The sequence below is a fragment of the Hyperoodon ampullatus genome (assembly GCF_949752795.1).
Source record: "Hyperoodon ampullatus genome assembly, chromosome: X".
NCBI lineage: Eukaryota > Metazoa > Chordata > Mammalia > Artiodactyla > Ziphiidae > Hyperoodon > Hyperoodon ampullatus.
Window position 1 is genome coordinate 100109952 of NC_136913.1, and position 144179 is coordinate 100254130.

General features: G+C 44.9%; 1 protein-coding gene across 1 annotated transcript; it reads left to right on the forward strand.

The window, feature by feature from the left end:
• The first annotated feature begins 13342 nt into the window (after window positions 1-13342).
• On the forward strand, window positions 13343-72333 carry PLS3 (plastin 3). The gene is made up of 17 exons (XM_079727895.1): window positions 13343-13372; window positions 28821-28901; window positions 46392-46555; window positions 52606-52735; window positions 53244-53376; window positions 55585-55666; window positions 56626-56791; window positions 58455-58597; window positions 60746-60772; window positions 61047-61142; window positions 65700-65895; window positions 66977-67055; window positions 67904-68018; window positions 68207-68340; window positions 68990-69113; window positions 69334-69458; window positions 71104-72333. Exons 2-17 carry the CDS (start codon window positions 28829-28831, stop codon window positions 71234-71236), a joined length of 1920 nt encoding a protein of 639 aa, XP_079584021.1. The 5' UTR covers window positions 13343-13372; window positions 28821-28828; the 3' UTR covers window positions 71237-72333.
• Window positions 72334-144179: the final 71846 nt, after the last annotated feature.

Below are 144179 nucleotides of genomic sequence, written 5' to 3' on the forward strand. Positions count from 1 at the left end.
CTGAGCATCTTTTTATGTGTTTGTTTCCCATCTGTATATCCTCTTTGGTGAAATATCTGTTCATGTCTTTTGCCTATTTTCCAATTAGATTGTTTTTTAATGTTGAGTTTTGAGAGGTCTTTATATATTCTAGATAACAATCCTTTGTCAGATATGTGGTATACAGCTATTTTCTCCTAGTCTGTAGCTTGTCTTTCCATCCTCCAAGTAAGGTCTTTCACAGAATAAAAGTATTATTTTGACAAGGCCAAGTTGATCAATGTTTCCTTTTATGGATTGTCTTTTTGGTGTCATGTCCAAGGCCCCTTCACCAAACATGGTTCCTGATGAATTTTTCAAAAAATTTTTTCTAAAGTTTTATGGTGTTATGTTTCACATTTAAGTCTGTGGCCCATTTTGAGTTAATTTTGGTGTAAATCTTTACACAAAATTACACAAAATGAGTTCTAGGTCAGAGTTCTTATTTTTTTCCCCTATGGTTGTCCAGTTGCTGTAGCACCATTCCTCCACTGATGAGCTTTTGCACCCTTGTCAAAAATCAGTTGAGCTTATTTGTGTAGGTCTATTTCTGGGTTCTCTGGCCTGTTCCATTGTTCTGCATGTGTTGCTCTGTAACCACACTATCTTGATTGCTGTAGCTACAAGGAATGACTTAACACCAGGCAGAGTGAGTCCACCCAGTCTATTTTTCAATAAATTTTACCTGTTCTAAGACCTGTTTCTTTTCATATAAATTTTTAGAATAAGCTGGTCTATGACCACAAAAAAACTGTGCTGTCAATAGGAGTTACATTAATAAATTAGAATTTTGAGATTGCATATGTAATGTTAATTAAGTTAAAAATGGTAATTCCATTAAGGAAGACAATTTAATTTCTTCTATAGTCTTATGCTAGGTCTTATTTTCTAAAGTGGTGCCTACTTTTATGATTTTTAAATCACTGAACAAATATTAATTGGTCATTTCTCTTCAGATATAACTTGGATATCTTTTTTTAATTGCCAATATTGAAACTTTTTCAAAGGAATGACACATTCTTGATTTAGGTATATAACTTTCAAGTTCTAAATCACTGATATGTTTTTGAATTTTAAAATTATTTGAAGAGTTCTTTCCAGAATTTTTAAAGACTCCCCCCCCCACCTTAGATTTCTCTTTGCAAGACTCCTAAACCTACTGCCTTAAGTATGGTTTACCTCTTCTGTTGTTTCAAACAAATGCATTAACCCACATAGCAAAACAGAATATGCCACTAAATCATTGGGATTTAGGGTATTGGAGTTTAAGATGTGTTTGTTAGTCATGAATAGTAAATCAAAACATTTTAAATGAAAACTTTTGTGCATTCTCATGCTTTGATCTTTGATTCTGAAAAATAAAATCTTAAAAATTACAAAAAGAATCTGGTAAACCTCTTAATTTAAAAAGGGCACTTGGAAACTTACTATTAGGGATTAAAAAAAGAGGACTGTTAAACTGATTAGGGCTGAAGAAGAAAGGAACAGAAAATGTCACCTTGTTTGGGTGCGGGAAAAGTGAATGAGATCATGCTTTCATTTCTGTCTTGCTTTCTCAAGATAAAGCTTTTCCACCCTTCTTTCTGCTTCATGATTCAGGGTGAAAGCACCAAAAAAACTTGGCTCTCTTTCCCATCCTGTTTATATTCTAAATTGGCTTTTATTGTTTCAATAAATATGTCACTGGCAGCCTATAACATTATGAATATGGCATTAAGTGGTTACACTCAGAAAGCAGGAATTTGAAAATCACAGTTCAGATATACTACCTTAAACACAATTAACAGAATTACTTCTCAATAAGGAAAACTTACCTAAGTTATAGCATGTGGCTCATATAGTTTTAGTATAATTATTACAGTGAAATTTACTACCACTAAGCATTGTGTACAGAGTTCTGAAAGGACAAAAGTGTGATCCAAGAATAGTAAGCCAAGATGTCATTCAGAAATAAAGGTACTAGGCAGTTCCCATGAATATAAAAGAACTCGTAGAAAAGAGAAATACTCGAAAGTGAAATTCAGCCAATTAAAAAATAGGGCAAAATTAAGATTTTAAGAATAGAGGAGTCTTGGTAAAAGAATGTATGATGATCATTGAATCCATTTAAATACAGAATTAATACTGAAAAAAAATTTACTACCACTAATATCAGTGATTTGTTTCTTCCCCATCTACTCCTAACTTTGTTTAGGTTAATAGTCACAGCTACAGCAAAACCTATCCTGTGATGGAAAAAAAGTGTAATTTAAGGAAGAACGCAGTATAATGGTACTCATCAAACAGATATTCCAACTTCTTTCTTCACATATAGCTTATCTGCATTTTTGTATTTGGTCTAATGAGAGACTTTTAAAAGCTCATTCTCTAAAGCAGTGAATTCTCAGAGCAAGTGAGCCTACCATAGTCTACCCCATCAAAAGAACCCTGCTAATGGCTTAGCCAATTTCTGAGGTAAGAGTACCAGGGAGAGGGATAAGCTGGGAGAAGGAAGAAGTTGCTCTTGCATGGATGACTTTTTGCTAACAATATGATTTTTAGCAAGCAAAGGACACAAAAGTTGTTTGATTTGTGGCAGAATTAACTATGAGACTTTTTAGCTGTACCAGGTTAACAGATTGCCAAATAAAATACTGAGCAAGCAAGACTGGTCAGTTACAATTCAGTGTCTAGAAATCTGAGCCAGCATTAGTGTTATGTTTATGGATTCAACTCCATCCTCAAAGAAATACAATCGGGGTATCAGCAAAAATAAAATAAGAGTTATGGGGTATCTCCCAGACATTTGAATAGAAAGGGCACATAACACTGTGTGAGACCACAGTATTTTTGCAGCCAATCTTAAGGATAAATCTACATTGTATTCAGGATGCTGTGTTGGGCCAAAACTTAACAATGACCATTATGTGTAGAAAATAGCAACCATTGTTGTTGCCTTAAACTCTCTCTGGAGATTAAAAAACATTTTTAATTAACCTAATAAAACCCCGATGGCAACATAACCAAAGAAATTAACATAACCAGAGAAGAATGGGTAGAAGCAGAAAACCTAGTGCAATTGTTGAGTTATCCTGGCAAAGGAACCCTGAACTATGTGAAGCGGGTGACTGTTTACTGTTTGTCTAAAAAAGCAACTCCAAAAGTATACACATACACACAAACACGCACACATTTGGATTTTTCAGCTAGATCTTTAAGCAGGCTGTTTCAGGACAAGCTCCCAAAGAAATGGAATTAATTTGTGGTGTGTTTTTGTTTGTTTTTTAAAATTAATTAACTTATTTTTGGCTGCGTTGGGTCTTCGTTGCTGCACGTGGGCTTTCTCTAGTTGCAGCGAGCGGGGGCTACTCTTTGTCGCGGTGCACGGGCCTCTCATTTTGGTGGCTTCTCTTGTTGGGGAGCACGGGATCTAGGCGCGTGGGCTTCAGTAGTTGTGGCTCGCGGGCTCTAGAGCGAGGGCTCAGTAGTTGTGGCGCACGGGCTTATTTGCTCTGTGGCTGGTGGGATCTTCCCGGACCAGGGCTCGAACCTGTGTCCCCTGTATTGGCAGGCAGATTCTTAACCATTGCGCCGCCAGGGAAGTCCCTGTGGTGTGTTTTTAAAGTGTTTATATATATATATGTGCTTGCAAGAATTACACGGAGGAATTAGACCGAGAGTACTTGGTGATTCTTGATGTGAATATTGGCAACCTTAATTAAAGATGTTTTATTAGACAACAAGGCAACAGTTTTCCTCTGTCTTCACAATAATAGCAGAAGTCAGAAAATATTCCACATGCAAATATATCTGAACCTCTTCATGAATGCATTTAACACTTTGAAGTGATGGCAACATCTGGTAACAAGTAGAAACCAGCGTCTTATAAACTGTGGTTTCATGTTACCACTTCATCTGAATTAGTCATTTAAGGGAGTTTTATAAGTCTTCCTAAAAACTGACAAGGTTAATCTTGGACTAGGGCAGACAGGCAGGAAATGCTGAAGCGGCTGTTTCTTTTGAAGGTTTTGTGATTCTTTGTGAGGTCAAAAAGTAGTCGTTTTAAAGTTAAGAAAGCTAAAGCACTGAGATCTTGACAGCTTAAGTGCGATTTTTCTTTTTTTTGTGTGTGGCAATTTTGAAGGAAAACTTGATAAAATTCAGAGTTCTTTATACCTTCCATTCCACTTTTCTCTGAAATGCCCTTAATTTCGAAAAGTGGAGAATTAGAAAATCATTCAGCTGCCATATATGATCATGGATTCGGTGCCACTAGAGAGATGTAACCTACCGTTTCTTTGGCTGGATTACTTCTTAGGAATCACCCTATTTTGTAGGGTTACCCAATGGGACAAGAGTAGATGTCTTTTATGTTTATTTATGTGATTTGCATTAAAAGTGCTAAAAGTTTATTCTTTATTATGTAATAAACCACTATAGCACATGACAGTGAGTTTAATTCCTTTAGCATGCAATGTTATTATCACAAATTTATTTAACAGATACTTTTTTTCATTTGAAAGTAAATATTTGTTCCTGAATTTTTTTCTTCCATTTTGTTGAGACATAATTGACGTACAGCATTAAGGTGTACAGTATAATAATTTGACTTACATACATCATGAAATGATTATCACAGTAAGTTTAGTGAATATCCATCATCTCATATAGATACAAAATAAAAGAGAAAGAAAAAAATTTTTTTCCTTGTGATGAGGACTCTTAGGATTTGCTCTCTTAACTTTCATATGTAACATACAGCAGTGTTAATTTCTCATATTGTACATTACATCCCTAGTACTTATTTATCTTACAGCTGGAAGTTTGTATCTTTTGATTGCTTTCATCCAATCCTCCCGCCCCCACCCTCCTTAACAGATACTTATTGCGTGCCTACTGTGTGCCAGGCACTGTTCTAGATGCTTGAGATAGATTGGTGAAAAGACAAATCACTGCCCTCATAGAGCTTAATAAATATTAAAGATGAAAACAATGGAGCAATTTTAAATCCTTTAATCTATCACTCAGCTTTTAAAGACCTACATTGAATGAGTTTTGAGAACTCTTGCACATTTTACCCGAAGTTTGTATAGGGAAAAATTGATAATTTGTTTGGAATATACGGCAATAAGCCGGAAGATGATAGTTAAAGTAAATGTTTGATTTTTTTGATTCTCACTTTTATTTTTCATTCATCATTGTTATAATTAGACCCCTTGAGTAACTGAGGAATGTTACTGATTTAACTTGTGGATTTATTCTTTAGGATGGTCTTAATTTATATGGGGGGGCGGGCGGTGTGAATGGACATAGTAGCTCTGAAAATTAAAATATGGAATCTGTAACTGCTGTCTTCTTTCATTGGTAGAATTATAGAATACTTAATGTATTTAATGTTCACCATGGAAAGTGAATGTATTGCTCAGTTATTTTTGCCTATGTGAGTAGTACAAGAGCTGACTCAAAGGAGATGACATGATGGTTCCTGTCCTGAAGTAAAATAAGATGATGGGGTTGTGGTGGAAAAATGATGTGGTCATGCCCATATTTGCTCACATCTCTTGTTGGTTTCCTTTTATAGAGGAAAACCAAAGAGAGTCTCATTTCTTATTTTTTAAGTTTCCTTTTTGTATTTTCTTTTCATGCCATTTTCCTTTTTTTTCCCCTTAAAATTGCATTATCCTGATTTGCAGTTCAGTTGGCTCAAGCTGTGCTTTGTAATAGTGTAAGTACCCCTTAGAATAGTCATAGTGGAGGCATTATACCCATTTTAGGGAATCAATTACATATATGGACACAGACACTCTGAGCTCCTTGAATGAAAAAGGCATATTTCATAAATCTTTCTATTTCCTGATGCCATCTAAGTACAGTGCCTTTTACAGAGTGGATGTTCATTCAGTGTTCATGTAACGAATGAATATGAGCCAGGAATTTTATTTTGCTTTCCAAAATACAAAATACTTTTTTATAAGCTCATGGAATTTTTAAAAGCTTATTTTTATGGAAAATTTCAAACATACAAAGTAAAATAGCATAAGGAACCCCCCCACAGTTTCAACAGTTTATCAATATTTGATGTTCTTATATTTCATCTTTTCTCTCCCCTTTTTTGTTATTTGGGATTTGCTTTCAAATAACCCGCATATTATTTTACACATAAATACTATAGTTCACTTCATTTTTAATATTTTAAAATAGTAATAATTCTGCATTTCATACAGAGTCTAACTTTCAAAGCCTTTCTTTTCTAGTATCAGAGAAGGAAACTCTTACTGATTATCAGAAGAAAAATCTGATTTGCTACATATGAACTGGATATTTTTAAGTAGTTTTATAACAAATATATTCTTTCTTAATCTTTTAAAAAATGTATTAAAAGTTTCTAAAAACTACACTATCATGATAAATTCCCATCTTATGGACATGAACCTGATTCTGCAAAATATTCTTTGGAGTAAATAAGCTGTAGATTGGTCCCTTCAGAATTGATATTATTCAATTAATTTTTCTTTTCACAGTTCAACAGAACAGAACTCACGTTAAAACCTATTCTGGTAATTGCATTCTCAGTTTTGAAATTTCTTGTTAAAAACCTATGGACCTTATGTTCTTGTCTCTCTAAAATTAGATGAGTCCATCATAAATATTACCAAATAAAGCACCAGTTCTCAATAGAAAAGTATGCCACATAGTCCCTTGGAGATCAAAATTACTTGTATAATAACACTAAGGTGTTCTTTGCTTTTTCACTATACTGACAGAAGCAATGGTGGTAAAACTGCTAGTGCCTTAGCCCCACACTGTATTAGTAGTCTTTGTATTCAACACCATACCCTTCCTGTTAGAAAAATACCTATAACATGCAGTTCATTAATGAATGTCCTTGATTAAGCAGGAAAAATTAATTTTATTAAATCTCAACTCTTGGGTATACATCTTTTCAATATTCTGTGTGATGAAATGGGAAGTACATAAAAACATTTCTGCTGCATATGGATTTACAGTGATTGTCTTGAGGAAAAGCACTTGTGCAGTTTTTTGATTTGCAAGCTAAACTAGCTGCACTTTTAGAAAATAGAAAACCATTTTTACTCGAAAAGAGCGAATGACGCATTAACTGATAATTCAGACCTGAATATTTGGCAGATATGTTATCAAAAGTGAGTCAAGTGTGCTAGTCCCTGCAAGGAAAATGGCTGAGAGTATTTGTTGCCAATGATAAAGTTAGAGATTTCAAGCAAAAATTCAAATTCTTGAAAACTTGTGTCAGCCACCATGCATCAATACTTAAGACTTTTCTAATGAGGTTGGTGGTGTTTTTTAATGGAAGTGATTTGTTAGATATTGTAAAATGAAGTTTGACAACAGATCTGTACTAGTCAAACAGTATTGTTCCATATGATCAGTGCATGATGTTCTGAAGTCAAGCATGGGTAAAAGGTCCATTTAAAGTGCAAGATAGACCAATGGATTTTAACGTTAACAGAGTATGAAAACGTCATTGATCTGATATCAGATTCCACACTGCAACAACTATTTAAGAAACTAGCACTTACCCAGTTTTGGCGTGGTATTATAAAGAAGAATATCCATAACTATCCGAAAAGGCTCCTAAAATACTTCCTTTTTCCAAACAATGTATCTGTGGGAGGCCATGTTTTCTTCATATACTTGAATCAAAACAACATATTGCAACAGACAATGCAGAAGCAGATATGAAAATCCAGCTGTCACTGTATTTAGTTAAACAAAGATGTAAACAATATACTCTTCTATTTTTTTTTTCCTGCAAAAACCTTTGTTTCCATTTGGCCCACGGCTTAGGTGAGGGCCCCAGGGTGGTCAAAAAGATGCCTAGTGGCTGCAGAGAGGGGCTCAGGCAGAAGCCCTGACACCAGAGGGATGCAGAGGGGCCCCTCAAAGACCGCTGGGCTCCAGAGGCCCCCGTCGTACTTGAGGGTGAGCCTTTGGAAGAGCTACTGGCTCAGCCCCCCACTCCAACCCCGGCGGCAGTCTGCGCCAGTGGGAGGTGGGGTTAGTCAGGTGGTCGCCATCTGCTTGATGAGTTTCAGCTGCTCCTCCAGGAAGCGGCTGTCCAGGAAGTCACGGGTGGGTGTCTGCGTGGCCAGAGCCCAGGGGTGCAGGTCCACAAGGGCCTGGCTCAGGTTCTTCTCTGGGGCCGTGGCAGCTTCCTTATTGTCCAGAGTTTTACCCCATTCATTTGGGACAGCTTCTGCGCTCCTAGAAGAGGGCACAGCCACTGTGCTGATTTTGCATCTTCAAGAGATGCTGGGCGCCCTTGCCCTTCTCCATGGTGGACTCAGAAAAGAAGTGGCCCACGTCCTCCAGAGCCACATCATCGCGGTAGAAATAGAAGCCCAGAGAGAGGTAGGTGTAGGAGGACCCAGATGCAGGTTGACCCCTGTGGTTGACGGCTGCCTCCACCTGGGTGGAATAATTCTGACAAATCTGGGAGGTCATGGTTGATCAGCAGTAAGGAGCTAAGCTCCAAAAAAAACGGTGTTGACTGGTTCTGGAGGCCGAGGACGGCATAGTGGTTGGTTCCTAAGGATGCGACTGGAAAAGAGGTTCCAGGGTGATTGGAGGCTGGAAAAGGGGGCATCCCTGGGTCTGTTCCGTTCAAACAGTGTTGAAGCAAGAGACATCCTCAGGAGCGAGGCATGCCCTGCCTCTTCCCACTAAATTTTTTTAAAATATAGTTCTCATTTTTAAATGTTATTTATATTAGCATGCGGTGGGTTTAATTTTTTTAAATAAATATCTTTAAAATTTCTTAGTTGTAATTTCTAATATGATAAAGACACTGATCTAACCCACATATCAAAAAGCTCTTTGGAGTCTTCAGGTCCTGAGGCCAAAAAGTTGAGGAACTGCTGGGTTAGTTGGGTTTTTTTGTTTCTTTTCCTTCCCTATCCTTTTTTTGAATGAGAGACCCTCAGGATAGGAAGGTGTAGAGCATATGAGTTATTTCTTTGTATGATTTTATTAGCTCTGAACAGAACACAGATGTCCCCCCCAGTTTCATTGAGATATAATTGACAGATAACATTGTATTAGTTTAAGGTGTACAACGAGATGATTTAATATATGTATATATTGTGAAATGATTACTACAATAAGTCTAGTTAACATCCACCACCCCACAGTTGCTTTTTTATTCTTGTGATGAGAACTTTTAAGATTTACTCTCATAGCAACTTTGAAATATGCAGTTCAGTGTTGTTAACTGTACATAGTCACCACAGATGTCTTCCAAATCACGTCCTTATCCCATGTATAGTTCAACTGATAATTTTTGGAGGACCCATGCCTTAAATCCTTCTATTTATTTCAGCCTTTTTTTTTTTTTTCGCGGTACGGGGGCCTCTCACTGTTGTGGCCTCTCCCGTTGCGGAGCACAGGCTCCGGATGCGCAGGCTCAGCGGCCATAGCTCACGCGCCCAGCCACTTCGTGGCATGTGGGATCTTCCCAGACCGGGGCACGAACCCGTGTCCCCTGCATCGGCAGGTGGACTCTCAACCACTGCGCCACCAGGGAAGCCCTATTTCGGCCTTTTGTTTTAGGGCATTAGGACAAGGTATATAATTTAATATATAATAAGACATCCTGTTTAAAGGTTGATTACTTTGTTATGCAAAAACAGAGCTCACAAATATTTACTGTTGGGGAGACAGCCCTTGGAATATTGAAATTAAGATGTTCTTGTGGCTTATTTACCACCCGCCCAATCATCACGTAAACCAGATCTACTTGATTGTTAAAACTGACACAGCCACGCAACAGGAAGTTTGTGTATCTAATACTGCTCCTGGCATAAATTTCCTAAACTTTCCAGTATAGCCCAAAATTACAGTAGCAATATCCTTCGTGTTAACTTGGTACCTGTTTTATGTTAGATCCCTTTGCTTTGATGTTTCATGCACAGTGAGTGTTATTTGTTTGTTTACTTTATAAGTAAGTCATGAAGATGGGTAAAATCCTGTTCCATTAAAGGATGATAGATCACTGTTACTGAGGTGTGGCATTAAGCACAGTGGGAGAGGCCTCCATTGTACGTGTCACACATGGAAAGAATATAACCTGTACTGGGTGTGGTGGGGAGAGGATGATGTTTGAATGAAAGTTGGAAGAGACTTTAAAAATACCGTGTCTAAGTCTTGTGTCCTAACTGCAGATTACACCGATATGTCTATGAAATTCTCATGCAGCTTTGGGTGTGCCTCTTTCCTTCCTTTCTACCCTGAAGAGTGTATGAGGCCACAGGTGCGTGTGTGAACTTTTAACTTTATGGATATGTTTGTAACATTTGAGAGAGAGTGAGAGCTTGTGCGCTTTACGTTTACAGATAAAAAGCATAGGTTGGTTTCTATTGAGTTTCCCCAGCATTCATCATGATGAATTTGGAATGTAAAAGTTGTTTTCATTTCGTGGCCTGCTTATAAAAATGGGCAATGGATTACATAACCCTTGCCACCATCTTCTGTTCCCAAAGCAATTTTCATTACCCCTAGTAAAAACAGAGATGCTGTTCACACACATACTCACACACATGCACATACACAAACGCCAATATCCCCCCATGGCCCTGCACACCTGCACATACGTCATATGATGAGACATTTAGAAGGTTACAGAATGGGCTGTAGGCCGAAACTGGCTGAACTACTGATGTGATACAACAGTCTTTTAGGAAATGTCCTGGTATTTACTAAGTGGAAGATTTCCATTTTTAAAGGGAGTATCCATTCCTAGAACTTTCACCACAATATTTTGCAGTTGAAGTGAATTCTATCATGTTATGTTGAATAGACTTTAAAATCAACAGCTGGGTGTTGACAGATTTCACTGTGATCAAAGATTAGCCTTAGAGTTCAGAAAGCTAGAAAGCATATACATTCCAGAAGACCAAGAAAGGGAAAGACAAGGAAGCTGTTTCTGGGTAGCATGATCATTGAGGAAGTTATTTTTTTTTAATTTTTGGCTGCATTGGGTATTCGTTGCGGCGAGCGGGGGCTACCCTTTATGGCGGTGTATGGGCTTCTCATTGCCGTGGCTTCTCTTGTTGTGGAGCACAGGCTCTAGGCACGCAGGCTTCAGTAGTTGTGGCTCGCGGGCTCTAGAGTGCAGGATCAGTAGTTGTGGCACACGGGCTTAGTTGCTCCACGGCATGTGGGATCTTCCCGGACCAGGGCTCAAACCCGTGTCCCCTGCATTGGCAGGCGGATTCTTAACCACTGCGCCACCAGGGAAGCCCGAGGAAGTTAATTTAATAGCACTTGGGACAGACCCATCTAAGTGTTGTGAAGTGACAAGTGTAGCTAAAGAAAAGTAAGGCTGGGGAAACCCGACATTGCTGGCCTGTCACTGATACTGTCTTCTTACCGGAGGCAATTGCCTGTGCCCCAGTTTTCCCTGGAAATGCATGATAATACATACACGTATACCCTTTCTTCCAGTTAGCTCAAGGTGCTTGAGCATTCCTTACTACCCCACATATTGCCTGACTGGCTACAGGCAGTTAGTGCTATGCTTGTTTCACAGATGGTGAAACTGAGACTCAGGAAAGTTGAAGAGGCTTCATATAGTGAGTCAGCAATGAAAACAGGTGGAAAAACACGTCCGTTTTCTGACTCCTGACGCTCTATTCCTTCTGTTCGGGATTGCGTTGCCTTTTGATAGTTCATGCAGTTTTTGTGATTGATGAAATAAAGTGCTTCCATTAAGGAGACAAAATGTAATCCAGTGTCTGCTAATGGTGGTTAGTGATGAGGACAGGAGAACACTCTGCCTCCTGATGTGGGCTGTCCTGATGCTTTTTACAAGTGACTGCAATGTGAGTCGCCTCCTTATGCTGAGATTTCAATGTTAGCATAAAACGCTTCACTTTGTTTTATATTAATTATAAAGGACTGGAGGATCTATTATCTCACTTTCATACTTATTAGGTAGGTAGAGCAGATGGTATTATGCATATTATATCCCAGACAGATTATAACAATGGCCGCCACTTACTGAGCACCTTGCTGGAGCCAGACCCCCTTATGCATTTATCTCACTTAATCATCATCGCAACCCTCTGAAGTTCGTGGAATTAGTTCCACTTTTATAGATAGGAACCTGGGGCTCAGAGAAGCTAAGTGATGTGTTCAAGGTCACACAGAGTTGAAGTCAGTCTGATTCCTAAGACCCTGATGCTCCCATTGCACTCCATTTCCTTTCAAATGATTGACTTGCCCTATGTCAGTATTAGAAATGGTCTCCTGAGCCTAGCACAGTACTCCTATTGATTTATTGTTCTCTCCCATAAAGGGTGAGAACTCATAGCTAACCAGTTGCTTCATTTAACAATTAACTGATTAGAATTGCTAGACCAGTTAAAAAACAAATTTCAATAATAAGAATATAGCAGTTATCACATACCTAGTGCTTACAATTTGCCAGGCTATGATCTAAAATTTGAATGCACATTAAATCATTTAAGCATCACAACAATGTACAGAATACTTATCATTATGTGATGTAGTTACTATGATCATCCCTGGATGAGAAAACAGGCACAAGAGCTTAAGCAGTTTGTCCAAAGACAACCTAGAAAATTGTGGAGACAGGATCTGAACCCAGTCTGGCTCCAGAACTCTAAACTACTCAGCAGTACTGCCTCTCAGTAGAAAATTCAGTTCAGCGAGTATTGGTTTCGTTCCTGTATGCTAGGCTGGTAGAAAATATAGTTCCTACACTTAACAGCGTATGTATGCAACAGAAAACAAGATATAGATACTCGCAGTTAATGCTCTGGCACCTAGCATATGGAGTGTGTTGTATGAAGACGTAAGTATGGATCGAGATGAATAATAGAACGTAAGTGGTCTGGGACAGTTCATTTGCCTTTCTAAGTAATGCACTTTCCTATGGAGGAGTGACTTGGCCTCTGGGGAGAAGCTGGTTCCATGTGTTCTAAAATAAGCAGGTTACTTGGCTAATGTTCAAAGTTTAAATAGGTATGTGGGTTGTAGCTATTTGACCTGAACCAACTTTAAATTCCCTTGTGTTCTTGCATGATTTCAGTGGAGCTGGAATGAAAAATTTCACTTTTCTCTAAGTGTTGTGAAGTTCGAATTTGTTAATACTTGGCAAAATACCGTGAGGCTGACAGGAAGGGGATTCGTAAGTATTGTATCATTGCTTTGTCAGGGTGCTCTTTCTCTCGAGCAGGAAGTGTTATGACTTGCTCTCTAAAGTTGCAATTGTAAGAAGAATGTTGGGTTTCCAGATTGGCGTTCTGGGCGTGCGAGGTTCCTTCTGTTTAGTGCTGCGAGAAAGAAACAACAGGTTTGCGCTCATCCCGGAAGGGTAACAATTTTAATATTATTTCGTTAGGCTCTAACTTTTATATTATGGAATATTGAAGCAGAAATGTACTTTAAACATCTCGAAATCCTGATTATGTGTTTGGGTAGTTACACATTTGGAGACGCTTTCTAAATCTTATGTATTCAAGTAGAAGCAAATTTGTTTTAAGAGAAAATTTTGAAGTTTAGAATCTGACTTGTTCTCTCTCTATATTGTCTTTTCTTTATTTGGGGAATATTTTAGGGACTTTGTACTTTTTAAAAATTGGTTTTGTAATCCTAATTATATAGCTGTATCTATCAAGTCAGATGCCAAAGGTTTAAATGACAGAAATTCTTACTTTATGTCTGGGGGGTGGGGCGAAGGAGAATGGAATTTCAAATACTTTTGATCCCTGTTAAATGGTTCTTCAAAATTCTGTGAAATAGATGTTGAGGGTAGCTGTCATGACAGAATATGGCAAACAGATTGATATTCTACTCTTACAAAATAACTTATGACAAACGGTTGTCCTGGTGTTTATTCATACTTTGCAAAATACATGAAAATCATTGGTGATGAGATTTTGGTGGTGTTACTATAATATGGTAGTGATAGTGATTTCTGATGCTCGCAAACTCACCAGAGTTTTCTATCACATAATGATCATATGTTTTATTTCTCCTATTTCAATATAGCTGGTTGTGTAAATCTTGACTCCGAATCAAGGGTAACCTCTCAAATTAGTTGCACTTAACTACACCCGTATGAGGTAAAAAGTGAAGTATGAAACAAAAGAGTCTAGTTTTCTCAATTAACAAGTACCATATTTGAGAACATATAAGCAGGGTATGTTACAGTGCAGGAGGCCATTTTAGTGACTAACAGATAAACTTCCAGCTTAGCTCAAAGTCTAAGCTGAAATTTTCTCTCTAGTGATTTCTGAGTTGTACATCATAATATTTTGTCTTGAGTTAACTGGTCTGATCTTGCCTTGTGAGAGATATATACCTGAAGGTTGCCCTTGGCTTCCGTGTTATTTTTCACAGGAAAGGAGAATGGAAATACTCCTCAAGTGTGAAGGTTAATTAATTTCATTAGCAGCAGATATGTTTTTTCCATAAATTATTCAGATATTTTTGGAAAATGTCAGAGTTTACTTAGGAAATAAAGGGATTGGACCTTTTAAAAGAAGAATGTGCTATTTCAATCCAAGGAGTTAATACTTCTTAGCTTTGTAAAGATGGGGAAGTAGAGGTATAACTTTGTTTTGTCTTTGGGTTTGATATAGTATTCTTCCTAACAGGAAAGGGGGCTTTTAGAATATGGTTAAGATGTATATTAAATATCTACAAAACTCTTGTCTAGCAAGAATTTAAAGAATGTCTTCAATCTGACTTAATTGATGTGAATGTTTCTATGGGAAAAATTATTAACTTATTTTAAAATAGCCATTGCTTAAAGATCTTATCTTTATTAAGACAAAAAGAGGAAAGTAAACTTTTACTTAAAATGGAAGTATTTGATATTCCTCCAGGAAATGACACAGGATTGGGCACCCTTTGGGGTTTAAGTGACTCATAGGTATTGGTACTTGAAAAAAAGATCAATTAGAATCTAGCTTATGCTAGATCCTAGAACAGAACAGAGGTGTTTCCAGGAAATGAACTCATTTAATAGCTAAGTAGGGTGAAATCACTCATGGGATGTCTGGGGTTTGCTTTACAATAATTCAGGAGGTTGGGGGGGAGGGGGAGGGGGGAAGGGGGAAGGGGGGTTGAGAAGGGAGGGAGGGAGGAAGCAGGGGAAAAGAAGAGGACAGGAAGAGAGAATCAGTGGGGAAATCCTGATAAATCTGATAAATGTAGAATCTGGATGATGGGATTATGGGTGTTTGCTGTACCATTTTCTCTTTTGTATACATTGAAAATTTTCATAATAAAAATTTTAAGTACAGCTTTAGTTTGCAGCAATTTACATTTATTTCTGAATGATACATTTATCTATAAATTGCAGGTTTGTCAAAACATGTTGTGTGCGTGATGTATATTATTGTAAAGGTGAAATGTGCTGCTTGATTGCCAAAATTGTTGCCAAGTAAAAATTGTTTCTGAAAGAAAAAAAAAACTTTGTTTGACTTTCAGCTAAATTCAAAGAACAGGTTGCAAACATCTTGAAGAGTTTTGTAGTATCTTGAAGTATTAAAGAGCAGTAGATAGTTAAAGCATGCTAACAGGCCAAGTGCCTGTGAAGAATGTGGGAACATTATTATGTCTTGACTATTTTGTTCCCAGCTTTCTCTATAGAGTATGCATGTTGAAAACCATGCGTGACAACTACTTAGCCTGCAGTATGTTTAAGTCTGTTCACTTTCCCTACTTAACAAACATCAGTTCATTCAACAAACATTTAGTAGGGGCTTATTGTGAGCCAAGATACAAAGTCAAATAAGGTACCAGCCCTGCTTTCAAGGAGCTCACAGCCTAGTGGAGGAGATAGAGAAGTAGATGGTGGGACACGCTGGGGGGTGGGGAGCTACCGGAATTGGGGAAGGGGCGTCACTGGTTAGCAACCAGAACCCTATGCTGCATCTCCTTTAAAACAACACAACACAGACAGAACATTTGAGGTGGCTTAATTGGTTGTAGGTATTAGGGAAGTAGGAAGAGGGCTAAGATAGCTTAGTTTAACTCTGTGTGCATTACTTGGCAAATAACAGCCGCCTCCGCTCCCTTGCCCTTCTTAATAAACCTTCACCCTCTCTCATGCATCCATGGGCATTGTTGGAGCAGCATACACGCAGGAGATAGCAATCCCTTCTTCACATTAAATATAGTGAGCTAATGTTTAAGTCTCCTTAATGTTTTTGGGTACCTCCAAAGCAAAATTGCACTTATAGGCAGGCAGCTGCTTGAGGTTGGATAAAAGGGAGAGTTAGCCTTCAGTCACTGATAGAACCTTCCAGAGTTCATCGCTCAATTGATTTGGAATTTGAAACGTATTTTGTCATGTAAATAGTAAGTAAGGTTTTTTAGGTCATTTCACAAATGTCCCTGAAATGGTATGCTGTGTTACCAAAATGATATGTTTTTGTGTTCCTATTATTTTAATCTAAATGAATTGTAGAAGCATAGTTGCTAAATGTATCCAGATGTGTGTTCCATCAGCCAGCTGCTTTATTCTCTAGTCCCGAATCCTGTACAGTCTAACAGCATATATAACAGTACCTCATGGGAAAATACCGTCTGTTCTATTGGGGGTTATCTATCAATGTCCTCTGTGTAGTTTTACCAATTTGCGGCTGAAATGTCCAGTAGAATTACCAGAGGATCTAGGCCTGAAAAACAACCTCGTTAAGTAAAGTATGTTCTACATGTTGTATGTTGCTTTCATCACAGAAGTCTGCTCTCCATGTTGACTATAACGAACAATTTCTAATAATGCTGAGGTGCTGGAATAATAAACAGTAAAATCCTTCACCACTTCTTCTGTCTGCTTTTACCTTTCCTAAACTTTCAGGACTAGAAACCTGTGACACAGGTGAGACCAGTTAGAGTTTGACTCACTTGTGACTTTCAGAGCAACAGATCATTAAATTGAGAAAGAGGCATATAACCTCTTAAATTATTACAGCTGCTCCTCTACCAAGATTCCATTAAAGTTTTCTAAAAGTAAGCAAACAAAACTCCAAGCCGCTTGCCCCTGGAGAAAAATCAGCTGTAAGGTAAAAAACTAATCACTAAAAAAACTAGGAGTACCACAGTGATGGCTTATGTATGAAAAAAGAAATCCTAAACTGAAAATCAAATCGTCACATTGATACTTGAGTGTTTGCTTACATTTGTACTAAGTTATTAGCACTGATACAATGGGAATGGTTGTTTACAGTAGTTAGCATGTAAGTGGCTGAAATTAAGGGCTATTAAATACAGGGAAGCAGAAACATGTCATATATAGGAATGAATGTGCCATAAGAGAAGGTCAGCATTCATGTCCTTTTTAAAAAGTATGGCCTGTTTTATTATCAGTACTCACTTAACACCAGTATTTTGAAGAAAGAACTTTTAGAACTCTATAATATATAGTATCTGCTGAATCCATTGCCAATATTCTATATATTTTACACAGTTACAGTTTTGGTGATTTCAGTTCAAGGATTAAGTGAATCCCTCCTTTAAGTAATAAGAACGAATTAGCTGAAAGGAACTGCATTTTCTGGCAACCGTTCATATTTCTCAGTATGATGGTCACATTTGTTAGGAGGTTTTGTTTTGTTTTTTGGCTGTGCCATGCAGCATGTGGGATCTTAGTTCCCTGATTAGGGATCGAACCGGTGCCCCCTGCAGTGGAAGCACAGAGTCCTAACCACTGGACTGCCAGGGAATTCCTGGTTAGGAGTTTAAAAATTATCTTCCATAGGGTATAATAGGCATGAGCCTTCTTTCCACAGAGCAATATGTAGCCTCTTTGTTTTTATTTTTACGGTAAGAGTAGTTAATTACCTTCTCTCTCACATACTTTTTTTAATTTTACATTTGCTGCACAGCTCTGTGTCTTGGGCAAAGTCACTCAACTACCCTAGGCTCTTGTTTCTTCCCTAATATAATTTCAGTAATCGTTGAATATTGGGCATGTTGCAGATTATCACCACCCTCAAAACATTGCAGTCAACTGGAATATTTTTTGAGCCATACCTCTGTACTCAGCATCCAGCAATGGATTATCATTGTGGGAGTATCCGAGAGGAAGATGAAGTTTAGACTCTGTTCTTGAGAAACAAACAATCTTGAAATAAGACTTGCAGAGCAAGTAATTAGACAAGTATGTGTGTACTCTTGGTGAAAGAATGGTTGTCTTTGATTGGGGAAGATTATTCTCTTGGACCAAGTTTGAGGATCAGTGTGGAGGCAGATGAACTGAATCTAGTAGGATGATGGATGTCCCAGCCAGACTGTACTCACATCCACTTATGTAACTATAGGAGGAAGTCTATAATTAAACTGCTAAATTTTGTGGCAAGATTCTAAATCCTGTGGGAGTTGAAGAGAAAGATCAGCTGGGCTGTGGAGTCACTGGGAAATGTGGTTTGGGAGAGGATGAGGCTTTGCTGAGACTTGAAGGATGAGTAGGATTTGGATAAGAAGGTAAGAGGAATAAAGAGAAGGGCTTTATAAGTGTGAAAGGTAGATACAGAGACAGGGAGGAAAAGAGGTAGTGGGGGCAGGATAAAAGATGCTGATGTAGGAGTTAATAGGACGGGTATCGTTCAGGAGGATGGTTGTGATCAAAAAGCTAATTCTGAGTGTTGTTGAAAGGTTAAACTGGTTAGATGTGACTCGTAGGAACACTAGAGGACCAGGAATACCAGGCAAAGTTTAGACCAGCTGTTTAGGCATAAGAAATTATAGCTTCCTGAAATGGGACTGACATGATCAAAATGGTTGTGGGTACTAGATGTGGACCTTTTTTGATTCAAGATATTTACTGAGAATGCATTGTGTCTCTGCGTAAAGCGCTGTGGTGAATACAGAGATGAGTAAGCTGTGTTTCTACTTTAATAAGTTTATAGTCTGTGGGGAGATAAATTCATTCACGAAGCCGTGGTTGAGGAAGCTATGCAGTACAGCATAACGATTGAGAATGCTGACTTTGCTGTCGGGTGCAGTTGGGTTTGAGACCTGGCTCTACCTCTGTCTAGCCGTGTGACTTTGGGCAAGTTACTCAACTTCTCTAATCCTGTTTGCTTTTCTGTAAAATGGAAATAACACTATTACGTGGTTCATAGAGTTTTGCTGAGAAATAACTTACATAATGTATATAAAGCATTTAGCACAGTCCATATAAACAATTAGTCCTCCAAGAATGTTAGCTGCTATAGTATAAACTTACAGTGATATGTTATTATATTAATTATTTATATTACCTACTCTGTAGGCACAGTGAGAGGGGCTGGGAATATGAAGATGAATGGGAAACGGTCCCTTCCATCCCATCAAAGAGCTTATGTATAGTAGTATTAAATGCTATCCTTGTGGTGACTGTATTTTCCCATTCAAAAATTAGTACATATGGTCTGACAGTAAGATATTTAAAATTGGAGCTGTCTGAAAGTTTCCAGCACTGGCTGTAACAGAAGAAAGCGTGCAGTTCTGTGAGAGTCCTGGGAACAGAGAATTTTTCTCTCAGGTGGGGACACTCCAAAGAGACTTTCTCAAAGATGCTTTTGAAAAGTACATAGGAGACAGGTGAAGAGCATTCCACTGGAGAGAAGCACAGAGGAGAAGGAACAGAGGTGGGAAAATACATGGCCTGTTTGGGGAATAGGGTGTGAAGAGAGTGTGATTCCAGGGTGTGCAGTGTGTGTAATGGGAAGAAACATTGGAAAGATAGACAGGTATCAATACAGAAGAGTGTAGGGCTTAGGATGTTGTGCTTAAAAGTTGGGACTTGCTTTCGTAGGAAACATACCTTAGATCTGTTCTTCAGGAAGTTAGCAGCGTAGAGATTACATTGGAGGGAGACAGGACCATACATAGATCAGCTAAAAGGCCTTTGAAAAAGGCCAGACATGAGGTGATAAAGGGATATGATGGAAGAATCCAGAGAGCTTAGTGATTTACTTCAATCTCCCTTTGTTTCTTGTGGCCAAACTTCTCAGATTTGTAAACCTGGAGACTGAGGAAAGTAGGGAAGTTGAAAAGGAGACCTGATTTGACAGGAGAGATATTTGAAAAGGGGAGAAATAATGTGGCAGTAAGTTCAAATGTAGACACTTAGACTCTCCTGAATGGGATTTTCCTCACTGACCTTCCTTCTCCCTTGGCCAGAGGGTCAAGTCCAGATTTTGAGTGTGGCCCTTCTAAATTAGACCCTGACCTTCTGCTCCAGTTGTGTCTCTCTCAAACCCTAGGCACAGTGCTCCAACCACACTGTCTTTCTACAGCTCTAGAATATCATCTTCCTCTAGAATATCATCTTCTCTCTGCGTGGAATGCCTTTACCAGTGATATCTGTCTGAGGAAGCCCTACTTATGTTTTAAGATAAAGTTCAAAAGTCACCTTCTCTGGAAAACTTTTCCTGAAGCCCACCACTGTCACCCCACCACTCAGTGAATAGGATGATGGCATTAATATTATGTCTTTGTTTTTCCATCTTTCTCCCCACTGGACAGTAAGGTCTTGGAGAGGAGACTTTGGGTCCTAAATCTCTATATCTGCAGCACCCAACACAGTGCCTGGTACCTATTAAGCCTTCAATTAAGGCTTGAATATAAATGAGTAAGTGGGTGAATATGATAGACATTCAAGTTGAAATCTTCTCAAGTCATTTGGAAACGGGGCACTAGAGCTTGAGTAATCATAGTGAGAGTGGGTGAGCTTTAGCTCAGAGTGTTGCACGCCCATCTGACCTGGAGACTAGTGCTGTTGACTTACCTACTAGTGAGGAGGCCGGGTGGCAGTTTCTGTTGGTACACGTAGGTATGTGAAGTGTGGCTGCTCCAAAGCGCTGCCTGTTTTGGACAGAGGAAGGTGACAAATACACAAATACAAACAATGTATTCTTCCATGTTTTGTCCACCCTCTCTTCTTCATGATTCGAGCTTACCAGCTTAAGTGTGTGTGGCCAAATCTCTGATTTTAAGTCATCAGCCTCACTTTACCAATTCTGTTTACCTGGCATACAAGTGGCTGGATAATGTCTATGGTGAATATGCCCTGCTTTTACCTTTTAGTTCCTCTCAACTTCAAGAAAAAAATATAAAATTCGTAATCAACTCTTGATTATCTATGGTTAAGTTTCCCATTGTGTGCCCTGCTTCCTGACTGGCGTGGTTCTGAATGACACAGATTAGTAAATAGATTATTTAGTCAGCAGCATTCCTAAAGTGAATCGCCTTAGGGGATGAAAACAGGCACCCCACCCCTTTCCTCATCTCCATCAAATACCTTTTAGAATTTGAGTAATAGTTTCAGGTAGGTAGTTGTAGGTACACCTTTCTCAGCAAAGATTTGTGTTGAGGGTTTAAGTATAGTTAAAGGAGCCAGTGGAGTGGTTTCATAATTGCTGTATTGTTAGTCAAACTCTGTAATTAGGGATGACTTCATAGGCATAAGATTCCTCTATGGGTGACGCCCTGAATTCAGACCCAGTTGTACACCATATCCTTTTATGACAAAACAAACAAACAAGGTTTTGTTTGCTTTCCTTTCATTCCCTTATTTGAAAATCTGTTTTCCTGTGTCTCAGATGTTTAGGGAGAGGGTTTGCTTTTCTCCTGATGCTTTCCCTTTATAGCGAAGGCAGGCATAGGAGCTAGGGAGGAAACAGAATTGGGGACAGATCAAACTGCTCTGCAGATGAGAGAATTCAGAAAAATGCAGAGACCCTGGAAGCTTTTACTTTTGATGGCATTTCATTTGGCTAAATTTAAATGGAGGGAAAATATATTTCTTTCTTTCTTTCTTTCTTTTTTTTAAATATCGGCGCCTGCTCTCTCCATGTAAATAAAGTTCACTTTTGTGGGAAGACAGACTGGGGAAAAGGACACATTTCAACATATTTCAAAAGTCAGACTTTCTTTTTACCTACCAATCACATACTGTGAAATTGAGGTTAAACTTTTATTCAGCAATAATATTTACTTTTTACCTCTTCACCTTTTATTTTGCATTGCTTATGAAAAAAATGTGCAAAGTAGGAGGAATGTGACAATATTGACAAGCTGTTAGCTATTTTTTTTTAAGTGGTCCTGATATAAAGTAAAAATTGTATTTAAAAAAAAAATCTCCTGGCCGTTCTTCAAGTTGTGTTTAGAAACTGGTCTTATGCAGGAGCCAAACTGAGTCATGGGTAAAACATGGCTGACAGATTTTTGTTAGTCCCATCCTTCTTAAATTACTTCGACTTAAAGGCTTATAATTTTTATATATGAAGGAGATCTATTATACTCTGTAGTCAATAATTATAGGACAAATGACATAACTTTTCATACATTCCATTTAAAAGGTTCTTAGTAGAATTTATGCCTTATATTTATATAGCCTCTCACAATTACTTAGGCATTGATTTGTTCACCGTTTTCTTTCATTAAGGATTTGAAGTTGCTGTATAGTACTTTATAGTTTGCAGTGTGCTTTCACATGCCATCTTTAATCTTCACGAGGACCCTAGGGAAGTAGTTATTATCGCTGTTTTCAAAAGAGGAAACTGAGCCTTAACAGGATTAAATAAACTCGCTCATAGACACACTGCTAGGAAGTAGCAGAGCCGGGGCATTAATTGATGTCTTCTGATTCCACATCTTCCTATCATAACATACTGCATTCTTGGGTGGGGAACAACAGTTTGCCGCAAGTGTTCAGGATTGAATCAACGTGTCTATAGGGCAATAATGATGTCATCATCTATTTTGCTTCCTAAACCCCAGTCTGGGATGTTTTACTTGCTTTGAGAGAAAAAATTCAATGAATGCCCGATGAAGAGGGATAGAGCTTTCAGTAATTTTAATTTGCAAGTTTTCTAAAAATCTGATGCTCCTGTTCCTGTCTTCCCTAAATTATTTAAATGTGATATTTTCTCCCAAGATAGTATTTAATTGCTTGATTTCCTTAAAGATTCCATCAAGTACCTTTGAGTAGTCTTAAGGACAAACTTTTTTTATTCATAGTGGGAAAAAAAAGTCTGCATTAAATAGCTAATTTAAATATTGTGATTTTTGCCAACTGAAGTGTATATTGTGAGCCTTTTAAACTTTATGTTGGATTTCTTAGTTTTAGCTCAGGTGCTTCAGGGTAGCATTTATTTATTTACTTTCAAATAATTGTAAATAAATGAAATTGAATGTATTCAAGTGAGAGACTCCTAAATTAAACTATTTTGTTATCCTGGATCAAACAAATGTTGTTTTGGGAATATATGTGTATTGCAGTTCTTTTTACTCTTACTCAATTGTGCCTCTTCATGTCTCCTGCAGATGAAAAATCTGAGTTATAGGTGTAAAAGGGGACACTTTAAGCTTTCATTATGATAATTAGACAGGAATAAGAAATTAGAAAACTTTAAAGTATATTTTGGGGACTTCCCTAGTGGTCCAGTGGTTAAGACTCCATGCTCCCAATGCAGGGGGCCCAGGTTTGATCCCTGGTCGGGGAACTAGAGCCCGCATGCTGCAACTAAGACCCAGTGCGGCCATATAAATAAAGAAAGAAAGAACAGAAAGTATATTTTGGGTTTTTTAAATGCTGCATTGTGTTAATATTTTTTTAAGTAAACAAGTGCCTCGAAATCATTTCTGTGAGATCTATGTATTTCCTAATTTTGCACGAAGAACAAAAGTACTACTTTCTTGGCCTGCCTGAGATGGAATTAATAATCCCTAAGGTCTTCAGAGTCTTTCTCCTTCTCTACCTTTTATTACAACCACTAATTCACTTTATGTCAGATTATAATTATCTACATTTTTTTGTCTTCCCCAGATTGTAGATTCCTTGAGGGCAGGAACTAGGCATATAACAGACGCCTTGGTAAACTGTGTGAGGGTAGAGGTGTGTGTTGGGGGAGGTGTATAAAAAGAGGGAAGGGATTTCTACCCTGTTCAGACCTGCTGCTTACAAAGGGGAGAAGTGGGAAGGAAAGATTGAGTCAGAACCCACTGTTCAGCAGGGATAAAGGGTGCGGTGGGGCGGCGGGGGGGGGGTATATCCAGAACCATCTTTGTCTAATTTTCTCTTTTATACAAGTGATATAGTAGTATGAGAATAAAATCGTCTTAAAAAAAAAAAAAAAGACTAACTACTTTACATTATTATTGACTCACGAATTGCCCAAACTAGAAAGGACCTTTAGAAGTAAAGGAGAGGGGCTTCCCTGGTGGCGCAGTGGTTAAGAATCTGCCTTCTGGGCTTCCCTGGTGGCGCAGTGGTTGGGGGTCCGCCTGCCGATGCAGGGGACACAGGTTCGTGTCCCGGTCCGGGAGGATCCCACATGCCGCGGGGCGGCTGGGCCCGTGAGCCATGGCCGCTGGGCCTGTGCGTCTGGAGCCTGTGCTCCTCAACGGGAAAGGCCACAACAGTGAGAGGCCCGCGTACCGCAAAAAAAAAAAAAAGAAAAAGAAAAAGAATCTGCCTGCTAATGCAGGAGACACGGGTTCGAGCCCTGGTCTGGGAAGATCCCATATGCCGTGGAGCAACTAAGCCCATGTGCCACAACTACTGAGCCTGCACTCTAGAGCCTTAGAGCCACAGCTACTGAAGCCCACGAGCCTAGAGCCCATGCTCCGCAACAAGAGAAACCACCGCAATAAGAGAAGTCACCGCAATGAGAAGCCTGTGCACTGCAACAAAGAGTGGCCCCCGATCTCCGCAATGAGAGGAAGTCTGCACACAGCAACGAAGACCCAATGCAGCCAAAAATAAATAAATTTATTAAAAAAAAAGAAGTAAAGGAGAGGCCACATGTTTTGGATTTTCTGAGACAGTCTCACTTTCAAACTTTCTGTGCCATTGTTCTGTGTGGTATTATTACGGGAGATGGGCAATAATTTCGTATTGAAAACATCATTACTTAAAATATACATGAAGAAAATTGGAGTAAATCCTATATAGTATTTTTGTCATGTGAGGTGTTGAACACCATGTTAATAAAATATAGAATATTTTTTTTTGGCCATGCTGCGGGGCATGTGAGATCTTAGTTCCCCAACCAGGGATCAAACCTGCAGCCTCTGCCGTGAAAGCGCAGTCTTAACCACTGGACCTCCAGGGAAGTCCCTACAATACTTTTTTTTTTTTTTTTGCGGTACGCGGGCCTCTCACTGTTGTGGCCTCTCCCGTTGCGGAGCACAGGCTCCGGACGCGCGGGCTCAGCGGCCATGGCTCACGGGCCCAGCCGCTCCGCGGCATGTGAGATCTTCCCGGACCAGGGCACGAACCTGTGTCCCCTGCATCGGCAGGCGGACTCTCAACCACTGCGCCACCAGGGAAGCCCCCTACAATACTTTTTAAAAGTACTGTTATCACGTTGCAGCTTAACTTATGCAAAATCACTTTTTACTCTTAATCTTTAAAATATCTGCCTTCATATCCAACTGAAGGTCTTCACCTTATAGATCCCGAGACTGCTCTGAAAGGTGTTTTTACCCAACTTTCTACTAAGAAGTTGTCCCTCTTTAGTGACATTTTAACACCATAGGTAAGAAAAGTTTATGAACAGGCAAGTTCTGTTTTATAAAAGTCTGTTTTTATTTAATTTTTTAAAAATATGAGTCATTATAAATGTGTTACATTATGGTGGAAACTTAGCTAATAGTACCATATGGTCATTTTAAAACTTCCCAGGGATTTGAGAAACCTGAGTTTGAATTCCAGGTCCATGGTCTCTCTGAGCCTAGGTTATCTCTAATAAGAAAAAAGGGAGTAAGAATATTTACCTCAAAAGGCTGTTATGAGGGTTCAGGGAATTAGTAGGAATATGAATTTGTCTAATGTAGGCCTTGACACAAGTTGTTGAAGGGATGAATTTATGAAAATACTATTTTATTGAGTGCCTTACTACCTGCCTGGGACTGTGATAAGTTGTAGAAGTGACAACTATGGGTGTGCAAAAGACAGATGTGGCCCAGCTCTCTCTTGAGCGTCTCTGTACTAAGTATTAGTCATCATGGCAAAAAAGATGAGTTGGCGAGTAATTTTTTAACTTTTAATAAAGATGTCTAAAAGGGGGAATTCCTTGGTGGTCCAGTGGTTAGGGCTCCATGCTTCCACTGCAGGGGGCATGGGTTCAATTCCTGGTCTGGAAACTGAGATCCCACATGCCGCGGTGTGGCCATAAATAAATAAATAAATAAATCCCACAAATACATATGAAAGGCTATTCAAAAATTATTTTTGAAATGTCTAAAAGGGATAAATATAAGATCTCAAATTTGCATTTCACATAGTTTGTGAAATTTTACACATAGACTACTTTTTTGAAAAGGCAACACATTTAGAACAGTGAAGCTATTCTGTATGATACTATAATGGTGTCAAAATGCGTAATATGTATTACAATGCCAAGAGTGAGCCTAAGGTAAACTATGGACTTTAGGTGACAATGCTGTATCGAAGAAGGTTCATCAATTGTAACAAATGTACCCCTCTGATGGAAGATGTTCATAATGAGGGAGGTTGTGCGAGTGTGAGGGCAGGGGGTATATGGGAACTGAATTCTCTGTGCTTGTTGCTCAATTTTGCCGTGAACTGTTCTAAAAAGTAAAGGTCTTTAAAAAGATTAAAAAGATAGAAAAAAACAAAGCCAAAACAAAAAAGGACAACACATAATCATTTTCATTTCCTTCTGTCTAAAAATTGTTAATAGGTTGGTATGTGGGAATTTTCCGTTGTGGTACAGACCTCCTTTCTCTGTTGCAGGGCTCAGTCAAGTTTTTCTGTAAAGGTCCACATCATGTATATTGTACGCCAAGAGGCAAAATAAGAATATTATATTATTAATGTCAAGGGTTTAAATATTATTTCCACAGATTTTTACTGACAAAAGTCAAAATATAAGAAATATTTGAGTACTTTTTTTGGTAATACAACTCTACTGATGAGAAGAATGGAATTTTTCCCCCCCTGGGGTAACATTTCACTTAATTGAGGTCCAAACATTTGACAGCAAATGTTTATCTGTAAAAACCATACTTAGCTTGGGGACCATACAGAAATAAGCAGTGGTCCAGATTTGGCCCACAGGCCATAGCTTACCAAGCCCTGACTATTGGTTAAATAGGTAAAATAGGGCCAAATCAGAAAGAGTATAAACTCAAATAATATTAATAAGTTGTGTACACAAAGATGTGTTGATTAGCCTGCTCTTGTGTGTGTTTCTGTATCAAAGCCAAAAATAATTTGTTTTAGTTGACTCCTCCTTTAATGGGAATGATTGATAGCTGTTTTTATGCTATCTGAAAATCAGTTTTTTCACAGTGAAAGATTTTTAAATGGCTTAATGGAAAAAAATGGTGATATATAGAAATGGTGATATATAAATGGAAAAAAATGGTGATAACTATGTGAGGTGATAGATGTGTTAACTTTTATTGTGATAATCATTTTGCAATATATATGTATATCAAATCATTATGATACACACCTTAAACTTACACAGTATCATATGTCACATATCTCAATAAAGATGGGAAAAATGGAAATAGCCAGTAAGATAGATAGATATGTAATGCTAAATGAAAAAGTTATTTTTTTAACATTTATTCATTCATTTATTTATTTATTGGCCACGCCACATGGCATTCGGGATATTAGTTCCCCAATCAGGGATCGAACCCGTGCCCCCTGAAGTGGAAGCGTGGAGTCCTAACTACTGGACCGCCAGGGAAGTCCCAAAAAAGTTATATTTTACACGAATCTTTGGTCACATAATTTTGACTTAGTTTTGGCACATATAACCAAGAATTTCTGTCATTGCTCGGTACCTTCCCCTTCCTTACATTCTTTGAACGTAATGTAAGATTTTGTCCTTGAAAGGGAAATTCACAAGTATTTTTTTCTGAATAACTTTTGGTAAATGATAACTTCTCATTTGTTTGTTTTCTTTATTATGGCTGTAGCTAGAAATATGAGGACCTATTCAGATGGTTTTAGTAGTTTGCATTTCTAGAAAGTCTAAATTATCCCTAAAATGAGAGTTGGCAGGAGTGCTTATAACCATCACAAAATTTTTTTAAGTCTTAAAAAATTTTTTCTTCCAGTTTCATTGAGATATAATTGACATACAGCACTGTATAAGTTTAAGGTGAACAGCAAAATGATTTGATTTCTATACATCATGAAATAATTATCATAATAAATTTAGTAAACATGCATTATCTCATATAGATACAAAATAAAAGAAATAGAAAAAAATTGTTTTCCTTGTGATGAGAACTCTTAGGATTTCCTCTCTTAACAACTTTCATATATAACACACAGCAGTTTTAATTATATTTATCGTGTTGTACATTACATCCCTAAGTGCTTATTTATCTTATCGCTGGAAGTTTGTACCTTTTGATCACCTTCATCCAATTCCCCCTCCACTTACCTCTGCCTCTGGTAACTGCAAATCTGATCTCTTTTTCTGTGAGTTTGTTTTTGAAGTTTAATTGACCCACAACACTGTTAGTTCCTGTTACTCAACATAGTGATTCGATATTTCTGTACATTTAAAACTGATCACCATGATAAGTCTAGTTGTCATGTGTCACCACACAAAGATATTGAATAGTTATTAACTTTGTTCCCCACACTGTACATTTCATACCTGTGACTTATTTATTTTCCAGTTTATAATTGGAAGTTTGTACCTCTTAAGCTCCCTCACATTTCTTTCCTCCCCCTCCCTCCTCCCCTCTGGCAACTACCTGTTTGTTCTCTGTATCTATGACTCTGTTTCTGTTTAAAGTCTTAAACCCTTCTGGTTTCTCTTTAGATCTTTAAATGGATGAGATGGCTACCACTCAGATTTCCAAAGATGAGCTTGATGAACTCAAAGAGGCCTTTGCAAAAGTCGGTAAGTGTTTTTTGTAGAGTAACTATAGCAAAGCAGTCTTTATTTGGTACTAATAAAAGTTATTTCTCTGAAAAATTATATGAATGGTTAATCATGAAACTTAGGGCAAGATAGTTAAAACCAATGGAATAAAGTTTTAGAAGCTACACTTTAAACTGTTATTGCTAATTATATCTAGTATCTAATATGGTCAAAGGTTTTTAGTCCAGGATCCCAGTCTTTAACTGGGGGCTGCTGTGGCTCCTGAAATTTTTAGACAAATTTTGTGTTGTTATCATATTTTGTGTATCATATTTTTCTGAGGAGAGGATTTGGAGCTTTCCGCATATTCTTAAAGGGCCAGGTGACCCCTGAAGATGTTAAGAACCATTAGATGATGTTTTACCTTTCGCTAATCAGCGTGGCTTTCTGCCTTTTTCATGGATCTTATGTGGCTTTGGAGAATGCACACTGTTCGACCTTCTTAAATTGAATTAGCATCAGTATAAGATGGGAAGGATTAGCATGCCACTTGGTTTATCCTTAAACATCACGTAACATGTCTTCGAATTCAGCAGGTATGGAAGCAATTTATAGTATTTACATTCCAAATTTCAGTGCTCAGGTCAAGTCAGTGAAGATAATGAGAAAACAGGGTAAGACCTGATTATTGATGTGTGTGCTCACATGAGTCAACATGTGCTTTGAGAGGGAGACTAATACTATTTGGTATCTTCTTGATTAAAGGGTATGAAGTTAAATCAAAATGATTTGTTTTTTAAATCAGAATCTACTCTTTGAGCTGTGTTGGGAACCCCATCAGTGAAAAGTGAGGAAATACACATCCCTGTTCCCATACATTTATGAGCAACATTTTCTATGAAGTCATTTAGTAATAACAACATGCCTTGGGAAAAATAATGACTCCCCCAGCCAGCGTGACTATTCATAATCCCATCCGAATTCTAACTAGGAAAAAATAAGTCCTGGATCTAACACTAGTGTGTGTGTGTGTGTGTGTGTGTGTGTGTGTGTGTGTGTGTGTGTAAGAAAAAAAGGCAGTCAATTAACTTGCCATAGATATCACTTACTGGAAGAAGTGTACTACTCAGTTTAATATAGATTGATTATGAAAAAACAGCAGGTGAATTCTTGGCTGCAAGACTTTTTAAATCACATTATTCTGTAGAAATTGTTCTTATCATAATTGTTTCCTTCAAACCTTCTGTTTTATTTATATTCATCTTTCAGTGTTTGGGACAGCCTGATTTGTTTTATTTATGAATAGGATTTTGGGGTGGGGACCTTATTGCTATTGCTTAATCTGCAAGGCCTCACCTCCTCAAATCAATGTTTATTGTTGAATACAAGCCTTGTTCTCATGTGCAGCATCTTGGAAATATTGTGTGCAATATTTTTTAAAAATTAAAGCTAATTTGAATATGGTTTACCTGATGGCACTGAGATACTTTTACCAGTAAAAGAGCTTAATTGGATACTTTTATCAGTAAAAGAGCTTAATTGCTCTTTTAAAGCTTAATGATATAAAGAGGGTTGACCAGTTATCTCCAAGGAGGAAACAGGGCTAAATTGGACTGAGAGATCAATTAGAGCTTGGACTGCAAGAAAGGGTCATTGTGGAACTACTGTCTTACTTTAAATCATACATCTTGGAGGGTTTAGGGTAAGCAAATACCTTCCCAAAGGCGGGAGATTGAGCCGTGTGTCTTACTGAAGCCCTACCAGGCATGTATTTCTATGATATGTACACTCTTATTACTCTATATGCTGTAAATAGGAATTCTGGAGTCCAAAATTTCTGCCTGTTCCACATATTATTATTTTGTATCCCCCCTCAGTATCTAGCTCACTGTTGCACACATTAGGTTTTCAATACATAAATAGTTAATTGATTGAATTCCAAGGAATTATAGGTAGTCTTTTCATGTACTGGGACTTTGTCATTATCACAAGCGGTCTTTGTTATGAAGATTTTCATCATGGCGGAATTTATTCTGAAGGCTTTGGCCATTACAATGTAACACATAAAATTTGTATTTTTCAACATATTTTTAATATGCTTGTGTATAGTCTGTCTTTTAGAAAAGTGTTTAAAGACCCAGCTGAATCTTTTGATTTTCCTTTAAAATATTTGCAGTTTTTAGTTATTCTTATTTGCAGAGGAGCCCTTAGGCAACTGTCAAAGGTGTTATGGAAATCCTTTTTTTTTTTTTTTTTTCATTCAGGGAAACTTGATTTTAAAAACAAGCTCTATAACCTATTTTCCTGACAATTCTTTCTTATGGGGAAGGGAGGGGAGGGAGGACTACTTTGTCTCAGTTCAATTTTGACACAATATGGAAATCATTATATGATTTTTCCCATCTATTAAAAATAATAGCCTTGATTATCTCTTTAGAAATTCAGCAAAATAATAGTGTGTGGAGAAAATCTCTGTAATTACCACTAATCATGGGTTTTGTTCAATCAATTAATAGTGCTTTGAAACTCTCTTTACTAGCAATAAAAATCGAGTATTAAGATTTACAATTCTCCTTTCACTCACTTTCTGCACCTGCTTAGTGTTAAGTTCCAAGCAGTATATTTTCATTTAATTATTTTCGTTTTCTCAACATTTGTTTCTAGTATTTTCCACCGGGATAGCAGAAGCCTTGGCTCTCATTTTTTCCTACTTCATAATGTTTCTGTTTTAATTTAAAATGCTGCAGTGCTGTATAAGTTCATTCTAAAGAAGAATAAATAAAACTTTTCAGAACACTTAGGAAGTAAATATTTTACCAAGGAGAAAATATCTTTTACACTCTGGGACTTTAATCTTGTTATGGAAGCTAAAGGTCATTTAAATGATGCCTTGTCATAAAGATAAATTCATGTAATGTAGATCTTCTCAGATTGGCTTTAGTCCTGCAAACGCTTTTTTCTCTCCTAAGCAATAGCCGCTCAGGTTTTTTTTCCAAACAGGAATTCAACACTTCTGAAATAAAATAATGGGGTTTCATAAATGACTAGGAAGAGTGTGGGTATATTCCTTTGAGGCTGCCCACCAAACTATGACAAAAATTTTTGGTTATGGTGATTGTAGCTGTACCAGATTTTCTCATCTCAGGAAGTTGAGTTATTTCAAATTACTTGATATTCTCTAGTATATAAAAACCACATCAGGATGATGCCGCAAAAAGCATGGTGGTTTCTTTTAATTTACTTTTAGTATTCAATAAGACAACACTAGTGCATATTTGTTTAATTATGGCTTAAAAAATTAAAACTACAGCCCAACCAAAAAAAAAAAAAAAAAACCAGTGCTCTTTCACTGTGCCATCTGGTTAATTATCGATGGAATATTAGAAATGAAGGTCTTAGGATAGTCTGAAAACCGTGTTTTGACTGTGTGGAAGATAGGAGCACAGATTGGGGGTGTGCGAGAATGCGCTCGTGTGGGTGTGTGTATTTTTTAAGTGGGAAAGTGGCAGCAGGTGGAGAATGATGGCCAAACTGCTGGAAATTTTGAGTTGGAAAACAATTGATAGACAGCATTTTTGATTGCCTGGTCTCAGCCCTCTAACCTTGTCCAGCCTTCAGCTGTAATTGACCTCCACCTTTGGGGATCCACTATTAGAATGAACTCTTTGGTAGCGACCTCTATTCTATCCTTAGCTGGGACTCATTAAACTGCCTCTTATATGTATTCGCTGGAATGAGCTACCTCAAAAGGTATAAGCTGTGAAAGGCAAAACCCGTGTTTAAGCATCTGGAGATGTTTAGCAGCTGCCTTTTCTAAAGTTTTAATGCCTAATGAAAGCTCGACTTTATTGCTTAGATCTGAGGGTGGAATATAATCTAAATTCTTCTGCACAAGTCTTTTGGCTGAGTCTTTTAAATTAATATTTTTTGTGCTTTCATAGGCAATCAGGATTGTGTGTGTGTGTTTAAATCCATTATTGTTAGATATATAGATTCCTTTTGTCATTTTTTTAGTGCAAAACATTTGTGGAATATATTGGTTAAACTAAATGGAACTTTTAAACACAGCTTTTCTGAAAGGATGTGCATCTGCACTTGATTGGTTTTCTTCTTTAAGTCCTAATGAGTACTGTCCGTAGTGGGTTTGTAAAGAGGTTGCATATGTATTGCAGATGAGGACACACATACGTGACCTGTTTATAAAGAAAGACACTAGATTTAACAGATTCAAGGATGAACAAAGCAACACACAGATACACACAAAACCCAGGGGTCAAGGGAAATCCCGTTCTTTCTCACTGTCAGATTTATAAGACAAAGTAGCACCCCAAAAGATGCATTTGAAGTGATAGATTGTACCACATGCCACCTGGACATGGGCAGTGTAAAACAGCAGCTAAAATCAAAACTACTTGAATTCTGGCTCAGCTTTCTCCAGACAAGTACTTAAAATAGCTTAAATAACAGGATGCAAGGGGAGGGAAAACATTTCCTTTTAAGGATATGCATTCTTGGTGTGATTCAAACTTCTGCAGGAACATGGCTGTATAATAAGTTTATTTACTTTAAGGTTACTTGGGGGGAGGGTTTTGGGAGAGTTAACTGGCATCTAAAATAATACTTGGTAAGAGAGCATAATGAGGTTTCTTTCAAAACAATGCAGATGTGAACCTACACGTGTCATCATAGAGACAGACAGACAGACAGAGAGGATCTGTTGTTAAAAACATTTGGTTCCTTTCTGATGAATTCAGCAGCCAGTTTGAAAGATACTGAGACCCTGACCTCTCTGGTACAGCACTGGGAGTGTCTTAGTGATTTTTTTTTCAAGTATAGCAATCTTTCTTTAAAAATAGAACACTTGATCCATTTCTTGAAGTTCAGCTCTGGACTCCATGCGGGAACTTTGTTCATTGGGTAGGTGGAGTTTCTTCTTTTTCCCTGTAGCCCGTCAGTGTCTGCCCACACTGACCATATTTTCTGAACCGAACAGTTGAGACCTGTGTTTGCAGAAACATTGAGAATGCTGTAGATAATACAGGCTGTATGATAATATCTACTTTATCGGGTGGTCGAAAATATGATGCTGGAACAGAAGACTCTTCGAAATGCAGAACCTGTTCCACCCCACACCGATCTGTAGTTAACGAGGAAGGGGCAAATGAGCCAGAAAGGGCCTTCAGAATATTGGCAGCTTTAATGAGTAAATAAAGGACTGACATCATGCCAGGAGGTTGTGATTTCCAGTTAAAACTGCTTTCAATCTAGAGCTGTGTTTTGGGGTCCATTTGTTATTACATTCTCATGTTTATGTCAAAACGCAGAATAGGAAAAGTTCACCATCAAACATAGTCTCGAGCTCCTGGTTAATAACGTCACTGAAGAGGGAGAAGCTTTCTAAAATGCCTTTGTGCTGTCCCATATTCTAGCCTTCCAAAGCGCAGCACATTAGATCTCTGATATTGTTTAAGGGTGTGTGTGTGTGTGTGTGTGTGTGTGTGTGTGTGTGTGTTTTGGCTGGGGATTGGAAATAAAATTAGCATAAAACTCTTTTAAAATAATTGCACCCTGTTTTGTCTTTCAAGTACTTTAGCAGCTGGGAGATTTTCCAAAATTAATTGCAAGCTGCCTTTTTAGGCTCCCTCTGCCTTATTGAAATTAAAATTGTTTTCTTCAAAAGGTATGATTTGGGGACTCTAAGAAAACCTTGCAGTAATTTACTAGTACTAACACTAAAATGCCTTTGATCTCGGGAGGTAGTACCAGCCAGATCTGCTGTTAAAATATGGAGAAACAGAGTAGATAAAACTTTACAAATATGTAAAAGTAGATGACACATGGTCAATGATTCTTTTCCCATATCAGGAAGGATACAGGAAAGAGATTCAAAGTGACTCCAAATTTTTATGAGTATTTTGAAGCCACAGTTTCAAGTAAGAGCCACAGATTGTGTCTGATTCTGTATCTTTGGTGTCTAGCACTGTGCCTGCCACAGAGTAGGTACTCAGTTTGCTCTGGAGGTTGTCTCCTGCTATACAAATGCACAGGTATTTCTTAATAAAGTCAAAGCAGGTTTCTACATTTAGAACGAGAGAGAGGTCCTGACCTGACAGCCATCACTGGTAGTCTACTTGGAGACTCCTTGGTGGGTGTGTTCACTTAGAAAACCAAATTACAGATCTGAAGGCTGCTGGGTGGGGACAGAATTAGAACAAAGGGAATGAGATTGAATGTTATTTAAGGGATATTTCTGTCCTCAAGGTTTCCTGATGAATCGCCATTCAGTTTTTCAGGCTATTTCTGCATTTTTTGGTCATTGTTGTTTGCTTAGTTCTGTTTTTTAAATGCTCATTAGATGAGAGCATTCTTTTCCTGGTTTAATACTTGAGGATCCTAATAAGAACCTACTGTATGGCACAGGGAACTCTTCTCAATACTCTGTAATGAGGACTGGGACCTATATGGGAACAGAATCTATAAAAGGGTGGATATATGTATATGTATAACTGATTCACTTTGCTGTACAGCAGAAACTAACACAACATTGTAAAGCAACTGTACTCCAATAAAAATTAACTAAAGGGCTTCCCTGGTGGCGCAGTGGTTGAGAATCTGCCTGCCGATGCAGGGGACACGGGTTCGTGCCCTGGTCCGGGAAGATCCCACATGCCGTGGAGCGGCTGGGCCCATGAGCCATGGCCGCTGAGCCTGCGCGTCCGGATACTGTGCTCCGCAACGGGAGCGGCCACAACAGTGAGAGGCCTGCGTACTGCAAAAAACAAAAAACAAAAAAATTAACTAAAAAATACTTGAGGATCAATGATTCTACAAAAATTATTTTTCCCTCTGCTTATTCTATGCAAGGTACTGTGCTACATATTGGGGTGGGAGATAAAAAGGTTTAGAAGAATCTTCATCAAGAGATTTACAGTCTCATAAGATTGTCAGGTAATGACAAATTCTTATTCCTCCAACCGCCCTTTAAAACGTTCCTATCCATTACTAAAAGTATCTGTTACTACTACACTTACTTCAAAATGGTATTTCCACATGTGGTTATTTTATGTTAGCTATATTTTAGGGTGGCTACTTCCTGGCATCTTTTAATCACATCGGTGAGCTTCTAATTAATGCTCAACAGAGGTTATTTCAGAGAGGGTGCGCACAACTGGTAGTTCCCCCATTGCCTGCACCTCTCTTCTACCTAAAGCGAAGAAACTGCCAGATAGACTAGACTCTCAGGGCCTTTGTCAGTTTCATGTAGCCCTGAATTCATTATAGTTCTCCAATATTTATTTTTAAACATCTCTACCTTCCACTTCTGTTGTATCCCTGAGAATACAAAAAGAACAGCACTCTAGCTCTAAACTGGAATAAATAACATGCTTAAATTTTGCTCAGATATGTCATTTCAGAAGTCAGAGAAAAGTAGAATACATTTAAAAATATCTTTCTATCAGAAATTGCTGGCATTGAAACAGTTTTTTTTTAATTTAATTTTCTTCTTGGTAACTCTTTTTTTTAACATCTTTATTGGAGTATAATTGCTTTACAATGGTGTGTTGTTTCTGCTTTATAACAAAGTGAATCAGCTATACATATACATATATCCCCATACCTCCTCCCTCTTGTGTCTCCCTCCCATCCTCCCTATGCCACCCCTCTAGGTGGTCGCAAAGCACCGAGCTGATCTCCCTGTGCTATGCGGCTGCTTCCCACTAGCTATCTATTTTACATTTGGTACAATATATAAGTACATGCCACTCTCTAACTTCATCCCAGCTTACCATTCGCCCTCCTCGTGTCCTCAAGTCCATTCTATACGTCTACGTCTTTATTCCTGTCCCGCCTCTAGGTTCTTCAGAACCTTTTTTTTTCTTTAGATTCCATAAATATGTGTTAGCATACAGTACTTGTTTTTCTCTTTCTGACTTACTTCACTCAGTATGACAGTCTCTACGTCCATCCTACTCACTGCAAATAACTCAATTTCGTTTCTTTTTATGGCTGAGTAATATTCCATTGTATATATGTGCCACATCTTCTTTATCCATTCATCTGTCGATGGACACTTAGGTTGCTTCCATGTCCTGGCTGTTGTAAATAGAGCTGCAATGAACATTGTGGTACATGACTCTTTTGAATTATGGTTTTCTCAGGATATATGCCCAGTAGTGGGATTGCTGGGTCGTATGGTAGTTCTATTTGTAGTTTTTTAAGGAACCTCCATACTGTTCTCCATAGTGGTTGTATCAATTTACATTCCCACCAACAGTGTAGGAGGGTTCCCTTTTCACCACACCCTTTCCAGCATTTATTGTTTCTAGCTTTTTTGATAATGGCCATTCTGACAGGTGTGAGGTGATACCTCATTGTAGTTTTGATTTGCATTTCGCTAATGATTAGTGATGTTGAGCATTCTTTGATGTGTTTGTTGGCAATCTGTATATCTTCTTTGGAGAAATGTCTATTTAGGTCTTCTGCCCATTTTTGGATTGGGTTGTTTGTTTTTTGATATTGAGCTGTGTGAGCTGCTTGTAAATTTTGGAGATTAATCCTTTGTCAGTTGCTTCATTTGCAAATATTTTCTCCCATTCGGAGGGTTGTTTTTTCGTCTTGTTTCTGGTTTCCTTTGCTGTGCAAAAGCTTTTAAGTTTCATTAGGTCCCGTTGGTTTATTTTTGTTTTTATTTCCATTTCTGTAGGAGGTGGGTCAAAAAGGATCTTGCTGTGATTTACGTCATAGAGTGTTCTGCCTATATTTTCCTCTAAGAGTTTGATAGTGTCTGGCCTTACATTTAGGTCTTTAATCCATTTTGAGTTTATTTTTGTGTGTGGTGTTCAGGAGTGTTCTAATTTCATTCTTTTACGTGAAGCTGTCCGGTTTTCCCAGCACCACTTATTGAAGAGGCTGTCTTTTCCCCATTGTATATTCTTGCCTCCTTTATCAAAGATAAGATGACCATTTGTGCATGGGTTTATCTCTGGGCTTTGTACCCTGTTCCATCGATCTATATTTCTGTTTTTGTGCCAGTACCATACTGTCTTGATTACTGTAGCTTTGTAGTATAGTCTAAAGTCCAGAAGCCTGATTCTTCCAGCTCCGTTTTTCTTTCTCAAGATTGCTTTGGCTATTTGGGCTCTTTTGTGTTTCCATACAAATTGTGCGATTTTTTCTTCTAGTTCTGTGAAAAATGCCATTGGTAGTTTGATAGGGATTGCATAGAATCTGTAGATTACTTTGGGTAGTATAGTCATTTTCACAATGTTGATTCTTCCAATCCAAGAACATGGTGTATCTCTCCATCTGTTTGTATCATCTTTAATTTCTTTCATCAGTGTCTTATAGTTTTCTGCATACAGGTCTTTTGTCTCCCTAGGTAGGTTTATTCCTAGGTATTTTATTCTTTTTGTTGCAATGGTAAATGGCAGTGTTTCCTTAATTTCTCTTTCAGATTTTTCATCATTAGGGTATAGGAATGCAAGAGATTTCTGTGCCTTAATTTTTTATCCTGCTACTTTACCAGATTCATTGATTTGCTCTAGTAGTTTTCTGGTAGCATCTTTAGTATTCTCTATGTATACTATCATGTCATCTGCAAACAGTGACAGCTTTACTTCTTCTTTTCTGATTTGGATTCCCTTTATTTCTTCTTCTTCTCTGATTGCTGTGGCTAAAACTTCCAAAACTGTGTTGAATAATAGTGGTGAGAGTGGGCAACATTGTCTTGTTCCTGAGCTTAGTGGAAATGGCTTCAGTTTTTCACCACTGAGAATGATGTTGGCTGTGGATTTGTCATATATGCCCTTTATTATGTTGAGGAAAGTTCCTCTATGCCTACTTTCTGGAGGGTTTTTATCATAAATGGGTGTTGAATTTTGTCAAAAGCTTTTTCTGCATCTATTGAGATGATCATATGCTTTTTATCCTTCAGTTTATTAATATGGTGTATCACATTGATTAATTTGCATATATTGAAGAATCCTTGCATTCCTGGGATAAACCCCACTTGATCATGGTGTATGATCCTTTTAATGTGCTGTTGGATTCTGTTTGCTAGTATTTTGTTGAGGATTTTTGCATCTGTGTTCAACAGTGATATTGGCCTGTAGTTTTCTTTCTTTGTGACATCTTTGGTTTTGGTATTGGATTGATGGTGGCCTCGTAGAATGAGTTTGGGAGTGTTCCTCCTTCTGCTATATTTTGGAAGAGTTTTAGAAGGATAGGTGTTAGCTCTTCTCTAAATGTTTGATAGAATTCGCCTGTGAAGCCATCTGGTCCTGGGCTTTTGTTTGTTGGAAGATTTTTAATCACAGTTTCAATTTCAGTGCTTGTGATTGGTCTGTTCATATTTTCTGTTTCTTTCTGGTTCAGTCTCAAGAAGGTTGTGCTTTTCTAAGAATTTGTCCATTTCTTCCAGGTTGTCCATTTTATTGGCATAGAGTTGCTTTTAGTAATCTCTCATGATCCTTTTTATTTCTGCAGTGTCAGTTGTTACTTCTCCTTTTCCATTTCTAATTCTATTGATTTGAGTCTTCACCCTTTTTTTTCTTGATGAGTCTGGCTAATGGTTTATCAATTTTGTTTATCTTCTCAAAGAACCGGCTTTTAGTTTTATTGATCTTTGCTATTGTTTCCTTCATTTCTTTTTCATTTATTTCTGATCTGATCTTTATGATTTCTTTCCTTCTGCTAACTTTCGTACTTTTTTCTTCTTCTTTCTCTAATTGCTTTAGCTGTAAGGTTAGGTTGTTTATTTGAGATGTTTCTTGTTTCGAGGTAGGATTGTATTGCTATAACCTTCCCTCTTAGAACTGCTTTTGCTGCATCCCATAGGTTTTGGGTCATCGTGTTTTCATTGTCATTTGTTTCTAGGCATTTCTTGATTTCCTCTTTGATTTCTTCAGTGATCTCTTGGTTATTAAGTAGTGTATTTTTTTTTTTTTTTTTTTTTTTTGCGGTACATGGGCCTCTCACTGTTGTGGCCTCTCCCGTTGCGGAGCACAGGCTCTGGACACGCAGGCTCAGCGGCCATGGTTCACGGGTCCAGCCGCTCCACGGCATGTGGGATCTTCCCAGACCGGGGCACGAACCCACTTCCCCTGCATCAGCAGGCAGACTCTCAACCACTGCGCCACCAGGGAAGCCCGTTAAGTAGTGTATTGTTTAGCTTCCATGTGTTTGTATTTTTTACAGATTTTTTTCCTGAAATTGATATCTAGTCTCATAGCATTGTGGTTGGAAATGATGCTTGATATGATTTCAGTTTTCTTAAATTTACCAAGACTTGATTTGTGACCCCAGGTATGATCTATCCTGGCGAATGTTCCATGAGCACTTGAGAAGAAAGTGTATTCTGTTTTTGGATGGAATGTCCTATAAATATCAGTTAAGTGCATCTTGTTTAATGTACCATTTAAAGCTTGTGTTTCCTTATTTATTTTCATTTTGGATGATCTGTCCATTGGTGAAAGTGGGGTGTTAAAAGTCCCCCACTATGATTGTGTTACTGTCGATTTCCCCTTTTATGGCTGTTAGTATTTGCCTTATGTATTGAGGTGCTCCTATGTTGGGTGCATAAATATTTACAATTGTTATATCTTCTTCTTGGATTAATCCCTTGATCATTATGTAGTGTCCTTCTTTGTCTCTTGTAATAGTCTTTATTTTAAAGTCTATTTTGCCTGATATGAGAATTGCTGCTCCAGCTTCCTTTTGATTTCCATTTGCATGGAATATCTTTTTCCGTCCCCTCACTTTCAGTCTGTATGTGTCCCTAGGTCTGAAGTGGGTCTCTTGTAGACAGCATATATATGGGTCTTGTTTTTGTATCCATTCAGCCAGTCTATATCTTTTGGTGGGAGCTTTTAATCCATTTACATTTAAGGTAATTATCAATACATATGTTCCTATTACCATTTTCTTAATTGTTTTGGGTTTGTTATTGTACGTCTTCTCCTTCTCTTGTGTTTCCTGCCTAGAGAAGTTCCTTTAGCATTTGTTGTAAAGCTGGTTTGGTGGTGCTGAATTCTCTTAGTTTTTGCTCGTCTGTAAAGGTTTTAATTTCTCCATCAAATCTGAATGAGATTCTTTCTGGGTAGAGTAATCTTGGTTGTAGGTTTTTCCCTTTCATCACTTTAAATATGTCCTGCCGCTCCCTTCTGGCTTGCAGAGTTTCTGCTGAAAGATCAGCTGTTAACCTTATGGGGATTCCCTTGTGTGTTATTTGTTGTTTTTCCCTTGCTGCTTTGAATATTTTTTCTTTGTATTGAATTTTTCGTAGTTTAATCAATACGTGTCTTGGCGTGTTTTTCCTTGTATTTATCCTGTATGGGACTCTCTGCACTTCCTGGACTTGATTAACTATTTCCTTTCCCATATTAGGGAAGTTTTCAATATAATCTCTTCAAATATTTTCTCAGTCCTTTTCTTTTTCTCTTCTTCTTCTGGGACCTCTATAATTTGAATGTTGCTGCGTTTAATGTTGTCCCAGAGGTCTCTGAGACTGTCCTCTATTCTTTTCATTCTTTTTTCTTTATTCTGCTCTGCAGTAGTTATTTTCACTATTTTATCTTCCAGGTCACTTATCCGTTCTTCTGCCTCAGTTATTCTATTGATTCCTTCTAGAGAGTTTTTAGTTTCATTTATTGTGCTGTTCATCATTGTTTGTTTGCTCTTTAGTTCTTCTAGTTCCTTGTTAAGCGTTTCTTGTATTTTCTCCATTCTACTTCCCAGATTTTGGATCATCTTTACTATCATTACTCTGAATTCTTTTTCAGGTAGACTGCCTATTTCCTCTTCATTAGTTTGGTCTGGTGGGTTTTTTCCTTGCTCCTTCATCTGCTGTTTGTTTCTCTGTCTTCTCATTTTGCTTAACTTACTGTTTGGGGTCTCCTTTTCGCAGGCTGCAGGTTTGTAGTTCCCATTGTTTTTGGTGTCTGCCCCCAGTGGCTAAGGTTGGTTCAGTGGATTGTGGTGCAGGTTTCCTGGTGGAGGGGACTAGTGCCTGTGTTCTGGTGGATGAGGCTGGATCTTGTGTTTCTGGTGGGCAGGACCACGTTTGCTGGTGTGTTTTGGGGTGTCTGTGACCTTATTATCATTTTAGGCAGCCTCTCTGCTAATGGGTGAGGTTGTGTTCCTGTCTTGCTAGTTGTTTGGCATAGGGTGTCCAGCACTGTAGCTTACTGGTCATCGAGTGGAGCTGGGTCTTAGCATTGAGATGGAGATCTCTGGGAGAAGTTTTGCTGATTTGTATGACGTGGAGCCGGGAGGTCTGTGGTGGACCAATGTCCTGAACTCGGCTCTCCCACCTCAGAGGCACAGGCCTGACACCTGGTTGGAGCACCAAGACCCTGTCAGCCACATGGCTCAGAAAAAAAGGGAGAGAAAAAGAAAGAAAGAGAGAGAGAGAGAGAGAGAGAGAGAGAGAGGGAGGGAGGGAGGAAGGAGAAAGAAAGGAAGAAAGGAAGAAAGAAAGGGAAAAATAAAATAAAGTTATTAAAATAAAAAATAATTATTAAAAAATTAAAAAGTAATAAAAAAAAGGAAAAAAAAGAAAGAAAGAAGAGAGCAACCAAACCAAAAAACAAATCCACCAATGATAACAAGTGCTAAAAACTATACTTAAAAAAAAAAAAAAAAACGGACATCCAGTACCCTAGGACAAATGGTAAAAGCAAAGCTATACAGACAAAACCACACAAAGAAGCATACACATACACACTCACAAAAAGAAAATATAAGTAAACACACATACATATATATACATATATATATGTAAAGGAAGAGAGCAACCAAATCAATAAAGAAATATATATATTTCATTGCTCCCAAAGTCCACCGCCTCAATTTTGGGATGATTCGTTGTCTATCCAGGTATTCCACAGATACAGGGTACATCAAGTTGATTGTGGAGATTTAGTCTGCTGCTCCTGAGGCTGCTGGGAGAGATTTCCCTTTCTCTTCTTTGTTCGCACAGCTCCTGAGGTTCAGCTTTGGATTTGGCCCTGCCTCTGCGTGTAGGTCACCGGAGGGCGTCTGTTCTTCGCTCAGACAGGACGGGGTTAAAGTAGCAGCTGATTAGGGGGCTCTGGCTCACTCAGGCCTGGGGAAGGAAGATGTACGGAATGCGGGGAGAGCCTGCGGTGGCAGAGGCCGGCGTGACATTGCAACAGCCTGAAGCACGCAGTTTGTTCTCCCGGGGAAGTTGTCCCTGGATCACGGGACCCTGGCAGTGGTGGGCTGCACAGGCTCCCAGGAGGGGAGGTGTGGATAGTGACCTGTGTTTGCTCATAGGCTTCTTGGTGGCGGCAGCAGCAGCCTTAGCGTCTCATTCCCGTCTCTGGTGTCCACGCTGATAGCCGTGGCTCGCACCCATCTCTGGAGCTCATTTTGGTGGCGCTCTGAATCCCCTCTCCTCGCGCACCCCGACACAGTGGTCTCTTGCCTCTTAGGCAGGTCCAGACTTTTTCCCGGACTCCCTCCCAGCTAGCTGTGGCGCACTAGCCCCCTTCATGCTGTGTTCACACAGCCAACCCCAGTCCTCTCCCTGGGGTCTCACCTCCGAAGCCTGAGCCTCAGCTCCCAGCCCCCACCCATCCCAGCTGGTGAGCAGACAAGCCTCTCGGGCTGGTGAGTGCAGGTCGACACTGATCCTCTGTGTGGGAATCTCTCCGCTTTGCCCTCCGCACCCCTGTTGCTGTGCTCTCCTCCGCGGCTCCGAAGCTTCCCCCCTCTGCCACCCTCATCTCCGCCCGCGAAGGGGCTTCTAGTGTGTGGAAACCTTTCCTCCTTCACAGCTCCCTCCCACTGGTACAGGTCCCGTCCCTATTCTTTTGTCTCTGTTTTTTCTTTTTTCTTTTGCCCTACCCAGGTACATGGGGAGTTTCTTGCTTTTGGGAAGTCTGAGGTCTTCTGCCAGCATTCAGTACGTGTTCTGTAGGAGCTGTTCCACATGTGGGTGTATTTCTGATGTATTTGTGGGGAGGAAGGTGATCTCCATGGCTTACTCTTCTGCCGTCTTGAAGGTCTCTCAGAAAGAGTCTTGATAGTTGCAAGGAATAAGCTATCTCCTTCTCTAAAGATATCATAAAATGAAGGAATATAGTATTTAGATACTGAGGTATAGTAGTGATCAGAATGTTATTACTCTGTATTTGTTTTTCCTATGGATGATGGGTTTCATCTCCAGTTTTTTGAGCTAAAAGGGGACCTTAGAGATCATTTGATCTAAAGCCCTCCTTTTACAGATGAGAAAACTAAGATCTGGAGAGATGACTTGGGCAAATTAGTAGCCAAGATGAAATTAGATCCGGTGTCCTATTACTCTCTCTTGTTGTGTCCCTTCATCTATGCTGTGTTTCTTTCACTTTGTCACACTTAACTCTAGTACTGAGCTCTCTTTTAACTTTTTAAAGAAAATGGGAGAAATAGACTGGTATATGCATAGGAGAAGGTGTATTGAAACCCAAGAATTTCACTCATCAAAAATTGCTAAAATCCTGCCACAGTGCCACGTGGATTACTCTGTTCTTTTTAGCAGCTGCAGATGTTGTTGCTGGATTGATTTCTGCATATAAACACTTTACTAATCAAGTGTTTGATGTGTGGCCTTTTATAAGTTCAAAGCAAAAAAACTTGAAGATGTGCCCTAGGGGAATCAAGTGCTTTACCTCAAAGAAAATATTAGTGGTTTTCAGAAGTGTTGGGCAGTTTGGTGATGATGCTTTAAAAGTGTAGATATTTTAATTGATAGATTAAAAATATGGTAATCTATGTTTAAGAATATTTGACTCTAAAATCATATACTTCATTAAAAGTAAACATAACAATATCATCAGCTTTCAATGTATTGGTTTCATACAGGGGATTTAATATTTTAATAAGAGCTTTTATGATCAGTTCCCTGACCTCATCTCTCATTTTCTCCTTTGCTCACTCTGCTGAAGTCATACTGGATCTTTGCTGTACCCAAAACACACCAGACACTCTTCCACGTCAGAGACTTGGCATTTGCTGTTTCCTCTACCTAAAATTTTCCCCCCGATAGCCATATGATGTGCTTTCTTACCTCACATAAGTCTTCATTCAAATATAATCTCATCAAAGTGGCTGTCCTTGAGCATTCTATCTAAATAGCACCCCCCCCACCACCCACATCCCCACCTGTCACTATAACGCAGGGTTCCTCAACTTCAACGTTGACATATTGGGCCACACAGTTCTGTGGAAGGGGGGGTCATATGCATTGTAGGATATTTAGCAGCATCCCTGGCATCTATGTACTGGATGCGAGGAGCATCTTCCCCACCCCCAGCTGTGTGTGCTAATCAAAAATGTCTCCAGTCATTTCTGAATATTCCCTGGGGGGCAAAATAGCCCCTAGTCTAACCCCTAACCCCTCTTTATTTTTCTTCATAGCACTTATGCCATATTACATTATGTTTATAATCATACCTTATGTTATATGTTATTTGCTTATTAGTTGTCATTAGAATGTGAGCTTTTGTACAGCAAGACTTTCTTTCATTGATTGCAGTATCCCCAATCCCAGGAACAGCATCTGATACAGTTTTTAAGCAGTAATATATCAAATAGATTAAATTCATAGTACATTTTCTTGAATGGTGTTGTGGTCATCTTGAGTCATTTCTCTATTCAGATTGCTTCCCTTTATTATAATTTAAATTTATATATGAAAATCAGTGGAGGACCTAAGGAATAAAAAGCATTTTTGACCAATAAGTATTTGAAATTGCTGTTGAAATTCCAACTTTCTTTACTAAAAAAATATACCCAAGTGATTATAACCCTCAGGACATTAGCCCTCTTTTCCAATAAATTAACTTTTCATCATTGATCAGTTTTTTCCCCCCATTTTTAACAGTTTCAGAATAAACCTCATTAGTACTTAGATACAGTGTTAAGTTATTAAAGCACAAAAATTTAAAAGTTATTTATACATTTGCATTACTCATGACTGCATTTATTTTTATGAACTCTATATTTGTTTTGGCTTAACGTTTATTTACATTAACTCTTGAAAAAATTGGCACTGAAGATGGTATTGTAATTTCAGGTGTGCTATGTAATATAATCAGCATTAATTCATAAACTGTTCTATTAGACTAAGGGGAGAATAAGGGGCATAAAACTTCTAAATAGCTACAGTAGAAATTGTTTTATACCATGGCAGTGTTTTATTGGTGTATAATATATTGTTTAATTTTTAAAGTCCTGTCAGCTTTATGATTTAATAATAATTTTATTAAACAACTATGCTTTCTTAAAATTAGGGATGCTATTTTTAAGTAAAGCTACTTATACACTGTTTAAAACATAAAAAACATGATGTAAACCATGCCCTTTCAGTTAAAATTTGCATTTCCCTTTCAAACAGCCTTAGGTACCAAACAATAAGGAAGAAAAACCTTGTATTTAGGCGAGCTTATGAACTGAGCCTAAGATGAAGAAAAATACTCTAATAGGTTAATTTATTTCCATTTTTGCTTGGTCTCCCTTTTTACAAAGATCTCAACAGCAATGGATTCATCTGTGACTATGAACTTCATGAGCTTTTCAAGGAAGCTAATATGCCATTACCGGGATATAAAGTGAGAGAAATTATTCAAAAACTCATGCTGGATGGTGACAGGAGTAAAGATGGGAAGATAAGTTTTGATGAATTTGTTTATGTAAGTATGTGAAAACCTACCATTATTAGAAGTGATGATTGCTCCTTTGTCTTGTGGGGTCTTTTAGTAGTAAGTCCTATTAAGTTCCTAAATATATCATAGTAGTACTGTTATAACTAATAAAATTTCTCTCATCCCACCCACTACATTTAGTTCATTCTTTTAGCCATTAGAATATCTTAACAAAAGAATCAAGAAAAAAACACTGACAGAATCAAAGATATAACGCTGTGCTCACTGTGTAAGGTGAACAATCTCCTTTGGGGGCATCATTAAAGGGCATTTTTCAAGATGTGAAATGACATCCTCCAAGTGCTTTTTCTATCGGGAACAGTGTACTCCCAAATTTTAATGATAACACCCTGACTCACAGTCTTGGATGCTTCCTGAGTTGAACTTTCTGATTAAAAAGATGTTTGCTACTCTTGTGGTAGTAGTATTTAACTGTACCGTTTTCCCTAGGATGATGATTTTGATAATTAAAAGTTAGAAGCACATCTTTTCGGTCCATTGGAAGAGGCACTTAAAATTCTTGTTTTCTTCTCTAGTATAATCAAATACTCTTCAAGGTTAGGGGCTGATTTCTTAATTCTTCTACCCCCAAGCACCTACTGTTCCATACTCAGTGCTTAGAGAGTGTATGTGTGGTACTCACTATTGAAGCCTAATGCTTTTAGCTGCTAGCTAGCAGGGTCAAGATTTTTCTAGACATATGGCATTTTCCATCCATATTCATTAACAAAGTATTTGAGATATATATTAAAGAATAGCTGTTGCCTCTCCCCTCAGTTAAGGACACTTAAGATTTTATTGTTTTTATTTATTATTCATTTAAGGCTGAGTTTGAGTAGATCGAATTTGGCATTCCTTACATATATTGCAGATAGGTAATTAGTGCCTAATACTTATCACAAACTTCCTAGCATTTCTATCCTTTTCCACGTTTGTTTTTGCCCCCAAGACACCTGAAATGATAGCATATACTCCCATCAGTAACCAAAGCTCAGTAAAGGAGGTGAAATTCTGTTATGTTTTTTCCGATTAGAATTAACCCCTTTAGAACACCTTGAGAGTTCCGGAAGCAAATTGACTAAGTAGTGGTGCCTACTCAACTGATAGCATTTGCCTGGGGGTGGGGCGGGGCAGGGCGGGGCTGGGAGGAGGGGGGTGTTACTTTTTTTAAAATGCAGACATATTTCATAACTATAATGCTATAGTTCTTGCCATCTCCTTTTGAAATACTGATCTCCTCCCCACCATTTTTTGTCTCCAGTTATTGCCAAAGCCTTTTGTTTCGAATCCTATGTTCAATAGTAAGTTGCAGTTGACTTGCAGTATGAGCGCTTGCATGTCCTCTGATGTATAACTTGCCTCCCTTGTAACTGCATGTTTAATTGTGAGTTTAAAGCAGCTTAGAGCGGTAGATAACTATGATCACTTATTTTTGATATAATTTTCTGCTTAGAATTTTTTAATCTACTAGAAAGAACAGACTTAAATAATCAAGATTTGCAGTGTGCCAGTATTTTTAAGGACACAGTTATGAAATTGTCTTTGAGAAAAATCATCTTAGGGAAATATTTAATTTTCTATATTTTGAAACGTTGCTGATTCCACACAGCTGTTTGTGGCTTTTAAGTGAAGGCTGTGATTACCCTAGTATTTTCTTAAAAAGTGAATAACAGGCATAATAATTTTGGCATCACCAGGGATTTTTTAAAAAAATAAAATACTAATGAGGACCTTGTTGGTTAAAATGTATATTTTAGAATTGGAAGGAATCAATATGTTTATACTCCTTCATTTTTCAAATAAAAAAAAAAGCCTGGGTTCCTGAAAAAGGAAGTGACTTGCCCAACATTACACAGGGGACTAGTGACTTTTTCCGGTTACCTCCCTTCTATTCAAGAAATTTGAAATCTGAAGGACAGTAAAATAACCCACCTGCAGTTTCAGAATGATCCCGCCATGACTGTACTGAAAGAAAGATGGGTATGTAACCAACCAAATGTCACTCCCATCTGCCTTGTCATCAATGAAACATCTTAACAAGTTGTCAGACAAAGTATGGGTAGATCCTAGTTACCTGAGAAAGAGGAAGCACATTATTCCTGTCAGGGATTAACATAAGGAAATAGAAATAAACATGTTCTTGCATGTTAGATTTTTGGGTTTTATTTTAAATTGCTACGTAAGAGGTGTTAATTGCAAACCAGGCTACAAACAACATGTTTATATTAATTTTGGAGAAGAATATATATATATATATATATATATATATATATATATATATATATATGGCAGAAAAGAGCCCCCAAATCATATGTAAACTTCACGTGTTAAAATTAAATATATTAACTGATCTTATTTCTTCTAAGTATTTCAAAACTAAATTACTGGATTTTTATACTTCCGAGGTAATAGTGGGGGGTTTTTTGTTTTGGTTTGGGTTTTTTTGCGGTACGCGGGCCTCTCACTGTCGTGGCCTCTCCCGTTGCGGAGCACAGGCTCCGGACGCGCAGGCTCAGCGGCCATGGCTCACGGGCCCAGCCGCTCCGCGTCATGTGGGATCTTCCTGGACTGGGGCACGAGTCCGTGTCCCCTGCATCGGCAGGCGGACTCTCAACCACTGTGCCACCAGGGAAGCCCAACAGTGGGTTTTTTTTACTTCATCTGTAAAAAGACTGGTATGGCGATAAGTTCTTTCAGCAGAGAAATCTGCATTAAACTCTTATTTTCACAGTGAGAACCTTGCTCTTACATAATGGTAATAAGTTATTGAGCTGTTTTAGAACTTTTACAAATATTACCGACCTCATAGGATTAAGTAACTTCATATAAGTAAAGTGCTTAGAACCATACCCGGTATATAGCAAATGCTATACAGGTGTTAGTTGTTTGTAGTTATTTCTATTTATTAAAAAGGCAGTGTTCTTTTCCTATTATTACTAAGTTTAGGCCTACAACAGATTCCCCAAAAAGTAAAAATTCAAACCTGCTGCGTTGGAAACAAGCCTCAAACACTGGAAGCCAGTCAGTATTTTTTTGCAGTTCATTCTAAAATCTTTCCTTCTTAAGTCCTGTGCCTCTGCATTGCTTTGATTTGGCCATTAGTGCTGATCTAGGAAGGTGATGACATTTTTGAAAGGAATAAGAAACATATACATTTCATAAAAGAGACAGGAAAAGATATATAGAACCAGAGTGAGCAGTGTACACCAGGAGTTTGTTCACACATGATAAAGCAAGTCCCTCCTCATGGAGGGAAAACAGCATGAAACAGTGAGCTCATTAGTATCACCACGGGCAGCTTTGAAAAGATTCATTGACAACTCTCCAGCACAGTAGTTGGCCTGGTGCTGTCTCTGATTTCAGAGATTCTTGTTAAGCCAAGGCTTATACTCAAACTGCTTTATCATCCACTCGAGTGATTTCTTTACTAAAGTAGAAAATAAAATGCAAATTCTCACGTAGTGAATCAATTTAACAGATACATAAATCTTCAACTATCACTTATCTTTTAACATTTTTTTAAATCTAAAGAACAGAGGAAAATACTATGCAACTGAAAAGTTGAGCCTGGCTGGAAGAATTTATTTTAAAATATTTAGAAAAGGAAGGTCATGTAACTTTTGTAAGACAATTGAAAATTAACTCAGTTAATTACAACTTTGTATTCAACATGTTATTCCCAAGCATCAAGAGTTTAAGTAGAGCTATGTAAGTAATTGCGTTAGAATATTGTACCGTAGACATTCTTCTTTAAAAGTTATTATTATTTGTATTATTCCTCTTTTCCATGATGTTTACAAAGTTTTTCAGCTGAAATAGTGATCATGGAAACACCCTAATTTTTAGAAGCTAATGATCCTTAAGGCAAAAATAGTCGTGATAAGAAAAATAACTTTTCATATGTCATTCTGAGGGTAGTAGCTTCGAGGCAATCACATTTTGGAGATTTTTGTCGTTCCAGTGATTTATGGTATCTCAGTCAGGAGAAGCACACATTTTATATTTTAATTTACTACACAGTGTTATACTAAATGAAGTAAAGTTCAGAATGAGGTACAATAGTAAATATTGTTTTTTCACTGAGCAGATACGTATAGTTATCAAAGAGGGAGCTGTGGAAACAAAATGCATCACAGTTAAGACTGCTACATTCCCAAGTAACCATTTTGTTGTCTAATCTTGGCTTGGAAGGTAAGGTAAATTAAATGAAATTACAGGTGGAATCAGAGTGTGAGTAAAAATAATTTTAATAATTTGAAATTACCCAGAGTACATGAGTCAGTTCCACACTATTGATACTTAACAGGAGTCAGTATAATGGCCAGAGAGGAGGAAGAGTGATTTCATTGGTTGTGTGTAATATTTAGAGTAGTCAGTGTGTGTGTGTCTATATACATATACAGACATAGACACGCGCACACACGTTCTGAGTCTACCTCTGAAATTACAGGTATAGCACAAAATCACAGCTATGGAAATTGAGTAAGCTTGATTTTGTAAAACTTACTGCTTACTAACTATTTTCGTAAATAAAATTGGGTTTATAAGTCCAAGGAAGCCCAGGATTTCAGGACGGTAACAGGAAAAGGTGACTTTGTGATGGGGCTACAGCAACTTTCCTACCAGTTAGAAAGAGTCTGTCTCAGTTGATTAATTACAAAAAGTTGCTCTCCTGGAGAGACTAAATGTAAAAAGGCACTCCTCTTTCTGCCTGCCACAGTCTTGTACAAGACACCAGGCCTGCTTAGGGGAGCATGGGCTGGATTTCAGCTTCTACTCATGCCTGCTCTCATAGACACAGCCTGAACTGCTAAATATGGTGACCCTGTTCTATGACCTTCAAACATAGGCTACCCCTCCTGAGGTGTGTTTGTGAGTATGTACTTGTCAGTAATGCTAAAGGCCTTTGGGTTATCTTCTTCTGTTTGCTCAGCAACTTTTCCATTAGGGCCGTAAATTTCTTTCGATAAGTCTATTGTGTTCTAAACATCTTTTAAAGAAGTTTTTATGAAAATGCTACATCTTGCTCTTGTTTTTCTGGCAGTGGCTAATTTAGCCATGCACATTGGTAGCTCAGGAACAAATTGGAGGTTAGGTAAGTTCCAGTATTTCAGACATGTATAGGCAGACCTTTGGAATGTCCAGTCATTCAGTCAAGCGGTTAGAGTAGGGTATGAAATTTGCTTCATTACAGCCTGCTTTTATACAATTAGAATGTACAGGTTAATTTCTTTAGCCATGTGCCTTATTGTGAAGAGAAGCTCGATCACTGAAAAGCCTCTTTTCTGGGTTTATTCTTTTTTTTTTTTTTTTTTTGTCTGCGTTGGGTCTTAGTTGCTATGCACAGGCTTTCTCTAGATGCAGCAAGCAGGGGCTACTCTTCGTTGCAATGCGCGGGCTTCTCATTGCAGTGGCTTCTCTTGTTGCAGAGCACGGGCTCTGGGCACACAGGCTTTAGTAGTTGTGGCTCTCGGGCTCAGTAGTTGTGGCTTGTGGGCTCTAGGGTGCAGGCTCAGTAGTTGTGGTGCACGGGTTTAGTTGCTCCGCGGCATGTGGGATCTTCCCAGACCAGGGCTCAAGCCCGTGTCCCCTGCATTGGCAGGCGGATTCTTAACCACTGCGCCACCAGGGAAGTCCCAAAATTTTCATCTTTCTTTGCACTATGAATCGTGCTTAAAGAAGGGGGAATCCTTCAGTCTTTTCTCTCCAGGAAAGGAACAAAGCCTTCCTTGTTCTAGAAAATTAACAGATTTACCTGTGCCTTTGAACAGCACTAGTTTTTGGCTTAAAACGGATTCAACGCATGTGGCACTTGATGTTTTTGACAAGTGTGTGCAATTGACTTCTGGCACTTCATTTTTGGTAGCAGTATTGAAGTACTTGTTTAGAATTTTAAAACTCAAGCCTAGTTTGCCTTATCTTTTAACACTCATCACCTATGGGGGAAAATGTAGGTTACCAGAGTATAAAAGAAGATAAATATGCTTATGGTTGTGCCTGATTGAAATTGTGAATCAACAACATATTTTCGTTAATAGATTTTCCAAGAGGTAAAAAGCAGCGATATTGCCAAAACCTTCCGCAAAGCAATCAACAGGAAAGAAGGGATCTGTGCTCTGGGAGGAACTTCAGAGCTGTCCAGTGAAGGAACGCAGCATTCTTACTCAGGTAAATAGTTTCACATGTGTTAGGTGAACACAGTGAACTAAGTAGGTTGCCTGCTATAATGTCAAGGAGGGGCTCTAGAAACACGTTGCCTCCTAATTAAGAATACGGTCAAAGTCGTTGTGACCTATATTTGGACTTGGGACTAATACTTCCCATAAAGGCATTACAGGTATTTATTGTACGGCTTTGTTAGCTTGTAAGAGCCATGATACAATACGTGCACAGATAGGCTTTATTACAGCAGAGCCCTACAGTAATATAAATAGAATTTTTAAAGAATTTTATAACTAACTTCTAAGGATCAGTTAACCCTGCTCTATTCTTTTTGTTTATTTTATATCTCCTAATAGCCACTGTGTTGCATTCACTTGTCTGGGTTTCCAAAGAGGATAACAACAGGCTTGTGATACATTAATGTACAGCTCTCCTGAACAACTATTTCAGGCTTTAGAGTCAAATATTTAACCTAGAGTATGAACTAATGTCTTCTTATTCCACATAATTTTAGAGGAAGAAAAATATGCTTTCGTTAACTGGATAAACAAAGCTTTGGAAAATGATCCAGATTGCCGACATGTCATACCAATGAACCCAAATACTGATGACCTGTTCAAAGCTGTTGGTGATGGAATTGTGCTCTGGTAAGATTTCCAAAAATAGTCTTCCATGTAATTGACATAGTTGTTTCTGGATGCTTGACGGATTCATCTCGGGGAATAGCCAGAATTGAAAATTGTCTAGGCTCTGCCCATTTCATCTCTAGGTCTGTCTGTGAAAGTACCACCACAGGTGAATCTAAAACTCAGTCATTTGGACCAGAGACCTCTTCCTAGAGAAGCTCTCAGCTTCCAATTTGTTCTCATCACTGAGTAAGCTAAACATTACAACTTAGTTGAACTTTTTATGTCAGCATCTCTTTATTCTCAAGTACCATAGGTTCCAAAAGAGAAAAACAGGCCACTAGTCACTTTTTACTCTCCAATTACTTATTTCTGAAAAATGCATTCGTCACTCCTGCTGCCCCAGACCCAACAGTGTCTTGGCAGAAATGATATAAGATTATCAACAGTCTGTCAGTGAATGCAACTCTTTTTTGAGGCAGTAGCGTACAGTGGTTAAGAGCATGCTCCATAATCAGTCTGCCCGGTTCCTATTCAGGCTCTGCCACTCAGTAGCTATGTATTGATAGCTGCAATCAAGATACTGACCCCTTTGAACCTTCCTACACTGTTGGTGGGAATGTAAATTTGTACAGCCTCTATGGAAAATACTATGGAGGTTCCTTAAAAAACTAAAAAGAGTTGCCATATGATCCAGCCATCCCACTCCTGGGCATATGTCTGGAGAAAACTGTAAGTCAAAAAGATACATGCACCCCAATGTTCACAGCAGCACTATTTACAATAGCCAAGACATGGAAGCAACCTAAATGTCCATCAACAGAGGAATGGATACAGAAGATGTGGTACATATACACAATGGAATACTACTCAGCCATAAAAAAGAATGAAATTATGCCATTTGCAGCAACATGGATGGACCTAGAGATTGTCATACTGAGAGAAGTTGGACAGAGAAAGTCAAATACCACATGATACCACTTATATGTGGAATCTTAAAAAAACTGATACAAATGAACTTATGTACAAAATAGAAACACTCACAGACATAGAAAATAAACTTATGGTTACCAAAGGGGAAAGGGGGAGAAAGAGACAAATTAGGAGTTTTGCATTAGCAGATACACACTATATATAAAATATACTATATATAAAATAGATAAACAATAAGGTCCTACCATATAGCACAGGGAACTATATTTAATATCCTGTAATAAACCATAATAGGGAAGAATTTTTTTAAATAAATAAAAGGTACTTGATCACTTTGCATTTCAGGATCCATCCATTATGATCCCCATATTATTGTACTTGCCTCACAGGGCTGTTGTGAGCTTTAAGTGACTATATATAGAGCACTTAGAACAGAGCAATGGGTATATTTCTGATGACAGTGTACAATATATAAAATTCTTTTTTCTTTCAAGAAGGTCATTTTGGTTGTTTGAAAAGCTGATTTTAAAAATGTGAAATATCCCCTTACTTGCCACTTATAGGCTGTAAAGAGATATTCCCGATATGTTTTAATATAGAGACTCACATGGTACTATTTATTTAATATTTAAATTTTGCATGGAAAGAAGCATGGTTTTCCCTATGCAGAATAACTTGTTTTAGGGCAGTATTATAAACATCTAAAACGTTAGAGTCTAACTCCAAATTTTACCAAATGAGATTCTTCCTAAGTCAGATTCTAACCTAATTAATATAACTTTTCTTTCTCTCTGTATTATCACTGTATTTCCAGCCCCAAATATAGTACCTGGTACATCATCTAGGCACTCAATAAGTATTTGGTGAATGAAAGAATCTCATACTCAACTAAGTTTACCTCTTTGTAGATAAATGGTCATTTTAATTGTGCATTGTATAATCTAGAAGAGAGATTCAGTTTCAATGTGCAATATTATCTGTTTTTAACATTTATTCAATAAGGTTTTTTTTAATATCCGAGTAAGTCATTCTTCTAAAAGAATGTGGAAGTTACAAAAAATTAAACAAGACAGTATACCCTAATGCCCAACTCAGAAATACTCAACTACTGTAAATACTTTGGTCTTTTTTATTTGCATTTTTATATGTATAGTTTTTTGAGATCAACATGATAAAAGTCATATGTTGCATTTTTTTTCAGATTATATGAGAGACATGTTATAATAAGCCTTACAGTATTTGTGTATATTAAAGATTATTTTAAAATAAGTCAACTCATTTCAAAATTTGTTTCAGTAAAATGATCAACCTTTCAGTTCCTGATACAATTGATGAGAGAGCAATCAACAAGAAGAAACTTACACCCTTCATCATTCAGGTATGTACCATTCTCCCCTCCTTCCATGAAACTACTATTTGAGGACCTGTTCTACAGACCATAGGCTCTCATTTAATTCTTATAACAAGTCTGAATTGAGGATTATTTTCCAGATTTCATAGAGAAGAGAAACTGAGACTCAAAGGTTTCTGAGCTGTACTGACGTTACTGCTGGAAGTAAAGTTCAAATCCAGGTCTAACTGCAAAGCGCTGTGTTCTTTTCATTACATTTTGTGTTCAAACATACAGAAATAAGCAAAAACATTTAAGCTCTTAATTAATTAGCATGCTTAAAGAACAAAGGGCTTTTATTTTCCATTTAGTGAGTATTAGACTGTTAGATAGCAAAATTCCCTCAGGCAAGAGCATCTCTTGGGATGTGGAGATTGAGAACTTCTAGAACGCTCAGGTGTATTCAATAGACCTCTCATTTAGGCATTTTTAGAAATACGACACTTAACCCATATGGATATACTTACTCTAGTAACTCAGCCTTTCCCTTTAGTGTCAGTGTCCTTAAGAAGGGACCAAATAAAAATACCGAGTTAACTTCCCCTGTAAATCTGAAAAAGACAGTAACAATGAGGCTAGATTTATTTAGGCAGCGCCAGGTCTTAGTTGCGGCACGTAGGATCTTCATTGAGGCATGTTTAGTTGTGGCACGTGGGTTTCTTAGTTGTGGCATGCGGACTCGTAGTTGTGGCATGCATGTGGGATCTAGTTCCCCAACCAGGGATCAAACCCGGGCCCCCTACATTGGGAGCGTGGAGTCTTACCCACTGGGAAGTCCCTAGCTATGCTTTTAACACCAAAGCCTGGATATTGCTTTCTGTGGATCACGTATGGGTAAAATTAAGACATAATTTCCTTGCTGAGTGATATTTTCAGTGAAGGGAGAAATAGACTGCAAAAAAACAGAAAGGTCAGGAAGCAAGTGTTGTAAATTGGCTGTCTTGCAGGAAAACTTGAACTTGGCACTGAATTCTGCTTCTGCCATTGGGTGTCACGTTGTGAACATTGGTGCAGAAGATTTGCGGGCTGGGAAACCTCATCTGGTTTTGGGACTGCTTTGGCAGATCATTAAGATCGGTTTGTTTGCTGACATTGAATTAAGCAGGAATGAAGGTAATGGAACACAGTCATAATTTTGAAAGTCGTTTATTGGTTATTTTTTTCTAGTCATGCAGACTGTCATGCTTTCACTTAATTGAGGTGATTAGATGAAACTAGAATTAAACATAAGGTAATGTTATAGTGTTATTCAGGAAAATAGCCTAATTATAACTTTCTTCTTTAGTAGTAATTAACATTTGTCTGGCACTTTAGAATTCATTTTACAATAAAGGCACGAAAGCACAGAGAGTTTAAGGAACTTGCCCAAAGTCCCCAAACTTGATATGTATTCTTTTCTGCTCTGACCACACAGTCCCCACCGCATCACCACCCTCAGCTCCACTGCTGCACACCATCTCCTATTATTTTCCATACCTTTTCTATTCTATCATAAATTTAGGCCTCTTCAAAACTATTCTAAATTGCCCCTGGTGGTCTCATGTTTCCTGAATTAGCAGAAGCATCATTCTTATAGGATAGGTTTTGATATCACATCATAGACTTCTAGGATATATAAGCATATGCAAGACAATTGTCCTGGGGAGCTCGGAAGTACTACATTATCCTCTCCTTTTGAAGTTTAAAATATTAAGCATCACTCCAAATATTCACATTTTCTTCTGGAAATCACCATATCAATCCTCAGTTACTTTGGGGGAAGAATATATACTGGGGGTTCTCAGTATTTCAGGGTCTCACAATGCCTGTCAACAGTCTTATTTTGCACATTTATCCAAGACTTTATTACACTTAACACTTTCAATCCACTCAAAGGGACCTATGTTTAAACAAATAAAATTTTTCTAATTGCTGGCCTCTTCAGAGCAGAGGCTTCTGTACAAGTAAGAATGTTGCCTCTGCCCTTGCTTAAATCCCTTAGTGCCAGAGTGACATGGCATGAAGCAGAGTCCATGAAAGATGAAATTTGCCTGTTAGAGGTATCGCTTAGACCTCTTTGGAAGTCAGGCAGTTTCAGTCTTCTTGTTCAATATAAATCTCCTTTTATCTTATGGGAGGTAATTATTGCATAAGGACTACATAACTTCTTCATAAAACAGACACCCAAGCTTCTACCTCTTACCTCTGGGAATATTGATCAAAAAACGCTTCTTCTAGGCATTCAATTCAACAACAAAAAATTATTGAGCAGCCTTTACATGTTAGATGCTATAGAAAATGTAAAGTTGAATTCTATTCCCTTAAAAATAGGTTTAACATTTCAAGAGTTCATTAGTTATACTTAAATATAAATACCTTAGGGTTTGTATACTCGTTTAATCAAAAGGTTAAGTAAAAGCCTCCAAAATTTAAACATACTCCCCCAAGTCTCTGATTTTAATATTATTTAAGAACAATTTTTGTAAATATATGACATAATGTGAAAATGTTCAACTTAAAAGCTAGAACTTATTTGGTATTTGGAATGTGAAGAATAATAAAGAATATGTTATAATATATATTTGCTGTGTATTCTCATAATACAGTGTTTCTATCTGTATCATAATTATCTACTTTTATTTATCTTTGTTATGAGACTGTGAGTACCTGAAAACCAGGCACTAGGTCACAGTACTTTTAGTACCTCTAGTACTTACTTAATAGAGTGTCAAAAGACTCAATAAACTTGTAATAACTGTTACATGGAATATATTGGTTGTGGGTTTTTTCCTTATAGCCTTGGCTGCTTTACTTCGAGACGGTGAGACCTTGGAGGAGCTTATGAAATTATCTCCAGAAGAGCTTCTGCTTAGATGGGCAAACTTTCATTTGGAAAACTCAGGCTGGCAGAAAATCAACAATTTTAGTGCTGACATCAAGGTAACTGTGCAGTTATCGACACTTTGGGGGAATATAATGACTCAGGAGACTTCACGCCAGCTTAAAGGAGGGGTCATTCCTATGAGTTTATCACCCAGCTTTGTTGCCTCTTGGCCCTGACGGTAGATTTCAGTAGAGAGATGGAGCCAAGTAAGGAGCACTAGCACCAAGTCTAGCTTTCATTTTGTGGAAAGGGGTAAAAAGTATTATATTATAGTCCTAACATCTTCTAGTCTACCTACTGCTCAACATGGAGTACGAAAGGACAGGCAGTCATGACTCTTCTGTTGCTAACTGCCTTTCCCAGGCCTCAGTGTACCTTTTAGTAAAGACCTAGAAGAGAAGGGGCCTCAGGATTCCGTGTCCCCTTCTGTCATGTGCTCCCTCCTTCAGGCACTGAGTTCTTGAGGGTAGTTACATACTTTTATTTATGTCTGTGTCTCCTACCTCAGCCCCCGCCCTTGCATTACCGCCCTCCTACTAAAGCCCACCTCTAACACAACACCTGGCACATAAAAGACCCACAAAGATTTCTTGTGTTGAGTTGAATTTTGGCACTCACTGCTCACCATGAGCACTAGGGAAAACTCACAAGGGCGGGAGACATCGGTAGCATTCATTTACCACACATTGCCTTTGGCATCTCGGGGAGAGAGGGCCAAAATCACCACAGCAGATATCTTGGCATTCTTATTAACCAACTCGACTCTCCAAAATCCAGATGTTGGAACACAGGGAACAAACTCAAGGATCTTTACCAGATGTCACTGGCCAATAGGGCTATGAAAATAGTCTGTGACCACATCAGTTTATTCAGTGGTGAGAGAAAGTAATGGGATATATTTGCATTACTGATTTCATCAGTGAAAATTAAGGATGGCCCCAAAATTATAAAACCAACTAACCCCACCTCTTCTTTTAATTTATGCAACATGCTTAGCCAGCTATATTTTGCTTTACACATTAGATATGTTCCCAAAAACCATTCATAAATGTATTTTATGTTCGGAGCATATAATTTAAATGTATAAAAGGGAATCTTATTTACAAATGAATATTTTTAAAAAATATATTCTGCTTTGAATATTTTTTAAAAGCAGAGGATTGTTAAGTAATGTATGTTCAAGTTCCAATTTTCACCTGTACAGCCCCTTTTCAGGGTAGTAAGTACAGACTCTGTGGGGTCTGCTCTTTACCTGTCTTTCTCAAGTACATAGGGTTAGATTACGAATTGTTTCTGCACCTGTAGTAGGTAATTGTAAGCGAAAGCACTTTCACAACTGTAATGCACTGCTCCTTGGAAGGAGATAACCCCTATGCCCACTAATGGTATGATCTGGGTTTGCATTCCATGAATTGCTCTGAAGTGGCTTTCACTCACCTGATTCTCCCCAATCTTAGAATCGTTTCTGGCGAGTGTATCAAACTTATCGGGGTGGCTCATTTAAGATGCAGCTCTCCGGGCAGCTCCCAGAGATCTGTGCTTGGTATGTCTGAGGTTGGATCCAGCAATCTCCATACTGAACAACTTCTCCAGGGGATTAGGATGCACATAATCCATAGGGTTTACCACAAGAAACATTCCTTTATAATCTGTCTGGACTGTCAAGGCCCAGTAATAGAAAACTATCATAGCTGGGAAGGTGATCTTCAAATATAACATGATTAAGGAATCTTCACTCCAGTTCCTGTCCTCTGGTACAATTTGACATACGTGTTGAAGACCCTCATAAGTGTTTGCACTTGGTACAGTGGTTTTCACGTTTTGTTCTGTGCAGTGTCCACACAGCCTGCATTCACCCAGTGCACACTCCGTATGAGCAACGCCATTTTGTTTTAGGTATTGGGATTCCAAGTGAAAGTGTTCAAATGATGAAATAGTTCAGGGGCTTAAAACAAAGAGAAGCTTGTTTGGTTAAATATATTCAGATAATTAAGGGTTTAATGTTATTTCACCACCTCAAGTGTTACTTGTGTTAAAATTTTTGTCATTTAAATACATCTTTAACACAGATAATCTCTTCTCCATACCTTATGGTATATACATATTGTGCTTTGTAATGATGTAACCTGTTTATTTTTTCTTTCCCTATGCTTCCTGGATTTCTCCTGTCCTACTTATTTCTCTTGCTTGTTTTATCTATCAAGCTTATTGACTTCAGTAACTCAGTGAAGGTACAGAACTAGTTATGTGTTTACTAGCATTATTGTATTGATGACTTCAATAAATTGTAAAGTCATGACAAAATCCAGTTTATCCATATTCAAGGCAGACCTAAGGCCGGATAAGTGGACTTTTCTGGGGAAAGGAGCTGTTAAATTAGAAGATAGAGATTTGTGTCGTACATTCTCACAAAATCCGATGCAAGTATCCTTCCAAACATGGGACAGTAGGATACATTCATTCTTTGTAAATGTGATCTCACTGACATTTTCAATTCATTTGTAGGATTCCAAAGCCTATTTTCATCTTCTCAATCAAATTGCACCAAAAGGACAAAAGGAAGGTGAACCACGGATAGATATTAACATGTCAGGTTTCAATGTAAGTATAGGTGTTCTTCTGAATTCTACAAGCTTACAAAGTTGTTGTCAATTTCTTATAAATAACAAGAATTTTTATAATTGCATGTTGTGGTGTTGACAATTTTAAGCATTATTTTAAAATTTATTACTGTAGGTGTAATTCAGAGGCAGAAAGACGCTTTGATTTATGTTAATAGTTTATTAGTGAGTTCTGTAATTATGGTGGCATTGGTTCATATGGATGGCATAAAATATTCAAAGCAGGTGTGGGGAAATAAGCACTAGAGACTAACCTTTTCCAAGTATTTGGATTACAATCACAGTGATAGATTTAATGACTACATATTCATATACGCATCTGTAATATTCCTGTGTTGAGAGTAATGTGACTATGTTAACAAACTCCTGATCCCTGAAATCCAGTTTGGGGAATTACTGTCACGGAACATGTTCCCTGATTACATCACTTATTTGTTCAATGACCTTGGACAAGTTCCTTCCCGAAATTGGATTTCACTTTGTTCATACATGAAGTAAAGAGTTGGCCTAGACTATTTAGTCCCAACTTTCTAGGATCCTGTTGTTGTTAGTACTCATTAGATATGGAATGTATTCTACTGGTTTTTAAAAATCCACATTTCTAGCATATTTCACAGTAGGAGTGGATTACACTGGCTAAACCATTTATGCTGCCCTTATCAGAACTGAATTTGTAACTGACCTGTAGTGCTTATATTTCTGTCTGGTTTTTTTTTTTTACATCTTTATTGGAGTATAATTGCTTTACAATGGTGTGTTAGTTTCTGCTTTATAACAAAGTGAATCAGTTATACATATACATATGTTCCCATATCTTTTCCCTCTTGCATCTCCCTCCCTCCCACTTTCCCTATCCCACCCCTCTAGGTGGTCACAAACCACCGAGCTGATCTCCCTGTGTTATGCGGCTGCTTCCCACTAGCTATCTGTTTTGCGTTTGGTAGTGTATATATTATGTCCATGCCACTCTCTCACTTTGTCATAGCTTACCCTTCCCCCTCCCCATATCCTCAAGTCCATTCTCTAGGAGGTCTGTGTCTTTATTCCCGTCTTACCCCTAGGTTTTTCATGAGATTTTTTTCTTAAATTCCATATATATGTGTTAGCATATGGTATTTGTCTTTCTCTTTCTGACTTACTTCACTCGATATGACAGACTCTAGGTCCATCCACCTCGTTACAAATAACTCAATTTCGTTTCCTTTTATGGCTGAGTAATATTCCATTGTATATATGTACCACATCTTCTTTATCCATTCCTCTGATGATGGACACTTAGGTTGTTTCCATCTCCTGGCTATTGTAAATAGAGCTGCAATGAACATTTTGGTACATGACTCTTTTTGAATTATGGTTTTCTCAGGGTATATGCCCAGTAGTCTGTCTGTTTTTAACTGTGAAATTCTTCAGTTCAGGTTACTCTTGGCACGAACAAGGGGCCCTCTTGTGCACTAAGGGAGCTGTCTGGGATGGCTAGCCAGGTGATTTTATGCCTGGGTAGATGGCACCAGTATACTGATTCTGATTCTGGTACAGCTCTTCTCTAGTCACTCCTCCCTAGTTGATCTTAAAGCACTCCCTTCATTGTCTCTTACCTCCTCAGAATCCTTCAAGGTTTCCCCATTGACTCTTCTGGCCAGTGCAATTTCCCACTACTCTGTACCCACCACACACACACTCATTTTACCTCTGAGCCTTTCCTCTTGCTTTTCCCCTTGTTTTTCAGTGTCCTTCATCTTTTTCAGTCTTACATCTTCTTTAGGGGTATATATATATATATATATCCATCACCACATCAAGTTTCCTCATGATCCTTTGTAATTCCTCCCTGCCCCCATACTCCTCCATCCCAGGCAACCACTGATTTGCTTTCCTTCAGTTTAGTTTGAATTTTTGAGAATTTTATGGAATCATACAGTATGTATTCTTATTTTATCTAGCTTCTTTCACTCAGCATAATTATTTTGAGATTCATCCATGTTGTTGCATGTATCATAAATTCATTCCTATTTTATTGCTGAATAATAGTCCAGTGAATGGATATACTATAATTTGTTATCCATTCACCTGTTGATGAACATTTGGATTGTTTCCAGTTTGGGGCTATTACAAATACAGCTGCTCTGAACATTCATATACAAGTCTTTGTATGCATATACGCATTCATTTATCTTGGGTAAATACCTAGGAGTGGAATGGCTGGGTAGTATGGTATGTGTGTGTTTAACTTTTTTAAGCAGCTGCCAAGTTGTTTTCCAAAGTAGTTGTACCTTTGCACATTGCCGCCAGCAGTGCGTGAAAGTACCAGTACGTCCACATGCTCACTGACACCTTAGTGTGGTTAAACATGAATCATTTTAACAGGTGTAGAGGTGTCTCATTGTGATTTTTTTTTTTTTTTGCGGTACGTGGGCCTCTCACTGTTGTGGCCTCTCCCGTTGCGGAGCACAGGCTCCGGACGCGCAGGCTCAGCGGCCATGGCTCACGGGCCCAGCCGCTCTGCGGCATGTGGGATCTTCCCGGACCGGGGCACGAATCCGTGTCCCCTGCATCGGCAGGCGGACTCTCAACCACTGTGCCACCAGGGAAGCCCCTCATTGTGATTTTAATTTGCATTTCCCTAATGACAAGTGATGTTGAACATCTTTTCCCGTAGTTATTTGCCATCCATATATATTTGTTTAAACACTTTACCCATTTTAATTGCATTGTTTGTTTTCTTCTTGTCAAGTTTTGAGTGTTTTATATATTTTGAATACAAGTCCTTTATTGGATATGTGATTTGCAAATATTTAGTCCCAGTGTTTTTCAAAGAACAGACGTTGTTAATTTTGACAGAGTCAGATTTAGTTATTTTTTTCTCTTACAAATCATGCTTTTGGTGTTGTATCTAAGAACTTTTAGCCTAACACAAGGTCATAAGCATTTCTCCTTATATTTTCTCCTAGAGGTTTTATAGTTTGGGGTTTTACATTTAGTTTTACATTTGGGTTTTAGATTTATAGTGTTGTGTTTATACATTTGTGTGTGTGTGTGTATGTGTTTGGGGTTAATTTTGAATATGATGTGAGGTATGGGCTGAAGTTCTTTTTTGCATATGTATATTTTTTATTTGATTATTTTTTGTTTCACTATTCTACAATATATTTAACTATTTGAATTTTTAAAATTTGGGGCTATTTTAAAGCTTCCTTCTATTCCAATATTATCAATGCTTTTTGTTTAGGAATGCCAAGATGATCAATAAATAAGGGATTTTAAAATAAAGATGGTAAATAGCATAAACCAGAGGCATTAAAGTAACAACTGATAGGTTACAAGAAATAGGCTCTGTGAGAGGAAGTCACTAAGCTCACAGAGAGTCCTGAAGAAAGGCTGAATCCCACTCAATTGCCCATCTGCTGGTGGTTACTGATTGCTCTGCTGATGGTAACAGAGAAGGGTAACACAATAAATACACATTGTTCTAGAGTCCCAGACATTCAAGGCACCTCACTGGAGATTAAAAAACTAAAGATACCACCACCCATTAAAGACAGAGTTAAGACTCTCAAAGTATACAATCTGCGTGCACCGTGTTGGTTTAGAAGTAACATTCCTAAAGTTCCCTTTCTCTCTTTTTTCCTCCCAGTTGTAAAATCCCTTTTCTTTTCACGTGACACTGTTTTCCAGAAGAGCTACTTTTGCCCTGGGGTAGACTGGGGTGGAGATGTCTGTTGTAGCTGCCAAGAGCAGTCTGGAGGGCAGGTCACTAGAAACGAATAATCCAAAAGCAACTGTTTCTCCTGCAGCTCCAGGAGGAGGAACTTTTATTGGTGGGAGGTGGGAATGGTGAGCACCTGGGAAACTATTTTTACATTGGTCTGAAATCATCGGATCTATAACTTAAAAATCTTCACCAAACTGTACGTTAGTCAAGAGATCAGCATGCATCTTTCCAGAAGAAAAAAAAAAGGCAAAATGGAGAAGAAGAAAAGTTAGGAGTCCTAGGAATTAGTTGAAAGTAAGTATTTTTTTTACAGAAATGGACAACTTTGCTTCCTGGGTGGAAAAGTAAAATAAAACAAACAAAAAATAGGTGAAGAGAAAAACTACAATTTAAAATATGCAATTTAAACCTGAAATAAAATTATCGGAACCTGGTATCCCTGATTATTATTTTTAAAATACTTTCTCATAATTCCATCATCTTTTTCAGCCTTACACCTTCTTTAGGGCTTAATTTAAAAATCTGAACAGGTTTTGCTTTTTTCTTGATGAATTTTGCCATGAGAGATGTAATCTCAACTGAGTTAAATGTATTCGGTCCTTAGATATACGATCTGGTGCCATCTAGGGTATTTTCAAGGTACTGCATATCCAGCACAGCCAACTTTTTTTTTTTTTTTTTTTTTTTTTGCATTCACAACAATAGTGTAAGTACCATATATTGACTAAGAGAAAACAGAATTGTATACCCAGCCTATCATTGTAGGAAAGCATTTCTATATTTTTAGTATGGTCTTTTAAAAAGTGTCTTCTTATTTTACTTCAACAGGAAACAGATGATTTGAAGAGAGCTGAGAGCATGCTTCAACAAGCAGACAAATTAGGTTGCAGACAGTTTGTTACCCCTGCTGATGTCGTCAGTGGAAACCCCAAACTGAACTTAGCCTTTGTGGCTAACCTGTTTAATAAATACCCGGCACTAACTAAGCCAGAGAACCAGGATATTGACTGGACTCTATTAGAAGGTAACTAAAGGTTTCTTAAATTATGTTTGGGACTACAGAGTAGAAACACATAGGCCACAGTGATTTCATAATCTTGACTTTAATAAGTTTCCTTATCCCCTTTAGCAACCGTCTGCTAGAAGTAGTCCCAAGGGCTGAGTAAAAAGTGGCAGCTGATAGAAAGGAATGATACAAGGGAACTTTTAAAGTAAGCTAGCCTAGGGTCACTTAGTTTAAGGCCACTTAATAAACCAATGTTTTATTTTAATATTTTAGAATTAGGTCACTTTTTAAACCTTTCACCAGAAAAATGCCTATATGCATAAAATTTATACACAGTTGCATAAAATTTATAAATTTACAATATTTATGTTTCATTCTTCCAGTCATACTAACTGAAACTGGCCCCAGTTCCTTTCACAGTTAACCTACTCAAAAAATAATAATAATGCATGGTAATTATTTATTTAAGTTCGGGAAAGGCAGAGTTTACCTTTGCCAGATTATATATGCATGAAGTATAGTACTTAAAAATTAACAATGTAAATAGTAGTTCATTGCATGTCTACTATCATTACTATAAAATCTTTAAATTTTATGATTTTGAAGTTTCAAATACTTTGTTGCTCTAATATAGGCATGTAAAAGGAGTACATATATGTAGCTTAGTATTTGTTAAATGGGTAGAGGGAAGATGTAGTTTAATATGAGTATAGAGATTTATATGATATGACCCTAAAAAAATTTTAAAATAAAAACTAAACTGATAACATCAGTTACTTTAGAGGTATGGGGATTTGGGGAGATACTGGAGAAGGATTAGACAGAGGAGGAGATTATAAAAACTTCATACACCTCTAAATTGCTTAACTGGTTATTAATAAGGTTGTATTCTTTACTTTTAAAATAAATTCATCCAGTTAAAAAAAGAAGCATGTATCTAGAGAGAATGTATTTAGAGAGGCTGCTTAGAGACTCACAATGGAGAAAAAGCTCTAGATCTGTAAAGAAGAAATAAAATAATCTTATATGTGGGTTGATGTTATATGCACATATACAAGGTATTTAATGAATATATAAGCATTGTGAATATTTTTAATAGGAGAAACTCGTGAAGAAAGAACCTTCCGTAACTGGATGAACTCTCTTGGTGTTAATCCCCATGTAAACCATCTCTATGCGTAAGCCTTCCTACTGCTATTGTAAACAGTTATGAACATCATGAATGGACACTACACAAATAATTACAGCTCTAAACCTTTCCTAAATGTTAGTTTGTAGCATTTTACTTATATTGGAAAATGTTGAGTGGTGACTCCCATTTTCATTTCCAAATACACAAAAGCCCAGATTATTTCTTTACATGATCATTGACATTAAGTGAAAAAATGTATAAATGTCTTTCTAACACCGTAGGGAACAGATACTTTATATTTTGAAACAGAGACCAGAGAGTGCCTTAAGCAGACCATCCATGATGCCTTGAAGCCTTTGTACTCACTGTTCTCTCAGCCCGGAATGTTCTTTTCCACATCTAATGCGTTATTCCCTTGCTATATTCAAGCCAGTGATTCAGATCTTGACCACCACCTACCACTACCTAACCCCTAACCTCGTTCTTTTTTTTTTTTCATAGCAATTAAATACACCCCAAATCATATTATCCATATACTTGTTTCTTCCCTCTCTCTGTCCCTCTCTCTCTCTTTCTCTCTTTCTCTCTTTCTCTCTTTCTCTCTTTCTCTCTCTCTCTCTCTCTCTCTCTCTGACTTTTAAAGGCCAGGGATTTTTGTCCTATGTGCCCAGCTTCTAGAACAGTACTTTTCAAACAATAAGCTCTCAATAAATATTTTTAAGAGAATTGGATGGTGTTAGCTCTATTTTCAGCACAGATTGATTAAAAAAATAGGAGTCTTGGGTATTATCTGTGGTTTTATATATCTTGTTTGACAGTGTAGTGTTATTGTTTTTAAGGAAACATAGGCCCAGCTTTCTGAAAGCATTGATCAAATTCTTTTTAAATCATTAGTGACCTGCAAGATGCCCTGGTAATCTTACAGTTATATGAACGAATTAAAGTTCCTGTTGACTGGAGTAAGGTGAATAAACCTCCATACCCGAAACTTGGAGCCAACATGAAAAAGGTAGATAATTAGGTTGCTGCACATATTTCTTACAGACTTTTAATTCTCAATTTGTTTCTTTTGTTTGGGAAACTCGTTGGCTCTGAGCTTCTTAAGGAAAGGAACTGTGTCTTAGTTTTGTGCACACGTGCATATACAGATTAAACAAGTGAAAAATCTTTTAAGCATTTGCTTTTGTGTGTTTGCAGCTAGAAAACTGCAACTATGCTGTTGAATTAGGGAAGCATCCTGCCAAATTCTCCCTGGTTGGCATTGGAGGGCAAGACCTGAATGATGGGAACCAAACCCTGACTTTAGCTTTAGTCTGGCAGCTGATGAGAAGGTATGGTACACAATTTTAGCTGTTTAAGCTTCACTATAATACAGGTCTGTGATCTAGTCCTTATTGTTTTTAAGCAAATGTATCAATGACTACACCTTTGAAATTTCTGTGTTTAGACTCTGAAGTGAGCTTAAGTAATGAATATATGTTGGATGGCCAATGAGAGATGGCTTCTTGAAAGTGAGGCAGCAGAACTGTGACTATTTCCCTTTTTTCATAGGAAGCCTGACAGACAGACTTGAGCCTCATTTAGTGTCAGTGAATAAAAATAGCAAAAATTATGAATACCCCATGTATACATTTGAGAAAGATCTCTTAACTGTAATGCTGAAAAACATTCATTTTAACTAGGTACCAGCCAAAGCACAGCTTATTTTAAGTCCTTACCATGGTTGGACTAGTACAAAATGAGACTGCAGTAGACTGTTGGGCTTACTCATTAAAGCACTGAGAATCTTTCCCCCACCAGTGCAAAAGGCAGCTCCATGGCAAGCCACTACTACTTGAAATGTTTTTTTTTTTCATACAGTGCAACTCTCTTTCCATGAAATCTAAACCTAAGGAGAAGAAATTAAAGATAAAGCATCTTTCTAATTGAATTTTTTCTCATGAAGTAGATCAGGACCTTTTCTTCTGCTTCTTCTTTTAGATATACCCTCAATGTCCTGGAAGATCTTGGAGACGGTCAGAAAGCTAATGATGACATCATTGTAAGCTGGGTGAACAGAACATTGAGTGAAGCTGGAAAATCAACTTCCATTCAGAGTTTTAAGGTAAGAATTCCATGTTTGACTATTAAACATTGTTTGCTCTAGAAAGTATCTATAATTTGGAAGGCTAGCTTTTGGTTTCTTTGTGAGTGAGGATCATTGTTGGGCTAATGGCGTGATTCTTTTTTAATTCACTGGACTTTGTTTCTGGCAGCTTTATATAGGTAATCCACGTTAATCTGTACACATTGAAATTCTCAGATGTATTGTCCTTTTACACTAGGACAAGACGATCAGCTCCAGTTTGGCAGTTGTGGATTTAATTGATGCCATCCAGCCAGGCTGCATAAACTATGACCTTGTTAAGAGCGGCAATCTAACAGAAGATGACAAGCACAATAATGCCAAGTAAGGAATGCTGCATAATATCCTGGCAAGAGCACAGGCGTTATAGTCAGGCAGATCTGCATTCTCATTCAGGTTCTGCCACTTGAGAATGATGTCACCTGGGGGAAACCTCTTCTAGCCTCAGATTCCTCATCAGTAAAATGGGATCAATAATACTTACCTTGGGGCTTCCCTGGTGGCGGAGTGGTTGAGAGTCTGCCTGCCGATGCAGGGGACACAGGTTCATGCCCCAGTCTGGGAGGATCCCACGTGCTGTGGAGTGGCTGGGCCCGTGAGCCATGGCTGCTGGGCCTGCGCGTCCGGAGCCTGTGCTCCGCAATGGGAGAGGCCACAACAGTGAGAGGCCCGCGTACCGCAAAAAATAATAATAATAATAATACTTACCTTGGAGATATTGAAATGTATAAAATCTGTAAGAGCCTAGCGTTGCACCTGACCTAGTAGGTAGGTGCTCAGTCAGTCGTTGCTTTAGTAGATTTCAGAAATTACGTATGTTTTAATGCAACTTAGCTGCAAACTCACAAGGGAAAGATGAGCTAGGAATAACCATGCCTTTGATAAGAGTATTCTTCTGTCACACTCTTTTAACACACATTGTCTAGTGATGTCTCTCTTACTGTGCGTAGACCACTTTACTATGTATGTTGAGTTTATTATCTTGGTCCCTTAAGTGGGTAGGATGCTAAACCCTCAGGTGGAACTGTGCCTTGAAAGTTTCCGGCATTTCAACAGTATTGAGAAGGTCTTTTCCACCTGTCTCTTCTCTTCTCCAAAGACCTAGACTGTGATCTGGTTTCATGGGTAACCCATGAAAACTTTCCCAGTACACACTGAAAATCAGCCCCCAGCAGGGCTTCACAGGATAGCTAAGAAACATTACTGCAAAACTTCATGCTTAAGCACGTCATTTCTGCCCTCCTTAAAAAAATATTTGTAGCATAATATGATAAAGATTTAATATCCATAATTTATACAGAACTCCTGAGGCTTCTTTTTCCAGATGCTTGATCATCTTTAAAGATTCCTGTTACAGAACACCTAGAAATGCCTTGTGTATTAATTGAGGGGAGCTCCTGCAAATTTCCCCAGCTGGACACGTCAGTTCTTTTCTCCCTTCCTTTCTCTACACTTTCCATTCCTTGTTTCGGCCACTCTGGCCATGTACCATGTAGACTCTCTCACCTCCCTTGAATATTTGGAAGTATTCACTGCATCTACCAACTTGTATTTTGCCTCTGGCATAATTTTTTCCACCCCAAATCTCTAAGATCTCATGAGAGTTACTATTATCTTATTACATGCTCAACAAGAATATCAATCTGGGTAATTATATATTCTAGAAAAATATTTTTTCATATCAAATTAGTGCTCCAAAATTATTTCTCATTTTATATTGTAGAAAAAGAGTGAATAAATATTATCAGCCCCAAATAGTAGAGCTTAAAAATCTGGTGTCACTTATGAGTGACCTCGCAAACAAAATAAAACAGAAAACAAAATAACGAAAAATGAAATCATTCCGATTTGAACTTTCGCTATAGAAGTTTTGCATCCCAGACAAATGATTATGTAAGAGGAAATAGATGTCTCATGTGCCCTTGACTGACCAGAATTTCACCTTCATTTTTGTTTCGTCCAAAAATAGGTACGCAGTGTCAATGGCTAGAAGAATTGGAGCTAGGGTGTACGCTCTCCCGGAAGACCTTGTGGAAGTAAAGCCCAAGATGGTCATGACCGTGTTTGCATGCTTGATGGGCAGGGGAATGAAGAGAGTGTAAAATAACCAATCTGAATAAAAACAACCTTGCTCCCAAGTGCATGATTAGCAGGTCAGCAATTTCCAGGTGAAGTGCTCATGGCTTAAGGAACCCTTGGTTATTTAAAGGACTTTTAACAAGACTAAGCTCATCATGGGAGCCCTCAGGGGAAAGAGTTTTAATAACAACTCCTCTTTCCCGTAGTCAAGGTGGATTTGTCAGGCCCACCTGAAATGTGCTCATAGCCAAATCATTTACTCGCTCCTCCTAGATCGCTGCCCTTGACGTTTCCCATTGCTGTACGTATTTCTCTCTGTATCTGTTTCCCTCTTAGAATGTCCACCTCCTGGGACTTGCTTAGATGATTGGATATGAATATTATTAGACAATAATTCTGCTTTTCATCCAGTATGCTAGTTCTTATTCAAGAACTGTGGTCAGAGGGTATTTGGATATGAGTATCCTTCGCTTATCTCTCTAGTACTGAAAATTTACAGAAGTAACTGGCTGTGTAGAATGTAATAGAAGCTTTTCATATTCTTTTATTCTTAAAAATCTGTATCTTTTTACAGTATTCTTTCTACATGATCCTTTTTTGTACATTTAAGAATATTTTGATTACATTAAATAAGACTGCTGATTTTGCTACTTTTTTTAAGGGGTCTTCAAGTAAGTAAAAAACATACATTATAGGTGGAAGAAAAATGTACCTTGAATTTCCATCTTCCCTCTCACACCGAAGCTGTAAACAATTGACATATTTTGTCTTAAAACACTTGGTTCAATATATGCTTATTTGTTTTAAAACCTGTATCATCAAACTCTCTCTTTAGATTTAAAATGCTGTTGAATATGACACTTTTGAGGAGAGAGTGGGCTCAGAATTTAGGCAGGATACGTAGGCCAAGTATGCTAAGTGTATAATAAATTTTCTAATTTTACACCTAAGACAAGGAGATGTGGTCACTAAAAAATAAACATATATGTAGGACTTAATGTACTCTTGCTTTGTCAAGCTGTTTGCTATAGTTTTCAAGATCACAATGTTACTCTAACTCTGAAAAGTGTTGTAATCTGGTAGCAATGTATTAGTTCAAATAAAGGCATTTACATAATAATTAGTCTCTTCATGCTTCTGTCCCTTAGTAGTATGCTAGTAATGTTTGCCAGGTTTTTTCCTCCAATATTCTAACTCTTTTTCTGGTGTACTTTATAAAATGATGTTTGTTAAATTTAAGCTTTTGGAGCTGAATTGCAGGGTCTGACTGAGTTAAGGATACGATCAGTGGGGTAAGATGGTTTTCTCCAACTTACCAAAATTTCCTTATCCAATTTCTCCCTTTTTCTTTCTTTTCCATCTCATTCACTCTTTTCAATGTTTGATTTTATACAGAAGATCGAAACAGTGGGTATCAGAACAACCAGGGAAGAGAGATGGTTTATGTTAGGTTTTCTCAACCTCATCACTATATGGACATTTTGAGCTGGATAATTCTTTGTTGGAGGTGGGAGGGAGCTGTCCTGTGCATTGCAGGGGTTTAGCTCTATCCCTGGCCTCTACCCACAGATGTCAGTAGCACACCCCCAGTGTGTAGATCAAATATGTCTCCAGATCTGGCCAAATGTTCCATGGTGGGAGCAAAATCATCCCTAGTTGACAACCTGTTGTTTATGGTACCGTTTCAAGGTTTTGTGTGAATGAGTAATATGAAATGTAGTCCTTTGAGGAAGTGCATGGTGATACTATAAAATATTTTGTATTTATAGTCTAAGAGTAAGAAAGATCTCTCTTAGTATGATACAAACCCCAGAGACATAAAATGAAAGAATGATAAATGTGACGATTCTGCTTTTGCAATAAATAAATAAATATAATAAACAAAGTCAAAATATAGATGACCAAGGAAAAAAGTTTAGTCCCATGTGTTAGTCCATTCATAGACTGGGTGACATAAATAACAGAAATTTATTTCTCACAGTTAAGCAGTCTGGAAGTCCAAGATCAAGGCACTGGCAGATTCACTGTCTGCTGAAGGCCCACTTCCTAGTTCATAGATGGCTGTCTTTTAGCTGTAACCTCACATGGTGGCAGGGGCAAGGAATCTCTCTGGGGTCTCTTTAATAAGGGCACTAATCCCATTCATGACACCACCCTTATAATTTAAGGCCCCACCTGCTAATACCATCACACTGGGAGATTAGGTTTCAATATATGAATTTTGGAGGAGACCCAAACATTTGGTCTATGGTGCCCATATCATGGATTTTCTTAATATAAGGACACCTTTTATGAATAAATAAAAGACAAGTCTTCTGCAAACATATGCCAGGGTAACTGATGAGATAGGATGACTGTATCTTATGACCTATCTTCTACCTTATATTTCCTATGCTTATCTACATTGTTTCCTTCCAAGTACAAAAGTTCTTCTCTGTAAGTAACTATGTCCCAAATGCCTTGAAATGCCTTTGAAGCAAGAGAAAAGGCTTACTCCATCTTGCCCTTTATTCAAAAAAAGAGCTGGTTTCTTGGGTGGTTCACTGTACAAGGCCCACAGTCTGTAGGAATGCACCTTTGGTCTGTTAAGTGTTCACATAAAGCAATTGGCCTGAACACACCATTTCTTCTTTCCTCCAAATAAAGGGCTAAAGCCACTAATATATTCAAAGGACTAACAAATCTATGAAAGAGAAAGTTCCTTTAGAAAAATGGGCAAAGGAGGTAAATATCCAACTTAAAACCTATAATTAACCAATGAACATAAAAAGCAAATGCTGATTCTCAAAAAGTAATGAAACCAACAAAGAATTGCCCTTTTTAGTAGACTTTCTTTTTTTTCTTTTTTCTTTTTTTTTTTTGCCACACCACACGGTTTGTGGGATTTTAGTTCCCTGACCAGGGATTGAACCCATGCCCTCAGCAGTGAGAACGTGGAGTCCTAACTACTGAACAGCCAGGGAATTCCTGTAGAATTTATTTTTAGAGCAATTTTAGGTTCATAGCGTGAGTTTATTTCTGGGCTTTCTGTCCTGTTCTGTTGATCTATATTTCTGCTTTTGTGCCAGTACCATACTGTTTTGATTACTGTAGCTTTGTAGTATAGTCTGAAGTCAGGGAGTGTGAATCCTCCAGCTCTGTTCTTCTTTCTCAAGATTGTTTTGGCTACTCAAGGTCTTTTTTGTTTCCATACAAAATTTTAAAAATTTTATGTTCCAGTTCTGTGAAAAATGCTGTTGGTAATTTCATAGGAATTGCATTGAATCTGTAGACTGCCTTGGGTAGCATAATCATTTTAACAATATTGATTCTTCCAGTCCAAGAACACAGTATATCTTTCCATCTGTTTGTGTGGTCTTCAGTTTCTTTCATCAGCCTCTTATATTGTTCAGACTACAGGTCTTTTGCCACCTTAGGTAGGTTTATTCCTAGGTATTTTATTCTTTTTGATATGATGGTAAATGGGATTGTTTCCTTAATTTCTCTTTCTGATCTTTCATTGTTAGTGTATAGGAATGCAAGAGATTTCTGTATATTAATTTTGTATCCTGCAACTTTACCGAATTAATTGATGAGCTCTAGTAGTTTTCTGGTAGCATCTTTAGGATTTTCTTTTGTATAGTATCATGTCATCTGCAAACAGTGACAGTTTTACTTCTTCTTTTCCAATTTGGATTCCCTTTATTTCTTTTTCTTCTCTGATTGCCATGGCTAGGACTTCCAAAGCTATGTTGAATAAAAGTGGTGACAGTGGAATCCTTGCCTTGTTCCTTAGAGGGAATGCTTTCAGCTTTTGACCACTGAGAATGATGATACCTGTGGGTTTGTTATATGCAAAAGTATCTTTAAAGATGTTCTTTTTAATCCAGGATACAATAAAAATTTACACATTGCATTTGATTGTCAAGTCCCTGTTCTGCCTTTAAAATGTAAGACACAGGAACAATCTGTTGCTCTTTTCGTCTTTTGTGCCATTGACATTTGTTAAGAGTTCAGACCAGTTTTGTAGTAGGATGATCCACATCTGAATTTGATTGTGAAAATAAGGGAAAAAATTATTTGCCATTTAGACAAAATAATATTTACAAAACCTGGTATAAATGAGCTTATGATGAGTTTGTAGCATTTGTTTTAGGTGGGTACAGTTGAATAAGTGACATGGCTTTTTGGGGGGAGGGGTCACTTAAAATTTTTATTTTGAAATGATTATAAGTTAAGAGGAAGTGTCAAAAAGTGGACAAGTGGTCCCATGCACCCTTCATCCAGTTTCACCCAGTAATAATGTCCTATATAGCAATAAAGCCATACCTTGGAGAGATTGTGGGTTCGGTTCCAGACCACCGCAATAAAGTGAACTTTTTGGTTTCCCAGTATGTATAAAAGCTATGTTTACACTATACTGTAGTCAGTTAAGTTTGCAGCAGCATTATGTCTAAAAAAAGCTGTACATACCTTAATTAAAAAATACTTTATTGCCAAAAAATGTTAACCATCATCTGAGCCTTCAGCAAGTCACAGTAGTGACATCATTGATCAGATATCATAACAAATATAATAATAATGAAAATGTTTGAAATATTATGAGAACTACCAAAATGTGACACAAGAGACCTGAAGTGAGTAAATGCTGTTGGACAGATGGTGCTGATAGACTTGCTTGATGCAGGGTTGCCACAAACTCTCAATTTGTAAAAAATGCACTATCTGTGAAGTGCAATAAAATGAGGTGTATATGTATATAGTACAATATCAAACACCAGGTGGGTGAAATGGGTAAAGGGGATCAAAAGGTACAAACTTCCAGTTACAAAATAAACATGTCCTGGGGATGTAATGTACAGCACAGTGACTATAGTTAATAACACTGTACTGTATATTTGAAAGTTGCTAAGGGAGTAAATCCTAAAAGTTCTCATCACAAGAAAAAAATTGTAACTACGTGTGGTGACACATGTTAATTAGATTTATTGTGGTGATTATTTTGCAATATATACGAATACTGAATCATTAGGCTGTACACCTAAAACAAACACAATGTTATATGTCAGTTATTACTGCAATTTAAAGAATAAAAAACAGGAACTGGAAAAGAGTAAAAAAAAAAAAAAACCAGGAAATTGGCATTGATACAATCCATAGAGCTTATTCATATTTCACCAGTTTTACATGCACTCATTTGTATGTGTATGTGTGTATATATGTATAGCTCTGTGCAATTGTATCTTGTAGAGTCATGGAACAACCACTACAATCAATGCTCCTTAGTGCTACCCCTTTAATAGCCACATCCACCAGCCTTCATCCTTAACCCTTGGGTCTATCTGTGGGTTCTCTATTAATTTCCACTGATCTATGTATCTAGCCCTTTGCCAATAAATACCACACCGTCTTTATGACTATAGCTGCATAATAAGCCTTAACATCAAGTCAAGTGATTCCTCCCACTTTTATTTTTCTTTTTCAAAATTGTTTTAGCCATCCTAGGTCCTTTGCTTTTCCACACACATTTTATTTTATTTTTTTAATATGTATGTATGTATGTATGTATGTATGTATGTATTTATTTATTTGGCTATGCCAGGTCCTAGTTGCAGCACACGGGATCTTTAGTTGCAGCATGCGAACTCTTGGTTGCAGCATGTGGGATATAGTTCCCTGACCCGAGATTGAACCCAGGCCCCCTGCATTGGGAGTGCAGGGTCTTAGCCACTGGATCACCAGGGAAGCCCCTCCACACACATTTTAGAATAAGCTTTTCTATGTCTACAAAAAAATGTTTTTGCTGGAATTTTGCTGGGAATTGTGTGAAATCTATAGATCAATTTGGGGGAGAACTGACATCTTTATTATAACTCTTCCAATCCATGAGTATAGTGTATCTCTTCATTTATTTAGGTCTTCTCTGATTTCTTTAATCAGCATTTAAAAGTTCTTTGTATACAGAGTCTGTACAGTTTTTGAAGTTTATACATAAGTATTTCATTCTATTTTGAGTTTTTGGGTAAGTTCTTTGGGATTTTCTACATAGACAATCATGTCATCTTCAAAAATTTGTTAAGAGGGTAGATCCCCTGTTAAATGTTCTTAAAGATAAAAACAGATCATTTCAAATTTAATGGGAAGTGGTCCTCTGTCCTTCATATACCTTCCCAGAAACACTTCATGGGAAGGTGTATTTTAAGGATCAACAAGATGGGAGATGACAACGACATACTGGGAAACAAATAGTATTGGTGAAAGGTTTTAAAACAAAACCATTGGGGCTAACCTGCTGGCGCAGTGGCTGAGAGTCCGCCTGCCAATGCAGGGGACACAGGTTCTATCCCTGGTCCGGGAGGATCCCACATGCCATGGAGCAACTAGGCCCGTGTGCCACAACTACTGAGCCTGTGCTCTAGAGCCCATGAGCCACAACTACCGAGCCCGCGAGCCACAATTACTGAAGCCTGCACACCTAGAGCCTGTGCTCCGCAGCAAGACAAGCCACCTGCAATGAGAAGCCCATGCATGGCAATGAAGAGTAGACCCCGCTCGCCACAACTGGAGAGAGCCCGCACGCAGCAACGAAGATCCAATGCAGCCAAAAATAAATTAATTAAATAAAAATTTTTTAAAAATTAAAAACCAGGTAAAGGAACTTGCAGCGACTCCTGAGGAATTGATCAGATTTTGTCCACTTTGTGAAATGTCCCCAGGGAAGAACTTAGGACTTAAGTCCTCCTCTTCTGTTGCTTTTTACTCAACATACTTCCTGTGGATAGAGAAGTTTTCAAAGTTACATTTTCTGTTGAGTCTTCTGTTAAAATGTTTTTCATTAATAATTCACTAATCGATTAAGCAATATTGAGCACCTGCTTAATTTCAGGCTTTTGTCTAAGGCCTGAATAAGATGAATGAGAGACGTTCTTTTGCTTGAGCTGTATAGTTGCGGATCCGGGACATAAACACTTATCACTAAGTAAAGTGTCTATGGAAATTTGTATCAGGAGCACAAAGTCCAAAATGGTAAATTTGGATGGGGGTAAACAAAATGTGTGTGGGTTGGGGTCGTGGTGGTCAGCAAAATCCCCAATGCAAAGTGATGCTTTAGCTGCTGATTTATTTCTTACAAATTTGACTGGAGATAAAGGGGCCCAGATGAGTTTTTAAAGACCCTGCAGGCTTCTTCTTGAGGTCCAGATTTGACCCATACTTACTCCCGGGTTTCAAAATCTTATTTCAAAACTGCTACACTCAGATTTCATGGAAGGGGCTCCTTGTAAGGCTTGACAGCTGACACTTAAAATATAGATAAGACAGTCCTCTCAGAGTCTATGTCACTGATGAGAAAGAGGAAAACAGCCCCTGGCATATGGAAGCTGGCCTGGCACTCAAGGCTCAGCCTGTTCTCCTGTGAGCATAGAGAAATTCACATACCAACGTCTGACAAGGCCCCTCTATGATGGTGACGAAGTGAGACAAAACCAAGACCACTGTGTAATCATGTCTGAACACAGACAAAATATGAATGTCGTCCAAGTCTCAGAAATGAACAAACATCCTCCTCTACTGGCTTATATGAGGCCCTGCTGCTGTCTTTTTTCCCCCAATACAGCTTTAGCCTTGGTATAATCTAGTGTAGTTTTACAGTGTTGATTATAAATATTTCTTGTCTTTAGATACTTATGACTTACACCTTGTCTCCTCTGACAGCTAGCCTTGATTTCGCCTCTCCCAAATCTAGGCTCCAAATTCAGAAAAATAAAATTATTAAAATGTCTTTTATGCCTAAACTATCTTTGGGTTTCCTGAAATGGCCACTAGGGAATATGAAGATTTGCTTCTCAATTCTATACAAGAAAGAACAATAAGAATAAATCTTTCTACCTTTTAATTAAGTCCAAACTGTAAAAATAATGGTGATAAACTTAACAAATTAAGAGTCTATCTACCTATGTTAGTTATGCATAATTAAATATGGTAATTATATCTTTCAATGATTGAATACATTTCAAGTTAAAAGAAACATACATTTAAGTACAAAGACTGATGCAATGACTCTCTTCCAAACATTTTTCCAGGATTCTGGATTCACAAACCATTTTTCTTTTTTGTTCAAAATATTTGTGGACAGGCACTTGGGGTACTGACTCAGTTACATAGGACTCATGAAAGGCCTATTGCTTAGATCCAATAACCAAAACATATCCACTTTAAGCTGTAACAGCAACAGCAAAATATGTAAAAACTTCATTAAGCTTAGTTCTAAGGTCTTCAGTAATCTTAATGGCTCTCATGCTGTATACACTCTTCTATGGAAGAAAAGCACTCACCACTTTTCAGCTGGTCACCTAAGAAATATTATTGCAATACTCCAAAGCCAGTCACGCTCCTTCCTTCACCTGAAACAGAAAACCCCCATGGTTGCTTATGCCTTTTAGGAGATTATCTATGCCCTGGACAGACCTTCTAGAGACTCTTAACTAACTATGATTTAGTTGTATTTGTTAATAGTTCAAACTGGAAAAGTAAAACTAAAAAATTGCTAAATAGGGTATGATATTACGGACTTAAATGTCCCCTTGAAATATAAGCTTCTCATAGAAATTAAATCAGTTCTGATAGCTAACTTAATTGCCCTTGCTCAGACTAACTGACAAAATATAAAGGAGGATATTTCATATTGATAGTAAATATGTGATTTTAGGTTAATTCCATGATGTCCTCATGGTTTAGAAGATTCCCTGACCTCTCTAGGAACCTCTATAAAATAAATGGTGACTTAAAAGACCTTGAGATGCTTTGCCATTATCTAAGTTAACCATGATAAAAGCAGATTTTAGCAAAAACACTTCATGGTATCACCCTTAGTAGCAGAGATGGTTTGGCCACAGCACTGAACCAACAGTAGTGGGGAAATGGTAAGAGGTATTGCTGAGGCATGTCCTACCTGTAATCTCACAAATCCTGAAAGTCTGTAAAGGTAGGAAATAGGAACCAGAGCCTCGAGGTCCCCTTATACGTCTCCAAGTGGGCAATGAGTGTGTTCTGGTTATTGTCGTGTATTCTTAGGGTGGGTTGAGGCCTCTCCTTGCTGGAGAGCTGAGTGAAATGGTTTCCCCACTCCTGATACGGGAAATCCCAAGGTATCTCTCCAGTAACAGGGACACACATTTTGCTGGTATTGCCATTTTAAAATCCTTAAAAATATTATATTTTACTCAGAAATTCCTCTGTACATACCATATTCAAACTCAGAAAAAAATAAAGAAAATTAACAGAATTCTAAAATTTTAATTACTAAAGCTCTCAAAAACCCTCAGACTTCCCAGGCCCAAAGTACTGTCATTAGCCCGATGATGATAAACCACTCAAGGATCCACAAGTTTCCTCCTTATGTGTTAATAAAAAACTGCCTCATGCATTTGGGAATTTCACTTCCAATCCCAGGTTCTACTCTATTACAAGCTAATGCGACTGAATATTCCAGGAGATTTATAAAATATCTCCAACTTTATGACCAGTGCGTATAAGGTACATCTTCAAAATATGCACCTAAACATCCTCCTCATGTGATCTGCCACCTGGAGGTTTGGTCTTCTGAAATAGGCAACAGAAATAAAACTTCCATTGACCCTTAGTGAAAACTTTCTTGTTGGTACTATTAACAACTGATATATCAGTAAAACTCCAAGGTATTGATGCTTAGATTTTTTTTCAGTATATAAAATGTTTAACTTAAAAGATATACATCACTTCCTCCCACACTACTGGACAACTATTTCATCAGAAGACCTTGGACTGAGGATTCTTAGGAATCTTCCAGAAGCCGCTAACAGCGGAAGTGGGCAACTTCTCCCTGAGACAACAAAAGCTGCTGTTTTCGGAAGGGGATAGGTTCCACCCAAGATGACAGAGTGAGATTAATTTTCTCATTTTTCAACACTCTTTTTCTGTCCCTTTGCCCTTCTACTAATATTACCTATTAAGACACTTCTACACCCTCCAGAACGCTGTGTGATCTCCCTTATCTTCATCCTATTATTTGTGAACCCCTATTGCCCTCTTCTGCCACTTCAGGGAAAAGAACACTCTCCTATATGTTTTTCCCAGTCATAGGTGCTGCTCTGAATTTAACTGATTGCTGGATCTAGTATCCTCCACCAGACCCTGCTGACACTAATTTAATATCACTTCCTTTAAACATCTCGGAAGACAGATTCCCTTTTATAGGCCCCTTCTGGCACTTAAGCTTCCCTCATATCATTAATCCCAACCTTCAGCCCTATAAAAATGGACCTTGACGTCACATTATCAGAACGCTTTTGCTAAGGTTATTATAATACCATCAGCCAGACCTGCCAATCAGGAGTAGACAACAATATTGAGGCTTCCTTGACCACGACAGTCAGTTCATTCTCTTCAGAAAACACCCTGCTTTGCTGAACTATGTAGTTCCACTCAAAAATTTGTCTGCCTTGAAGGACACCAAACTGGCTTACCCCTGTTGTGATAAATGATACTTATACTTCCAGTAGAGTTTACTTCCAACTAGAGTACTCCATTTTATGTGGATAGGCTTACACCGATCTGCCACACACTGATTTATCCTGTTTATTCGGGATAATTGTGAGACACTTTTACATATTTAGAGGTACCATCCCTCCTGTGGATCCTGTTTCTCTGGAAAAAATACGACCCAGAAACCTTCAAAATGCAGTGCACCCAAGCTTATTAAAAAACAAAACAAAACTCCCAGAAGGTATAAGTAACTCTGTTTTCATGCATACTATGTAACTGGCAATTCCACCATTAGGGATAATATCACTGACAAACACGGCCCAAAACTTGCCTTAGACCCTAACAAAAATCATAAGTAACACAAATTCAACTTCAAAAGACAAACTAGTCTAAACCCATTAGTTAGGATTGTTATGGACAATCATGGAGTCCTTGATTCCCTCTTAACCAGCCAAAGGGGAAGTTATGCTACGGCAAACACTATTGCTGTACCTATTGATAAAGGCGATTCAGATATCAAGACCCATATAGTGAAGCCCACCCCAGTGGCCAGGCCCACATCACAAACCTAAACCTAAATCAGCCAGCACTTATAGGAAACACCTGTCAAGGAATTTTATCATACACCAATCACTATCCTCCAGCTCAGCTTTAGCTATTTACCTTAGAAAACAGGACTTGCTAGCCTTATAAGGAAATCCCTGACCTCGTAGCCAGTCATGCCCCGTTTTGGCACTGCCTCTTTCAACTCTATAAAACTCACTCTTCCCAAAATCCCTCAGGAAGAGCGTTTCACTACTTGTGAGGCATTGTACTCCCCCAATCCATGGACTGTTTTCCCGTAAATAAAGGACATCAAGCTCATTACTAAGTTATTTTTTGTCAACTGACGGTTTGGGCAATGAGTTGGGACCTGAAGACAGCTACTGAAGATCCCATGCACCGCTGCAAAACACAGGTGAAGTTACCCACAGAGCCCTTTTAGTTTGCTGCCTCTTCAGCCACTCTCCGGGATCTCTGGTAAGCTTCTCTTGGGTTTATCCCTGCTTATTTTGTGTTCTGAGCTCTTTGAGTTTGTTTGTCCTCATCCTTCTGAGTGGAAAATTGGGATGTGAAAGACTCCAGGTTGTTCTGGGTGAGACTTACTGCACCACAACATTTGAGTTTGTTGCCAGCTTCATCTACAAGGTAAGCTGCCTTCAGGAGGTCCACATAGGTCTCAAGAACTGGGCACAGGCAGCCAGAAACAGTAAGTCTCATTGAATTAGGGAGGATTATTTCGACAGGGGAAAATAATGGGTACTCTGCAATCTAAGAAAGCAAGATGGCAGCTGGTAGGGGAGTCACAAAGCCTCAAGGTAAGTCCACAGCATAAGCCAGAGTGGGACGGGGGAACAAATTAAGACAAGAAATTCGACTGTTTTGACCAATGGCACATCAAAATCTAAGTAGGCACAAGTCAGACTATTAAAAACCATTAGGATGTCTGCCACCGTAAAGAAATCTTCTCATGAAAGGAATAATAGACCTATTGCTAGCAGGAATCTCAGAAGCCACAGCCACAAAATTGGTGGGTACAGGTCAAGCACTTAAAAGCTGTTAGAGTGCTTGCCACCGAACTCTAACCTTACCCGCCAACCTCAAGTAGAGTTCTAGGGCTTCCCTGGTGGCGCAGTGGTTGAGAGTCCGCCTGCTGATGCAGGGGACACGGGTTCGTGCCCCGGTCCGGGAAGATCCCACATGCCTCAGAGCAGCTGGGCCCGTAAGCCATAGCCGCTGGGCCTGCGCGTTCGGAGCCTGTGCTCCGCAACAGGAGAGGCCACAACAGTGAGAGGCCCGCGTACCGCAAAAAAAAAAAAAAAAAAAAAAAAAAAAAAAAAGAGTTGTATGCAAACAGGTATTCTGTAAAACACCACAAAATCCCCAACCCACTGGCACATTCCCCTTAGGTATTAATTTCGCTCTGAGAGACCCAAGACTTAGCTAAAGAAATGGGATCCTCAAGTTTCAAAGAATTAAGCACACCACCTTGTGGCACACCTGCTAATTCTGTGTCTAAGAACTGTGGTCCCAGAAGCTGTCGATATCTACAAAAATGGCAAAATCTTACTAAGACCATCTAGAATCACAGTGGTCACTATGTGGTACATTCCAATTAGACAAGATCATTCATTTAAGAAGTATACTTGAGGGACTTCCCTGGTGGTGCAGTGGTTAAGAATCCGCCTGCTAATGCGGGAAACACGGGTTCGAGCCCTGGTCCAGGAAGATCCCACATGCCGTGGAGCAACAAAGCCCGTGTGCCACAGCTACTGAGCCAGTGCTCTGGAGCCTGCGAACCATGACTACGGAGCCCGCGTGCTACAACTACTGAAGCCTGTGCACCTAGAGCCCATGCTCCGCAACAAGAGAAGCCCCCACAACGAGAAGCCTGAGCACCGCAACGAAGACCCGATGCAGCCAACAAATAAATAAATAAATAAAATTTATTTTAAAAAAAAGTCTTCTTCACAAATATTGAGTACTAGTAAAAAGCTTTAGCCATCTGAGCAGGTAAACTTAACTTATTCCATCTGCGGGAAACACAATTTCAATCCAACTGTTCTTTCATGAACTAGTGAATTTTACATGATCATACATTTCTCATGGCTAAACATTTTTAAACAAAAGCTCTAAGATCTCTGCTTGCGTCTGTCTGTATGTCTATGTATTGTAAAACAAAGAATGTTTCCTCGCATCCAATTCTACAAGGATCAAGTCATTAGCTGCTGCAGACCCTGACATTCAGCATACCCTGAAAGGAATTCAGGATGAAAAACAGGATGAAGTATCTGTGTTTTGGATATATGGGCCCCTAGATAGTTAAGATGCATATCTCAGGAAGAATTTTAATGACCCCAGATTCTTGCATCTTCCCATACATAGATTAGCACCAAAATCATTAACTTGAGAGATCTGTTTTTGTGATTAGTGATAATCTTTTACCAAGATATATACTTGACTACATGTATTCCCCAGCGCCCGAAATTCATATATATCCTGGTGGCCCCCCTACCGCTTCACAGCAGTTCCTAAGAGCTATCTGAGAGGCTGTCTCCTGGGCTCTAGTCCTCAGTAAATCCCTGAATAAAATTGAAATTCACAGCTTTCATGTTCTGCATTTTTTATTTCAGTTGACAGTTTTGGTGACCACGAGAGAACCCAGAGCAGACATCTCTCCTTTGCCTGAATTCTAGGAGGATCTGGAGCCTTGGTACCAGCAAGGGCAGCTTGTGCCCCGTCCTCCTCCCCAGCAAGTCCACACAAATTTGGGTGACTCTCTCTTGGTCTTGGATCACCCATCTTGGTTGATGATCCTGAGTTTTATTTGGTGGTGCGTTAAAAAGGAACCAGACTTATCAGTTGAAAGATACTGAAATTTTGCTTGGTTGAAAGATACTTAGGGGTTTTCTAGTTGAAAGACACTGGGAAGATTTTGCTCAGTTGGAAGACACTGAGTGCCCATGGTGGTTTTAGGCTGCTGGGGAGAGAAACTGAGACATGTGACACCTAGAAGAGTTAATCTTACCAACAGTCCATCTACCCATCACACAGTTTTCAACAGTGATTTTATCCCAGCAAAAAAATAACTTTAAATTGAGTACTATACTAGAATCTCCCAAACAGAAGTAAAAGGAGCACTGGATAACCTCTGACTAATACCCCAGCTGGGTTTAGGTACACACAAAACGTATACTTGCAAGTACTTACTTAATTGGTTTCCATTTGTGTGGAATAACTTTTTCTATCCCCTCATTTTCAGAATGTATGTGTCTCTAGATCTGAAGTGAGTCTCTTGTAGGCAGCATATATACGGGTCTTGTTTTTAATATCCAGTCAGCCAGTCTATGTTTTTGGTCGGTGTTTACATGTAAGGTAATTATCAATATGTATGTTCCTATTGCCATTTTGTTAATTGTTTTGGATTTGTTTTTATAGGTCTTTTTTCCCCCTTTCTTCTTTTGTTCTCTGGTGATCTGACAACTATCTTTAGTATGATGTTTGGATTCGTTTTTCCTTTTTGTGTGTACGTCTATTATAGATTTTTGGTTTACAATTACCATGAGGTTTTTCTATAGCAGTCTATAAATACATATTAATATTATTGTTTTAAGCTGCTGAGCTCTTGATTTCAAATGCATCTTAGATACCCTGCATTTGTACTCTCCTCCCCTCATGATGACTGTTTTTGACATCATATTTTACATACACCTAATAGTATGTAAAATACAATACAATCATACATCTAATTGTTTTGTGTATCCCTTAACTGCTTATTGTGGATACAGATGATTTTACTACTTTTGTCTTTTATCCTCCATACTAGGTTTTTGTGTGCATGATTTCCTGCCTTTACAGTATGTTTGCCTTTACCAGTGAACTTTTTCATTTTGTAATTTTCTTGTTTCTAGTTATAGCCTTTTCTTTTTCACCTAGACAATTCCTTTAACATTTATTGTAAAGCTGGTTTGGTGGTGCTGAATTCTTTTAGCTTTTGCTTATCTGTAAAGCTTTTGATTTCTTCATCAAATCTGAATGAGAGCCTTGCTGGATGAGTATTCTTGGCCATAGGTTTTTCCCTTTCATCACTTTAAATATATCATGACACTCCCTTCTGGCCTGCTGAGTTCCTGCTGAAAAATCAGCTGACAGCCTTATGGGAGTTCCCTTTTATGTTATTTGTTGCTTTTCCATTGCTGTTTTTAATATTCTCACTTTTAAAAAGCCTTATATCTGGCATAAATTTTTAATATTTTAATATTTAAAAATTGAAGTATAGTTGATTTACAATGATTCAGGTATACAGCAAGTGATTCGGTAATACACACACGCACACATATATTCTTTTTCAGATAATTTTCCAATATAGGTTGTTACAAGATATTGGCTATAGTTCCATGTGCTATACAGTAGGTCCTTATTGTTTACCTATTTTATATATAATAGTGTGTATCTGTTAATCCCAAATTCCCAATTTATCCCTCTTGCCCTTTCCCCTTTGGTAACCATAAATTTGTTGTCTATGTCTGTGAATCTATTGCTGTTTTGTAAATAAGTTCATTTGTATCATTCTTTTAGATTCCACATACAAGCGATATCATATAATGTTTATCTTTCTCTGACTTCCTTAGTCTGATAATCTCCAGGTCCATCCATGTTGCTGCAAATGGCATTATTTCATTCTTTTTAATGGCTGAGTAATATTCCACTGTATATATGTACCACATCTTCTTTATCCATCTGTCAATGGACATTTAGGTTGCTTCCATGTCTTGGCTATTGTAAATAATGCTGCAATGAACATTGGGGTGCATGTATCTATTTGAATTATAGTTTTGTCCATATATATGCCCAGGAGTAGGATTGCTGGATCATAAGGTAACTCTATTTTAGCTTTTTAGGAACCTCCATACTGTTCTCCACAGTGGCTGCACCAATTTACATTCCCACCAACAGTGTAGGAGGGTTCCCCTTTCTCCACACCCTCTCCAGCATTTATTATTTGTAGACTTTTTGATGATGGCCATTCTGACAGGAGTGAGGTGATATCTCATTGTAGTTTTGATTTGCATTTCTCTAATAATTAGTGATGTTGAGCATCTTTTCATATGCCTGTTGACCATCTGTATGTCATCTTTGGAGAAGTGTCTACTTAGATCTTCTGCCCATTTTTAGATAGGGTTGTTTGTTTTATTACTATTGAGCTGTATGAGTGATTTGTATATTTTGGAAATTAAGCCCTTGTCAGTTGCATTGTTTGCAAATATTTTCTCCCATTACATAGGTTTTCTTTTTGTTTTATTTATGGTTTCCTTTGCTGTGCAAAAGCTTTTAAGTTTTATTAGACCCCGTTTGTTTATTTTTGCTTTTGTTTCCATTACTCTAGGAAATGGATCAAAAAAAATATTGCTGTGATTTATGTCAAAGACTGTTCTGCCTATGCTTTCCTTTAGGAGTTTTATAGTATCTGGTCTTACATTTAGGTCTTTAATCCATTTTGAGTCTATTTTGGTATGTGGTATTAGAGAATGTTCTAATTTCATTTTTTACATGTAGCTGTCCAGTTTTCCCAGCACCACTTATTGCAGAGATAGTCTTTTCGCCATTGTATATTCTTGCCTCCTTTGCTGTAGATTAATTGACCATAAGTGCGTGAGTTTTTCTGGGATTTCTGTTGTGTTCCATTGATCTATAGTTCTATTTTTGTGCCAGTACCATACTGTTTTTTTTTGTTTTTTTTGCAGTACATGGGCCTCTCACTGCTGTGGCCTCTCCCATTGTGGAGCACAGGCTCCGGACGCGCAGGCTCAGCAGCCATGGCTCACAGGCCTAGCCGCTCTGCGGCATGTGGGATCTTCCCTGACTGGGGCATGAATCCGTGTCCCCTGCATCAGCAGGCGGACTCTCAACCACTGCACTGCCAGGGAAGCCCCAGTACCATACTGTTTTGATTACTGTAGCTTTGTAGTATAGTCGAAGTCAGGGAGTGAGATTTCTCCAGCTCTGTTCTTTCTCAAGATTGTTTTGGCTATTTGTGGTCTTTTGTGGTTCCATAAAAAATTTTAAAAATTATTTTGTTCCAGTTCTGTGAAAAATTCCATTGGTAATTTGATAGGGATTGCTTTGAATCTATAGATTGCCTTGGGTGGTATAGTCATTTTAACAATATTGATTCTTCCAATCCAAAAACACAGCATACCTTTCCATCTGTTTGTGTGGCCTTTCATCAGCATCTTATATTTTTCAGAGTACAGGTCTTTTGCCTCCTTAGGTAGGTTTATTCCTAGGTATTTTATTTTTTTGGATGCGATGGTAAATGGGATTGTTTCATTAGTTTCTCTTTCTGATAGTTCGTTATTAGTGTATAGAAATGCAGCAGATTTCTGTATATTAATTTTGTATCCTTCAACTTTTCCAGTTTCATTGATGAGCTCTAGTACTTGCCTGGTAGCATCTTTAGGATTTTGTATGTGTAGTATCGTGTCATCTGCAAACAGTGACAGTTTTACTACTTTCTTTCCAATTTTGATTCCTTTTGTTTCTTTTTTCTTCTCTGATTGCTGTGGCTAGGACTTCCAAAACTATGTTGATTAAAAGTGGAGAGAATGGGAATTCTTGTCTTGTTCCTGATCTTAGAGGGAATGCTTTCAGCTTTTCTCCCTTGTGTATGATATTAGCTGTGGGTATGTCATATATGGGCTTTATTATGTTGAGGTATGTTCCCTCTATGCCCACTTTCCTGAGAGTTTTTTTGTTTTGTTTTGTTTTTTACCATAAGTGGATGTTGAATTTTATCAAAAGATTTTACTGCATCTATTGAGATGTTCATATGTTTTTTATTCTTCAATTTGTTAATGTGGTGTATCACATTGATTGATTTATGGTTATTAAAAAATCCTTGCATCCCTGGGAAAAATTCCACTTGATCATTGTGTGTGATCCTTTTAAGGTATTGTTGGATTCAGTTTGCTAGTATTTTGTTGAGGATTTTTACATCTATATTCACCAGTAATATTGGCCTGTAATTTTCTTTTTTTGTGGTATCTTTGTCTGGTTTTGGTATCAGGGTGATGGTGGCCTCAGAATGAGTTTGAAACTGTTCCTTTCTCTGAAATTTTTTGGAATAGTTTCAGAAGAATAGGTGTTAACCGTTCTCTAAGTGTTTGATAGAATTCACCTGTGAAGCCATCTGGTCCTAGACTTTTGTTTGTTGGGAGTTCTTAAATTACTGATTTCAGTATTGGTAATTGGTCTGTTCATATTTTCTATTTCTTCCTGGTTTAGTCTTGGGAGATTGTACCTTTCTAAGAATTTGTCCATTTCTTCTAGGTTGTCCATTTTGTTGGCATATAGTTGCTCATAGTAGTCTCTTATGATCCTTTGTATTTCTGTGGTGTCGGTTGTAACTCCTCCATTTTCATTTCTGATTTTATTGATTTGGCCCTCTCCCTTTTTTTCTTGATGAGTCTGGCTGAAGGTTTATCAATTATTTTATCTTTTGAAAGAACCAGCTTTTAGTTTCATTGTTCTTTTCTGTTATTTATTTATTTTTTTAAAATTCATTTATTATTTATTTTTGGCTGTGATGATGGGTCTTCGTTTCTGTGCGAGGGCTTTCTCTAGTTGCTGCAAGCGGGGGCCACTCTTCATCGCGATGTGCGGGCCTCTCACTATCGCGGCATCTCTTGTTGTGGAGCACAGGCTCCAGATGCTCAGGCTCACTAGTTGTGGCTCACGGGCCTAGTTGCTCCGTGGCATGTGGGATCCTCCCAGACCAGGGCTCAAACCCGTGTCCCCTGCATTGGCAGGCAGATTCTCAACCACTGCGCCACCAGGGAAACCCTATTCTTTTCTGTTATTTTTTTAGTGTCTATCAGTTATTTCTTCTCTGCTCTTTATGATTTCTTTCCTTCTACTAACTTTGGGTTTTGTTTGTTTTTCTTTCTCTAGCTCCTTCACATGCAAGGTTAGGTTGTTTATTTGAAATTTTTCTTGTTTCCTGAGGTAATCTTGCATAGCTATAAACTTCTCTCTTAGCACTGCTTTTGCTGCATCCTATAGGTTTTGGGTTGTTGTGTTTTTGTTTTCTTTGTCTCTAGGTATTTTTTATTTCCATTTGTCTCTAGACATTTTAAAATTTCCTCTTTGATTTCTTCAGTGATCCACTGTTGTTTAGTAGCATATTGTTTAGCCTCCACATGTTTGTGTTTTTTGCAGTTTTTTTTCTTGTAGTTGATTTGTAGTCTCATAGTGTTGTGGTCTGAAAAGATGCTTGATATGATTTCAATTTTCTTAAATTTACTGAGGCTTGCTTTGTGGCCCAGCATGTGATCTATCCTGGAGAATGTTCCATGTGCACTTGAGAAGAATGTGTTTTCTGATGTCAGGTGGAATGCTCTATAAATATCAATTAAATCTATTTGTTCTAATGTGTTATTTAAGGCCTGTGTTTCCTCATTGATTTTCTGTCTGGATGACCTGTCAACTGATGTAAGTGTGGTGTTAAAGTCCCCCACCATTATTGTGTTACTGTTGATTTCTCCTTTTTTTTTTTTTTTTTTTTTTTTTTTTTGTGGTACGCGGGCCTCTCACTGTTGTGGCCTCTCCCGTTGCGGAGCACAGGCTCCGGATGCGCAGGCTCAGCAGCCATGGCTCACGGGCCCAGCCGCTCCGCGGCATATGGGATCCTCCCAGACCGGGGCATGAACCCGTATCCCCTGCATCGGCAGGCGGACTCTCAACCACTGCGCCACCAGGGAGGCCCTGATTTCTCCTTTTATGTCTGTTAATATTTGCCTTGTATGTTGAGGTGCTCCTATGTTGGGTGCATATATATTTACAGTTACTAGTTAATATTCTCTCTTTATCTTTAATTTTGTCATTTTGATTACAATGTGTCTTGGTGTGTTCCTCTTTGGGTTAATCCTGTATGGGACTCTCTGTGCTTCCTGGACTTGTGTGACTGTTCTCTTTCCCAGGTTAAGGAAGTTTTCAGCTATTATCTATTCAAATATTTTCTCAGGCCCTTTCTCTCTTCTCCTTCTTGGACCTCCATAATGTGAATATTATGCTTGAGGTTGTCCCAGAGGTCTCTTAAACTATCCTCATTTCTTTTCATTCTTTTTTTGTGTTCAGTGGCAGTGATTTCAACTACTCTCTTCCAGCTCATGGACCCATTCTTCTGTATCTTTTATTCCACTATTTGATTACTTGTAGTGTGTTTTTTTATTTCAGTTATTGTATTCTTCATCTCTGATTGTTCTTTAACTCTTTGTTAAAAACTTCTAACTTCTCACTCTGTGTATCCATTCTCCTCCCGATTTCTTGGACCATCTTTATGAGCACTACTCTGAACTCTTTCTTGGGTAGACTGCCTATCTCCACTTCACTTAGTTGTTCTGGGGTTTTGTTCCTTCGTCTGGAACATATTCCTCTGCCGCCTCATTTTTTCTAAGTTGCTATTTGTACTTTTATGTATGTGGTAGGTTAGTTACATTTCTTGACCTTGGAGAAGTGACCCTCTGTAGGAGATGTCCTGTGCATTCCAGCAGTACACTCCCTCTCATCACCCAAGCCATATGCTCTAGGGACTCCCCCAAGAGGGCTGCGTGGGCCCTTCTCTTGTGGCTGGCTGACCATGTGGATGGTCTGGTAGGCTTGGTTGTCCCCTAGTCTGGTTGGTTGCCAGGCTCTGCCTTGTGCAAATGCTGCTGGCTGTGTAGTGGGGCCTCGTCTGGAGGTGGCTGATTGCAGAACCCTAGGGGACCCCAGGGTTAGAGCTGGCTCACTGGTGGTCAGGTTCAGGGTCCTGAAGACTCTGGGGCTGTTGCCCATCCACTAGCGGGTGAAGCCAGATCCTGGGGTTAGTGCTGGATAACTGGCAGGCAGAGCTTATTCCTGGAGTCTGGCTGCAGGGCCCAGAGATCCCAGAGCTTGTTTCAGATTGTTGGGGTGGGGGCCGGTTCCTTACACAATTGATTATGGGGCGTGGGGTGTCCCAAAAATTGCGTTGGCCTGCTAGTGGGCAGGGCCAGGTCCCAGCTGGTCCTAGGGTAGGGTCTAACCTGCTGTTAGCAGACTCATTCCATGGTCTGTGGGGTTATAGTTTTCTTGCTTCTGGTATCTGCCCCCTGGTAGGTGAGGCTGGTTTAGAGGCTTATACAGGCTTCATGGTGGGAAAGGCCGGTGCCTGCCCACTGGTGGGTGGACCTGGGTCTTGGCCCTCTGGTGGGCAGGGCCATGTCTTGGGGCATGTCTAGAGGTGGCTGTGGGCTCAGGAAGTCTTTAGGAAGCCTGTCTGCTGACGGGTGGGGCCATGTCCCCTCCCAGTTAGTTGTTTGGCCTGAGGCGTCCCAGTACTAGAGCCTTCAGACTGTTGGGTGGGGCCACGTCTTGGTGCTAATGAGCCAAGATGGCAGCAACCAGGAGTGTTCATGCAGTTGAGTGTTCCCAAATATGTCTGACACTCATGTCTATGTCCCCATTGTGAGCCACAGCCACCACCACCACCACCACCCCTGCCTCTCCAAGAGAGTATCCAAGACCAGCAGAGAGGTCTGCCCCAGGCTCCTATCAAATTACTGCTTTTTCCCTGGGACCCGGTGCACATGAGATTTTATGTATGCTCTTTAGGAGTGAAGTCTCTATTTCCCCCAGTCCTGTGGGGCTCCTGCAATTAAGCCCCACTAGCCTTCAAAGCCAAATGCTCTGGGGGCTCCTCTTCCCCATGCTGGCCCCACAGGCTGGGGAGCCTGATGTGGGGCTCAGAACTCTCACTCCTGTGGGAGAACCTCTGCAATATAATTATTCTCCAGTTTGTGGGTCCCCACACAGGGGGGTATGGGATTTGATTACATCGTGAGTCCACCCCTCCTACCCATCTTACTGTGATTCCTTCTTTATGTCTTTAGTTGTAGAAGCTCTTTTCCTGTAGGGTCCAGTCTTTTTCACTGATGGTTGTTCTGCAGATAGTTGTGATTTTGGTGTGCTCGTGAGAGGAGGTAAGCTCAGGTTCTTTACTCAACCATCTTGGCCACCCTCCACAAGTATATCCTTAGTTGGGAACTAAGGAAATTCTGCCCTGAAATGGCCAAGATGAGGCTCTTTTTTGACATTCCAAAACTGGTTTTTGCTTATGCAATTAGAGAAAACCAGCTTGATAAAACATCTTTTCGAAATTCTGACCCTAAAGGAACAAAACCGTTCTAGGAGGAGCTCAAATTTCTCTCCCTGTGCCTTTGAGATGTAAATGTTCTACCAAGGCTCTCAGGAACTCTTATCTTACTCTTATCTAGACCATCTCTAATTCCTGAGACTGAGGGGAAAAAAGGGAGAAACTTTTTAAACGCAAGCAAGTAAACTTATTTCAACTGTTATTTATAAACTAGTGAGTTTTATATTGTAATATCTGATTTATGACTAAGTTTCAAAACAAAGCTATGAGATCTCTAGTTGTGTCTATCTATATGTCTGTGTGTACATTATAGATATGATATGTCTCTATCCCCAAATGGTATTGACAAAATTAATTTGTAAATGAGCTCTATGTAATTTGGCTTAAAGAAAATTAAGTGCTTAAGTAAGTTCTCAGAAATATAAAAGAAACTAACCCAAATGAATTTCAGGTTCACGTGATCTTGGAAATATTTAGTATTAAAGTAATATTTGGTATTAAATTTAGTTAAAGTTTGTTGGTTTAATTAATACAGACATGTCTTTAGAGTCATCAACATTAAATACAATACTTTTATTATACCTAGGTTTAATAGAAGTCAAATAAGATATTATTTCTATTATGTAATTTGTCAGCAAGAAAAATAACTTGGTATGATATTTTCATAAGTAAATTAAATGTAAATGAGATAAGAGTTTTTAGGTCAACTCTTTAAGAATAATTATGTTTTATGGTATGTCTATTTAAAAATAGTTTCTCCAGATTTTTTAGTAACTTGAAACTTTAGAGTTTTGCTAAATTAAGTTAAATGATGGAAGTTTATTGAATATCTAGATCATTCCAGAATAAAATAAGATACTGAAACATTAAATACTGAACATAGGCTTCCTTTTACAGAGAAAGTAAAGATATTTAGGACTCTTAATAAATATGTTGCATGCCACGTTACTTTTTTTATAAGAAAGCACACACATTTTACAAATTGTAAATAGTATTTATAAGTTTGTCAATCTACAGAATGCTAATGTAAAAGACAGAATGCTAATGTAAAAGACTGCCCCTAATTCAGACACCAGTCACGAGTCCCAGGTTGCCACTTGTACTTTTGACCAATTGGCTATAAATCAGGGGTTCCCATGACCCCCTCCTCAGGTTTGATGATTTACTAGAACAGGTCACAGAACTCTGTGAAATGCTTATACTTAACAGTTTAGTATAAAGGATACAACTCAGGAATAGCCAAATGGAAGACATGCATTTGTGGGGAGGGAGGTGCAGATCTTCCATGACCTCTCCAGGCATGCCACCCTCCCAGCACCCTGATGTGTTCACCAACCCAGAAGCTCTCTGAACCCCATTGTTGAGGGATTTTTATGAAGATTTTATTATGTAGGCACAATTGATTAAATCATTGGCCATTGGTGATTATATTACTCAGGGTTCTCCAGAGAAACAGAACCAATGGGAAATATATATATATGTATATATATTATGATGAATCAGTGGTGGCTCATGTGATTATGCAGGCCAAGAAATCCCACTAATTACCATCTGCAGGCTGGAGACCCAGGAAAGCCAGTGGTGGTACAATTCAGTCGAAGTCTGAAGGCCTGAGGACCAGGGGAGGCAATAGTGTAACTCCTAGTCCAAAGGCCTAAGAAACCAGGGTGGGCGTTGATACAGAAAATCATGCTCTGCACACTGGCACCAAGATGAATCTTGGAGACAGAGTGTGGGTGAAGTAGAAAAGAATAGCTTTATTGCTTTGCTAGGCAAAGGGGGCCACAGCGGGCTAATGCCTTCAAAAACTGTGTCCCAGGGCTTCCCTGGTGGCGCAGTGGTTGAGAGTCTGCCTGCCGATGCAGGGGACACGGGTTCGTGCCCCAGTCTGGGAAGATCCCACATGCCACGGAGCGGCTGGGCCCGTGAGCCATGGATACTGGGCCTGCGCGTCCGGAGCCTGTGCTCCGCAATGGGAGAGGCCACAACAGTGAGAGGCCCGTGTACTGCAAAAAAACAAAACAAAACAAAGAAACAAAACAAAACAAAAACTGTGTCCCAACCTGGGGTGGGGGCTGGGGGCGTTGTGAGGAGTCTTATAGTCAAGGGATTGGGTTGCTGATAAGGGTCAGAGTGCATGCAGGGCCTGCATTTCTTCAATCCAGAGATCATCTGGTATCAGATGGTCTCGTGATGGGCTTCTGTGGTTTTCGATGTTATTGAACTGTGACCTTCTCTCTGGAATAAAGAATGCTCCATCAAGTAGTTAACATCTTCCATTTGGTGGGGATTTTTAGTTCTGCAGAAGAGCTCAGGGATATTGTTATGTGTGTCCCTTGAGGAGGAACCAGCACTGTACCCTAAGGCTGCACTGTTGTTTCCTGATTTCTCCTCCCTTGTTTCTGCATCCCCCTTCCTTCCCTGATTAGCAACTCTTTGAACCTGCCCTTTGGAACTCAGGGAAGGTCATGGAGGCTGAATGAAGCCTATTTCCTACAAACAAGAAACGGAGGACACAGAAAGATTTTTGTGCCCGGGACCCCACAGGGTCCTGCTCGGTTTCAGTGTGAGAGGTGGCTTACTGATGTAAGTCCTGGAGTCCAAAGGCCCAAGAACCAGGAGCTCTGATGTCTGATGGCAGGCTTAGATGGATGTCCTACCTCAAGAAGAGAGAGAATTCACCATTTCTCTTCCTTTTTTGTTCTATTTGGGCCCTCAACAGATTGGATGATGCCAGCTTACACTGGTGAGGGTGATTGAACTCAATATCCAGTCCCTTTCCCCTCCCTGGAGGTCAGAGGATGGGGCTGAAAGTTTAACCCTTTAATCATGCCTTGGTCCTTCTGGGAGCAGCCCTAAGGCACCAGTCATCTAATTAGCATACAAAACACACTCTTATTATCTGGGAGATTCCAAGGGTTTTAGAATCTGTGTGCCAACAACCAGGGACAAAGACTAAATATTTATTTCTTATTATATCACAGCATCCAATCTAGACCAAAGCACTAATTCTTTAAACCCTCTCTAAAACCACCTAATACAAATTAAAACCCCAAGTTAAGTACTTTCTTCAACCTTTTATGGAGACAATCCATGGTTCATTCAATAAGCCATAAATCCCACTTGTTTCACTACAGGGATGGATGGTCCTAGTGTTCTTTAATGCTGGAAGCAACAGCCTCCATCTTCAGGTTGTTTGCAAGGAGAGTGAGAAAATACATTCAAGTTTCACCTCTACTCACATGACCAGAACTGGTCTCCTTGCCTCCAGTTTTCCTTCAGCCCACTCTCGTCTCCTCTGGCTTTATTTTCTAAAAAGAGGAAAATAATTTTGCAACACACCTACTTCACCCTTGGAAAGAGCTCAAAGTACTTAGCATGAAACTAATTTTAAAGATCTGTGAATAATTGAGTGAAATTTGGATCACTTTTTCTGTGTTTGAAAGGATCTGTGCTCAGCAAGCTTGCTGAGGATTCCTAGAGACTTCCTTTGAAATACATTTTCAACAAAAGTGGAGCCTCTGTGTGTGCCCTGTATTTCCATAAAAAGTCTCAGATTTTCTTTCCTGATTAAAGTGGTTTTCCTTAAAAGAGTTCCTAAATGTGGAGAGAGGATGTAAAGAGGAGAGATTTATCAATGTGGAAACAAAGTAGGTGATCAAAATTATACTTGCTAACATCATTATCAAGATAACGATACACTTGGAAAGAGCTTCTTTCACCAAAACCTGGTAAATTCCTCTTGCTTTGTCTGGGGCTCCCCCTTGTGACCACCTGGAGATGTTCTGAGCAGTTAGTGTTATACTCAGGTTGAAGAGGTCCTGCCATCTAGTGGCTAAATTGCATAATGCAACTTGCTTATTTAAAATTGAACTGAAGGAACGCTTTAAACTTTTGGGAAATGGTCTGCCTTTAGTAGGAAAATAAAAGTCTTCATCTGGGAAGGATTTTGACTTGTTCTTGAAGCTGAGGTTCCCTTTAATCCTAACTACGTATGACCATGTGTGTGGGTATTTGTCTTGAAATCGTGATGGGATACATTTCAGGCAGCAGGATTCTGAGAGCAGAATTGGTGAGCACGTAGATTTCAGGAACGGTATTTGTCAGCCTAGGTCTCCCCTGCCTCCTACCAGGGTGCAGCAAAGCATGAAGGGGCCAGGATTTGTATCCCAGTGATTTCGGGGAGACAGCAATGAGCAGCAACTTGGAGTGAGATCTTAGTTCCCTGACCAGAGATAGAACTCTAGTCGTGACGGTGAGAGTGCCGAATCCTAACCACTGGACCACGAGGGCCAGGGGCTAGGGTCTGTGCCCCAGTTCTTGTCTGCCTCGAAAAAAATTTTTACAAAGAGACAGAAGGTAGAGAGGAAAGTAAGGTATTTATTACAAAAGCAGAGTAAGTACATGCTGACAGACACACAGGTGAGCTTAGAGAAAGTCGCGCCTTTGGGAAGTTTAAATCGTTTATAAGGGGGCAGTCTTCCAGGTCTTTGTTTTCCTCTGGCCATTCGTCTTGTTTTGACCCAATAGCTGATTTGTCTCAGGGCCCTCCCTTATGTGCACGTGCATCCTTCAGCCAAGGTGGATTTCAGCGCGAGGACCTTTGGGAAGTTAGCAAAACTTATTATTGATCTGGTGTCCCCTCCCTTTTTATCCCTGAGGAGCCTTTCTGTGCATGTGCAGTCAAGGTCTCCCTAACCCCAAGGATGAGAAATATGTGACCTCTTGACCTTTTGCCGAAGCAGGGTTTAGCCCCTCTCTGCCCCTGCCATTACTGTTATCTTAAAGTGTCCACAGGAGACACAGTCTAGCTATTTACCCTGTTCCTGTTGTTATTTCTAACTCGAAGTATAAACAGGAGGCTGATAATAAATGTCTAACCTGGAGCCCATCTCTCTCCTGCCTTACCAGAAGGCCAGAGAGAATTGTGGAGTTCCAGGAGATGTAGGGGCCAAGGGAGTGAGCTTGATGCACTGAGTATTTGATCTCGGGTGGCCTCAGCCTGCAGCGGCTTGAAGCGGGGTTTTGGTTCCCAGCCAGAGACTGAGGTTGAGCCGCGGCAGAGAGCGCTGAATCCTAGCCGCTAGACCAGTGGCCAGTGACAAGGCCCTGGCCCTTCGGCTTTGCCGAAAAGAATTCCCGCAAAGATGGAAAGTAGTGAAACAAAGTGTTTAATAGGAGGAAGAAGAGTACTGTACATGTGGATAGACACACGGTTGGACTCAGAGAGAGAGAATCGTGCCCTCATGGTAGTTTAAATCACTTATATGGGGCATTTCTTCCGTGTTTCCTTTGGCCAATCATTTTGATTTGTCTGGTTCTGAGTCCATATTTGGTATATCTCAGGACCCTCCCGTGTGTGCATGCATCTCTTAGCCAAGATGGATTCCAGCGAAGAGGCCTATGGGTAGCTTGACATCACTCCCCTTTTGACCTCCAAGGAGCTTCATAGTCAGGAAGGTCTCCTTGACTTTGAGAATGAGAAATACGTGGTCTTTTATCTCTTATCTGGGCTCAGCCGCTCTTCATCTTGGAGTATCGGTCCACAGGAAACAAATTCCAGCCGCTCACCCTGGGGCTCATCTATCTCCTGCCTCATATTGAGCTTGTAAATCAAAATCCATCCACAGGTAGGGGTGGAGACACTGAGTGGAAGTAATCTTCAAGAACCTGAGCCAAACACTTTTCCTTCCTCATCAGGTACATGCAATTTGCATATCCTATTACCTGCTTATTAACCAGAGTGTCTTGTAACAATGGCAGATTGTGAAATAGGCACACACGGGCAGTTGAACACAAGCTCTGAGGGGTTCATCTTGCGATTACATCCCTGTAATGAAGAGGCAAAAGGTGAGGATGCGACAATGGGATATTCGGTAACATAATAAAATCAGGATTTGATCTAATGCAACATGACTTGCTCACAGCACAGGTAGAATATCAAATGATCCATGTGAAATTCAATCCTTGTATAATTTTCTTATTATATCCATTGTTCTCCTATTAGTCTGAATGCCATACAGAACAGTATGTAAATTAGGTTTTCACTAACCTGATGCTTCCTTTTATCTTCAAAAAAAAGAGAAAAAGAACCTGAGCCAAGGCAAAACTGGAGAGAACAGAAGCAAGTCAGAAAGCAGGTCATGATGGTCCTGGCCTGTGGCTGAGAAAGGAATTAGAGTATACTGAGCTCGCCTTTATTGGCATTGAAACTGGCCCAGCCCAGAGAAGGGTAGTTGGAGCTGGAGCTGAGGCTGGGAGTCTAGAAGCATCAAGTGTTATGAAGGTTTGCAGGTCAAGTTGGTCTCCGCTCTGTAGGGGAACAAAATTTGTCACCCCAAAATGTCTCTTTGGCATGCAGATTATTTTGAGCTGAAAATAATCAAGACGAAAAGACTCAGGAAGAAGATTTGACCTTCCCCTAAAGAATGTGGATAGAGGACCTATTCCAGGAAGGGAGCTATCACCATAGATAACTATAATATGAACTAGGTGTATAGACAGGGAGGAACCTAGCAAAGTCTGTTTGTTACAATTCCTCTCTGTCTCCCACTGTCTCTGCCTGGCCCAGCATATATTTACCAAACATTTGCTTTTCCATCTCCATGTGAATTGCCTTCCTCCCCTGTGAAGTCCCAAACCACTACCCCTAACACCCTCTTTTGTCTTTAGCTGAAGATGGTATTAAAGGTGAGGGTTTCAGCCATTTTTGTGAATTACTCAGTTTTCCTGGGTCCCTCCCATGAATACGTTATTAAACTTTGTTTGATTTTCTCCTATTAATCTGTCTCATGCCAATTTAATTCTTAGACCAGGCAGAAGAACCTAGAAGAGTAGGAGAAAATGTCTTCCTCCCCGACAACCCTAAGATAAAATCAGAAGGTCCATGTATAGCAAGGAGAGAGCAATGGATTTGTAGCATGAGAGCCCCGTGTGTGTGAATTTGTCATGTGAAACCCTGGCTCATAACGGCAAAAGCAAAGTCTATCTTCTGATGCAGGTCAACCCCTTGTTCATTACCTTGTCTCTTGGTTTGTTTCTACTCTCAATGGGCCACATTCATTGCCCTCTTTCTGTTTCAACACATACACTGACTAGCATGTACAGGCCAATGGCTACATGAAGTTCCAGATGAATCCTTTTTGCTGTTTTGGGGTTCCTATATTTGAGCATTGCCTTATCACCAAGCCTATATCCTTTGGTAGACTCTCAAAACAAAGGCAGCTGTCTTTTGTTGGTAAAACATTTGATCTTGGATATGGTCTTTCCACTGTCTATTTGGAACCTTATTGACCATAAGTGATTTCTCTATCTCTGGCTTCATATCCAAATATTTACTTGTAGTCTGGTTTCATTATATTGATTACTAGTTTAGAAGGTCCATGTGGCTGTTTGATTAATTGTATCCTCTAGAAGTTGACGCTTTTTAAATTTTATTTATTTTTGGCTGCGGTGGATCTTCATCGCTGCGCACAGGCTTTCTCTAGTTGCAGTGAGCAGGGGCTACTCTTCGTTGTGGTGCACGGGCTTCTCTTGTTGCAGAGCACGGGCTCTAGGTGTGCAGGCTTCAGTAGTTGCAGCACGTGGGCTCAGTAGTTGTGGCTCAGGGGCTTCTAGCGCACAGGCTCAGTAGTTGTGGCATACAGGCTCAGTTGCTCTGTGGCATGTGGGATCTTCCTGGACCGGGGCTCGAACCTGTGTCCCCTGCATTGGCAGGTGGATTCTTAACCACTGTGCCACCAGGGAAGTCCCCTAGAAGTTGACTCTTAAGTTGGTTTGTTAGTGTTATGGCTCAGAGTCAGATGATATCAAGTCCTCATGTAGCACCTAGACCTGGGCTTGAATAAGTACTTATGCTAAGTGAAATAAGCCAGACAAAAAGGACAAACATTATTAAATATTATATGCTTCCACTTATATGAGGTACTTAGAATAGGCAAATTCATAGAGACAGAAAGTAGAATGGTGGTTACCAGGGGCTGGACGGGAGGAGTCAATGGGGAGTTACTGTTTAATGAGTAAAGACTTTCTGTTCAGGATGATGAACATGTTCACAAAATGGATAGTGGTGATGGTTGCACAACATTGTGAAAGTATTCAATGCCACTTAATTGTACACTTAAAAACTGGTTAAAATGGTAAATTTTGTTATATTATTTGATGATGATTAAGTAAAATAATATTCAGGAGAAAGATAGTTTCAATTACCATATCTAAAAGCAATTAGGGGGCTTACCTGGTGGCACAGTGGTTAGGAATCCACCTGCCAATGCAGGGGACACGGGTTCAATCCCTGGCCCGAGAAGATCCCACACGCCACGGAGCAACTAAGCCCAAGAGCCACAATTACTGAGCCTGCGCTCTACAGCCCGCAAGCCACAACTACTGAGCCCGTATACCTAGACTTGCATTAGGACTCGAAATGAAACATTGGCTCTTCCTAGGTCTCAAGAGTGCTGGCTTTCCAACTATAAACCATTGGCTTTCATGGTTCTCAGGACTTTGGATTCAGACTAGAACTACACTGAAGGCTCGCCTGTGTCCCCAGCTTGCCAACTCACCCTGCAGATCTTGGGACTTGCCTGCCACCATAATCATGTGAGCCAATTCATATATATATATATGATATATATACATGGTATATATATATATGATATATATATCCTATTGGTTCTGGAGACCTGAAAGTAATACAAAAGGGGATGCAAGTTTTCAAATTAAAATGAAAAATTTCTCTCAAAAACAGTTTTGCTTGTATAATACATTCCATCACAAAATATTTAGGCAAATTTTAAAAAACTAATGCTTGAGTCTTTCCACACATGGAAATGATCTGTCTTAGGAAATCAGATTTGTAAAGTTATTTAAACTAAAATGTTGATATACAAGAAAGTCTGTTACTGGTCATGTTTTCCTTCCATTTAAAAGGTAATTTTCTATCACATCTTGACATGATAGAATATATATCTAGTTTCATTACCTGGGTTCAGCTTGCTGGAATTCTGTTCCAAGCTCTTTGATCTTTGCTTCCTTTTTTAGCATCTTATTTTGAGCTTAGGTTCAGGCTCTGAATTCTTCATTTATCTGCAATGATCATCACCATAAACACACACTTGATAACATATAATTTCCTGAAAGCATTAAACAACATTACATATAAAGTAAATGGAACATTCTTTGCTTCTTTAATTCCCAGCCTTTCACTCATGATTATTTTCATGAAAATTTAAAACCACTGTGTGGGGACAGGGCTAGTGCTGGTGGTGGTAGTGGTAGAAATGAAGAAATATGCCCTCAACCCAAGGCAAACAGCACCATTTTCACCGCTGGAAAAGAAAAATTATAAAAAATTTTTAAATGGGTGGGCCACATTTTCCTTCAAGTATCATGGACATTTTTATTGTTTACTGATGAAGATTAGATCTTAATAATTTATGCTGTTTTTTAATGTTATATACCATGTATTTAAGTTTAATCAATTGGAAAATGAAGGCTAAGGATAAGCTGTCAGTTCAACTTCTTAAATATATTTAACCTTGAAAAGAGATCACACTTCTAGAACATTCGAATTGATGCACATTAACACAAATTATAATCATTCTATTTCATTCTTAATTTTCTAGCTTTCTAAAAGATGTGCACCACGAAATCAGACAGTAGAATGATATTTGCCATAACGGCATTCTCCTTGAGATGGCAAATCAAAACACTTGTATAAAATGTTATGAGATGGAATGTGAGAGGTAAAATCCAGTGTTAAGCCAGAGAGATCAGCTGAATGGTGGACATTCTTCTGCAGTGCCCTACCAAAACTCCTATCTCATTCAAGCCTCTAAGCAAGTCCAAACAAGCCTGCATACTTAGCATGAACACTTCTTAAGTTCAGCGAAGGAAAGACATCTAATTTCACCTTTGCTGCAAGGTCACCTCAAGTCATTTTAGAAAGCTGGAGGCATATCCCAATAATGCTACTTCTATTTCTAAGAGTGAAAGATCATGTGGAACAATAAAAATTACATTAACTGTTAGTAAATATTCATTTTTAGAGTATGTTTGAACTTTAGAAATTATAAAAGGCATTCAGATCCAAGTCTGAAGAAAGAGTGGGTGAGCAGTATGGGGTCAAACCTGAAATACTACTTAATAATTGTTTTATCCATTCATACCAGAATCCCTGGAAAACGTGCCACAAGTGGTTGATCCAAATCTTCTCTAGTTTCATTAAATTTCAAACCCTCCCCAGAGCTTTCATGATCAATCAGTGATCTGATTTCCTACTTCACTGAGATGTCAGCTTGTTCAACTTCACTACTATCCGTGTCATGATTTCTCTGAATCCACACTCCCATCTCCTCTCCTGAAATTAGCCTCTCCTCATGGGCTTTTTGAGCATAGTGCCTACACAAGCACACTGTCCACAACTTCCTAATGTAAATGTTCCACTGCTACCTTTGCAGAGAGGCACACAATCTTTCTGCTTGTAATTTAAAATCAACCACACATAGAATCAGAATCACACAGGTCTGAAATATGTGAGTGGGAAGGAAGAGCCTTCTTAGAAGTCCACTAATCCTTATCCTCCACTTTTAGCGATGAAGAAGCTAAGATGCAAGGAGTGTGACTTACTTAAAGCCACAGCCAGGTAGTAGCATTGCTGAGATAAGATCTTACTGCTTATCATTCTATAACTAACTTCTTTTCTTTTTTTTTTTTTTTGCTTTATATTGCTTCTTTAAATGACAGAACAAGAGAGGAATACAAATAGTCATTGGGAGAACATACATGGTTTCATTCTAAATGTTGGTGAAGAGAATAAAGCATCAAACACTAAAATGACTTTGTTATTATTTTCAGTGCTCCTTTCCCCAAAATATATCCTTACAGAAAGCTTTGGCAGATAGATTGTCACAATTTGCTCCAATCCTGTGTGACTGGTCAAAGTGCCTAAAACTAAGTGGATTCTAAGATTCTCAAAGTGAGTGTTGAATGTTCTACTTAAAATAAGAACATTGGATATATAAAGGTCTATTAATCTCAAAGCATGCATTTTTTTCACCAATATAAATGAAAGCTTCATGCAAACATGTGATGCTCAAGTTGTTAGAATCTATTCTAGTGACAGAAAAAGCAAAGGCATGTCTTCAGAAACCCTTAAGTAACCTCTGTGTTGCTCTGTGATGCTGGAGTGATAGAGGAAAAGTGATAATTTAACCTCCATGAAAACAGTTTTGAAGAAATATGAAAGCACTTTAGTTTCTTGTCAGACAGATGAAAACTAGAGCTTTGAGCTTCTGCTTCAATCCTTCTCCCTTCTACCAATAGGAAAGAAATACTAAAGATTCATAGGATGTAAAAAGAAAAGGCATGAAACTTGGGTAGAACCTAGTATAACTGTAGCTATGCTTTCATGAAACAAGCAAAAGACAATCTAGGTATTTACAAAGCTGGCAATTGGGCTTCCTTGGTGGTGCAGTGGTTAGGAATCCGCCTGCCAATGCAGGGGACACGGGTTCGAGCCCTGGTTCAGGAAGATCCCACATGCTGCAGAGCAGCTAGGCCTGTGTGCCATAACTAGTGAGCCTGCGCTCTAGAGCCGGTGCTCCGCGACGAGAGAGGCCACCGCAATGAGAGGCCCACGCACGGCAATGAAGAGAGGCCACCGCAATGAGAGGCCCACGCACGGCAATGAAGAGTAGCCCCCGCTCACAGCAACTAAAAAAAGAAAGCCCATGCGCAGCCAGGCAGACCCAGCGCAGCCAAAAATAAATAAATAAATAAATAAATAACTTAATTAAAAAAAAGGCTGGCAATTGCTCAAAAGCATTTATGTAAGACATTAACATTAAAAGAAAAGAACCTCAACTTTCACCAAATCTACATGAGTTAGGAATATCCTTTTTAAAATGTGTAGTAGACAATCCCAAGAAGCTGAATGAGCTCACTCTAAGCAGAGAGGGTGGGGGGACTTGGTTTTTGTTGCTATCGAGAAGGCTGACTTTAGAGACCACAGAACATAGAACTGGATAGCCATCTCACAGATCTCCAAGGAACTACCCACTGTAAGCAAGTGAAAGCTGAAGGAACACAGTGCGGATGTATTGAGGTTGATTGCTTCTAACCATATCTAATCTAACTTCATTTCATTTGTCACTTTAATATAATATGGCTAGTGTTTTTCTTCAATATGTATTAAGGGTGATGAGGAAGGAACAGAAGATTACACAGTAAGTGTATTTTATTAGGAAAAAGAAATTTCGGAGGTTATGGTTTGGGTCCAGAAGTATAAAGTAGTTTATAATTGAAACAGTATTTAAAAGGTTTTGCAAAAGAGAAAGAAGAGGATATGTGATTAAATTAAAACTGTTTTAATCTAACATTTAATGATCCTTATCATTTAAAAAATTCCAACTGCTGTTTTTATCTTCTTCAAATTGGACTAGTCCATACAAGAATCAGGAAAGGAGCCTCTTTATCTCTGAATTAGAAGGGACGCCAAGAAGAATCCAAACAAACAGGCCTTGCTAAATGACCCCCCATTTACCTTATTTTCCTTAATCTATCATATTCCTCCATGACTGTCCACTCTTCATCACACCTAGCATAAGATACACAAGTCTAACCATTTGCTCATGAAGGATCCCATGTCACATAAAACTTATACCAAATAAATTTGTACGCCTTTCTTCTGTTAATCTGTTTTTATCAGTTTCATTTTCAGACCTAGCCGGGGACCCTAAGAAGGTTGAAAAAATACTTTTTCCTTTCTTACAATACATAACATTGACCATTTTCTAGATGGAGTGGACTTGCTGATCATGTGGTCACTCTATGTTTAACTTCTGGTGGAAGTGCCGAACTGCTTTACACGGTGTCCGCACCATTTTACATTCCCACCAGCCAGTGTATGAGGGGTTCAGTTCCTGCACATCCTTATTACACTTCTTATTTTCCATTTTTAAAATTACAGCTGCCCTGGTAGACGTGAAGTGGTATCTCTTGTGATTTTGATGTTGATTTCCCTAATGACTAATGACGTTGAACATCTTCTCTTGCCCTCAGTGGCCATTTGCATGGAGAGAGCAATGGATTTGCAGCATGAGACCCCCCGCCTCCCCACCCCCCTGCCCCCGCCCCTTGTGTGTGTGAACCACTCCCGGTTCACATTGGCAAAGCCACGTAGCCTCTTTGGACCTCGATTTCCTGGCACAATGAGTAGTTACTGCATCTGTGTTCATCCAGGGAATGGAGACAGAAAAAAGACTTTGACTTGGATCTCTGCATGGAGAAACAGCCACTGCCCCCCAGAGTGAAGGAAAAGAAACTCACAGAGGAATCCAGATGGCCAGCTGAGATCCAGAGCCCAGGGACTGGCCAGGTAATTCCGCGTGGGGAGGAGGTGGAAGCTCTCTTCACTTTCCACCCTCAACAAGGTGGGCAAGTTGTAGCAGAGCATGAAACCCTCCCTTCACTCCCTAGGAGTTGAAGGCAGCTGCACTTTGTGAGATTTCCTGTGTTGACCTGAAATGCCAAAAGGCAGCTGCCTGGCCAGAACTAAGCACCTCAGGGTCCTCACTGTCCTCCTCCCTTCTGCCCTGGAAATTCCCACCAGCTCTGCCCAAACAGCAGGGAATGGGTCAGAAAAGAGTCTGTGAGTCAGAGCCTGAGCCAAGGCTGGGACTAGCCGGACAGCAGGTGGTCTTGGGGGGGGCCGGGCCTGTGCAGGTCCTCAGTGGGGGAGCAGAATGGAGGCAGGAAATCCTGAGGAGTTAGGGGCAGTAAGCAGGCCAGTTGTGCTGCCCTGGGGTCGTTGCAGAGCCCATGGACTTCTTTTAAGTGTTTCTTGGAAGGGTGGTTACACTGGGGAGTAGATCTGGGCATGGTGACTTCAGTTCTCCCTTGAAAAACTTCTGTATTTCTGGAGATATTTTTGCTTAAGAAATAACCAAGCAAGAATTACGTTTGTCAATGGAAATAAAGAGTTAACAAAAACATCTTCACAGCCTCGACTGTTTTAGTCACCAAAAAGCTGCCGGTTACCCACGATCCTAGAGACAACTGTTTCTAAAGATCTTTCTTTGAATCTCTCTCCCGTGCTCTCTCTCCTCCGCTGCACCCCTCTGCAGGGAACAAGGTACTGGGTGGATACAAGCCCCAGTTTAACACTCCTCACCTCGGAGTGGCGGCATCACCTGTCATCTTCCTTTCCCTCTCTATGCTACGTGTGTCTCCTTGATGTGAACGTTATTTCTCTAGAGGAGAGTGTTCCTTTTCTCAACAGGAAAAAATAAGTCAAGGCACCCGCCAGGTAGGAGAAACCTGCGAGTCGCTGCGACTCCTTCGGACCCAGCACATCCCCACCCACCTAGGCGGTGTGGACACCACCTGCAGCAGCCCCGGAAAACCGCTTCGGAGGCGCTGGCTCCCTAACAGGTCCTTGGCAAAGAGCGGGAGGTGACGGGGCGCAGGGAGTGCCTGCTCTTGGGACCCTGCCTCTTACCTGAGGAGGGAGCAATTCAAGTATTAATAACCTCAAGCATATGAAGGATACAAACTCGTCACATCGTTTGCAAGTGTACTTAAACTTCTTTCCTCTAAATAGTTTTGCGACTGTTGAACGGTAAAATTTCCGTTTTACTGTTCCTTCGCACACATCGTTGGCGGCAGGGACCCTACAAGGGGGACAAGTTGGTTCTCCCGAGCAGAGAGCAAAACACCGGAGGTTTCCTCTCAGACTTTCCCAAGCCCACCTCTCCCACCTCTCGGCACCTGGGACCAATTGAGGATGTCCCACCCCTCCCCTGGGCGGGGCCAACACCGAGGAACCCGGATTCCCAACCCCTCCTCTCCCCCTTCCCCTCCGCCCCGCCGCGCCCCACCTCCTGGGCTTCTCCGAGGAGACGCGGACGACAGGGGGCGGGGGTCGTCTACGCGGGGTCACGCAGGCGCCGCTTTACGGCAGGGGTGGGCGTGGGGCGCCGTCGAGTCCCGCCGGCCCCCGCGCAAAGTTCAGAGCTGACCGGGTGTTTTCCGCTGGAGCGTGGCCTCAGCCAGGTGGGTCCCCTCAGCCTCCTTCGTTTCCTTTCCCTGACGCGGGGCGACGCGGGGCGACGCGGGGCCGGGGGCTGGGCTCCGTCCGGCAGCCTTTCTGATCCCGGGGACCCTCCCCGTCCTCTAGCGTCTGGGCAGCCTATGCCTGGCGTGCGACGTAGGCCAATGGTGGCTGCATCCTGGCCGGCTCGGGGGGAGGCGGGGACGGGCCGAGGGGGCGCCTCGTGGGCCCGGCCGGGGTCTGGCGTTTAGGCGAGGCTGGCTGAGCGTGGGCGCCGGAATTGTACCGCCGCCTGAGTTCTGTGCCCTGGCGCCAGTAGGGAGAGCGTCCAAGGAGAGCCCCTCGGGAAGCGGTTCTCTGTGGCCAGAGGGCGGGGCGGGCAGGAGGAGAGTGCGGGGCCGCCAACTCCTTCTCCCTTCCCTCCCCATTTACGTGGCCGCAGGAGGGTCGGCTTGGTTGGGTGGGATTGAGTGCGCTGCCGACAGGGACTGGGCTCCCCGGAATGTATCCCTAGAGAAGTAACATGTCGTTTCATGAATTTTTGACCTAAAAAACTGCTAGCTCCATTTTCACGTGTGCATTTAACCACATGGAAGAATAAACCCCCAAATTTTCAGGGTCTCTCTGCAAGTGATGGGAATACTGGTGCTTTATGTTTTTATCTATTTACAGTTCTGTGCAAAACAGGAGGCCTTTTATTAATGAAAGAAGCAATGAAGCTTTTTAAAGAAATAATTTCAGGTTATCAAAGATAGAAGTTCATGGTAATAATACAAAATATGAATAAGGTGAGCAAGCTGTATGTGGACAAAAAACTCCAAAAGGAAAAAAAACCACAAATTTTTTTATGACACTGTTAAGGGTGCGTGTTCGTGCAAATGCTTGTTTCTTGTTACTAATAATTGGCAGAAGATTGGCCTTATTACCAAAATTTAAAAATTCGAAGAACTTCCGTAGAGATTTGATGGCATGAGAGGGCAATCGAAATTAAAGGGTCAGGGATTTTCATATAAAGGACTGTGCTTTGTTTACAGTGGGATTATAACCATTTCATGGGTAAAGGGGATTTGAGACAAGTCAGACTCAAGAGAGGTGAGGAAATGGCAGGTAATACAGGCCCCTCTGAAAGGGCAGGTCTTGGTTGGGAACTTATACTTTGTATGAAATTATACAGTAGTGTAGTTTTTGTTTGTATTTCCTTTATATGTGCGGCTGGGGAATCTTTTTGTGTATTTAAGAGCCTTTTGTGGCTCTTTTTCTGTGAACTAGTAATGTCTTTTTCTCTTGGTTGTTACTCTTAAACGGTATCTAGAAGCTTGCTCTCTATGTTAGGAAGACTACTGATGTGAATTAAATATTTTTTTCCCGTTTATCAGTGCTTTTCTAACTTCGATTATGCTTTTTTCGTTAGCATGGTAAATTTTAGGTGTTCACATTTATCCTTTGTCTTTTTTTAATGGATTTTTGGGTCAGACGTACAAAAGGCTTTTCCTGCTCCCGAGCTATAAAGGAATCTTGCCCATTATTTCTTCTAGTAGTTAGTTGTATGGTTCTGTGCATTGTACCTTTAATTCTTGGATCCCTGTACACTTCATCGTGGTGTATTGTGAGAGGTGTGGGACTATGAGCCTATTCTAGATGGGTATCACTTTGTCCCAAGGCTGTCTGTACTCATTGATTTGGGAGGCTGCCTCAGCGTATACTAAATTCTTGTATATCTTCAGGTCTGTTCTTGAACTTTGTGTTCTACTATATATTTTCACATGTGGTATGACTAGTTCTCTCACAACATGGCTATTCATTGTCATAACGCTCTTGGATATCTCTGCCTGTTTGTTTTCCCTTATTAACAGTGGAAAATAACAAAGTGTTCAAAAGCCTTTTGGATTTTCTTTGGGATTAGAATGGATTGCTTGATTAACTGATGAAGAATTGTTATGTTCTTGAGTCTAAGTCTGTTTATCCGAGAATGTAGTACATCTTTATTCTTGTTTAAGTCTACTTGTCTGTCCTACGGGAATTTTAAAGTTTTCCTCCTGTAGATTTTCATGTGTGTATTAACATTGCCCTAAGCATATAATCTTTCATCACTGATAATTTAAAATCCTGTAAACTTTGTTTCTAACTGGATATTTATTTATGGAATTGGCTTATAAAAGACATTGGTAAAGCACTTGATTGTCAGGACTTTTGTTAATTTTCTCGGTTTCAGTGAATGGTATATTTTCCATATTCTAATCAACCCTTCGAAAGGTTAGAACTTTGTGAAACGTACCCCCTCCGAGTGCTGGATTTTTGAGCACTGGGTGGGTAAAGTCGGGGAAAAAGAAGTTAAAAATCAACGTCTCTGAAATGTTTTCCCTCTTATGCGCACTGTTGCAGAGTCAAGTGTCACTAATTTTCTAAAACACCTCGTTGTAGGGATACCGAAACCCTTGATTTCCCTTTTTTTTACACACTTCGAAGATTTCTAAACATTTTGCAAGTTAATGTTAAGTGGAAAGGATGCTGAGACCCTCCTATTTATTAAGCCAGTGACTAGGTCCTGACCCACACAAGCTCCCTACCCAAGGCTGTGAGCAAGGTGGTATAACTGTGCCCTTTTGACCAAAGTTAACACCCGGACATATAAAGAGGCCTGTCTGCTTGAGGTCCCAGGTGTCTTTCCAAACAGGAGGAACTTGAAATCAATTGGAAACAAGGAATTAGGGGCTCAGTTGATTATTATGGACAAGAAGTATTGATAACAGACTTTGATCCGGTGATTCCAGAAGAGGATGACTATCTCAATAAATGTATAATGAAAGGGTAGAGACATCCTTCCCAATACATAACAAGATGGGCTTAAGAAACTCTAGAGATTAAGACCCAGACATTATTAACAGGGTCAGAACAAAACAACTGTAATATATTTGCATTACCCTTCCTTTGCATTGCCTAGTAAAAGGGATAAACATCTTCTCTGTTGAAACAAAAGGTTACCAAATACTGATGATTTTCTTCTGGAAAGACTTATTCCACTGATATTTTTTGTTCTTTTATGACGCAGAGACCCTACATTAGTGATTGCGTGGGTGGGTGGGTGGGTGGGGGAAGCTATAAAATGCTTTTAAAAAGGAAATGCTAGACTTGGCATTACCTAAAGATAGGGCTTTTTACACTGATTTAGAGCAATTTATATTTAATTTATATTTATAATTTATATTTAATTCCTGGCATTGTGTTAAACAGTGGTAAACAGAGTGACCCTCCACCAACACTGGTTCCTTTGGTGTCTCTGATATGGAATGTACCTCCTCTGGGCTGACCTGTGTGTAAAACCATCAGGCTGGCCTCTCTGTGACTGTAGACTGTACCTCAGCTAGCGCTGGTAAGCAGGGGCTAGGACCACGTGTGGTGCATCTGCTGAGGTCTCTTGCCCTACTCCAGGGCTAAGGACACAAAAACGGATAGGGAATAGGTTCAGATCCACTGCTAGCTACCTGGATGAGGATCCTTTCCTTTTCTGGCCAGGAGACAGGCTAAGATGACCAAAAGAGATGAGGGAGGGGTGATGAGGAAGGGCAGAATGGCATTTCTGGTGCAATACTGCCATCAGGAGGAACTCATTCCCACATGCCAAGCACACTGCACTGAGATGCCACAGTAGAGGCCCCGCAGGATGGAGGGCCAGACTTTGAGGCGCGCCCCTCTGAAGTGGCCAGGTTGATGAGCCATGTTGCTTTTGCCAGGTTGGGCAGGGGTTGGCATTTCGTTTTTCCCTGGGCCAAGGGCAGAGGGAGAGGGCCTGGGGGAGGGGAAGGGGAAGGGCAGGTTGCCACTCGTGGTGCAGTACTGCCATCAAGAGGAACGGGTCCGCCGATGCCGCGAACCCTGTACCCGTCCCTTCGTGGGGAGGAGTGACAAGGGATCGAAGTCGGGAACACTGGACAGTGGCCCCTGGAAGTGAAGAGCCCCGCCTGGGAAGGGGCGGGAAGCATGGCCCAAGGCCCGGCGGTGCCGTGGACGCTCCAGAGACGGGCAGTGGCACAAGGCGCACAGCCCGGCCGCCTGGCGTGTGGGGCTAAAGGAAGCGGAGTCTCGGTGGACCCTGGTGGCCGCCACGTCTGGGCGGGACTAGAGGAAGCTGCTCCGAAGGAGGCCAGGCGGCGGTTCTGCGGGCATTTGGCCGCGTGTCCCTTCCCCTCGGAGCCAGAGCAGGTTCGGCCTGGGCGGGCCCAGGTCCCCGGAAGCCTCTCTGGGCCGCGGGGCGGCCCAGCCAGAGACCACCGCGGGCCACGGGAGCTGTGCCACCCTTGGCGGCAGCGGCAGCGGCCGAGGCGGGCCCAGTGACCTTTTGCTCTCCAGCTCAGAGACGACACGTGGAGCCTGGCTACCCAGTGCCGAGGGTGCCCGAGGCCCAGCGAGAGCTGGCAGTCCGAGTCCAGAAAGGGACGGCGCTCGCGGGACGCAGGAGCCACCGCAGGAGGAGACCTTCACCTGTGCCCAAGAGTCTAGTCGGTGGCTGCGGTGCCATCTCCCAGGGTCTCCGAGATTGTGGCCCAGGCCTGGCCTGGCCTGTCCCGAGGGCTCCCGGACCGGGTTCCCGGAGAGGAGAGGGCAGGACCCGAGAGGAGAGGAGCTGAGGTGAGCCCCGCCGAGTGGACCCCCGGGCCATGCATTTGCAGCACGCTTCAGCTTTCTCCCCACGAGGCCCTGAGCCTCAGTTCAGCGACGAGAAGGCAAGGCCCCGGCTTGCATTGCGGCCTGGCCCTCCAGGCCTCGGCCCTGTGCTTGCACCTGCAGCCCAGCCAGAGATCTGAAGACGCTGCCTGAAGCGCACGTCTGTTGGACTGAGAGAAACGCCTCCCCGCCTTGCCCTCTCCCCCATGACCGCCACTCATCCAGCTTGTCTGCCAAGGCCAGGAACGAGGTGCATACCCCTGGGCACACGGGGGTGCCTTCGAGTCCCCGGCTGACCCGATAGGCCGCTTGTGGAACAAGCTGTGCGGTGGCTCGTTCCTGCCCTTTGCCCAGCTCTTCCCTGCCCGGGTGGGGGTGCGTGGTGGGCTGGTTTGGGGGTCCGGTCCCGGGGCGGGGGAGGGTCGGGGTGCGGTGTGGAGGGAGGGCTTCCGACTGGGAGCAAGTCTCCAGGCTGGACCCCTCCCTCCCTCCACACGTACCCCTCCTGGGGGGTGCTGAAACCCGCCCCGCGCCCCTCTCTTTTCGCGCCTGTGAGTGGCCCGACACGTTGTCAGGTGACCTTACATACGTGGGCAGAGCCTTTCTTTGGGGCCGGGTCCTGAGGGAGCTACGCGCTCTGGCTGGTCGCCGGCCCCAGGTGCTCTCAGTGTGCCCCTCTGACTGGGGCCAGCGGCTGCCTCTGCAGAACGTGGAGCCGCTTGTGAAAAATCCCAGGAGTCTTCCCCAAACGAGAGGACCCCCGGGTCGTCCACGGGGAGGGAGGGAGGCCGAGGAATAGGGCGTCCCCCGGCCGCAAAGCTCCTGTTCCCGAGGAAGACGGACCTGGAGCCCCTCGCTGCGGACGGTGCCGTCCCTCTGTGCGTACCGATCGTGGCCCACTTCCATCCCATCGCGAGTGGGTCCTGGATACCCTGTGTCCCAAGGCCCAGGAAGGGCCTCACGGGATCCGGCGGGCCCTGGGACCCGGACTCTCTTTGAGGGAGCAAGAAGTAAACAGACCGAAAGACAGCTGGAACTGTGAGAGAGTGGAACGTGCAGTGCCCCTGCATTACTCTTCCTGGTCTGCGTCTGGCAGCAAGCAGGAAGGAGGAAACGTTGTCCGGGCTGTCTGCAGGGTGCTGCCCCCGACAGGGGACCGGGCGGCCACCTCCTCCCCTTTCCCCGTGGTCCACGGTGGCTGGGCCCGGGGCCACCGCCGGGGCACCGGCAACGGGTCCTGGGTCCCCGGTGGCCCTGAGACCCCAGGGACCCCACTGGCCCTGAGACCCCAGGGACCCCACTGGCTGACCTCGCTCCTGCAGGGAGGCCCAGGATCCAGGGCCCAGATGCCCTGGGGTGGAGCTTCAGCTCCTTGTTCCTGAACATGGCGGCTGCCGAGGCCCCGGCCCCGAGGGTGGGGAGCGCGGCGGGCCGGGCCTGGCAGCCAGGGGCTCCTCGGTGGGCGAGCCCGGCCCCGAACCCCACCGCGTGTCGCTTCCACACCTACTCTGGAGGCGTGCCCGGCGGCCAGGTTCGGCCCGGGAGTCCTCTGAGTGCTCCAAAGGCAGCCCTCCTCCCGTCACAGGCCTTCCCCAAGGTATATCCACAGGCAGGGGCTGGAGGCCGTGCTCAAAAAGCTTCCGCTTGATGGCACTGTTGCTCCAGAAATGCCCAGCACCTTCGCGAGCGCGGCCTCTCCCTCCGCCCTTTGCGGATCAAAAAAGGCCCAGGGAGAAAGGCCCAGGGAGGCCCAAGAGCCATCCTAGCCTTCCGAGTGGGGTGGGCCCTGCTGGGGGGTTGGGGGAGGTGGTGTCTCTTCCTTTGGGGGCTTCTCCTTGGCAGTAGGAGCGCACAGGTAAAGGCATCCCAAGGAACCCTTGCATCGGTGGGTCCATCTCCACACCCCTCTGGGAGTGGTTTCGAGTCCACGTTGCCTGGGCCACACGTCCTGGCGACCGGGACCCTGTCATGTCTGCACACCTTAGGACGGGCACCCACCTGGTTCGTGTCGGGCAGAACCCTAGCTCTCTCAGGACATTGATTCCCAGCTAGAGGTGGCACAGGGACCTGGGTTTCTCCTCTTCCTGCGTGGTTGCCTCTCTGCTGTTCTCATCCAGGTACGTGAACTGGCTTAAGGGCTCAGGGGCAGGCCCGAGAGGGTCTAGGCCACTATGGCAGCGGGAGGAGCTGACGGGGTGCCAGGGAGCTGGGGCAGATTGCCCCTGCTCAGCTCCAGGGGTGTCAGGCAGTCACTCTGCCATGGAGTGCCCGGAGTAGGGGGTGCAGGGAGGTGGTTTGGAGTTGCTGGGACGGGGTAGTTCCCAGGGGCTCCCCTCCGTCCGCACAGACAGATGACCTTGGGGAGGGCCATGTGTTCAGCAGACCCTTCTGGGGAGCTCTCCACGGGAGTGTGTCTGTACTCTGGCCTCAAACCCCCCGGACTCGTTCGTCGGTTCATTCCCTCGTTCCCTGCTCCACTCGTTCATTCGTAAACACGCAGGTACACGGACGTGTGCGTCGTGTGTAAGCACGTGTACGTACGCTCATAGAGCGTGTACAGAAGGTCCCTTTTCTTGTACTTTTTCCCTGTAACCGCCTCGGGGGCGCCGCCGTGGATAGAACTTTCTGCCAGTCAAAGCCAAAGCCCTCACCGTTGCTCGGTGGCCGCTCCCAAGTTGTCCCCGTGTGCGGAGGGAAGCACGCGTCCTTTCTGCCTGCGTATGTATGCTCCCGGGGTTGAATGCAGGTGAAGCCAACGGGCCGCAGAGGGCTGTGTGCATGTCGCCTGCTCCCTCTCCCCACCAGGCTCACGTAGTGATAGGTAGTCTTCTGCCTTTTCGGCTGCTCTCACGGCACTATAGGCGTGCCGTGGCGTTGGCACGTCCGTGCGGAGTCGACGTCGTGTCCTGCTAGGTCCCCTTCGGTTCTTTTCGGACAGCTGCCCAGGGTAGGGTGCCCTTGTGTGTGCCCGGAGGCAGGAGCATAGGGTGTCTCACGTGCCCCTCGTCTTTGGGCGCTAGGCTTCCGCCTTGTTCCTTCCTCTCCTCTCGTGTCTCCCACGGAACCGGCTCTGAGGCGCGGGCCACTGAGTCGTAGTTACCAGGGTGTGGGTGAGCGAGAGCAGGGTACGTTTTCCGGCGTCCGCGTCCACCCAGAGGAGAGGAGCGGGGTAAATCTCAAGTGGGCCACGTCCCAGAGCACGTGCCCTTATGCCCGGAAAGTCCATGCGGTGGACCTTTGTGCGGCCCGAGGGGAGACGAGTTGGTGCCCCTTTACCCACGCGTCCTAGGAGCTGCTGGCAAGTTGTGGGGGACGCGCGCGGGCTTGCCAAGATGCCTGGGGGTGTCCCGCCATTGTCCCACGGGTGCAGAGGCGAGGAGACACGCTCTGCGCCTGTAAACGCCATGGTGTGATGGCTGTGCTTCCCACCGGAAAGCGCTTTGGGGGGATGACGGGATCAAGGGTTTCACCGGACGCGCTTCTTTGTGTACAAACTGCTTCTGTCTAACGGCCCCCCCGCCCCGGATGGCACCCGTGCCATTTCCGAAGGACCAGTGGAGCTGATTCTTCACGCTTGCGCCTTGTTCGGAAGTTTTTGGTTGACCCGGGGGTGCCGGTACGAATAGGAACCGAAGGCACTCTCTCTCAGGGTTACTCTGGCAGGGGTGTACGCGGACCGCCCCCCCACCCCGTTCACCAGCACCGTGGCGGTCCCACACTGAGTGATGGGCGTTGTTTGTCTCTTTATCATTGCAGAGGAGACAGAGCGGAAGAAAGGAGGAAGAGGGAAATCGGGGACGTCGGTCACCTCCAGGCGCTGGTGTTCTGGGTGAGTGCGTGCTCCTTGTTCTCTCCCTTTCGCCGTCTGAAATAGTCTACTTCATCAGAGGAAAAGGTCAGTGATTCTGGTAGTTCGGCAAGGCTCAAGAAGGAGGGACTCCCAGGTGGGATCGTGGCACGGGGACACCGGTGTACTGTGCCGGAGTTCTTGGCCATGGTAGGAAAGGCTCTCGAGTCAGATCCTGACTGGGGAGCCGGAAGAAAGAGGTGCATGGACGAGCCTCTAGAGCATCTGTGTACGGTTACCCTAGGTGATGGGTACGTGGCATTTGAGGTCAGTGTCCTGCGGGAGCGGGGAGAGTGAAAAGGGATCGGGCCCGGGCCGCTTGCACCGGCACCAGGACCCGGGCTGGGCTCCAGCCTCCGTGAAGCCAACCGCCCGTGACGTGATCACTCGGCGCCCCACCTCACCCCCGAGATGCAGCAGTGCCAGCCCAGCCCGACGTGGGGGCCGGCGGTGGGAGACCCTTTGAGGGAGAGCCAGGCCGCGTGGGCTTTTTGCCTCCTGTGCTCTGAGGGGAGCCCGTGATAGCTGTTCCTCCCGTCCTCTCCTGATCGCTCTTGGGCCCAGCTCTCTCCACCATGGCCCTCCAGCAAGCCAGGAAGGACTCGGGAACGTGCCCTTGCGGGATGATGAAGAGGGGGCGCCCGCTGGGCGGCGTGGAGGTCTGGCCCGGGGCAGCCCGCTGTAGGGCTCCTTGCACTCCCCAAGCCTGCCTCTTGGACAGAGGCAAGCAAGGAACTTGACAGTGTGGGGCCTTTCAGGAGGTGTACGTCCCTTCTTCCGTGTGGGAAATGTGGCCTGAGTGGGTGCGTGACCAGCAGCCGGAGGGCTTTTCTTTCTGTCTCTGTATGTTCCTTCTCCCTCCTGTCTTCTGTTGAAACAGTCTTGCCGGGAGGAGGGCGCCTCCTACCCTGGCTCAGAGTAATTGAAGGCTTCTCCAGGCGGGCTGGTGAGCGTGTGGCGCCGTGGTTTAGCGAGGCGGCGTCACGGCACAGGGGTCGGCGGCGTGGCTGCCGTTTGGTGGTTAGTGAAAGGCGGAGGCAGGGTTCGAGCAGCAAGGGCAGCGTGGCCTTTCTGGGGTGACTCTGCCTTCCCGAGGACCCTGTTTGGCCATCCCAAGAGCCCTTCACGGTAACATCTGGGCGTCGAGTCAGGTCGTCCGGCGTGGGGCGTGGGTCCCAGAAGATGTGCACTCGGCACGGCGGGGCTCTTTTGGGTTTTCTTTCCTCGACGCACCTCAGTACCGCGGCTTGAAAGAATTGCCAAGGCCCGGAGGCGCAGCCGATTCAGAGTTAGAGAAAGAGAGGAAGGCGTGCTGAGACAAAAGCGAGGGAAGGGGAGAGAAGACGCGATCACTTCCCGTCCCGTCCCGTCCCTCCAGTTCCTTCCAGCACGGAGGACGCGTGGTGCTTCCCGAGGCGGCGGTGAACCTGAGCTCTCTTCTCTTTCCAAGGCCTCGTGTCCCCGGAGCACTTGGCATCCAGAGTGTGTTCCTTCAGCCAACATGGGTGGGGCCGGTGGCAGCAGTGGACCCAGTGGCCCACCCCGCCCTCCATCCAAGACAGCACAACCAGGCAGGCGCTGAGAGGACGCTTAAGGGCAGGAACCTGTGTCTCAACCACATTCCCCAGTGCACCGGAAAGAAACGAAAGAGGGGTCCCCGGTGGCTCCCAGTCGCTCCGAGGTGTAAAGCCCAGCGAGTTGGCGGGAGACGACACCCACCCACACACCCACCCACACACCCACCCCGGGGGTGTCTTCCCATCCCTGGCCTTCCCCTGGGCGGTGTCAGGAGACTGACCCGCTCCGGCGTCTCTGGGGCAGCGCCCGGCCGCCCTCCCGACGGACCCGTGTGTGCCACCGTGCACGCCTGAACACCAAACCCCACTCCCACCCCCCCGCCCCCGGGCCGCCGTGGGAGAAGAGCCAGGTCCTCGGGGGCCGTCCATCGTCTTGCCATAGGAGGCCGAGCTCGCCCCGCACCGCGTCTGTGCCTGTGGGCTTCCGGCCCTTTGCTTCGGACTGCTTGCCCCTCGCTGACTGGTGAGAAGGTGCCTCGCCAGGCACCGGCCAGACGTGACTGGATCTGTGTGCTCACACTCAGAGTGTTTCCCGAGGTCTTAGGCAAATGTGGGTTGCTAAAGACACAGCTGCCGGTCCACGGCTGGGTGCCTGGATGCGGAGTCATAAAGGCAGGCGAAGAGGACCCCACAGAGACGAGGCTCCGCAGGATGGAGGGCCAGACGTTGAGGCGCGCCCCTCTGAAGTGGCCAGGTTGATGAGCCATGTTGCTTTTGCCAGGTTGGGCAGGGGTTGGCATTTCGTTTTTCCCTGGGCCAAGGGCAGAGGGAGAGGGCCTGGGGGAGGGGAAGGGGAAGGGCAGGTTGCCACTCGTGGTGCAGTACTGCCATCAAGAGGAACGGGTCCGCCGATGCCGCGAACCCTGTACCCGTCCCTTCCTGGGGAGGAGTGACAAGGGATCGAAGTCGGGAACACTGGACAGTGGCCCCAGGAAGTCAAGAGCCCCGCCTGGGAAGGGGCGGGAAGCATGGCCCAAGGCCCGGCGGTGCCGTGGACGCTCCAGAGACGGGCAGTGGCACAAGGCGCACAGCCCGGCCGCCTGGCGTGTGGGGCTAAAGGAAGCGGAGTCTCGGTGGACCCTGGTGGCCGCCACGTCTGGGCGGGACTAGAGGAAGCTGCTCCGAAGGAGGCCAGGCGGCGGTTCTGCGGGCATTTGGCCGCGTGTCCCTTCCCCTCGGAGCCAGAGCAGGTTCGGCCTGGGCGGGCCCAGGTCCCCGGAAGCCTCTCTGGGCCGCGGGGCGGCCCAGCCAGAGACCACCGCGGGCCACGGGAGTTGTGCCGCCCTTGGCGGCAGCGGCAGCGGCCGAGGCGGGCCCAGTGACCTTTTGCTCTCCAGCTCAGAGACGACACGTGGAGCCTGGCTACCCAGTGCCGAGGGTGCCCGAGGCCCAGCGAGAGCTGGCAGTCCGAGTCCAGAAAGGGACGGTGCTCGCGGGACGCAGGAGCCACCGCAGGAGGAGACCTTCACCTGTGCCCAAGAGTCTAGTCGGTGGCTGCGGTGCCATCTCCCAGGGTCTCCGAGATTGTGGCCCAGGCCTGGCCTGGCCTGTCCCGAGGGCTCCCGGACCGGGTTCCCGGAGAGGAGAGGGCAGGACCCGAGAGGAGAGGAGCTGAGGTGAGCCCCGCCGAGTGGACCCCCGGGCCATGCATTTGCAGCACGCTTCAGCTTTCTCCCCACGAGGCCCTGAGCCTCAGTTCAGCGACGAGAAGGCAAGGCCCCGGCTTGCATTGCGGCCTGGCCCTCCAGGCCTCGGCCCTGTGCTTGCACCTGCAGCCCAGCCAGAGATCTGAAGACGCTGCCTGAAGCGCACGTCTGTTGGACTGAGAGAAACGCCTCCCCGCCTTGCCCTCTCCCCCATGACCGCCACTCATCCAGCTTGTCTGCCAAGGCCAGGAACGAGGTGCATACCCCTGGGCACACGGGGGTGCCTTCGAGTCCCCGGCTGACCCGATAGGCCGCTTGTGGAACAAGCTGTGCGGTGGCTCGTTCCTGCCCTTTGCCCAGCTCTTCCCTGCCCGGGTGGGGGTGCGTGGTGGGCTGGTTTGGGGGTCCGGTCCCGGGGCGGGGGAGGGTCGGGGTGCGGTGTGGAGGGAGGGCTTCCGACTGGGAGCAAGTCTCCAGGCTGGACCCCTCCCTCCCTCCACACGTACCCCTCCTGGGGGGTGCTGAAACCCGCCCCGCGCCCCTCTCTTCTCTTTTCGCGCCTGTGAGTGGCCCGACACGTTGTCAGGTGACCTTACATACGTGGGCAGAGCCTTTCTTTGGGGCCGGGTCCTGAGGGAGCTACGCGCTCTGGCTGGTCGCCGGCCCCAGGTGCTCTCAGTGTGCCCCTCTGACTGGGGCCAGCGGCTGCCTCTGCAGAACGTGGAGCCGCTTGTGAAAAATCCCAGGAGTCTTCCCCAAACGAGAGGACCCCCGGGTCGTCCACGGGGAGGGAGGGAGGCCGAGGAATAGGGCGTCCCCCGGCCGCAAAGCTCCTGTTCCCGAGGAAGACGGACCTGGAGCCCCTCGCTGCGGACGGTGCCGTCCCTCTGTGCGTACCGATCGTGGCCCACTTCCATCCCATCGCGAGTGGGTCCTGGATACCCTGTGTCCCAAGGCCCAGGAAGGGCCTCACGGGATCCGGCGGGCCCTGGGACCCGGACTCTCTTTGAGGGAGCAAGAAGTAAACAGACCGAAAGACAGCTGGAACTGTGAGAGAGTGGAACGTGCAGTGCCCCTGCATTACTCTTCCTGGTCTGCGTCTGGCAGCAAGCAGGAAGGAGGAAACGTTGTCCGGGCTGTCTGCAGGGTGCTGCCCCCGACAGGGGACCGGGCGGCCACCTCCTCCCCTTTCCCCGTGGTCCACGGTGGCTGGGCCCGGGGCCACCGCCGGGGCACCGGCAACGGGTCCTGGGTCCCCGGTGGCCCTGAGACCCCAGGGACCCCACTGGCCCTGAGACCCCAGGGACCCCACTGGCTGACCTCGCTCCTGCAGGGAGGCCCAGGATCCAGGGCCCAGATGCCCTGGGGTGGAGCTTCAGCTCCTTGTTCCTGAACATGGCGGCTGCCGAGGCCCCGGCCCCGAGGGTGGGGAGCGCGGCGGGCCGGGCCTGGCAGCCAGGGGCTCCTCGGTGGGCGAGCCCGGCCCCGAACCCCACCGCGTGTCGCTTCCACACCTACTCTGGAGGCGTGCCCGGCGGCCAGGTTCGGCCCGGGAGTCCTCTGAGTGCTCCAAAGGCAGCCCTCCTCCCGTCACAGGCCTTCCCCAAGGTATATCCACAGGCAGGGGCTGGAGGCCGTGCTCAAAAAGCTTCCGCTTGATGGCACTGTTGCTCCAGAAATGCCCAGCACCTTCGCGAGCGCGGCCTCTCCCTCCGCCCTTTGCGGATCAAAAAAGGCCCAGGGAGAAAGGCCCAGGGAGGCCCAAGAGCCATCCTAGCCTTCCGAGTGGGGTGGGCCCTGCTGGGGGGTTGGGGGAGGTGGTGTCTCTTCCTTTGGGGGCTTCTCCTTGGCAGTAGGAGCGCACAGGTAAAGGCATCCCAAGGAACCCTTGCATCGGTGGGTCCATCTCCACACCCCTCTGGGAGTGGTTTCGAGTCCACGTTGCCTGGGCCACACGTCCTGGCGACCGGGACCCTGTCATGTCTGCACACCTTAGGACGGGCACCCACCTGGTTCGTGTCGGGCAGAACCCTAGCTCTCTCAGGACATTGATTCCCAGCTAGAGGTGGCACAGGGACCTGGGTTTCTCCTCTTCCTGCGTGGTTGCCTCTCTGCTGTTCTCATCCAGGTACGTGAACTGGCTTAAGGGCTCAGGGGCAGGCCCGAGAGGGTCTAGGCCACTATGGCAGCGGGAGGAGCTGACGGGGTGCCAGGGAGCTGGGGCAGATTGCCCCTGCTCAGCTCCAGGGGTGTCAGGCAGTCACTCTGCCATGGAGTGCCCGGAGTAGGGGGTGCAGGGAGGTGGTTTGGAGTTGCTGGGACGGGGTAGTTCCCAGGGGCTCCCCTCCGTCCGCACAGACAGATGACCTTGGGGAGGGCCATGTGTTCAGCAGACCCTTCTGGGGAGCTCTCCACGGGAGTGTGTCTGTACTCTGGCCTCAAACCCCCCGGACTCGTTCGTCGGTTCATTCCCTCGTTCCCTGCTCCACTCGTTCATTCGTAAACACGCAGGTACACGGACGTGTGCGTCGTGTGTAAGCACGTGTACGTACGCTCATAGAGCGTGTACAGAAGGTCCCTTTTCTTGTACTTTTTCCCTGTAACCGCCTCGGGGGCGCCGCCGTGGATAGAACTTTCTGCCAGTCAAAGCCAAAGCCCTCACCGTTGCTCGGTGGCCGCTCCCAAGTTGTCCCCGTGTGCGGAGGGAAGCACGCGTCCTTTCTGCCTGCGTATGTATGCTCCCGGGGTTGAATGCAGGTGAAGCCAACGGGCCGCAGAGGGCTGTGTGCATGTCGCCTGCTCCCTCTCCCCACCAGGCTCACGTAGTGATAGGTAGTCTTCTGCCTTTTCGGCTGCTCTCACGGCACTATAGGCGTGCCGTGGCGTTGGCACGTCCGTGCGGAGTCGACGTCGTGTCCTGCTAGGTCCCCTTCGGTTCTTTTCGGACAGCTGCCCAGGGTAGGGTGCCCTTGTGTGTGCCCGGAGGCAGGAGCATAGGGTGTCTCACGTGCCCCTCGTCTTTGGGCGCTAGGCTTCCGCCTTGTTCCTTCCTCTCCTCTCGTGTCTCCCACGGAACCGGCTCTGAGGCGCGGGCCACTGAGTCGTAGTTACCAGGGTGTGGGTGAGCGAGAGCAGGGTACGTTTTCCGGCGTCCGCGTCCACCCAGAGGAGAGGAGCGGGGTAAATCTCAAGTGGGCCACGTCCCAGAGCACGTGCCCTTATGCCCGGAAAGTCCATGCGGTGGACCTTTGTGCGGCCCGAGGGGAGACGAGTTGGTGCCCCTTTACCCACGCGTCCTAGGAGCTGCTGGCAAGTTGTGGGGGACGCGCGCGGGCTTGCCAAGATGCCTGGGGGTGTCCCGCCATTGTCCCACGGGTGCAGAGGCGAGGAGACACGCTCTGCGCCTGTAAACGCCATGGTGTGATGGCTGTGCTTCCCACCGGAAAGCGCTTTGGGGGGATGACGGGATCAAGGGTTTCACCGGACGCGCTTCTTTGTGTACAAACTGCTTCTGTCTAACGGCCCCCCCGCCCCGGATGGCACCCGTGCCATTTCCGAAGGACCAGTGGAGCTGATTCTTCACGCTTGCGCCTTGTTCGGAAGTTTTTGGTTGACCCGGGGGTGCCGGTACGAATAGGAACCGAAGGCACTCTCTCTCAGGGTTACTCTGGCAGGGGTGTACGCGGACCGCCCCCCCACCCCGTTCACCAGCACCGTGGCGGTCCCACACTGAGTGATGGGCGTTGTTTGTCTCTTTATCATTGCAGAGGAGACAGAGCGGAAGAAAGGAGGAAGAGGGAAATCGGGGACGTCGGTCACCTCCAGGCGCTGGTGTTCTGGGTGAGTGCGTGCTCCTTGTTCTCTCCCTTTCGCCGTCTGAAATAGTCTACTTCATCAGAGGAAAAGGTCAGTGATTCTGGTAGTTCGGCAAGGCTCAAGAAGGAGGGACTCCCAGGTGGGATCGTGGCACGGGGACACCGGTGTACTGTGCCGGAGTTCTTGGCCATGGTAGGAAAGGCTCTCGAGTCAGATCCTGACTGGGGAGCCGGAAGAAAGAGGTGCATGGACGAGCCTCTAGAGCATCTGTGTACGGTTACCCTAGGTGATGGGTACGTGGCATTTGAGGTCAGTGTCCTGCGGGAGCGGGGAGAGTGAAAAGGGATCGGGCCCGGGCCGCTTGCACCGGCACCAGGACCCGGGCTGGGCTCCAGCCTCCGTGAAGCCAACCGCCCGTGACGTGATCACTCGGCGCCCCACCTCACCCCCGAGATGCAGCAGTGCCAGCCCAGCCCGACGTGGGGGCCGGCGGTGGGAGACCCTTTGAGGGAGAGCCAGGCCGCGTGGGCTTTTTGCCTCCTGTGCTCTGAGGGGAGCCCGTGATAGCTGTTCCTCCCGTCCTCTCCTGATCGCTCTTGGGCCCAGCTCTCTCCACCATGGCCCTCCAGCAAGCCAGGAAGGACTCGGGAACGTGCCCTTGCGGGATGATGAAGAGGGGGCGCCCGCTGGGCGGCGTGGAGGTCTGGCCCGGGGCAGCCCGCTGTAGGGCTCCTTGCACTCCCCAAGCCTGCCTCTTGGACAGAGGCAAGCAAGGAACTTGACAGTGTGGGGCCTTTCAGGAGGTGTACGTCCCTTCTTCCGTGTGGGAAATGTGGCCTGAGTGGGTGCGTGACCAGCAGCCGGAGGGCTTTTCTTTCTGTCTCTGTATGTTCCTTCTCCCTCCTGTCTTCTGTTGAAACAGTCTTGCCGGGAGGAGGGCGCCTCCTACCCTGGCTCAGAGTAATTGAAGGCTTCTCCAGGCGGGCTGGTGAGCGTGTGGCGCCGTGGTTTAGCGAGGCGGCGTCACGGCACAGGGGTCGGCGGCGTGGCTGCCGTTTGGTGGTTAGTGAAAGGCGGAGGCAGGGTTCGAGCAGCAAGGGCAGCGTGGCCTTTCTGGGGTGACTCTGCCTTCCCGAGGACCCTGTTTGGCCATCCCAAGAGCCCTTCACGGTAACATCTGGGCGTCGAGTCAGGTCGTCCGGCGTGGGGCGTGGGTCCCAGAAGATGTGCACTCGGCACGGCGGGGCTCTTTTGGGTTTTCTTTCCTCGACGCACCTCAGTACCGCGGCTTGAAAGAATTGCCAAGGCCCGGAGGCGCAGCCGATTCAGAGTTAGAGAAAGAGAGGAAGGCGTGCTGAGACAAAAGCGAGGGAAGGGGAGAGAAGACGCGATCACTTCCCGTCCCGTCCCGTCCCTCCAGTTCCTTCCAGCACGGAGGACGCGTGGTGCTTCCCGAGGCGGCGGTGAACCTGAGCTCTCTTCTCTTTCCAAGGCCTCGTGTCCCCGGAGCACTTGGCATCCAGAGTGTGTTCCTTCAGCCAACATGGGTGGGGCCGGTGGCAGCAGTGGACCCAGTGGCCCACCCCGCCCTCCATCCAAGACAGCACAACCAGGCAGGCGCTGAGAGGACGCTTAAGGGCAGGAACCTGTGTCTCAACCACATTCCCCAGTGCACCGGAAAGAAACGAAAGAGGGGTCCCCGGTGGCTCCCAGTCGCTCCGAGGTGTAAAGCCCAGCGAGTTGGCGGGAGACGACACCCACCCACACACCCACCCACACACCCACCCCGGGGGTGTCTTCCCATCCCTGGCCTTCCCCTGGGCGGTGTCAGGAGACTGACCCGCTCCGGCGTCTCTGGGGCAGCGCCCGGCCGCCCTCCCGACGGACCCGTGTGTGCCACCGTGCACGCCTGAACACCAAACCCCACTCCCACCCCCCCGCCCCCGGGCCGCCGTGGGAGAAGAGCCAGGTCCTCGGGGGCCGTCCATCGTCTTGCCATAGGAGGCCGAGCTCGCCCCGCACCGCGTCTGTGCCTGTGGGCTTCCGGCCCTTTGCTTCGGACTGCTTGCCCCTCGCTGACTGGTGAGAAGGTGCCTCGCCAGGCACCGGCCAGACGTGACTGGATCTGTGTGCTCACACTCAGAGTGTTTCCCGAGGTCTTAGGCAAATGTGGGTTGCTAAAGACACAGCTGCCGGTCCACGGCTGGGTGCCTGGATGCGGAGTCATAAAGGCAGGCGAAGAGGACCCCACAGAGACGAGGCTCCGCAGGATGGAGGGCCAGACGTTGAGGCGCGCCCCTCTGAAGTGGCCAGGTTGATGAGCCATGTTGCTTTTGCCAGGTTGGGCAGGGGTTGGCATTTCGTTTTTCCCTGGGCCAAGGGCAGAGGGAGAGGGCCTGGGGGAGGGGAAGGGGAAGGGCAGGTTGCCACTCGTGGTGCAGTACTGCCATCAAGAGGAACGGGTCCGCCGATGCCGCGAACCCTGTACCCGTCCCTTCCTGGGGAGGAGTGACAAGGGATCGAAGTCGGGAACACTGGACAGTGGCCCCAGGAAGTCAAGAGCCCCGCCTGGGAAGGGGCGGGAAGCATGGCCCAAGGCCCGGCGGTGCCGTGGACGCTCCAGAGACGGGCAGTGGCACAAGGCGCACAGCCCGGCCGCCTGGCGTGTGGGGCTAAAGGAAGCGGAGTCTCGGTGGACCCTGGTGGCCGCCACGTCTGGGCGGGACTAGAGGAAGCTGCTCCGAAGGAGGCCAGGCGGCGGTTCTGCGGGCATTTGGCCGCGTGTCCCTTCCCCTCGGAGCCAGAGCAGGTTCGGCCTGGGCGGGCCCAGGTCCCCGGAAGCCTCTCTGGGCCGCGGGGCGGCCCAGCCAGAGACCACCGCGGGCCACGGGAGTTGTGCCGCCCTTGGCGGCAGCGGCAGCGGCCGAGGCGGGCCCAGTGACCTTTTGCTCTCCAGCTCAGAGACGACACGTGGAGCCTGGCTACCCAGTGCCGAGGGTGCCCGAGGCCCAGCGAGAGCTGGCAGTCCGAGTCCAGAAAGGGACGGTGCTCGCGGGACGCAGGAGCCACCGCAGGAGGAGACCTTCACCTGTGCCCAAGAGTCTAGTCGGTGGCTGCGGTGCCATCTCCCAGGGTCTCCGAGATTGTGGCCCAGGCCTGGCCTGGCCTGTCCCGAGGGCTCCCGGACCGGGTTCCCGGAGAGGAGAGGGCAGGACCCGAGAGGAGAGGAGCTGAGGTGAGCCCCGCCGAGTGGACCCCCGGGCCATGCATTTGCAGCACGCTTCAGCTTTCTCCCCACGAGGCCCTGAGCCTCAGTTCAGCGACGAGAAGGCAAGGCCCCGGCTTGCATTGCGGCCTGGCCCTCCAGGCCTCGGCCCTGTGCTTGCACCTGCAGCCCAGCCAGAGATCTGAAGACGCTGCCTGAAGCGCACGTCTGTTGGACTGAGAGAAACGCCTCCCCGCCTTGCCCTCTCCCCCATGACCGCCACTCATCCAGCTTGTCTGCCAAGGCCAGGAACGAGGTGCATACCCCTGGGCACACGGGGGTGCCTTCGAGTCCCCGGCTGACCCGATAGGCCGCTTGTGGAACAAGCTGTGCGGTGGCTCGTTCCTGCCCTTTGCCCAGCTCTTCCCTGCCCGGGTGGGGGTGCGTGGTGGGCTGGTTTGGGGGTCCGGTCCCGGGGCGGGGGAGGGTCGGGGTGCGGTGTGGAGGGAGGGCTTCCGACTGGGAGCAAGTCTCCAGGCTGGACCCCTCCCTCCCTCCACACGTACCCCTCCTGGGGGGTGCTGAAACCCGCCCCGCGCCCCTCTCTTCTCTTTTCGCGCCTGTGAGTGGCCCGACACGTTGTCAGGTGACCTTACATACGTGGGCAGAGCCTTTCTTTGGGGCCGGGTCCTGAGGGAGCTACGCGCTCTGGCTGGTCGCCGGCCCCAGGTGCTCTCAGTGTGCCCCTCTGACTGGGGCCAGCGGCTGCCTCTGCAGAACGTGGAGCCGCTTGTGAAAAATCCCAGGAGTCTTCCCCAAACGAGAGGACCCCCGGGTCGTCCACGGGGAGGGAGGGAGGCCGAGGAATAGGGCGTCCCCCGGCCGCAAAGCTCCTGTTCCCGAGGAAGACGGACCTGGAGCCCCTCGTTGCGGACGGTGCCGTCCCTCTGTGCGTACCGATCGTGGCCCACTTCCATCCCATCGCGAGTGGGTCCTGGATACCCTGTGTCCCAAGGCCCAGGAAGGGCCTCACGGGATCCGGCGGGCCCTGGGACCCGGACTCTCTTTGAGGGAGCAAGAAGTAAACAGACCGAAAGACAGCTGGAACTGTGAGAGAGTGGAACGTGCAGTGCCCCTGCATTACTCTTCCTGGTCTGCGTCTGGCAGCAAGCAGGAAGGAGGAAACGTTGTCCGGGCTGTCTGCAGGGTGCTGCCCCCGACAGGGGACCGGGCGGCCACCTCCTCCCCTTTCCCCGTGGTCCACGGTGGCTGGGCCCGGGGCCACCGCCGGGGCACCGGCAACGGGTCCTGGGTCCCCGGTGGCCCTGAGACCCCAGGGACCCCACTGGCTGACCTCGCTCCTGCAGGGAGGCCCAGGATCCAGGGCCCAGATGCCCTGGGGTGGAGCTTCAGCTCCTTGTTCCTGAACATGGCGGCTGCCGAGGCCCCGGCCCCGAGGGTGGGGAGCGCGGCGGGCCGGGCCTGGCAGCCAGGGGCTCCTCGGTGGGCGAGCCCGGCCCCGAACCCCACCGCGTGTCGCTTCCACACCTACTCTGGAGGCGTGCCCGGCGGCCAGGTTCGGCCCGGGAGTCCTCTGAGTGCTCCAAAGGCAGCCCTCCTCCCGTCACAGGCCTTCCCCAAGGTATATCCACAGGCAGGGGCTGGAGGCCGTGCTCAAAAAGCTTCCGCTTGATGGCACTGTTGCTCCAGAAATGCCCAGCACCTTCGCGAGCGCGGCCTCTCCCTCCGCCCTTTGCGGATCAAAAAAGGCCCAGGGAGAAAGGCCCAGGGAGGCCCAAGAGCCATCCTAGCCTTCCGAGTGGGGTGGGCCCTGCTGGGGGGTTGGGGGAGGTGGTGTCTCTTCCTTTGGGGGCTTCTCCTTGGCAGTAGGAGCGCACAGGTAAAGGCATCCCAAGGAACCCTTGCATCGGTGGGTCCATCTCCACACCCCTCTGGGAGTGGTTTCGAGTCCACGTTGCCTGGGCCACACGTCCTGGCGACCGGGACCCTGTCATGTCTGCACACCTTAGGACGGGCACCCACCTGGTTCGTGTCGGGCAGAACCCTAGCTCTCTCAGGACATTGATTCCCAGCTAGAGGTGGCACAGGGACCTGGGTTTCTCCTCTTCCTGCGTGGTTGCCTCTCTGCTGTTCTCATCCAGGTACGTGAACTGGCTTAAGGGCTCAGGGGCAGGCCCGAGAGGGTCTAGGCCACTATGGCAGCGGGAGGAGCTGACGGGGTGCCAGGGAGCTGGGGCAGATTGCCCCTGCTCAGCTCCAGGGGTGTCAGGCAGTCACTCTGCCATGGAGTGCCCGGAGTAGGGGGTGCAGGGAGGTGGTTTGGAGTTGCTGGGACGGGGTAGTTCCCAGGGGCTCCCCTCCGTCCGCACAGACAGATGACCTTGGGGAGGGCCATGTGTTCAGCAGACCCTTCTGGGGAGCTCTCCACGGGAGTGTGTCTGTACTCTGGCCTCAAACCCCCCGGACTCGTTCGTCGGTTCATTCCCTCGTTCCCTGCTCCACTCGTTCATTCGTAAACACGCAGGTACACGGACGTGTGCGTCGTGTGTAAGCACGTGTACGTACGCTCATAGAGCGTGTACAGAAGGTCCCTTTTCTTGTACTTTTTCCCTGTAACCGCCTCGGGGGCGCCGCCGTGGATAGAACTTTCTGCCAGTCAAAGCCAAAGCCCTCACCGTTGCTCGGTGGCCGCTCCCAAGTTGTCCCCGTGTGCGGAGGGAAGCACGCGTCCTTTCTGCCTGCGTATGTATGCTCCCGGGGTTGAATGCAGGTGAAGCCAACGGGCCGCAGAGGGCTGTGTGCATGTCGCCTGCTCCCTCTCCCCACCAGGCTCACGTAGTGATAGGTAGTCTTCTGCCTTTTCGGCTGCTCTCACGGCACTATAGGCGTGCCGTGGCGTTGGCACGTCCGTGCGGAGTCGACGTCGTGTCCTGCTAGGTCCCCTTCGGTTCTTTTCGGACAGCTGCCCAGGGTAGGGTGCCCTTGTGTGTGCCCGGAGGCAGGAGCATAGGGTGTCTCACGTGCCCCTCGTCTTTGGGCGCTAGGCTTCCGCCTTGTTCCTTCCTCTCCTCTCGTGTCTCCCACGGAACCGGCTCTGAGGCGCGGGCCACTGAGTCGTAGTTACCAGGGTGTGGGTGAGCGAGAGCAGGGTACGTTTTCCGGCGTCCGCGTCCACCCAGAGGAGAGGAGCGGGGTAAATCTCAAGTGGGCCACGTCCCAGAGCACGTGCCCTTATGCCCGGAAAGTCCATGCGGTGGACCTTTGTGCGGCCCGAGGGGAGACGAGTTGGTGCCCCTTTACCCACGCGTCCTAGGAGCTGCTGGCAAGTTGTGGGGGACGCGCGCGGGCTTGCCAAGATGCCTGGGGGTGTCCCGCCATTGTCCCACGGGTGCAGAGGCGAGGAGACACGCTCTGCGCCTGTAAACGCCATGGTGTGATGGCTGTGCTTCCCACCGGAAAGCGCTTTGGGGGGATGACGGGATCAAGGGTTTCACCGGACGCGCTTCTTTGTGTACAAACTGCTTCTGTCTAACGGCCCCCCCGCCCCGGATGGCACCCGTGCCATTTCCGAAGGACCAGTGGAGCTGATTCTTCACGCTTGCGCCTTGTTCGGAAGTTTTTGGTTGACCCGGGGGTGCCGGTACGAATAGGAACCGAAGGCACTCTCTCTCAGGGTTACTCTGGCAGGGGTGTACGCGGACCGCCCCCCCACCCCGTTCACCAGCACCGTGGCGGTCCCACACTGAGTGATGGGCGTTGTTTGTCTCTTTATCATTGCAGAGGAGACAGAGCGGAAGAAAGGAGGAAGAGGGAAATCGGGGACGTCGGTCACCTCCAGGCGCTGGTGTTCTGGGTGAGTGCGTGCTCCTTGTTCTCTCCCTTTCGCCGTCTGAAATAGTCTACTTCATCAGAGGAAAAGGTCAGTGATTCTGGTAGTTCGGCAAGGCTCAAGAAGGAGGGACTCCCAGGTGGGATCGTGGCACGGGGACACCGGTGTACTGTGCCGGAGTTCTTGGCCATGGTAGGAAAGGCTCTCGAGTCAGATCCTGACTGGGGAGCCGGAAGAAAGAGGTGCATGGACGAGCCTCTAGAGCATCTGTGTACGGTTACCCTAGGTGATGGGTACGTGGCATTTGAGGTCAGTGTCCTGCGGGAGCGGGGAGAGTGAAAAGGGATCGGGCCCGGGCCGCTTGCACCGGCACCAGGACCCGGGCTGGGCTCCAGCCTCCGTGAAGCCAACCGCCCGTGACGTGATCACTCGGCGCCCCACCTCACCCCCGAGATGCAGCAGTGCCAGCCCAGCCCGACGTGGGGGCCGGCGGTGGGAGACCCTTTGAGGGAGAGCCAGGCCGCGTGGGCTTTTTGCCTCCTGTGCTCTGAGGGGAGCCCGTGATAGCTGTTCCTCCCGTCCTCTCCTGATCGCTCTTGGGCCCAGCTCTCTCCACCATGGCCCTCCAGCAAGCCAGGAAGGACTCGGGAACGTGCCCTTGCGGGATGATGAAGAGGGGGCGCCCGCTGGGCGGCGTGGAGGTCTGGCCCGGGGCAGCCCGCTGTAGGGCTCCTTGCACTCCCCAAGCCTGCCTCTTGGACAGAGGCAAGCAAGGAACTTGACAGTGTGGGGCCTTTCAGGAGGTGTACGTCCCTTCTTCCGTGTGGGAAATGTGGCCTGAGTGGGTGCGTGACCAGCAGCCGGAGGGCTTTTCTTTCTGTCTCTGTATGTTCCTTCTCCCTCCTGTCTTCTGTTGAAACAGTCTTGCCGGGAGGAGGGCGCCTCCTACCCTGGCTCAGAGTAATTGAAGGCTTCTCCAGGCGGGCTGGTGAGCGTGTGGCGCCGTGGTTTAGCGAGGCGGCGTCACGGCACAGGGGTCGGCGGCGTGGCTGCCGTTTGGTGGTTAGTGAAAGGCGGAGGCAGGGTTCGAGCAGCAAGGGCAGCGTGGCCTTTCTGGGGTGACTCTGCCTTCCCGAGGACCCTGTTTGGCCATCCCAAGAGCCCTTCACGGTAACATCTGGGCGTCGAGTCAGGTCGTCCGGCGTGGGGCGTGGGTCCCAGAAGATGTGCACTCGGCACGGCGGGGCTCTTTTGGGTTTTCTTTCCTCGACGCACCTCAGTACCGCGGCTTGAAAGAATTGCCAAGGCCCGGAGGCGCAGCCGATTCAGAGTTAGAGAAAGAGAGGAAGGCGTGCTGAGACAAAAGCGAGGGAAGGGGAGAGAAGACGCGATCACTTCCCGTCCCGTCCCGTCCCTCCAGTTCCTTCCAGCACGGAGGACGCGTGGTGCTTCCCGAGGCGGCGGTGAACCTGAGCTCTCTTCTCTTTCCAAGGCCTCGTGTCCCCGGAGCACTTGGCATCCAGAGTGTGTTCCTTCAGCCAACATGGGTGGGGCCGGTGGCAGCAGTGGACCCAGTGGCCCACCCCGCCCTCCATCCAAGACAGCACAACCAGGCAGGCGCTGAGAGGACGCTTAAGGGCAGGAACCTGTGTCTCAACCACATTCCCCAGTGCACCGGAAAGAAACGAAAGAGGGGTCCCCGGTGGCTCCCAGTCGCTCCGAGGTGTAAAGCCCAGCGAGTTGGCGGGAGACGACACCCACCCACACACCCACCCACACACCCACCCCGGGGGTGTCTTCCCATCCCTGGCCTTCCCCTGGGCGGTGTCAGGAGACTGACCCGCTCCGGCGTCTCTGGGGCAGCGCCCGGCCGCCCTCCCGACGGACCCGTGTGTGCCACCGTGCACGCCTGAACACCAAACCCCACTCCCACCCCCCCGCCCCCGGGCCGCCGTGGGAGAAGAGCCAGGTCCTCGGGGGCCGTCCATCGTCTTGCCATAGGAGGCCGAGCTCGCCCCGCACCGCGTCTGTGCCTGTGGGCTTCCGGCCCTTTGCTTCGGACTGCTTGCCCCTCGCTGACTGGTGAGAAGGTGCCTCGCCAGGCACCGGCCAGACGTGACTGGATCTGTGTGCTCACACTCAGAGTGTTTCCCGAGGTCTTAGGCAAATGTGGGTTGCTAAAGACACAGCTGCCGGTCCACGGCTGGGTGCCTGGATGCGGAGTCATAAAGGCAGGCGAAGAGGACCCCACAGAGACGAGGCTCCGCAGGATGGAGGGCCAGACGTTGAGGCGCGCCCCTCTGAAGTGGCCAGGTTGATGAGCCATGTTGCTTTTGCCAGGTTGGGCAGGGGTTGGCATTTCGTTTTTCCCTGGGCCAAGGGCAGAGGGAGAGGGCCTGGGGGAGGGGAAGGGGAAGGGCAGGTTGCCACTCGTGGTGCAGTACTGCCATCAAGAGGAACGGGTCCGCCGATGCCGCGAACCCTGTACCCGTCCCTTCCTGGGGAGGAGTGACAAGGGATCGAAGTCGGGAACACTGGACAGTGGCCCCAGGAAGTCAAGAGCCCCGCCTGGGAAGGGGCGGGAAGCATGGCCCAAGGCCTGGCGGTGCCGTGGACGCTCCAGAGACGGGCAGTGGCACAAGGCGCACAGCCCGGCCGCCTGGCGTGTGGGGCTAAAGGAAGCGGAGTCTCGGTGGACCCTGGTGGCCGCCACGTCTGGGCGGGACTAGAGGAAGCTGCTCCGAAGGAGGCCAGGCGGCGGTTCTGCGGGCATTTGGCCGCGTGTCCCTTCCCCTCGGAGCCAGAGCAGGTTCGGCCTGGGCGGGCCCAGGTCCCCGGAAGCCTCTCTGGGCCGCGGGGCGGCCCAGCCAGAGACCACCGCGGGCCACGGGAGTTGTGCCGCCCTTGGCGGCAGCGGCAGCGGCCGAGGCGGGCCCAGTGACCTTTTGCTCTCCAGCTCAGAGACGACACGTGGAGCCTGGCTACCCAGTGCCGAGGGTGCCCGAGGCCCAGCGAGAGCTGGCAGTCCGAGTCCAGAAAGGGACGGTGCTCGCGGGACGCAGGAGCCACCGCAGGAGGAGACCTTCACCTGTGCCCAAGAGTCTAGTCGGTGGCTGCGGTGCCATCTCCCAGGGTCTCCGAGATTGTGGCCCAGGCCTGGCCTGGCCTGTCCCGAGGGCTCCCGGACCGGGTTCCCGGAGAGGAGAGGGCAGGACCCGAGAGGAGAGGAGCTGAGGTGAGCCCCGCCGAGTGGACCCCCGGGCCATGCATTTGCAGCACGCTTCAGCTTTCTCCCCACGAGGCCCTGAGCCTCAGTTCAGCGACGAGAAGGCAAGGCCCCGGCTTGCATTGCGGCCTGGCCCTCCAGGCCTCGGCCCTGTGCTTGCACCTGCAGCCCAGCCAGAGATCTGAAGACGCTGCCTGAAGCGCACGTCTGTTGGACTGAGAGAAACGCCTCCCCGCCTTGCCCTCTCCCCCATGACCGCCACTCATCCAGCTTGTCTGCCAAGGCCAGGAACGAGGTGCATACCCCTGGGCACACGGGGGTGCCTTCGAGTCCCCGGCTGACCCGATAGGCCGCTTGTGGAACAAGCTGTGCGGTGGCTCGTTCCTGCCCTTTGCCCAGCTCTTCCCTGCCCGGGTGGGGGTGCGTGGTGGGCTGGTTTGGGGGTCCGGTCCCGGGGCGGGGGAGGGTCGGGGTGCGGTGTGGAGGGAGGGCTTCCGACTGGGAGCAAGTCTCCAGGCTGGACCCCTCCCTCCCTCCACACGTACCCCTCCTGGGGGGTGCTGAAACCCGCCCCGCGCCCCTCTCTTCTCTTTTCGCGCCTGTGAGTGGCCCGACACGTTGTCAGGTGACCTTACATACGTGGGCAGAGCCTTTCTTTGGGGCCGGGTCCTGAGGGAGCTACGCGCTCTGGCTGGTCGCCGGCCCCAGGTGCTCTCAGTGTGCCCCTCTGACTGGGGCCAGCGGCTGCCTCTGCAGAACGTGGAGCCGCTTGTGAAAAATCCCAGGAGTCTTCCCCAAACGAGAGGACCCCCGGGTCGTCCACGGGGAGGGAGGGAGGCCGAGGAATAGGGCGTCCCCCGGCCGCAAAGCTCCTGTTCCCGAGGAAGACGGACCTGGAGCCCCTCGTTGCGGACGGTGCCGTCCCTCTGTGCGTACCGATCGTGGCCCACTTCCATCCCATCGCGAGTGGGTCCTGGATACCCTGTGTCCCAAGGCCCAGGAAGGGCCTCACGGGATCCGGCGGGCCCTGGGACCCGGACTCTCTTTGAGGGAGCAAGAAGTAAACAGACCGAAAGACAGCTGGAACTGTGAGAGAGTGGAACGTGCAGTGCCCCTGCATTACTCTTCCTGGTCTGCGTCTGGCAGCAAGCAGGAAGGAGGAAACGTTGTCCGGGCTGTCTGCAGGGTGCTGCCCCCGACAGGGGACCGGGCGGCCACCTCCTCCCCTTTCCCCGTGGTCCACGGTGGCTGGGCCCGGGGCCACCGCCGGGGCACCGGCAACGGGTCCTGGGTCCCCGGTGGCCCTGAGACCCCAGGGACCCCACTGGCCCTGAGACCCCAGGGACCCCACTGGCTGACCTCGCTCCTGCAGGGAGGCCCAGGATCCAGGGCCCAGATGCCCTGGGGTGGAGCTTCAGCTCCTTGTTCCTGAACATGGCGGCTGCCGAGGCCCCGGCCCCGAGGGTGGGGAGCGCGGCGGGCCGGGCCTGGCAGCCAGGGGCTCCTCGGTGGGCGAGCCCGGCCCCGAACCCCACCGCGTGTCGCTTCCACACCTACTCTGGAGGCGTGCCCGGCGGCCAGGTTCGGCCCGGGAGTCCTCTGAGTGCTCCAAAGGCAGCCCTCCTCCCGTCACAGGCCTTCCCCAAGGTATATCCACAGGCAGGGGCTGGAGGCCGTGCTCAAAAAGCTTCCGCTTGATGGCACTGTTGCTCCAGAAATGCCCAGCACCTTCGCGAGCGCGGCCTCTCCCTCCGCCCTTTGCGGATCAAAAAAGGCCCAGGGAGAAAGGCCCAGGGAGGCCCAAGAGCCATCCTAGCCTTCCGAGTGGGGTGGGCCCTGCTGGGGGGTTGGGGGAGGTGGTGTCTCTTCCTTTGGGGGCTTCTCCTTGGCAGTAGGAGCGCACAGGTAAAGGCATCCCAAGGAACCCTTGCATCGGTGGGTCCATCTCCACACCCCTCTGGGAGTGGTTTCGAGTCCACGTTGCCTGGGCCACACGTCCTGGCGACCGGGACCCTGTCATGTCTGCACACCTTAGGACGGGCACCCACCTGGTTCGTGTCGGGCAGAACCCTAGCTCTCTCAGGACATTGATTCCCAGCTAGAGGTGGCACAGGGACCTGGGTTTCTCCTCTTCCTGCGTGGTTGCCTCTCTGCTGTTCTCATCCAGGTACGTGAACTGGCTTAAGGGCTCAGGGGCAGGCCCGAGAGGGTCTAGGCCACTATGGCAGCGGGAGGAGCTGACGGGGTGCCAGGGAGCTGGGGCAGATTGCCCCTGCTCAGCTCCAGGGGTGTCAGGCAGTCACTCTGCCATGGAGTGCCCGGAGTAGGGGGTGCAGGGAGGTGGTTTGGAGTTGCTGGGACGGGGTAGTTCCCAGGGGCTCCCCTCCGTCCGCACAGACAGATGACCTTGGGGAGGGCCATGTGTTCAGCAGACCCTTCTGGGGAGCTCTCCACGGGAGTGTGTCTGTACTCTGGCCTCAAACCCCCCGGACTCGTTCGTCGGTTCATTCCCTCGTTCCCTGCTCCACTCGTTCATTCGTAAACACGCAGGTACACGGACGTGTGCGTCGTGTGTAAGCACGTGTACGTACGCTCATAGAGCGTGTACAGAAGGTCCCTTTTCTTGTACTTTTTCCCTGTAACCGCCTCGGGGGCGCCGCCGTGGATAGAACTTTCTGCCAGTCAAAGCCAAAGCCCTCACCGTTGCTCGGTGGCCGCTCCCAAGTTGTCCCCGTGTGCGGAGGGAAGCACGCGTCCTTTCTGCCTGCGTATGTATGCTCCCGGGGTTGAATGCAGGTGAAGCCAACGGGCCGCAGAGGGCTGTGTGCATGTCGCCTGCTCCCTCTCCCCACCAGGCTCACGTAGTGATAGGTAGTCTTCTGCCTTTTCGGCTGCTCTCACGGCACTATAGGCGTGCCGTGGCGTTGGCACGTCCGTGCGGAGTCGACGTCGTGTCCTGCTAGGTCCCCTTCGGTTCTTTTCGGACAGCTGCCCAGGGTAGGGTGCCCTTGTGTGTGCCCGGAGGCAGGAGCATAGGGTGTCTCACGTGCCCCTCGTCTTTGGGCGCTAGGCTTCCGCCTTGTTCCTTCCTCTCCTCTCGTGTCTCCCACGGAACCGGCTCTGAGGCGCGGGCCACTGAGTCGTAGTTACCAGGGTGTGGGTGAGCGAGAGCAGGGTACGTTTTCCGGCGTCCGCGTCCACCCAGAGGAGAGGAGCGGGGTAAATCTCAAGTGGGCCACGTCCCAGAGCACGTGCCCTTATGCCCGGAAAGTCCATGCGGTGGACCTTTGTGCGGCCCGAGGGGAGACGAGTTGGTGCCCCTTTACCCACGCGTCCTAGGAGCTGCTGGCAAGTTGTGGGGGACGCGCGCGGGCTTGCCAAGATGCCTGGGGGTGTCCCGCCATTGTCCCACGGGTGCAGAGGCGAGGAGACACGCTCTGCGCCTGTAAACGCCATGGTGTGATGGCTGTGCTTCCCACCGGAAAGCGCTTTGGGGGGATGACGGGATCAAGGGTTTCACCGGACGCGCTTCTTTGTGTACAAACTGCTTCTGTCTAACGGCCCCCCCGCCCCGGATGGCACCCGTGCCATTTCCGAAGGACCAGTGGAGCTGATTCTTCACGCTTGCGCCTTGTTCGGAAGTTTTTGGTTGACCCGGGGGTGCCGGTACGAATAGGAACCGAAGGCACTCTCTCTCAGGGTTACTCTGGCAGGGGTGTACGCGGACCGCCCCCCCACCCCGTTCACCAGCACCGTGGCGGTCCCACACTGAGTGATGGGCGTTGTTTGTCTCTTTATCATTGCAGAGGAGACAGAGCGGAAGAAAGGAGGAAGAGGGAAATCGGGGACGTCGGTCACCTCCAGGCGCTGGTGTTCTGGGTGAGTGCGTGCTCCTTGTTCTCTCCCTTTCGCCGTCTGAAATAGTCTACTTCATCAGAGGAAAAGGTCAGTGATTCTGGTAGTTCGGCAAGGCTCAAGAAGGAGGGACTCCCAGGTGGGATCGTGGCACGGGGACACCGGTGTACTGTGCCGGAGTTCTTGGCCATGGTAGGAAAGGCTCTCGAGTCAGATCCTGACTGGGGAGCCGGAAGAAAGAGGTGCATGGACGAGCCTCTAGAGCATCTGTGTACGGTTACCCTAGGTGATGGGTACGTGGCATTTGAGGTCAGTGTCCTGCGGGAGCGGGGAGAGTGAAAAGGGATCGGGCCCGGGCCGCTTGCACCGGCACCAGGACCCGGGCTGGGCTCCAGCCTCCGTGAAGCCAACCGCCCGTGACGTGATCACTCGGCGCCCCACCTCACCCCCGAGATGCAGCAGTGCCAGCCCAGCCCGACGTGGGGGCCGGCGGTGGGAGACCCTTTGAGGGAGAGCCAGGCCGCGTGGGCTTTTTGCCTCCTGTGCTCTGAGGGGAGCCTGTGATAGCTGTTCCTCCCGTCCTCTCCTGATCGCTCTTGGGCCCAGCTCTCTCCACCATGGCCCTCCAGCAAGCCAGGAAGGACTCGGGAACGTGCCCTTGCGGGATGATGAAGAGGGGGCGCCCGCTGGGCGGCGTGGAGGTCTGGCCCGGGGCAGCCCGCTGTAGGGCTCCTTGCACTCCCCAAGCCTGCCTCTTGGACAGAGGCAAGCAAGGAACTTGACAGTGTGGGGCCTTTCAGGAGGTGTACGTCCCTTCTTCCGTGTGGGAAATGTGGCCTGAGTGGGTGCGTGACCAGCAGCCGGAGGGCTTTTCTTTCTGTCTCTGTATGTTCCTTCTCCCTCCTGTCTTCTGTTGAAACAGTCTTGCCGGGAGGAGGGCGCCTCCTACCCTGGCTCAGAGTAATTGAAGGCTTCTCCAGGCGGGCTGGTGAGCGTGTGGCGCCGTGGTTTAGCGAGGCGGCGTCACGGCACAGGGGTCGGCGGCGTGGCTGCCGTTTGGTGGTTAGTGAAAGGCGGAGGCAGGGTTCGAGCAGCAAGGGCAGCGTGGCCTTTCTGGGGTGACTCTGCCTTCCCGAGGACCCTGTTTGGCCATCCCAAGAGCCCTTCACGGTAACATCTGGGCGTCGAGTCAAGTCGTCCGGCGTGGGGCGTGGGTCCCAGAAGATGTGCACTCGGCACGGCGGGGCTCTTTTGGGTTTTCTTTCCTCGACGCACCTCAGTACCGCGGCTTGAAAGAATTGCCAAGGCCCGGAGGCGCAGCCGATTCAGAGTTAGAGAAAGAGAGGAAGGCGTGCTGAGACAAAAGCGAGGGAAGGGGAGAGAAGACGCGATCACTTCCCGTCCCGTCCCGTCCCTCCGGTTCCTTCCAGCACGGAGGACGCGTGGTGCTTCCCGAGGCGGCGGTGAACCTGAGCTCTCTTCTCTTTCCAAGGCCTCGTGTCCCCGGAGCACTTGGCATCCAGAGTGTGTTCCTTCAGCCAACATGGGTGGGGCCGGTGGCAGCAGTGGACCCAGTGGCCCACCCCGCCCTCCATCCAAGACAGCACAACCAGGCAGGCGCTGAGAGGACGCTTAAGGGCAGGAACCTGTGTCTCAACCACATTCCCCAGTGCACCGGAAAGAAACGAAAGAGGGGTCCCCGGTGGCTCCCAGTCGCTCCGAGGTGTAAAGCCCAGCGAGTTGGCGGGAGACGACACCCACCCACACACCCACCCACACACCCACCCCGGGGGTGTCTTCCCATCCCTGGCCTTCCCCTGGGCGGTGTCAGGAGACTGACCCGCTCCGGCGTCTCTGGGGCAGCGCCCGGCCGCCCTCCCGACGGACCCGTGTGTGCCACCGTGCACGCCTGAACACCAAACCCCACTCCCACCCCCCCGCCCCCGGGCCGCCGTGGGAGAAGAGCCAGGTCCTCGGGGGCCGTCCATCGTCTTGCCATAGGAGGCCGAGCTCGCCCCGCACCGCGTCTGTGCCTGTGGGCTTCCGGCCCTTTGCTTCGGACTGCTTGCCCCTCGCTGACTGGTGAGAAGGTGCCTCGCCAGGCACCGGCCAGACGTGACTGGATCTGTGTGCTCACACTCAGAGTGTTTCCCGAGGTCTTAGGCAAATGTGGGTTGCTAAAGACACAGCTGCCGGTCCACGGCTGGGTGCCTGGATGCGGAGTCATAAAGGCAGGCGAAGAGGACCACACAGAGACGAGGCTCCGCAGGATGGAGGGCCAGACGTTGAGGCGCGCCCCTCTGAAGTGGCCAGGTTGATGAGCCATGTTGCTTTTGCCAGGTTGGGCAGGGGTTGGCATTTCGTTTTTCCCTGGGCCAAGGGCAGAGGGAGAGGGCCTGGGGGAGGGGAAGGGGAAGGGCAGGTTGCCACTCGTGGTGCAGTACTGCCATCAAGAGGAACGGGTCCGCCGATGCCGCGAACCCTGTACCCGTCCCTTCCTGGGGAGGAGTGACAAGGGATCGAAGTCGGGAACACTGGACAGTGGCCCCAGGAAGTCAAGAGCCCCGCCTGGGAAGGGGCGGGAAGCATGGCCCAAGGCCCGGCGGTGCCGTGGACGCTCCAGAGACGGGCAGTGGCACAAGGCGCACAGCCCGGCCGCCTGGCGTGTGGGGCTAAAGGAAGCGGAGTCTCGGTGGACCCTGGTGGCCGCCACGTCTGGGCGGGACTAGAGGAAGCTGCTCCGAAGGAGGCCAGGCGGCGGTTCTGCGGGCATTTGGCCGCGTGTCCCTTCCCCTCGGAGCCAGAGCAGGTTCGGCCTGGGCGGGCCCAGGTCCCCGGAAGCCTCTCTGGGCCGCGGGGCGGCCCAGCCAGAGACCACCGCGGGCCACGGGAGTTGTGCCGCCCTTGGCGGCAGCGGCAGCGGCCGAGGCGGGCCCAGTGACCTTTTGCTCTCCAGCTCAGAGACGACACGTGGAGCCTGGCTACCCAGTGCCGAGGGTGCACGAGGCCCAGCGAGAGCTGGCAGTCCGAGTCCAGAAAGGGACGGCGCTCGCGGGACGCAGGAGCCACCGCAGGAGGAGACCTTCACCTGTGCCCAAGAGTCTAGTCGGTGGCTGCGGTGCCATCTCCCAGGGTCTCCGAGATTGTGGCCCAGGCCTGGCCTGGCCTGTCCCGAGGGCTCCCGGACCGGGTTCCCGGAGAGGAGAGGGCAGGACCCGAGAGGAGAGGAGCTGAGGTGAGCCCCGCCGAGTGGACCCCCGGGCCATGCATTTGCAGCACGCTTCAGCTTTCTCCCCACGAGGCCCTGAGCCTCAGTTCAGCGACGAGAAGGCAAGGCCCCGGCTTGCATTGCGGCCTGGCCCTCCAGGCCTCGGCCCTGTGCTTGCACCTGCAGCCCAGCCAGAGATCTGAAGACGCTGCCTGAAGCGCACGTCTGTTGGACTGAGAGAAACGCCTCCCCGCCTTGCCCTCTCCCCCATGACCGCCACTCATCCAGCTTGTCTGCCAAGGCCAGGAACGAGGTGCATACCCCTGGGCACACGGGGGTGCCTTCGAGTCCCCGGCTGACCCGATAGGCCGCTTGTGGAACAAGCTGTGCGGTGGCTCGTTCCTGCCCTTTGCCCAGCTCTTCCCTGCCCGGGTGGGGGTGCGTGGTGGGCTGGTTTGGGGGTCCGGTCCCGGGGCGGGGGAGGGTCGGGGTGCGGTGTGGAGGGAGGGCTTCCGACTGGGAGCAAGTCTCCAGGCTGGACCCCTCCCTCCCTCCACACGTACCCCTCCTGGGGGGTGCTGAAACCCGCCCCGCGCCCCTCTCTTCTCTTTTCGCGCCTGTGAGTGGCCCGACACGTTGTCAGGTGACCTTACATACGTGGGCAGAGCCTTTCTTTGGGGCCGGGTCCTGAGGGAGCTACGCGCTCTGGCTGGTCGCCGGCCCCAGGTGCTCTCAGTGTGCCCCTCTGACTGGGGCCAGCGGCTGCCTCTGCAGAACGTGGAGCCGCTTGTGAAAAATCCCAGGAGTCTTCCCCAAACGAGAGGACCCCCGGGTCGTCCACGGGGAGGGAGGGAGGCCGAGGAATAGGGCGTCCCCCGGCCGCAAAGCTCCTGTTCCCGAGGAAGACGGACCTGGAGCCCCTCGCTGCGGACGGTGCCGTCCCTCTGTGCGTACCGATCGTGGCCCACTTCCATCCCATCGCGAGTGGGTCCTGGATACCCTGTGTCCCAAGGCCCAGGAAGGGCCTCACGGGATCCGGCGGGCCCTGGGACCCGGACTCTCTTTGAGGGAGCAAGAAGTAAACAGACCGAAAGACAGCTGGAACTGTGAGAGAGTGGAACGTGCAGTGCCCCTGCATTACTCTTCCTGGTCTGCGTCTGGCAGCAAGCAGGAAGGAGGAAACGTTGTCCGGGCTGTCTGCAGGGTGCTGCCCCCGACAGGGGACCGGGCGGCCACCTCCTCCCCTTTCCCCGTGGTCCACGGTGGCTGGGCCCGGGGCCACCGCCGGGGCACCGGCAACGGGTCCTGGGTCCCCGGTGGCCCTGAGACCCCAGGGACCCCACTGGCCCTGAGACCCCAGGGACCCCACTGGCTGACCTCGCTCCTGCAGGGAGGCCCAGGATCCAGGGCCCAGATGCCCTGGGGTGGAGCTTCAGCTCCTTGTTCCTGAACATGGCGGCTGCCGAGGCCCCGGCCCCGAGGGTGGGGAGCGCGGCGGGCCGGGCCTGGCAGCCAGGGGCTCCTCGGTGGGCGAGCCCGGCCCCGAACCCCACCGCGTGTCGCTTCCACACCTACTCTGGAGGCGTGCCCGGCGGCCAGGTTCGGCCCGGGAGTCCTCTGAGTGCTCCAAAGGCAGCCCTCCTCCCGTCACAGGCCTTCCCCAAGGTATATCCACAGGCAGGGGCTGGAGGCCGTGCTCAAAAAGCTTCCGCTTGATGGCACTGTTGCTCCAGAAATGCCCAGCACCTTCGCGAGCGCGGCCTCTCCCTCCGCCCTTTGCGGATCAAAAAAGGCCCAGGGAGAAAGGCCCAGGGAGGCCCAAGAGCCATCCTAGCCTTCCGAGTGGGGTGGGCCCTGCTGGGGGGTTGGGGGAGGTGGTGTCTCTTCCTTTGGGGGCTTCTCCTTGGCAGTAGGAGCGCACAGGTAAAGGCATCCCAAGGAACCCTTGCATCGGTGGGTCCATCTCCACACCCCTCTGGGAGTGGTTTCGAGTCCACGTTGCCTGGGCCACACGTCCTGGCGACGGGGACCCTGTCATGTCTGCACACCTTAGGACGGGCACCCACCTGGTTCGTGTCGGGCAGAACCCTAGCTCTCTCAGGACATTGATTCCCAGCTAGAGGTGGCACAGGGACCTGGGTTTCTCCTCTTCCTGCGTGGTTGCCTCTCTGCTGTTCTCATCCAGGTACGTGAACTGGCTTAAGGGCTCAGGGGCAGGCCCGAGAGGGTCTAGGCCACTATGGCAGCGGGAGGAGCTGACGGGGTGCCAGGGAGCTGGGGCAGATTGCCCCTGCTCAGCTCCAGGGGTGTCAGGCAGTCACTCTGCCATGGAGTGCCCGGAGTAGGGGGTGCAGGGAGGTGGTTTGGAGTTGCTGGGACGGGGTAGTTCCCAGGGGCTCCCCTCCGTCCGCACAGACAGATGACCTTGGGGAGGGCCATGTGTTCAGCAGACCCTTCTGGGGAGCTCTCCACGGGAGTGTGTCTGTACTCTGGCCTCAAACCCCCCGGACTCGTTCGTCGGTTCATTCCCTCGTTCCCTGCTCCACTCGTTCATTCGTAAACACGCAGGTACACGGACGTGTGCGTCGTGTGTAAGCACGTGTACGTACGCTCATAGAGCGTGTACAGAAGGTCCCTTTTCTTGTACTTTTTCCCTGTAACCGCCTCGGGGGCGCCGCCGTGGATAGAACTTTCTGCCAGTCAAAGCCAAAGCCCTCACCGTTGCTCGGTGGCCGCTCCCAAGTTGTCCCCGTGTGCGGAGGGAAGCACGCGTCCTTTCTGCCTGCGTATGTATGCTCCCGGGGTTGAATGC

What these genes read in the sequence shown, in the direction of transcription:
- PLS3 (XM_079727895.1), top strand. Translation starts at nt 28,829, where the DNA reads ATGGATGAGATGGCTACCACTCAGATTTCCAAAGATGAGCTTGATGAA. An exon ending in TTACACCCTTCATCATTCAG is followed by an intron (nt 55,667 to 56,625) that starts GTATGTACCATT and finishes GCTGTCTTGCAG; the next exon opens with GAAAACTTGAACTTGGCACT. An exon ending in TGAATTAAGCAGGAATGAAG is followed by an intron (nt 56,792 to 58,454) that starts GTAATGGAACAC and finishes TTTTCCTTATAG; the next exon opens with CCTTGGCTGCTTTACTTCGA.